The 144179-nt window shown below is 33.1% G+C and overlaps 13 protein-coding genes across 21 annotated transcripts; 4 read left to right on the forward strand and 9 right to left on the reverse strand.

Moving 5' to 3' along the window:
• Positions 1-15981: 15981 nt before the first annotated feature.
• LOC106717732 (scoloptoxin SSD976) lies at positions 15982-17605 on the reverse strand. The gene is made up of 6 exons (XM_014511648.2): positions 17510-17605; positions 17147-17265; positions 16995-17076; positions 16610-16791; positions 16327-16424; positions 15982-16132 (listed from the first exon to the last, which is right to left on the reverse strand). The coding sequence occupies exons 1-6, from the start codon at positions 17559-17561 to the stop codon at positions 16030-16032; spliced, it is 636 nt and encodes a 211-aa protein (XP_014367134.2). The 5' UTR covers positions 17562-17605; the 3' UTR covers positions 15982-16029.
• Positions 17606-26479: 8874 nt separating this feature from the next.
• On the forward strand, positions 26480-27524 carry LOC106718372 (aquaporin). Its single transcript, XM_014512447.2, has one exon. It carries the CDS (start codon positions 26718-26720, stop codon positions 27495-27497), a length of 780 nt encoding a protein of 259 aa, XP_014367933.2. The 5' UTR covers positions 26480-26717; the 3' UTR covers positions 27498-27524.
• Positions 27525-39763: 12239 nt separating this feature from the next.
• LOC106718928 (aquaporin-4) lies at positions 39764-42285 on the reverse strand. 2 transcript variants are annotated; one of them, XM_014513136.2, is made up of 2 exons: positions 40198-41244; positions 39764-39904 (listed from the first exon to the last, which is right to left on the reverse strand). In XM_014513136.2, exons 1-2 carry the CDS (start codon positions 40975-40977, stop codon positions 39866-39868), a joined length of 819 nt encoding a protein of 272 aa, XP_014368622.2. In that variant the 5' UTR covers positions 40978-41244; the 3' UTR covers positions 39764-39865. The 2 variants fall into 2 exon arrangements, 1 of the variants encoding a protein (XP_014368622.2); XR_006756167.1 differs by lacking the exon at positions 40198-41244 and adding an exon at positions 42228-42285 and having other exon boundaries at positions 39862-39904.
• A 999-nt stretch (positions 42286-43284) lies between these two features.
• LOC106717742 (PHD finger protein 14) lies at positions 43285-54533 on the reverse strand. Its single transcript, XM_045678830.1, has 22 exons — positions 54408-54533; positions 54140-54205; positions 53846-54010; positions 53527-53666; positions 53327-53438; positions 52856-52984; positions 52628-52710; positions 51780-51934; positions 50280-50432; positions 50074-50189; positions 49887-50005; positions 49410-49595; positions 48837-49027; positions 48411-48517; positions 48135-48294; positions 47262-48042; positions 47074-47181; positions 46712-46804; positions 46111-46170; positions 45649-45773; positions 44857-44965; positions 43285-43424 (listed from the first exon to the last, which is right to left on the reverse strand). Exons 2-22 carry the CDS (start codon positions 54147-54149, stop codon positions 43404-43406), a joined length of 3123 nt encoding a protein of 1040 aa, XP_045534786.1. The 5' UTR covers positions 54150-54205; positions 54408-54533; the 3' UTR covers positions 43285-43403.
• A 2247-nt stretch (positions 54534-56780) lies between these two features.
• LOC106718681 (tubulin-specific chaperone D) lies at positions 56781-67725 on the forward strand. Its single transcript, XM_045679163.1, has 18 exons — positions 56781-57200; positions 57286-57445; positions 57591-57717; positions 58158-58408; positions 58505-58656; positions 58819-59026; positions 59175-59407; positions 59644-59913; positions 60578-60716; positions 61001-61186; positions 61261-61476; positions 61704-61979; positions 64845-65004; positions 65298-65556; positions 65916-66084; positions 66466-66605; positions 66748-66903; positions 67388-67725. Exons 1-18 carry the CDS (start codon positions 56841-56843, stop codon positions 67508-67510), a joined length of 3585 nt encoding a protein of 1194 aa, XP_045535119.1. The 5' UTR covers positions 56781-56840; the 3' UTR covers positions 67511-67725.
• Positions 67726-67765: 40 nt separating this feature from the next.
• Positions 67766-71004, reverse strand: LOC106718670 (reelin domain-containing protein 1). The gene is made up of 3 exons (XM_045678967.1): positions 70579-71004; positions 68945-69155; positions 67766-67962 (listed from the first exon to the last, which is right to left on the reverse strand). The coding sequence occupies exons 1-3, from the start codon at positions 70772-70774 to the stop codon at positions 67872-67874; spliced, it is 498 nt and encodes a 165-aa protein (XP_045534923.1). The 5' UTR covers positions 70775-71004; the 3' UTR covers positions 67766-67871.
• A 421-nt stretch (positions 71005-71425) lies between these two features.
• Positions 71426-77848, reverse strand: LOC106718653 (calcitonin gene-related peptide type 1 receptor). 2 transcript variants are annotated; one of them, XM_014512814.2, is made up of 10 exons: positions 77506-77848; positions 76516-76650; positions 75965-76168; positions 75673-75844; positions 74383-74505; positions 73869-74128; positions 73451-73655; positions 73169-73376; positions 72788-72965; positions 71426-72397 (listed from the first exon to the last, which is right to left on the reverse strand). In XM_014512814.2, the coding sequence occupies exons 1-10, from the start codon at positions 77581-77583 to the stop codon at positions 71666-71668; spliced, it is 2295 nt and encodes a 764-aa protein (XP_014368300.2). In that variant the 5' UTR covers positions 77584-77848; the 3' UTR covers positions 71426-71665. The 2 variants fall into 2 exon arrangements, with proteins under 2 accessions (XP_014368300.2, XP_014368293.2); XM_014512807.2 differs by having other exon boundaries at positions 72788-72968.
• A 7095-nt stretch (positions 77849-84943) lies between these two features.
• Positions 84944-96761, forward strand: LOC106718854 (S-adenosylmethionine synthase). Of its 2 annotated transcripts, none has more exons than XM_045678902.1 (11): positions 84944-85064; positions 87346-87678; positions 88043-88120; positions 88213-88335; positions 88480-88592; positions 89873-90016; positions 91298-91384; positions 92199-92330; positions 93684-93866; positions 94085-94218; positions 94581-96761. In XM_045678902.1, exons 2-11 carry the CDS (start codon positions 87564-87566, stop codon positions 94684-94686), a joined length of 1215 nt encoding a protein of 404 aa, XP_045534858.1. In that variant the 5' UTR covers positions 84944-85064; positions 87346-87563; the 3' UTR covers positions 94687-96761. The 2 variants fall into 2 exon arrangements, with proteins under 2 accessions (XP_045534858.1, XP_045534857.1); XM_045678901.1 differs by lacking the exon at positions 88480-88592 and adding an exon at positions 88797-88909 and having other exon boundaries at positions 84945-85064; positions 94581-95967.
• Positions 96762-97241: 480 nt separating this feature from the next.
• On the reverse strand, positions 97242-102393 carry LOC106718085 (putative serine protease K12H4.7). The gene is made up of 10 exons (XM_014512090.2): positions 102271-102393; positions 101722-101907; positions 101182-101366; positions 100598-100830; positions 100079-100217; positions 99841-99986; positions 99634-99747; positions 99234-99372; positions 98892-99065; positions 97242-97391 (listed from the first exon to the last, which is right to left on the reverse strand). The coding sequence occupies exons 1-10, from the start codon at positions 102271-102273 to the stop codon at positions 97286-97288; spliced, it is 1425 nt and encodes a 474-aa protein (XP_014367576.2). The 5' UTR covers positions 102274-102393; the 3' UTR covers positions 97242-97285.
• Positions 102394-108242: 5849 nt separating this feature from the next.
• On the reverse strand, positions 108243-111351 carry LOC106718265 (venom allergen 5). The gene is made up of 6 exons (XM_014512319.2): positions 111193-111351; positions 110979-111097; positions 109978-110059; positions 109291-109475; positions 108799-108896; positions 108243-108404 (listed from the first exon to the last, which is right to left on the reverse strand). The coding sequence occupies exons 1-6, from the start codon at positions 111248-111250 to the stop codon at positions 108293-108295; spliced, it is 654 nt and encodes a 217-aa protein (XP_014367805.2). The 5' UTR covers positions 111251-111351; the 3' UTR covers positions 108243-108292.
• Positions 111352-113401: 2050 nt separating this feature from the next.
• LOC106718275 (venom allergen 5) lies at positions 113402-115367 on the reverse strand. The gene is made up of 6 exons (XM_014512329.2): positions 115253-115367; positions 115028-115146; positions 114649-114730; positions 114374-114558; positions 114151-114248; positions 113402-113649 (listed from the first exon to the last, which is right to left on the reverse strand). Exons 1-6 carry the CDS (start codon positions 115305-115307, stop codon positions 113544-113546), a joined length of 645 nt encoding a protein of 214 aa, XP_014367815.2. The 5' UTR covers positions 115308-115367; the 3' UTR covers positions 113402-113543.
• Positions 115368-120284: 4917 nt separating this feature from the next.
• Positions 120285-124801, reverse strand: LOC106718194 (protein FAM76A). Of its 6 annotated transcripts, none has more exons than XM_045678971.1 (8): positions 124580-124801; positions 124376-124440; positions 123185-123288; positions 122635-122744; positions 122057-122178; positions 121585-121691; positions 121059-121180; positions 120285-120592 (listed from the first exon to the last, which is right to left on the reverse strand). In XM_045678971.1, exons 1-8 carry the CDS (start codon positions 124673-124675, stop codon positions 120356-120358), a joined length of 963 nt encoding a protein of 320 aa, XP_045534927.1. In that variant the 5' UTR covers positions 124676-124801; the 3' UTR covers positions 120285-120355. The 6 variants fall into 6 exon arrangements, with proteins under 6 accessions (XP_045534927.1, XP_045534925.1, XP_014367695.2 ...); XM_045678969.1 differs by having other exon boundaries at positions 121585-121694; positions 124580-124800; XM_014512209.2 differs by having other exon boundaries at positions 121585-121703; positions 124580-124800.
• A 457-nt stretch (positions 124802-125258) lies between these two features.
• Positions 125259-132733, forward strand: LOC106718957. The gene is made up of 9 exons (XM_014513172.2): positions 125259-125429; positions 125520-125669; positions 126203-126338; positions 126489-126616; positions 127822-128006; positions 128332-128512; positions 128950-129004; positions 129189-129625; positions 129700-132733. The coding sequence occupies exons 1-9, from the start codon at positions 125381-125383 to the stop codon at positions 132702-132704; spliced, it is 4326 nt and encodes a 1441-aa protein (XP_014368658.2). The 5' UTR covers positions 125259-125380; the 3' UTR covers positions 132705-132733.
• Positions 132734-144179: the final 11446 nt, after the last annotated feature.

Raw genomic sequence — 144179 nt, forward strand, 5'->3', positions numbered from 1 at the left:
GTAGAGGAAAGCTGTGACGATAGGATAGGGATGCATAGCGTCCGCTTCGACATTTCCCGGTTGATTTATCGACTGCGTTGCATGAGGTAGCTTTGGAGTCTCGTATGTACTAACGTACGTGTACTTTAGATAGGTACGACGATTTGCAGTTTTGTACAGTAGTGTAACTAATACATCAATATCATCATCGTCATCATCATCATTATCATCATCATTACATCACTTATCTAGATGTTAATATCATGTGAACCCTAACTTAGGGTTGGCTCTCCACGGTGGGGACGTGTATAAGCTGACGTCAAAAAGTGGAGAATATTTTGGACATTATTTATGTTTCTTCTTGCAACATAATATTGCTATTGCTTCGCAAGATTTGGAGTGTTTCCCCTTTCCCGATCAGCTTATCGATCAATCGGCCCAACGGGAAACATGTTCGTTCCAACGAAATTGTTTTTTATGAGTATTACGGGATTCATGGGGATTTCAAATAAACGTTAACATAAGACTTTCTTCGTAACTATTTCTAGAAGTAGCAATATCAGTTATTGATTCATTTTAATTTAATAAAAGGGTTATTAATAAGTTTCGTTTTTAATAAAAAAATCCTATAAATAAAAAGTCGAAACAAAATAGCTGTCCAATTCACAAACATTTTATCCTCGCGGGCATTAAAACTGTTATTCGAGCGATTGTATTCTGCTTGAGTAAACAACTGTCAATCTATTTATTTGCTAAATGATTTCGAACTACCCTCTTTCATTACTCCTTATCGCTATTTGAAAATTCATGATCAGAAATATAATGATTATTTAAGTCGTTATAATTTGTTCAATTATTTATTTGTAATTTTAATTTAATTTTGTGTATATTTATATAACTTTATATTATTAATAACTAGCGACCCGCCCCGGCTTCGCACGGGTGCAATGCAAAATATACCTACTACAGAATAAATGCACAATTTATTTAAGGTACTTAAATGGATAAGGATTAATGCTGTATTGTTTAAAATCACTTCGTAAAAGAATAAAAATGGTTATGCTGGGTTATCCCTAAGAGATAGACATATACCATCGCGGACTTTTTTGTTGAACTTTTTAAGGTGAACAATACTGTAGTACATTATTTTGGTCTATCTCGTAGGGTTCAGCCAGCGTTTGCAATATAAGCGCAAAAAAACGTGCTTATTTACGACATCACATTAGAAAACTTTAAATTTATCAGTGTTTCTCTACTATATTATGCATTTATTATACATACAAACCTTCCTTAAGAATCACTCTATCTATTAAAAAAAACCGCGTCAAAATCCGTTGCGTAGTTTTAAAGATCTAAGCATACATACGGACATCCAGCGAAAGCGACTTTGTTTTATACTATGTATTGATTTTACCACTTGTTTGTGTCTTATAACATTTAGAATTAGACATTACGACTTTAGTTTAGATACTACGGCTAAATTTAACATCATATTAAGAGGTTGTGTTTAAATTGTTTAAACTTTCGTGTGACATAATAATAAATTAATTAAGAACGGCTTAACTCACGTGTGATCGTCCGTTGACGGCACCGACTAGTTTCGTACACATAAGCTACTTATTAAGTTTTTTTTTAATTCCGCGCCGACGGAGACGCGGGCCACAGCTAGTTATAAATAAAAGCAAGCAGAATGTTATTTAATCATAGGAATTTCGTCCTATCACAATATACTATCGATCTATTTAATTGAATCGCCCGAAAAGGAACGTCTTATTGAAGTAAATTCCAATATCATCTCTTACTGCTAATATTATTGTAAAGCAATTTGTTCAGATATCAAAATGGTTTGGGGCAAAATATTTGCCTTTACTTAACTATGTTGAATGAAGTTGCGTAATTTGAAATCGAAATACACAAACGTACTTTGGGATATTACTTAAAGGAGGAGGGATTAGGGATATCCATTTTGAATGGTCCTAATTTATCTCCGTCCCTTAATATCTTTATTTACATTATATAAGGTTTCGTCATTTTACTTATGTAGTTTTTCTTAACTTCAAGTACCAAACGCATTGTCATCAGGCAAATTTTTCTCTGGATCTAAACTTTCCGTAACGAAAGGAATCGTGAGCCACGTTAAAAAATCTCTCATACAATATTTTTATTATAATTAACCGGACATGAAAGAAATAACAACTTAATGAAATATTACCAAATTCCAAAATGTGTCTGGGTGTTTCAAATATTAGACACAGAGAGACAGACGGGATAGTACAGTAACAAGTAAAGCAAGAAAAGCTGCCAGTTTCATTTTGCAATAAAAATCTTTCGCCGCGCCAGGCTGCAGAATGGAAAAAGTGAAGTCGACTTTTATCTCCTTTTACAGTGTTTTGAAAAAAGAATAGAATTAGAACGGAGAAATATGTGTGGAACTGTTGTTTGAATAAGGCAATTTTATCTTAAGTGAGAGTAAAATCATTTTAATTTTCCTATTTAAAAACGAATAAAATAACAAATTACTCTTAATTCGTCTTTTAAAATGTTCATAATTAAAGCCAGGATTATTTGCATACAAGCTTCTCCTGTTTCTAAATGGTTAATCAAAAATTATTTAAACCTTTACACGCTGGGCTATGGCAATATGATAAAACCAATTTCCAGTTATATATGTCACAGATAATTTTAATTAAATCGTATTCCATAAACAACGATACATGGACACGATATCGTCGGTAAAATAGCTAGGGGCGGAAACAAATTGTATGTCATAACAAATATTCAGCTAAATATAAAATCAAATTCACATTCGGGGACCGAAAGTTAGGGACCGCAACAATAATCTGCTAACATTTTAACGAACAATATCATTTACAAACGATGTTAAAGTTCATTATGTTTCCAGAACCTTGTCAATTTCTTTTCCAGTTATTAATACGTGTATAAGAAATATTAGAGTATTCAATTACCACCCTTTTTATGACTAATCAACCCTTCTATTAGAGAAAAGTTATTTCAAAATATGTCCGGTACTGACATTAATACGTCACAATTTGATTATTAGGAAACACGTAATCGGATCAAATGCTACACATTGCTTAGTTCAAAGTTTATAAAAAAAAATGAACACTATATATCTATTAGCAAAAATTAATAAATAAATAAATATTCCTTTGTTATTATAATCCAATTAAGAGCACATTAAAAATCCTTATTTAAAAATGTACATAAATATAAAACAAGCATGATGGTAAATTTCCTTAAAGTACCTTTGATCCGATGCTGACTTTAAAGCTTTGAGAAGCACTTAAAATGGACTCAAGAATATTTCTCTTTTAATTATTCATGATAACGTTCGAAAGTCTTTCAATGAATGAGAAACTGTGTTACAATCAACGGACTAAATATTAATAAAGCAACATTTCTAGCAAGTTTAATATCTTGTACTAAGATTTCTTGGATTTATAATAAGCATTTACAATATATAATGCAAAAATAAATTTGACATAATTGGCGATGACGATACTAAGGCGCTTGTCGCAAATATTCGTGCTACACTTAACACTTATACGACGCCTTCGATTTTTTATTGGATAATCATCTCTTTTTTTAAACCAAATAACAAAGGATGTACATAAACAATACTTTACAAAAGTGATTTGTATTACTAAAGTCAGCCTACTTATTTGAAAATGAAATCTTAACATCTATGTGCTTCAGGTAAATTAATTATTTTATTAAAAGATTAGAAGAACTACTACACGACCACCATCTTTTTCAAAACAATCTTTCATGTTCAATGCAGACTAGTTTGATAAGTAAATTAAATTTATGGGTCTTGTGGAAGAACTGTTTTAGCAAAACGTGTCTTTTCTCGCGAATAAAACATTAAATGAGAGATTTTTAAATTTAACTGATTTTAAAAGTTAAATTTAATTTAATTTCTGTTAGATTTAAATTTTTTGTTAGACAAAAGTTATTATCGTATCTACATAATATAATACAAAAGGAAAATAATGAACATGTTAAGGGTTTCACACAAAAGGATAGAGCCCGCAAACCTGCCAACGTAATTGCTCGAAATTAAATTTTCAACTGAGTTGCTTTTAGCATCAAGTATTTTTGATGCAATAATTTCTCGTAAGCGGGGAGATGCAAAAATAGGAAAGTACTCATAAACAAAAGTTATGAGATTGAAACTTATGGCTTCTAAGATACAGGCAGGCTGAAGTAAGCAAGTTTTTTGAAAGAGAAGATAAGAGGAGATGCGTAAGAAGAGAATGAATTCAGATATGACGGCTGACAGAGATGTATGGTAGAGTGCATACTATACCGACCCTGCGTAGAGAAAAGGGTATGAGGACGACAAAGTTTGTAAATTTGAAATAGTGATAAAAAATAATCAAGAACGCTTTAAATTTTTGATACTGTTATCTAGTTGTTTCTAGTTCTATCTAGTCTATTTAAATCTGAATAATATAAAACCGCGATCAAACGAGTGAAAGCGTAAAATTACCAGGTAATTTGTGGATTATTTATTTTTCTACGTAATACAAAATAATTTTGTTCCCGTTCTTCATAACAACAGAAGGTCGGTAAATTACTCTTGCCAACATTCAAAAACAGGTTAATTACGACACAGCAATGCTTTCAAGAGTTACATTAATAACTGGTATTTTATAGCTACTGTAATTACTGTCGGTGAATATTTTTTGCGATTCAACTACATTATTTCAGACAGATAGGGTTAAAATATTATATGAATACAGAATTATTTATTAATTATTTAATCTCAAACTTTTCGAAGATCAAACGAAGATTATGCAAGGACCGGAATACTTCCCCAATGAAAATCTAGACGAAGTCTCTGTAAATTTTGTGTCGTAAAACGTAGAGGAATGGAGAATATCTTCTCTTTTTATAGATACATTGATTAAGCAACGCTTACCTAAAATGTCACATTTTATGCACTTATCCTTATGTTTAATTAAACTTACATTATGCGTATTTTTTATTTTATAATATCAATTTGCTACGTTGACGCACAGTACGTGATGAATAATATAAATTTAGTAGTAGGATATAGGAAGTGGTACCGTTTCATCCAATTAGAGGGTTGGAGAGTTATTGAGCTTTCCACTTGTACACAATATTAGGTATTATATATTTAAATTTTTTTACGTTAACTGGATCCGAATTTGATTTAAAAACATTCTAAAACAGATTTATAACATCGATAAAGTTTTCAGCAGCTGTAATTAGGTATATGTATAATAGTGCGGTTAAATCTTTGTAAAATCGCTTATAACAAGAGCTTGTAACACAACCCTACATTAGTAGGGGGATACAATTCGTATTAACCGCAAAGTTTGCCCGCGTGATACCGGAAGTACGTAGAGAGTGTAGGATCCTCCACATATCCGGTAATTTCACAGACCTTACTTCCAACATGAACTTGCGCTCAAGTGCAAAATTCAATTTAGCATTTCGTAACCTTTATAATTTAAATAATGTACTAAAGTAGCTGTAACTGTAACAAACTTTATAATGTGCTTTTCGTTTGCATTATACGTAATTATTATTTTATATAATTGTAATAAAATTATACAATAGATGCGAATAAAATTAGGTTAAAATTGTACAAGTAATAAATTATTTAATTAAATATCCTGTGGTAGTTCTATAAATCTTCTTACAAAATAACTGAAAAAGAAATAAGAAAGAAACAGTGCGAGTCGATTTACACTTTTATTTGTATTTTTTTTTTGTAGCAAAAATATATTAACCATGCGATCTATTTATTTAAATCGAATACAAAACATTTAATAGTAAACCATCCTTAATCTGATAATCCGTGTACTCCATAATGTAATTTTAACAGCTGCAAAACATAACTGTTAATCGAGTTCATGTTTATATTTATATGTTTATCATATTTATTAATATAAAAATATATACATATAAATAGTAATATAACTGTTGCACAAATTAAACTTATTTGTTAACTTAAACTCGTGAGTTAGAACATAACATGCTAATGTAAAACTTGTATGCGTTTTTTTATTAATGAAAGGGATTGCGACATTAAATCTTTGAATTTCTTGGCATTATATATGCGGATTGCATCACGATGTTTTCTTTCACCGAAAGAACGTCGGATAGTATGTAAATCGAAAAGCACTCTGGTACATAACGGGATTCGAACCCAGGAACTGCAGATTACAAGTCAAATGCTTAGCATCTGAGACTCCGACGCTTTTGTTTTAGTAAAAGCTACATATAACAAAACTTAATTAGATATTCTGGGATGTGGTTAAACGTGTCGAATTCGTAGCGCAGTTTGTCGTACAGTATGACGCCCAAGTTTAAGTTTAACTTGTGATCGTCAACTTCGCTAATTTGGCCATTTATGTTTTCGGCCAGCGTGTGCGCCTAACTTTTACATTCAGGATGGACATGAATAAAACACGACACTAACTAACGCTAAAATTATGTTATCAATTCTAATATAATATTAATAAATTGGTAGCAAATTTGTGTTATAGTGCGTTAGTTCTTTTTTTTTTAATTGTTTTTTTTCCGTAATTAACATTTTCGATACTAGACAATAATGTTCGTTCGTTTTACTGTGATAATTTATTTTCCTGGTTATTAAAAAACTTAAATAAATTTTGGTTTCAAACAATGGAATGATATATTTCGAATCAGGACTACACTAATACAGAATCTGTTCCCTGAGCAAACGTTTGCACTGTATTTGCTCGTGATCTGGGAACTGTAATTTCAACAATCGAGTACCGTCTAACAAGCTACGTAAGTCAAAGTGCATGCTGTATTTGAGAATCTCGCCGCATCGAATTCACATTTCAGTTTTCGCAGCAGACTGTTACTAGATTATTGCTTTGATTTGCTTATATAACAAAGTGAATGTAAGAATCATTCGTAGATACGTTATATACAGATATGATGTATACTCGTATATACTTTCCTACACCGACTTTGGGAAGAATTTAAAATTATTAAAGAAACACAAATTATTTTTCACTGGATTTGCCTGCTGCTTCGAACTGGTTAGATCTAGAATTTATTTTATATTGTATTTTACTCTGAAAGTGTAAATTTCCAAATGATAAATGTATCTGTATAAGGTTAATACTAAACTCAATTCATTGTTCATCAAGGGTTCGTTATCGCAGTACAAACGCATGCAGCTATCCGCCAAACTGATTGGATTACGACTACAAATAACATCGACAATGTTAATTAAATGAAACGAGCGATGTCACTTATGATCCTGTCAGCAAATATTATTTTATTCCACTTTATTTCATTCCATAAAATATTTTCGCGTTTAAATTAAATTAAATGTTACCTATTTAGTTCTCAGTTTCATTTAAGTTGTGTAAAGGTGAAATTCCACTGTTGTTGTTCTTTTTTTAACATTTTTATTACAACATATTCTTGTCTCTTCTTTTTTAAAGGAAATTACACAGTTGGCAATATCTTTATAAATATGTTACCGTTACCGGTAACGTACCAAAAATAATTAGGTTTCTTGCCGTGCTTGCTATATAATATATAAACAAACTGTATACAAAGGAAAAATTAAAAAAGTCACGTTTCTGTGGCACCTGTATCTAACGACTTCGCGTTCTTTCCTGTTGGTCCTTTCTTTTCGTAAAAACATTGTTTTACATTGTCATTTTGGCAAAAAAGGCTCTTAAGCAATTATGACTTGAATAAATATCCCCAAATTGATCTATTGTCTAATCTTCTTTATACTCTAGTCTCAGAAGATTTTGCTAATTTAAAAGTAATAACTTTATAACAAAAGCTTTATTTACTTTATTTTTAATTTATTTTCAAGTTACTATTTATAATTTTATTATTACTTTGATCACAGTTTCGATTGTTTCCACATTATTTAAGGGCGGTAGCACGCAAGTACAATCTGTTTATATAAACAATGTTCATGATATTTAATATCTTATATATAAAGTTCTCGTGTCACAATGTTAGTTACCATACTCCTCCGAAATTGGTCAAGCCGCAATTTATAGGAAATTTTATATGCACATTCAGTAGGTCTGAGAATCGGCTACTGTCTATTTTTCATACCGCTATAAGTTTTTTTTAATTGCACGCGGACATTGCCGCGGGTGATAGCTTATTGTCCATATAAAGACTAAAAACTAAATATTATATTAATTGCACTAAAATGACACTTTTGACCAAAATATCGCTTTCTACAAATATCTTGTTGTCATCGATATATTCGTTGCAAAAGTTTTAAATAGAGACCATAATATTAACAGATTCAAAATACGTTCCGAGAAACTTGATTTTCTAAGAAGGAAACGCAGCCAAGCCAAGTAAAGCGAAAAATCTAATTTCAAAGTGCACCTACACACTGTGTCTAGATTGAAGTTGACAATTTGTGCTGGGAAATAACAACTGTTTTAGAAATAGACTTTACAACATACGTAAATAATTTTTTTATAGTCTAATGCAACAAAAATATTATCTGTTACTATTATTATTTTAAGTTATCGAAAAAAAATACAATCGATCAATAAAAGTCTATGTTAGGTCACATAAAAAAAACAACGAAAAATTTTTCTAACATTTTGTGAAAAAATTTCTACCATTTTTATACAATCTTCAAAAAAAAATTACAATAATTTTATAATCTAATTTTGGGTAAAGTTTTCAATTTGAATACACTAAACAAAAATTTTTGAAAAACATTTTCTCCTAATAAAATTCATTGTTAAAATATGTAACTTTAGCCATTAAATTGACACGGATAGTGTGGGCCAAAGTTGAATTAGTTCTCTAGTTGTTGCAAAGTGAAGTGGCGAAAGTTGAAGCTCGTTTACATCTTCCTTTCAATTACATTTTCAAACCCGCCATGAAAAAATCTGATTTTACGGACACATTGAAATACCTTAGTTGAAATTTCTGTTCTATTAAATTTTAAATCAAATTAAATTTCATATTATCACGTAGTAATAATTATATTTTAACCCTTTCTTTTATCTTACGATATATTGTTGAAAATGAAATGTTTTAACCTTAGCGACCAACTCCCATTCAGAAAAATAATGAAAGCTCATTTCTCCGCATTCATTATACTCTCACGATTGTTCTATTATACGACTTTATTACTATACATTAGCGAGGCTGAATAAATATATTTTATATTTTATTTATAAAAGTAAGTGGATATTTTGGATAGAATTTTAAAAGGTATCCTGCGAGAAATATTTTGAACGGCTAAAATGATTGATAAAAGCCACGTTAACATTATTAATGAAATGAAATAGGCCAAATTAGTTACATACATTTCAATTTCTTTAGTAATAACAAAAGAATCAGCTCACTCTACGTACCTACTGAGGGGCTCGGAGCCTACCCTAAGTTACGGGTGACTAGACCATAGTCAAACACGCTGGACCAGTGCGGAATCTTCGCAGATATGTTGCATCACGATGTTTTCCTTCACCGTAGGAACTTCGGATAAATATACAAATGAACATCGAAAATCACATTGGTACATGGCAGGATTCAAACTCAAGACCTACAGATTACAAGTCAAGTGACCCCTGAGCAACCGACGCTCCTATACAGATGTTGGTTTCTTTTAATTTGTTAAATCAAATGATTGACTCAACCCAATAAATGCGCGAAGTTGAAATAAATGAAATTCAAATATCTATCGTAATTACTCCATACCATATTTCATATTCCCAAAATGTTTTAAATTTAACTTTAATATTAATTTTATTAGTGTTGTATCCAAATATTGATTGTATCGATTAATTATTAAATAATTCATTGTAATTAAAATCAGAAGTAAATGTTTCATCATTATTGAGTTAATACTAATGAATTGCTTTTGTTTTGTGTTCAGTACTTATTATTTTTTTTTTATTGGGAACATAATAATATACGAAGTAAATAAACATATTTTTTACGATTGTCATTCAAATAATCTTTTGATCGGTAGTATACTTTTTAATATTACTATTTAATTTGCTCGCCATTATGAAGACATTCTCTGACATTTAAGACTAATTAGTAATTATTTTGTGAGTTGAAATTAAGAGAATGCCTAAGCATTGATAGCATAATACTGGCCATTACCATTTATAGAGTATTTCATAGGATTTACTCGAGTACCATTATTCAGTTGGACTGCTCGATTAATAACAGAGCTCGTTAGTAATGAGTGGACATTAAGAGTGATTTCTAGCGGTCATAATATATCCCTCAGCTTCCATTTGAACCGATTCGTAATTCAATTTAATAAACTGCACTCTAAATTTTTTCTACTTATAATTAATTATTAATTACGATAATTAGCAAGTACTAAGTGCTAAACAACTCTTTTTGACTCAATGATAATGTTTATAGAAAGTTAAAAGATCTAAACTAAAACGGTTGTAGTGTGCATTACGATTACGTATCTATTTGTAGGAAGTAGGATTTTTTTCCTCGCGAAGGCTGTCGCTAATTAGCCGCTTGGTGAGACCGTTTATGTTTACAAGAATATCCGAAACCCGTCATGTCCGGGATGAACATTTACTATAGTTTATGCAAGTTAGATACAATTCCTAATTGCCCCTGATAGAATGTGAAGGCAATTTCTCTTATTTAAAACAACTATAGCAGATTATACACAACACAAATATTTTTAAAGTGAAATATGACGGGGTAAAATTTTTGAATGTTCCATACCCGAATTATTATCGCAGGTATTTTACAAAATAAATTCATTAAAGGTCGAGCAATTCAAAATTAAATAACAAATACATACATTAATAACGTGGAATCGCATCATTTCAGTAATGATTACCAGGCCGTAAATTAATCCGCATTTAAAGCAAACATTTACAAAATTTTGGTCGCTAATATAATAATTTAATTAGTGTTCATGTTAATTTGAAAGTAAAATAGTAGTAATTTGATTGTGAACAAGATGAAAGAAAATTTAATATAAATTGTTTAATGGAAAATTCGCCGATTTCTATTAAGTTCGATTTAGTATAATTTTTAACTTTCCTCCCTGAAAGGTTTTTGTATGAATAATTCAAAAATCACCCACGTTATGCAGCAACGAAAGTGCTGATAAAAGCTTTAAAGTTAATAAAAATTTTAAAATTCAATTTTGGATCGTGGTATGACATTTATTCATGTATATCGTTATGTATGGTCTTCTGCACTTCTCATTAAATTTTATTTAAACTATATTTAACTAAGATTTGTTATTAGTAAATATGGAACCAAGATAAAGTTTAGTAATGTGAATGTTAATGCTGCTCTTATCATTTCGTTAAATGCATGATATTGATAAAAAGGTGGTCGCAAATATTTATATTTTATAGTACTTTAATGCTTTCCCTTATTTATCAAGTAAGTATTGAAATGGTAAATTATTTCAAAAGAATGAATGAAGTAAGAGAAGCAAAGTACTTCCTTATATTTTTTCGTGAATGTGAAAGATTTAAGAAATGTTTTTGAAGACATTTCAAAAGATGTTGCACGTTAGACTATAGTGACGCAAAACAGACTTGTAAAAAAAATATTTAGTTTTTAAACTGCGCCCAAACCAGAAGTTCCATTGCGGATATCAGAACGTATAGAACATTGTATGCAACTATGGATCATTATCATTACTAAACATAGGTTTTCTCTAACTGTCACAATGATCGGTCTTCTACCGCTCTCTAGTACTGCATTTTCAAAACCTCGGTTGCGGTCAATCTTATGATAGGTCCACTTACGCTGCGTCGACCTTTAGTTGGCTACCAGTCCAACATCTACGGATCCATAAGCCGTTTGATTTTCGAAAGCTGTGAAATAAGAACTTACTATGAAGTAAGTAATGAAATCGATTGATTGATAGATCAAGAATTAAGGTATCTTTTAACAAATGTAATTTTCAATTAGTTACCTTAAAAAAGTTTAAAATTAGGTTTTATCTCAGTTGAAAAGTAAACAATCGTAGCTGCACTGCATTGCGCTGTGTTACGTGGAGTGCATCAGGCTTAGCTTCCGTCGACTGAACCAATTTCCTAGCGGGATTCTCAAACCGATCCGATTATAAACTAAGCAACGAATTCTCTTTAAGTAATTGTTCCCTATTAAAGTAGGTAACTTGTTTCAATTGTTAAAGTAATAGTATCATTTTGCAGATAACTTGATTTAAGTTACATATATTTTTGAGTTACGATCTGTGAATTAAAAGGTGTGAAATACTATGAAAAAACCTATTTACCGTCGCGACGTCTCTGTTATTATCGAATGATATAAAATATGTAGATAACAATAATTAAATTTCATTTTAATTTTACTGTCTAATTTTGAATGAAATAAGTCAAGTATTTCAACATTTCCATTTGCAAATAAAACAGTATATATTTCGTTTCACAAAAGTTTATCTTTTAACATGTGAACAAAGAGTTCAATTCATACATTTTGATCCTAAAAAAATTGTAAGGTCTGAAAACGATTTGCAAACTTTACATAGGATATGCAGCCACATTCAAACAGTGCGGGCTTGCGAGGCGGGCGAAGTTTGCACAAGAATGTTTCTGCATTTGCTCGGGATTCAAATGCTCGTGTTTTAAACTTGAATTTAAACTGTGAAAAATATATGTAAAAATATCCTCGAATACAAAAGATTCCCGCCGAAACAAAAGAAAAGCATATAAAATAAATAAATAGCAAATCACGTGCGTAACTCGTGTGTTTCCCGTTGGGCCGATCGACCTACCGATCCATCAAGCCAATAGGATTTTTTCCATTGGGAAAATTCATTCTATGGATTCAAACTTTCAATCTTTTGGAATTTCAATTGGTATGGTACATTGTTGTGACATAGATATTGTATTAGTATAGTTTTTTAAGCTTTTATTATAAAGGTACAAATGAAATTAAAAAAATGGAGATGCACATTTTAGGTAGGGACTACTCTTTTTTAAGCACGTTCAATAAAGTATATTTTTCATTTATATAAAGGATTTTCTATTACCAACTATACATATTTATTGTAAGTCGATTTAAGCAGCACAAGGGATGTTTACAATTCTAAATAGAAAAGGGTACAAAGGGTGTTCAAAAATAAATAAAGCTGTAACCCGTAAAGTTTTGTGACAAAGGCGTGTACGAGTTACAGAACAAATAAGTTTACCCTTGGAAATTTAAAATCGACTTTACACTACAAAAACTGTTAGTTTAACCTTAAAGTTTAAAAAAAGAAAAAAACATCTGTCCCTCTAAAAATTTATTAAAAACACTTAACGTTAAACTATGTAAATCTGGTACATAAAGCATCCTAAATAAAAATTAAAATGAAATAAGAAACAATAAATGTATCCAGTCTGAGTACTAATTGCTCTTGAATCCTGCTTATTTCTAGATACCTGCACATCAAAGCTAGGCCGAGCGGATTGTTTCTAACTTTTCCTTGTGCTATTTGAAGTTTTACTTTGTGTAAAGTTTTATCTCACTTCTTGCACATAGTTTTATAAGGGAAAGAATTTCTACATTCCTATTTCAGACGATATGTCCGATGATAGCAAAATGTATACTAAGGAAATTCCTTATGACTGTGGGTGCGGCGTACAAAGTAGGTCATATTCAATGTGTGCATTTACGAGAAACTTAGTTACTATGTGCGATATCCAATCAAATTGTAAGCACCAGAAGACTGATGCACTGAACAACAATATAAGACGATCCATCAATTTGGATGTGTCTTTAAAATTGGAATACGAGACATGACAAAACCTATTGCACTGAAATTCTATTTCTATTTTCTAAATTAACGAACAATCCAATTACAAAGTCAAACATGACTCAAAAATGTATATAAAGCTGTGGCCTGCTACTCCGTCTGCCCGGAATTAAAAAAAAACTTATTGAATACCCTATGTGTTCTTTCAGACTATGCTTTATATCTGTGCCTAATTTTATTGAGTTGTGTCGTTCCGGGATACCTTCTAACAAACATCCATCCATCCATCTAAACTTTCGCTTTTATAATATTAGTAACATTTACTCTATTGTCATGTCTATATAGTTTTATTTATTTATTTATTCTTAAATGCGACAGTTTTCAGTCGCATTGTGAAGAAAATCTGTTCCTAAATTATAAACTATGAATTAGTATTCTGGCGATGTAATTCCAGACGGGTCCTTGATATTGTCACGTAGGACATCTGGGTATAGTACCAGAGATGGCACATTCCATTATGTCACCGATGTGTTAACATTACGATCTGTAGATTTTGCAAATCAAATTCTTTGTAAGACGAAATAATAGTTACTAATAAAAACTATAACCAGATATCGTCAGTCTTTTGTTGTCTTTATATAGGTATATATGTGGCAGGGATTAAAAACATTTTTGAACAATAGTTTGAGAATGATTAGATACAAAATATTAAACTTTTTCAATCACTGCTCATCAATGCAGGTAGTAGTTGTGTTAAAAGTTATTAAAAATAAAGAGATTAAACTTGGTAACTAAGGTCTAAACTATAAGAACGATAAGAAGTTATTTTGTTTTTAAGCCTCGTTAAGAACTGACGGCGCAGCTGTTTTAATACGTTGTTTTGAAGAATTGCTATCTTACACAATTTCAGCTTTAAATACTAAATATTAAATACATTAATAAAATAGTAATAAATTTTGAAAGAACCATATGTGTCCTATGTCTCAGAAATAACAATACGGTTTGCAAATATAACACACAAGTACAGTTCAGCTAAAAGCCTATTTCTTCAATTACAGCTCTTAGCTTGGAATTCCCACACAATATCTGGAATAAACTTTTAGCAGAATAAAAGGAAGAATTTTGTTTAGTTAAATGTAAAAAAAAATGTAAACAGACCAACCATTTTTTTTTCTATAACTCATTTCAAAATGTTATAATATCTTATCTCTCAGCATCAGATTTTCACCTTGTTTTTCGAATAAAATGTCCTTACACTTACAGTAGGTAAAGAATTTTTATTCCCTCCTCGCACATTCCGGTATCGCTTTAAGTAATTCATTTAGCTTTGCGAAACTACGGCTCGGGAGTTGCCTGCACTCATTAATTTTTTTATTAAATTACTTTTACGATGTTAAGTCACGTAAAAAGGATTTTTATATTTTTTCACCATATTTTCTTTTCATTTCGACTGATAGAACAATGAGCTCCATTAAAATCTAGAATGCACTACGTTTGTTTAAGAATGCACTACGTTTGCAGAAAGCTTTATGTTAGGAATTTTTTACCGTTAGGTTCAACTGCTTTAATACCTAACCTATCTTTGTAAAAAGTTAAAAGATATAAGACAAATTACTTACATTCATTTATTGAAAAAAATATATATCTATATATATAAAAGAAAGTCGTGTTAGTTACACTATTTATAACTCAAGAACGGCTGAATCGATTTGACTGAAAATTGGTAGGCAGGTAGCTTAGAACCAGGAAACGGACATAGGATAATTTTTACACCGTTTTTTATTTTTTATTCCGCGCGGACAGAGTCGCGGGTAAAAGCTAGTCAATATATATAAAAGAAAGTTGTGTTAGTTACACCATTTATAACTCAAGAACGGCTGAATCGATTTGACTGAAAATTGGTGAGCAGGTAGCTTAGAACCAGGAATAGGACATAGGATAATTTTTACCCCGTTTTCTTTTTTTTTTTTATTCCGCGCGGACGGAGTCGCGGGTAAAAGCTAGTTTATTATAAATCTTACAATTCACAAAGATGTGATATTTTTTTTATAACAAGAAATGAATGAATGAATTAAGAAAGAAAGAAAAAACATTTATTTCCACACAAAGAATATAGAATCAAAAAAGAAAAAAACACATATTACATACAAGGCACAAACTTGGTACAATAGTGTGGCAAAAGGGAGCCAGCTCAGCGAAGCAGGGACAGACTAAACTGCCCCTGCGCTGGTTTTATGTATAATAATAAAGAAAATTCACTATTACTATAAATTTACTCGTGTGAATTAAATAAATACAAACATCATTTCTTCTTAGCAATTCGGGCCATAGGGCTTGTCACATTTGCCATCTCTGCATAAAAGATTTTCTATAGGTCCGTTGGTTTTATAAGGTTTTTGTTCAAAGTAATTACCACTGAAAAATAATATTTCAATATACATTTCTGATTGTCGTTTTGTTACAAAAGTATTTTAAAATACGGTATAAGAAATTGCAGACCTTTTTACCGCTTTTTATAATTGAGATCAAAGAGGGTATTAATAACACTGATTGAAAAAATATAAAGAAATAACTTGGCAAAAAATAGATAAAAAGAGTGATATACTTACGTTGGGCCATAATCACAAACAAATAGCGTTTTAATGTGATTGTGTGTCTTAGTTTGTGAAATACCGCATCCAATACGATTTGTATTGGACCAAACCATCTAAAATTTATAAATGCATAATTGTTTATGAATATTAATACTAAAAAAATCAATAAAAACTTACAGAAAATTTCTAAAGGATAAATTATTAAAAAAAAATACCAAAACACGTGACACATCTTTACGAAATTAAATTTAATAATTAATTGCTATACATTTATATGTTTTCTATTACTTTATATTACCTGTGTGTAATGACCGAAGGGGTTGATTGAAGTTAAAAAGAAAGGCACAAAGTTATAAAATTTATGTTCTTGAAACCAGTTGTCTAAAGCATTCTCTATATCAATCTTTGGTTCATCTCCCATATTCGAATAATAGTTGTATACGTAAATGTTCTCACCAACTAAACTCCACCTGTTTGAATCTTAAAACAAAAATTGTTAATTTTTTTTTATAAACAACGGTTAATGAATCTGGTTGCCGAGACTAAAATTCCCGTTTAAAACATATTTTTATCTATGTCTTGTCAAATATAATGACAAGGATGACGATATATTTTATTTTAATCTCAGAAACTAATCGAATCGTTCCACGATTGTCAAAAGTTTGTTGTTAAAGTATGCGTACCAATAGTTCTATCAGGATTGTGCTTAAACTCGTTCTTTTCAGCCCATTTGGAGGCCTTTTCTGCGAGTTCTTCGTCCCACACCTGTATCATAATGTTAAATATTTAATAATAAGTAATTTCATAATAACAGAAAAATATATTTTTCATATACCATAAATTCCATATTGGAAGCGGCGGGTTGACCAGGAACTAATCCTTTTGCAACTATAAGTCTACGATTGTTGTGTCCGTCCACGAAGGCACGAATTTGTTCACATGTTAATTCGATGTCTACGGAAATATATCAAATGTAATTAAATTAATTATTTGCAAAACAATAATCTACAAAAAAACATTTGTATGGTACAGAGATAGAGTTTTTTTTTATTTACAATTTACAATATTATACAAAAAAGTTGAACTGTTAATTTAGTCAAGTAACATTTACGGATAATTTGATATAAGTATGTATTTTATAATTATATTGTAACAATAATGTACCAAGAATCTTACAAAATAAATGATTCTCACTTACGTTCGCAGTATGCGCAGCAAATCACGAAAAGCAGAGCTATAAAAATTCTCATCGTAACGCAATATCTGACAACGCTACACTTTCAACTGAACGGGTAATTTCTAAATTATTTTCCATGAAAATCTTACAGTTGTTTAAACATATTGAAACATATCGTTCAAACCAATGTTTGAATAGTTAATTGAAATATCTACGCTTATTACTGCTTTCTGTTTTAGGCTTTGTTATTCCAATTCATTAAGTACACTAACAAGTTATTATCTTTTCAATATTATTCAGTAAAATATAATAGAAATTGAATTTAATAGAATAACGTCAGGGTACAAATATGTATTGAATTTTTCTCTTAGTCATCTTGAAGTATCACAATGTGATTTATATCAAAAACTATGTATTTTTTAACACAATTACTTTATCGAAATATTATTTGACGAATTTATATTTGAAGACCAATAATGATTGATAATTTCTCATCTCATCATAGTTAATCAGGATAATAGATATGATCATTTCTCTGTACAGACATAAATAAATGGGTTATGAGTTATTATCTAAAGGTTACATAAAAGTTTAACATACATTAAACAGGTTATGTAGTACCTATACAATAATGTTGTAGTATTGTTTATACATTTAAATTATTTATTTACGTGGATCATTATAAAAAAAATTTAATGTTCTTCATAGAATATTTGATGTAATCTTTTTGGAACACATTTCTTTAAAATAGCAGAAACATTGTTTGTTTTAATTTGAGTTTATATTTACCTTTGTACTTGACGTAAATTGTTAGGGGATATTTTCAGCACGCAAACGTTGCAGTACTGGTTAAGGGCTATAATCAAAGCTTATTAATTTATAAAGCTTAAACGACATAATGGCACAACGAATGTTGATAAACATTAAAGTAGCGCTTTGTAGTTTGTAATTTCCTCTGTGTGTTTTCACTGGTGATACACTTGTTCACAAACATATTGTCATCGCTCATATTCTCAACAAGAAAAAAGAGACAGCAATACAGAAAACAATAGAAAGCAATATTTGCTGTCACATCATTCTTGTACTCGTAGCAATTAGCCAATTTGCATACACTTATTGGTACATATTTCGAACTACTCACTCGTTTTTCCAAGTAGTCGGTTTACACGATTTTCACTGTAATTCAATTCAAAATCACTGAGGAAGTCCAATTTTAATGAATTTACCAACAATGAGAAATTAATTTACTGAAGTGTATTGTTTCATTATCGTAACTTGAATTTGGCCATCACAAAAGCCACACAGTCCGTAATTCCATACAATTTAGTTAGGTACAGAGGTCAAATTAGAATATCCTTTGTTAACTAAGGCGTACAAATCCCCGCATTTGTATGAATAGTACACACAGTATGTTAGCAGCAGACGTATTAACTTCACATCACAGAACATTTGTAATTAAATTATTAGAATCATGAAATGAAAAATGTATACTAATGTATAATGTATACAATTTTTTTCTAACTAAATAGTGATAAGCTTTTCTAATCTATTTTAATTTAAATTTTTAGGCACTATTTACGTTTAAGGATTTAAAAAACAGTTCATAGTTTTCACCTTATTCGGAACAAACAAATACATGTAATAGTTTAATTAAAAGCAAAGCCATATATAAGTTTTATTGAATACTAACTTAATATTAAGTAGACTACATATGAATTCTGTTAACATTTCAAAAAAAAACTCTTAAAAAAGCAAACAATATTTCAGTTTTTACATGAAAAAAAAAATCGTATATCTTGTAACGAGAATCAGTTTATCGAATAAGGTCGATGATGCGAAAGAGATACCAGAAACGTGTCAACTGCGGGTCAATTATTTTATATACGGCCAGTGCTGTTCGAACGTGAACGAATATGTTTTTTTTAATAATTAACAATTTGAATTTAGAATAGTAAAAAAAAATTTAACAACATTTCTCATTTTAGGATCGACTGATAATAATCGATTAAAGTTTACTATAACAATGTGTATTTATAGTTCAAAATATTTCTTTCAGAATATCAGCGAAAAAAATATGTTACAAAACATTAATACAAACTAGCACACTATCCTTCATTCATTTGGACATAAATAGACTTAATTAAATACTTAAAACAAAATTCGGTTTTCAAAAGTGTTTTTTGTGGCTTATGTTTCGTCGATAATAAATTGCAAACTTTAACAAGCTCTGTTTAAAGTTAATTTAGATGACAGACTTTATGATAAATCGGTGTGATTATGTAAGCAAATTTATTTTGAATATTTTACAACGATCCCAGAATAATAATAAATTGCGAACATTGTATTTGTACCCATTGTCTTTCACGAAGTCTTAATATTATTATTAGCATAACAAGCGAGAGATATGTCTGATTTTGATACTATTTCCCATTTATGAACTTTATTATCAGTCACATTTTATTAACTGATTGACGTCTTTGGTATAACACAAAATTTAAAGTTTAACTGATCCTAAAACTATCTTACTAATATTATAAAGGCAAAAGTTTAGATGTAAGGATGGATGGATGTTTGTTTGAACGGCACAATGGATCGTGATGAAATTTGACACAGATGTAGAAAAGAACATAGTCTGGAAAAACACATAGGCTACAAATTAAGTTTTGTTTTAATTCGGCGTGGACTGAGTCGCAAGTGACAAAAAGCGAAATAATAATAGATATTCGAAAGCGCTTCCCAAAAAGAAGATATTCCTGGGACAATCTCACAAAAGATCAATACGAAAGTTATAGGTTATACGCACAAAGTAAGCACCGTACCGTTTAAACATAAGTAATTTTTGGTATATAATGACAGTAAATCAGTAAACAGTAAATATAAATTGTTTTATAAAGTTAGTTGTCAATAAGAAAAATAAACAAAAAACTTACTAACAATGTCTCTAATGAAGCAAAACAAACTTTTTCTTTCAGAATCTATGTAGTTTTATTTTCTCGCAAAACTTTCACGATTTCTTTTTCGTTGAAAGTTAAACTGATTTCAATTATAGTTTATTATATTTTAATTATATTATATATTTTCACTTAGTAGCCGGTATCATGTTTATTGGAATAGAAAAATAAGTCATAATTTAATGTTTTTTGAGTAATAGATAATTTCCGTTAATTGTTATGTTATTTAGTTTATATTATATTTAATGTTAAGTAATTCCTCCCAAGTAGGGTTGGCGACAGGCAGGTTGCCGGTCGTAACAAAAACTTAAGCCAAAACTTTAAGGTTACAAAACCTCGTGTACTGATCCCACGTGAGTGGGAAAATGCCAGGGAGATGATGAAATAATGTTCGTTAATTTAAGTTACTCCGGTCAAATTAAGCAATTGAAGGTACAATAATTTACAACGAGCTGAACATACATACACTGTTCATGTATACTAAATAGTGTTTTAAATACCTTCCTTACCTACCTTATTTTACGTTTAATTTAACTGGAGTATGTGTTATAATGTTGATGATTATCATCATCAACAATCAGGATAACTAAATGCTACAGTAGGCTGCAACTTTACAGGTGAAGATTTAATTTATTAGACCAGTGAGAACTGGGAGGGGCATGGAAATTATAAGGAGAATAGTGTCATGTATTCTGCGAAACGTATAATTCAGTTTCGTTCGCACAGAAATAGAGAGGAGTGAATTTTAGCCGTACGTAGTCGAAATTGGTTTTGCAACTAAGAGCAGTGCTCTTCGCTGCAGATTGTACCTTTGTGAATAATGCATGGCCCGATGTACATGTTACAGCCCCTACTTTATTCTACGCGTTTAATCTAGCCTAAACATTAAAGTCACTATATGTTACTTCACGAGTATTGGATTCAATCAAATTATTTTTTTTTTCTTTTATCTATATCTATTATCTATATATCTATAGTCAAAGAATAAAAACTAGTATAAATAAATAATAACATTCATGGATATCAATTTTAATTACAATTAAAAAATTTATGACACAGATTTTGGTCAGATATATTTTCAGGGTAAATGACAAAAACTAGCCAGAGTTTCATCCGATGTTAATTGATTAAAACTATATGAAATGTCAAATAAATTCTTCAGTTAAATTAGGTAACATTTCTTGTCTGAATGTTTGCTAAATAACACACGTATAACTGAAACTACTATTTACTGATTCAGAATACAGAGGGTAAAGTTATTGCCGTTTGCCTTTACCGCAGTTGTAGTGATAAATCGGTAACCCAGTTCTTATTTAGCGTTGTAAACTAGTTAGGAACGGATCACGGCCACGTCACGGTCGTCTTCGCTTCGCAACAAACTAAACCGATAGTCAGATGTTTTCTCGATGTCAGAACAATTTATGTATTTACCTTTTAATAGTCATGTTTGTCTCTCAAAAAGTTGACATATCGAACAGTCTCAACTGTAATGTTTCTATTTTAGTTTGTTTTAACACTGCGGAAAGGTCACCTTTACTAATTAAGATGTTAATTTTTGTTATATTACTACTCTGTGTTCATAATCTGTTTGTCCAAACTAAAAGGTCAACTACGACCAACATAAATAGGAGCTAAGTGCTTTAAATATTTCAAATAACAACACTTTATAGGTTAAGTATTCCTTTTTGGAACAAAAGATAAGAAATAAATTTAAGAGTCAAATGGACAACCGGCAATTTGCATCGGTACCTCCGGTACAATCCGAACCTTAAAATACAATGAAAGGGTTTCTCGTCCAAAGTATTTCCCTAGAGTTATCTAATATTTATGAACAAAAGGAACAGAATGATTGACATGTCTGCAAAATTAACAGTTCAAATACTTTTCGAAAAATTCATTATTAAAAGTCGTAGGTTAAACGAACTGTTACAACATAACGTCTAATATAAATACTTTACTATTACTTTAGATTATAAATCTTTGATAACTTCAATATATGTATTTACACATGAAAAGACGTCAGTACGCTTTTTTCCGGGAATTATTTCAGCGATGGTATTTCTATTTGCTAAATATTACACTTGGTTGAATAGACAAAAATGGATAGAAATAATTTGAGATGAAACAAACGCATGTTTTTAAAATAGACATACATAAAAGTTTGAGTACCGGGAAACTTATATCATCACAGTTTTATAAGAAAACTAGCGATCGCACGCCACTTCGTCAGCTGATTAAAAAAATATAGCCTATGTTACTGCACGAGTAACATAGGCTATTTTTAACTACAGCTACACATAAGCTAGATTCTAGTAAAAGTACGGTCAAAATCGGTCCAGCTGTTTCGGTAATTACCCGGATTAAAAGAAAATTTGCGGACGGACAGACAAGCAAAAATCGTTATAAGGAACGCAAATACGTCGTGTACACCAAATGTGATTAATTTTTTCGATATTTGCATACCGACGCGCTTAAGATTTATTAGTTGTATATTTTAATATACGATTAATCAACGTTTTAAACTCAACTGTAAATAGCTTAAAGAAATTTATAACAAGCAAAAGGAGCTTCCGTTTCAAAGGATGTTTCATTAAAACTGTAATATGAAGGAAAGAAACGAAATAAAAAGAATCTTTTGCTTTTTATCCAAGCGTTATTATTTTTTAATAACGGTGTTTATTCTTCATTAGCTGTTCTTTAATAAAGGCTATTTTTAAATATAGAATTAACTCATGAATATAATCAGCCTTTGAAGTGACGTTCTTTAAAGTAAAACTCGATGTCCATTTAATAATTCAATACTGGTTTACCACATTACAATTTTGTGCTAAAGGATTTTGGTCGCTTATATTTCTTTTTTCAAAATTTTTTATAATCACTTTGTTAGCTTTGTGAAGCTTATAACTTATTTGGGAGTTTATAATTTAGAGCTTAAATTTTGTCAAAATATAAATTTGCAAATAGGCAAAGTTTAACGACACGACTGCGTCGCCGACGCGGGCTCGCTGCAAACTACAAACTACGGCAAATTCAAAAGTTTCTAAATCGCAGCGACCTTTACTGTGTCGATGATTTACTCACTTTAACGATAACAACTTATTGCGCGTATTCTACTTGGGGTATGTACTTGGGTATGTCGTATGTCAGCTGTGTTTGTGTATCGAATTCGCCATGTATACCTACGCATTTCTGAATTACATATTTTATCTTATCATACGGAAAAATGTTAGAAATCGATACTAGTATGTACAATTTGCAATTATTATTCATTAACCTTGTATATTATGATTATGTATCAACACAAGAAATAAGCATAAAATCGATACAGTACAGACCACTAGTACAATATTAATTTTTAGAATTGAAGAAAATTATTTAAACGTCATAAATAGTGTACTATTAGAGGAATAAAAAAATAGCGGTAGTTTTTATCAACCAAACAAGTTCCGTTGAAATCGCTGAACTTCAACAGCGATGTTGCAAAGTTTTCTTTAACTAATTCATAACATTTGAGTATCCTTTGCCGCGCAACACAAAATATGATAATTTTTCTTGTCATAATGAATATTTACTGACTTTTATGAAAAGATTTTGAATAAGTGAGATTATAATGAAGTTTACACCTTATAATAAAGGAAAGAACGTTAGCATAGTTTGTACATACGTATATAGAAAAAAAATACTCATATAAAAAAGTAAAACGTCAAAAAAAGTGCATTAAATAGTTGGAACCCAACATTTATCTTAATAGTTAAGAGTGTATCAAAATTAAACCATTCTTTAAAATGAAGTATAAAATTATTTCTTTATTAGAAAAAACCTTGAAGCAATGTAACTAGACAAGTGTATGGATGAGATTTCTACGTCTGCGGAGAGACAGTGAGTAACTTACACCATATTTTATGTTCATCTTTTTGTAGTTGTATAAAAAGAAAACGTTTTTATAAATTACGACCATTTGTTGCATGTAATATGCAGAGTTTCTGTGATACACAAGTTATAATGTTACCTTGTTAAAAGAAAAAAATTGTTTGTCGAAACTTTTATAATATCGCGCTGCAGTAGAATACAACCAATAAATCAATTTATTCTGTAGTCTAAAGAATTTCACTTAAGTTTTATTAATTTGCAAATATTCTCTGTTAGACTAAATTATTTAAAATATTTTTTTTATATAAATGTATTGTGGAAAAAAAAATAGTTTTCACATTTAGATTTTTGCGACAATCTTTGACCTTCGTTATAATAACAAATAAATCTAAGATATAGGTATAATTTATCTCTGACCCTCTTGACGTTGTCAAGATTGGCGTCTAGTGGGGAGCCACTTGTAGCCGGTGTGCGCCTAACCACTTATTATTTAAGCCCCTTTTTCAACAGTAAACATTTTTTTTATTGTACATAATGTTACTTAACAAGCTGGCCGGACAATTTAAGGTATTCAAGCTACAATAATAATATATAGAGCTGAAAACTCCCGAAAATAGATTTTTCGCGTTTTTGGCGAAACGCTAAGATTTATCAAAAAAATATTGTAAGAGCCGCCTTTTCTGGAATTTTACGGTCCAAAAACTTGTAAAATTAGTATTTTTCACTAGTTAGAGATCGCGACTTCGTCCATTTGAAAGAAAATTTTTCTGAAAACCCGAAAGAAGATTCTACTTTCTTTGAATTGCAACGTATTTTTTTAGTATCTTGTAACCTATGTTAGTGTTAGTGGAGCCGGTGCCGTATATTTAAAATACTTAACGACGATTAACCTTTTTGCAGTCAATCTATTAATGCACAGACTGGCACAACCCTTTGACCTAAAATAAATAATTTTCGTCACTTTTAAACGATGTCATTGTCATCCACAATACTGGAATTTCCAAATCTTTGTTTACTGACTTGTAAAAATATAGAACAAGGGCAATACTACTAATAATTATATTTTAGTGATACGCAAAAAACTATAAACACTCTTTACATATTTACACAAATAACAGCTGTACACTTCGTGTTATAGTTAATACAGTTATTTTTCATTATTTTAACTAATGTACAGACCATCCTTATCTATAACATTAATAGTACAATTTTTTTAATTGATAATTTATAGATTAAGTGGTTATCTTTTTCTTATCGTATGCTTATTTTTTTATTTCCCAATTATGATAACATTTCAATCTACAAAAAACCAAAGACTTGATAACTCGTAAAATTTCAAATATATTTACTTGTGACTCAGATTAAGATAATAATAAAAATTGTTTTTCAATCCTTAGTTAAAGAGGGAAAAGGGTAAATACTCCTATTATAGTGTAAACATTCTATAAAGAGGCGCGCTTTTAAAAGAACAACGTTTACAAATAATTGTAATTTATCCTAAAAATAAACATAATAATAGGAAGGCACCTTACATTATACAAATCATGTGCTCTCTTGCTTTCTTTTTCTGGAAATAAATGTTTGAAATATATAATCTTTAAAATAAATTTATCAAGATTAACAGTAGTAGGCAAACAATACAAAACATATAATGACATGTACAATGTGTACACTATGATTGTATGAAATGTACACATACAATTAATCTTTTGTCGTTTAGAGCTATCTTGGAGGATTATTTTGTCTCGTGTGTTTTTTTTTCGTATAGAAAAGAATGTTACATTACCTTCTCCAGAACATGATGGGTTAATATTTGTGAAATCACCGAATGCAATCAAAACTGTTATTTTGAAGTGAAAAGTTTATTTTTAAGGAAAAAGTTATTAATTCCTTTGTCAAGGAATTAGAAATTTGTTGCTAATTATAAGCAGCTTAATGTTTTTTCTATATTTTAACAAATCTTTAATGTGTCATAAAATACCATGGTTTAGAAACAAAAATAAATATTGCTTATATTGAATTTAATTGTAAAAACAAAGGTAATTAAAATTGTATGAAATGTTATCTACTAATGTTTTACAATGTCGATAATGTCGTGTATTTTAGCCTACCTACATTTTTGGAATATGTGTATAAGATACAATTACGTTACTTTTGCAGTATCGTATCAACAAAACAGTATATTCAATGATAAAGTAATTCACATTGCTCGATATCAGCGGCCTATCTCTATAATAATACATTACGTCTGCTATAAAATATTATCACCAGGGCACCGAAAATATAGTATTCTAGCGAATATCCGAGACACAGTGGCCATGCTGAATTAACATAATAGTGCGAACATAATAGTGACGGCAAAAAGTGAAAGTGATTTCCATATATTAATTTAACTTATAATAAACAAAATGACCATTACACCTGGTAATCATTTAGTAAACGTGATCGAAAGTGTATCAGTAAAAGATGCCAATAATTCGGACGGAAAAAGAAAACTAGTCGCTGATTGTAAAGCTGTCCTAGCCGAGTTTATTTCGACATTACTTCTCGTATTCTTCGGTTGTATGGCATGCGTGCCCTTGGAAGGATTCAACATACAACCACCACTATACGGACCATTTGCATTTGGTTTTATCGTTTTATTTAACATACAAGCCTTTGGCCATATATCAGGAGCTCATATGAATCCAGTAGTTACTCTAGGAGCTGTGCTTTGGGGTAAAATGTCGATTATGCTGGGAATAGCATACGCGATAGCACAGTGTGCTGGTTCGATTCTCGGATATGGTATACTAATGGGAGTGTCGCCACTGGACTTAGTACCGGATGCAGTTTGCACAACGCAACCTCATGCGCAACTGACGATGTTACAAGCTGTTGGGGTCGAAGTTATTTTAACTGCGGCGTTGAACTTTTTGAATTGTGCTATTTGGGATCCTGCAAATGAAGCATCACTAGAATCGGTATCTTTGAAATTTGGATTTACAATTGCCGGTCTTTCTATAGCTGGTAGTGAACTTACAGGAGCAAGTATGAATCCTGCGAGATCCCTAGGCCCAGTCGTTTGGACGGGGGCTTGGTCTACGCATTGGGTATACTGGGTCGGACCAATCATCGGCGGATCAATTTCAGCATTGTTTTATAAATACATTTGGCTTAATACAAGTAAGGAACTGAAAGATAAGTAGGGTATTTTAAGATATAGTATTTAGCAACTTCGATAGTGTTTAAGTTATTTATTATACCTCATTTATGGTACTTACATATTACTTATTATTTTTATGTCTCTGTATTGTAATACAAAGCTAGTGTAGAATGTTTGAAATATTTTGGTGGCAAATGTTTTCCATCTGTAAAGACATTGTAACATTTTAATATAAAACTATCATGCGTTTGGTATTTCTACGATTGTTCATAATATACATATTTCTTAAACGTTTGTATTAGAACTGTGTTACATTATCTTTACTTTGGCCATTTAACTTATTAAACATATTATGATAAATTACTAATATTCACATGCATTATTAATTATATTATAACATTGCCTAATATTTAGAACAGAATATAAAATCTCAATTAAATATGTGTATATCAATTATTATTTAAAGCTATATTACACATCGCATAATATAACTATAGCCTAGCTTAAGAAAATATGTTAACATATATAGATATAATACAAATCACTGTTTATAATAATGTACATATTATATATCAAACAGATTAATACATGCGTGATTATTTTCTTTATTCCCTCCAAAAAGCACATCAAAACATAATTTCAGAGTCTCTCGGCAAGACTTATATCAATAGATATATAAGGTGTATATATGGAGTGTTTTACTCAAGTTTAACGTGTAATAGAGAGTCAATTTTAGAAATTACATTTTGTATTGTAAATGATAACGTCGAGGGAATTGGCCCCAACAAAACAACAGGCCTCCGGTGGCCATATTGTCCGCCTCACTTTTGTGCTGCGGATAAGGTCTATCTTACTAAAATTATAAATATTATAAATGGGAATGTCTAGATGGATGGATGGATGGATGCTTTTTTGAAGGTATCTCCGGAACGGGTCAATGGATCTTGCTGAAATTTGGCACATTAGAACACATAGGTTACATATTACCAGAGCTGGGCATTAACTCGTTAATCCGTTAATCGTTAATTATTAATTAACGAAGTTAACATTTTGCTTAACGGATTAACTTTTAAGTTAACTTCAAAAAGTGTTAACGCTTTTGTTAACTTCCGTTAAAATCAACTTCCGTTAGTAAAAGTCCGTTAATCGTTAAATTAGAAACTTGTAGACGTGCTGTCATTTTGTTTAAATTACGCGTCACGACACGCTCGTAAGTTCAGCTATGTTGGGCAACTGTCGGCGACGCGAATGGTGAACGAACGAGTTGATAATTGATATACGAGGGGAGGTCCAAAAGTTCGCGGAATGGAGGGGATGGAGTGGGGATAGGGTAGCTCGCTTAGTGTCATACTAATTGGGCACTCATAATTAGTATATATATAACATTTCAACCCTATAGTGCCATTCGTTTACGAGTACTCGCCTGCTGAACAAGTCAATCCGGAAGCAAACTGCAACTATGGAGAAAATTGAACATCGCGCTGTGATAAAATTCCTTACCAAGCAAGGAAAAAACGTTCAAACCATTTTAAATGAAATGGAAGCCGTTTATGGAGATCAGTGCCCTGGTAAAACAATGGTTTATAAGTGGCATGGTCTTTTTAAACATGGTCGAGATTCAATTGAAGACGACTCTCGCTCTGGGCGGCCAGCTGACGCCACCACATCAGACATCGTCGAAAAAGTCGAAAAACTTGTACTCGAAGACACACGTTTGAAGAAGAAACAATTATCTGCATTTGTTGGAGTATCAGATACAACTATTTTGCGTATCCTGCACGACCACCTGGGCATGACAAAAGTCAGTGCAAGATGGGTGCCGAGAATGCTCACGCCGCTTCAAAAACAGCAGCGCGTCGACGCGTCTAAGCACTTTTTGGAGTTGTGTGGAGACGAGCCCGTGCAGATTTTGGAGCGGATTGTTACTGGAGATGAAACATGGGTTCATCACTTTGAACCTGAGTCCAAACAGGAGTCCATGCAATGGCACAAAAAGGGTACACCACCTCCCAAAAAATTCAAGGTGTCAGAATCGGCGGGAAAGTTGATGGCCACTGTTTTTTGGGATTGTAAGGGAATATTACTCATTGATTATAAAGAAAAAGGTACCACTATAACCGGAGAATACTACGCACTCATATTAGAAAAGTTAAAGGAGTCAATTAAAGAAAAACGTCGAGGAAAATTGGCCAAGGGTGTGTTGCTTTTGCAAGACAACGCGCCGGTTCACAAGAGCCGAGTTGCCATGGCTGCTCTGCACACACATGGGTTCGAACCACTTGTTCACCCACCCTACAGTCCAGACCTGGCTCCTAGCGATTTTTATTTATTTCCAAATTTAAAAAAAGAGCTAAGGGGAAGGAAATTTTCCGACGATAATGAAGTGAAGGAGGCAATTTCGGCCCATTTTGAGGCCAAAGACAAAAAATATTTTTTCGATGGTTTAGAAAAATTAATTCATAGATCGAATAAATGTATTAGACTTAAGGGTGATTATATTGAAAAGGAAAAATAAATTTATTGTTATATTTCATTGACAACCCTTTCATTCCGCGAACTTTTGGACCTCCCCTCGTATGTGAAGTTCGCGTGCAAGTGTGATGCATCAGAGCGTCCGGGAAAGACGTGACCAACAGGACAAAATCAAAAGAAGGTTCGAAATAGTATATTTCATTACGAGTAAATCAAAGCAAGAGTATGTAATAGCCCACATCCCGAACGCTCTTCGTCCCTGCAATACGCCACTTGTTGAGCAACTGTATTAAAACACTTTTTTACTCGTGCTTTTTCTTTAGCTTTTCCAAACTCGTGCGTTCTCTTTCCCAACTGTCAAAATAATGTCTAAGAAAAAACCAACCACGAAGTTTTTACAAAAAAAAAAATCATTGAAGTTTTTAAGCTTCATGCAAATATTTCTAAAAAGAAGCTCCTAATTTGTTACAATATCAGCTTTAATGATTTTATTCAATGAATTAGGTTAGGTTTCATTTTATTTCATCTCATTAAATTTATTTTCATTTCATATCAATAAAAATAATCTACTGAAGACTTGGCCGTTTGGGCATAGTTCCCTTTGCCTACCCAGAATGGATGAAGAAAAAAAATCTCTGTTTGTATTCTTTTACGGTTGGCGCCATTTTTCAAACATTTTAGTTAGTTGAGTTTATTGTGTTTTTATTATTCTATTAAATTGCTTCATTTTTTCGCAACTGTATTTAAAATAGTTGTTTAGTACACGTGCGGAACTGTCATTACAACTTGTTCCAACTGTCAACCGTCACCTTCGGCTGCACCTCGGCTCGGGTAAACTTAGTTTAAAAAGTAGTAGATTTGTCGGAACTCTTTGCAATGATAGGCTTTCTGCAATCGTAATGAAATATACTATAACGCATTCATACTTGTCTCTAATACTAATGTGTTATAGAATGTATAGTCAAATTACTATCTTAAACAAGTGTCGCCACAATAAGTATGAAATTAGTATGTATAATTTTGGTATGGTTAACTGTTAACGATTAACTTTAACTTGCGTTAAATTTTCGAGAATTTAACGCTTTAACGATTAACGAAGTTAATTTTTTTATTAACGAATTAACGATTAACGAAGTTAACTTTTCGATTAACTGTGCCCACCTGTGCATATTACTTTTTTTAATCCACGCGGACGGAGTAGTGGCCGACAGCTAATAGGTTATATATCTATTCGAACAAAGGTAACTACAATGTAATAAATAAGTCACATATTCAGTCAGTAGCGATAAAATATTTTTACATCCATCTTGCCCAATCGCAATGAATAACTTATCTATATTTTAGTTCTGCTACAACTAAAAGGATTAAATACTATTCAGTACGATGACTTACAAATCAGATTAAATACTAATTAACTAATTAATTTGGTCGCGCCTGTAAATCTTTTGTCTTAACGTTATCTACCTATATAGGTAGAAGAAAAAAGTTAAAGAAGATTGGCAAAAGAAGTTAAAAGCTAATGAATCGACAATTAATTTGGAATTTAACACATTGCACATTGATATATTGTTATTAGATTCTTGAAAAAAAAGTAATTTTAAATAGTGTTTCATATAATTTTGGAATGCTCCTCAAAACGTAAAAGTGAAATAATTTTAATTTCAAGTGTTGTTTTGTTGATAAAATATGATAGATGCGACGTTTATTAAATTTACTGCTCGACATATTCACTAGCTGATAATATCAGAAACGAGTGCAATATTGCGGGGAAGGGACGTGAACAAGATATTATAAATAACTACCTGCCTCATAACGTTTACGCTATGATTACAAACCATTGATATATTGGTATACATTTACAAATATATTATTATATTTATCAATTTTTTGTAAAATTAAATATTACATCATAATATCCTGGATGCGGGTTGCACAGGACCGATCATTGTGGCGATCTTTGGGGGAGGCCTATGCCCAGTTGTGGGCGAAACGAGGCTGAATGGATGGATGGAAATAGTATTCAAATAGCTAAAATTAAAAATACTAAAATTACTAATATTAAAAGTACTAAAATATTATCTTTGTAATGTTTAGTTAATAATTTTCCTATGTGACATAACATTATTATTCTGTAGATTGTTAATGGTCTTTTTATTTTTATTTTGAGGTATCACGTCACTTGATCAGTGCTTATATTGTTTACCTACAATTAACTTGCTAACAACCATTCAACTTTTTGAAGCCTATTTTTAAAATCTATAACTTTTGATGTCGCGTCTAAGTCTTGGGCCATGTTATTTTAAAAGTATTCAATTTGAGAAGTGGGATTCACCAACTTTGCTTACGCCTACCGGAATTAAGATGCAAATGCGCGGAAATCATATTGTAGCGTAATTTTTGCTCGTTTATAATAACAGGCGTTTAACAAACTGATTAATAAAAATAAGCAATTATATTGTGCGTATCAAGATAAGCATGGGTTTATAATTGAGTGCATGATAAGTTGTAAACTTTTACTGAGGGTCAAAATTAAATCTTGTTCCATTCGTCCATATATTCGTCCGTTATCTAAAAATAAAAAAGATCAAACAAAACAATCTTATAGCTCCTCGGGGAACAAGAACTTTGACTGGGAATACGATCGATTTGGCTAAAAGCAACCGATTTAGGTCCACGATTTGAATGAACAAGTTTGGTTTCAGGGTATTCAAATGTAATGTTAGAAACTTTATGTGGCATTCAATTCTAGCTATTACTTGGAGAACATGGCCTGGGAGTGAACGTAAAACTAATAAAATTATATTTATCAATGCAGCTTTCTCTGAATGGGTGAGGAGAAATTACGAGTAGTTACTCTGCATTAAGTTGTAGGCTGTACGTCGACTACGCTGTAGCCAAACTTAAATTACTTTGATAACATAGTCTAACTTAGGCTGAATAACTCCCACTCATGGCCTGAACTCTGATAAAGACATAACCTTAAGAAACAGTGAAACAAATAATTGTGTAATACTGAATTTTCGTTACTTGTGTAGTGCGACGAGATTCTTTAAATTCGTATTCATCATAAACGCAAATTAAACTTAAGTTCTTCTTGTCACAATCGACCTACTGTACTAGAAAAAAAAAATCATGCATAGCGAATGTTGTGCTATGTTGTAGCGATACTACTAGATAAAGTCAGTCACTAGAATGACAATAAGATAAAGACATTATTGTTATACTCGCTATCGCCCAGCAAAGAGCAGCAGCAGCAAAGAGCAGTCAAATAAAATAAAAAAGACATTAACTATCTTCCCGTCAAAGTCCCAAAATCGGCCCATCCGTTTCCGTGATTACCCAAAATAAACGCGGACTTGCGGACTGACAGACAGGGATAAATTTTAAAAATTGTTTTTTTTTTGTTATGAGTAGAGCATTGTCATGTTCGTGAATATTTTTTTTTCGATGATCGACATACATACGGCAACTCCAATTTATTACATGTATTTATTATTTCAAAAGGAATAGTTTAACGGAATTCGCTATGCAATGAAAATGTAAGTCGTTCACTTGTATATTCGTGATGTGCATTTGTGGCATCCAGCACGTACAAGCTCTCATGTCACTACATAAAATATATTTGCCGGGACAGAAAAGAGAGCAATTTGTTTAAGCTTTTTGCGGAGCCGCAAAACGCGAATTCTTTGGTACATTCTTTTTATTTAAAAGGTATGAAATTGTGTCTTCTTATACGTGAAACTTTGATTTACTAAAAAGTACCAATTACATTAATTAACTAACTGCGATGACAGTATATGGAAGAGTTTAAAAAAAGAAATAGTGTTGTGCAGACGCGTTTTTAAGTTCAATTTTAAATCTATATATATAAAAGAAAGTTGTGTTAGTTACGCTATTTATAACTCAAGAACGGCTGAATCGATTTGACTGAAAATTGGTGGGCTAGCTTAGAACCAGGAAAAGGACATAGGATAATTTTTACCCCGTTTTCTATTTTTTTTCCGCGCGGACGGAGTCGCGGGTAAAAGCTAGTTTTTAATAATACTTTGTTGCACATAACATATTATTATGTTGTATTAAATTCATTTAAGAGAAAATACATTCATAATTTAAGTGAACTCATTCTATCAAAGTATCAATACTGATTGAGTTAAATCGGCTCATAATTAAAACCACTTTGTGTTTTCATATTTAATGGGCTTTATTGTGACGTGTATTTTAATCTGGGGCATTGACAATTAATTATTGAAAATTACCCTTCTTATTTTATTCCAGACTTGACACTAAAAAAAAACTAGTCTAGTTAAAGATGAAGGGTTTCAAAATTAAGATTTTAATGAGCTATTTAAAAATCTCAGTATTTTAATTAAAAAAATAATATTTCATCAACGATAAATTATTAAGTCACAACATTTTTGATATATTTTGTAACTTTCAACTGTTTACAATCGTTTTTAATAAATTAAACGAAAGAATGAAAGATTTTTTGTGAAAATTCATTTGAGATTCAATTTCACAATTGTTTGTTAGTTAAACATTAGAAATTGTTTGAACTTCGACAGTTTTTAATCAAAAGCATACTTTTGTTTCATTTCTTTGTATTGTCGGGAATTAAAGTCGCGTTTTAATTTAACACTACAATGCTATTTGGGAAATAGAAATTCATACGAAAAAGTAACTGACTACAGAGAAAATAAAATGACGGTTGTGAATAAGACGTCAATAATTTTATTAAAAAAAATCTACTAGTATTTAGCTTGATAGCATAGGATTTAACATATTCCATTTAAAAATTCAGCCTCAGTTCTCATTACCACAATCCCTTAGCTTTAAGCATTTTGTTAATTAAATTAGAAATACAAGAATTAGAATTTCTCCCGTTCTTACAAGATGTGTAGAAACTGTTTACAAAACATAACTTGAAATTTTACTTCCACGGCGCTCGTCTCGTCTTAAAACAATTTTGTGAGACACGTTGCGCGAAATGTAAAATGGTTGCCATTGTCTAATGCAAGAGTTTAGTAAACAACAATGTAATTTAACTAACTTTTTGCAAGGTGGATTTTAACGAATCCTTTTTTGAGTTATATTTTTGTTAATTCTAAATGGCACCTTGTACCTACTTTGTAAGAAATTATAGGAAGGAGAAGTAGAAGTGACGGAGAAGGGAACGCATTGATATCGATGGCCGCTTGCTCAGAAAAGCGGATATCATATCTGAGTTGAGTTCCTTTTACTTTCTTTGGTCTTTCTCTCCCTTTGCAGCCATCCTCATTCTTGTTTATAACCCTTTACCTCTCGGCATGCCATGGTTGTATCTTACTTTTACCATTAAATTCTCAATGATATTATTTTAAAACGCCGGAGTGTATTATCCAATGCATAATACTTTGGAAATAAACGTCGCATATAAAATAGAGAATACACCAGAACTGTCGATGACGTGTGCCCCGCCTAGCGCGCAATATCCGGGCTGATGTATCGACAGAGTGTTGCTGAGAAATTTTAACACTATCTGTGAAACACCAACACAAAGTTCAATTTTAAATCGTTTTTTTTTTTGATGAACATTGAAACTTTCCAAATTAGTGATTTTTTATAAACAAGGCGGCAAAGAAGCGACCAAGCTAACCACAAACTTCTACATTATGATTGCTCATTATCGCGCCCTGTCAACATTAAAAAATGTCACAAGATCCTCTATGTGGCTGTCGTCATTTTTTTATTTTATGTCATTGTTTATGTAGGTGCAACCGCAATAACAGCGCCTCTCTCACCTATTTAGATATCCTTGTTTGAGTATAGCTTCAGTCTTGTATCGTTGGCAAACAACGATCGACAATAATTCAAAAAGTCGAACGTAAAACCCCGGACTTCCATGCACTTGTGATTAAAATGTATCTCCATACTATTTATAACATTAATTGCCCAACTTCTGCTCGATTAATTATCATACAATAAACAAGGAAAATAAGTATGCAACATAAGTAAATTCAATTTACCGGTAAAAAATATTATTCCATAGTCGTTACTACGCATCTTGCAGCGTCATCCAAAATAACCTTGTGTTTTTATAATTTTTTTAATGTAATTTTTTTCTGCATTATACATTAAAGTATACCACGTTAGTGAGGATTTCCATTAGCGATAAACTTGCAAAAAACAATATGTTGTCACTTGACATACTTATTAATAACCTTTATAAAAGTAAAGGATAGTTTGGCAGTCCATTGTGCAACAGCTGCTAAAATTCAATTTTGTCGTAGGGTTTTTGCCAGTAAAGAGAATTAATTACGCTTTCCTTTGCATATTCATGTGCGTACAATAATTTAAATTGGAAATCAAGAACAAATAATTCGTTCAATATATTTTATTTCGAGGCCGGGCACATTTTCCTTAAATGGGGCATCACTCAGCGTCGCCGCACCTCGCTTCCGACCTGACTCACCTCTTTTAAAGCTCTGCAATAAAATTACCATAAAATTCAATTTGTAGATCACAGCTTGGAAGTAAAATACATATAGATTTAACACTTTAATTTACGTTACGTCAATTTTAAACTAAGTATAATACGTCTTGCATGCGCTTCCTTTTATATTCCGTTCTGGGATGAATAGGCATAACATTTGGAGACAGGCCAAAATGTAAAAAATTGTTAGGCCAAACGAAGACCCATAGAGCTATAGAGCTATAAGGATGGATTAACGATTACGAACTGCTATTTGAAACTGTCCTGTAAGCAGCAATCTTATAAAGATCACTTTATTGTACAATTAACATAATCGTTTTTACAATCCAGATTCATTATAATTATTGAGATACGATGAAAAGTAAAATAGATTCTAGAACTATCATAAACATTATACAATTACTCTTGCCTCCAAGCTGATTGCTTCTGCCCGCTTTCAGACATTTACTTTTCTTCAGTACATTTAAACAAGAAATCGAACCCGCATTTTTTTAAAGACTACTAGACATTTATTGGTAGAGCTCTTCGATCTATTGTGAAAATCTTATGATAAAAAGTACGGTGGAAATGTGAAACTTATAAAATATATGATACGTAGACATTACTTCCAATTTGTAGTCATTCATCTAATAAAAAGAAAAAAAAACAGAAATAAAAATGTGGCATACCTCAACATATCAAGTAAAACTTTGACTCATACAATAGTGTGAGATGCAAAAAATACGTGTTCGTTTTACAAATTATCAAGAATTTATTACATACATATATATTTATTACATACATATATATTTATTACATACATATAATTTATTTTATAGGCCAATCAGGTAGTGGTCGTGCTAGTACAAAGGTATTGTTTTAAACACATCATAATGCGTTTGATCTTTGATCAGTACTAGCGAAAGTAACAATTTAATAACCTAACATTTCATTAAAATTATTAACCAAACTGACCGGAAAACAAAATGGTTGGAAAAACTTATCACATTCAAAAATACCAAACCTTTTACCTATAATTATATAAAAATTAAATTCATGTATCGTACAATAGACAGTTTTTCTAATAAAGTAAAATCTATAGCGTATTAGAGCCTACGAAGGTAATTGAAAAATAAAATGGATCCTGTCGTCTGCTGCGGGCTAATAGAGGATTACTGAACGTCTGACTTGATTGCTTTGCTCACTTCGGTGCTATAGCTGTCTCGCTTTATATTTCCTAACCGTGAGTTTTCACTGCCGAGCACACATACAAAATATTAAGTATTGTTATCTCTGTTTACTCATAAAGAATGAAAAGAACCACAAAAAAAATTGCACGTAAGTCAAAACCCACGGTAATAGTAAGCTTTCATTTCAAATAAAAACATTTTCAATCTTGCTCTTTCTGAATAATTTAAACTTATAATAGATATGATAAATATGAAGTTTATCAATAATTCTATAACCTGCAATATAGTTTTTTAAAAGATAATGTTTATTTTGTTATAAAGTAAAGCAACTCAATAGAATGGTGCTCGCGGATTCAATTACCGAAGAAAATGTAAAGCTAACAGAGTGCGACCTCGTTAACTCGAAGCCACCACACAAACTACCCATTTATATCTTCGTAGGAGTTTACTTAATATACCATTATACAAATCCATTGGGAAAAACGTATAAAATTCTTCAAATGAAAAATAAAAGGACTCATATATTATACCTATATATAAAAATGAATCCCTATATCCCTTGGCTACATATTAAGTTTTTTTTTAATTTCGCGCAGACGAAGTCGCGGGCGACAGCTAGTAGGTAAATAAATGTTCTAGAAGTAGGAAAAATTACCAATAACATGACAATATTAAATAAACAACAAACGTCGTTGAATTTTATATCCAGAAAGGACATGAATTTAATTGCCAATCTGACATGATACTTGCCAAAAGAATTAAAAATTAAGTCACGTAACAAATTGCTGTGGCCTTTGGTTAAACAATCCCTATCCTTGAGCTATGACCACAATCGAAAGTCGGAAGGAAAACAAAGATCTAACTATCAGAACTTAAGAAGCGAAATATTAAGGTTCTGTCATAGTACAATATCCAAGTATAAACGTGTTGGTGCTGCTATAGGTGAAAATGTACTGTTTTGTTTTGTTATTTCCCTTTTAGTCCTTTGTTGGTTCATTTTCCGATTTAATAAATTTTTTCTTGACGCAACTGATTCTGTAACACGAGACGTCTAATATATAAATTTCAATGCCATTCAGATAAGTTTAAATTAGTTTTTAACGATAGAAGACATTTTAAAGACTTAAAGAGATATAGACATACCACAAATTATGTTATATTTTTATAGCCAACTTCCAAATTGCTTAGTTTCTTTAGTTTTTTTTCAAAATATATCATCCAAAAACCAACAAAAAAAGTTTTTTTTTTGTTTAAATAAAAAGTCTCAAATAAATACGGTATGTAAATCGACAGTAATGGTACTCACGAACTCGCAAGGCGTGCTTTATCACACGAATAACATTGGCTGGAAAATGGATTATTTTTTCGGTCTATACGGTAAATTTATTCTGTATGTTTTTGTGTTCAAAAAGAAACTATTTTTTGTTTTCTATAAAACGGAATAAAACTAAAAAACGAAAAAAATATCCTTATTTGTCTAAATTATATAAACAAATACTTCACGTTGATAGAAATGTTGGTAAAATATAAATGCCGTTTAATAACAGATTATATGGATGTTTCAAAATATTCATACGGCAATATTGCTCGTTAAAAATCTATATTTGTTCTTTTTAAATAATATATGTTCCTTATTATGTAATTCTCTTTTCTCTTATCATAATTGGTGTAACAGTGTGTTCGTTCAATTACTTCACACTTCATTCGTGAACATGTTTGTAGAAATATGAAACTAATTTCCTAAATATGAAAACTTCAACGATCTCTTTATAAAAAAAATCAGTTTCTCCTCAGTTAACATTTGCATATAAAAAAACCTGTTTTGATACAAAATGTTTTTTCCTTACTGACATCAGTGATATAAGTACATAGTTGGCAAAACATAACTATAAAGACTACAGTAGTAAACCTACAAAACCAGTTACTCCAGAAAAATATGAAAACAAAAACTAACCAATTTTATGCATAACTCAATAAAACGCAATTGTATTTTAAAAATGTATTTATCAGTCTTAAAAATAGTTCTCACCAATAATTCACAAGGATTAACAATTCATAATTTGTAATCACAGATTTACATTCATATTTTCTTAAAAACATATTTATTTTTATATGCTACATAACATATTTGAATTTACATATAATAATGATCAGTTCTTATTATATACATTTGCAATACTCAAGAAATTATCCACATCTTTAAAACATTATCTATACGTATAAGGAAAAATCTAAATAAAGTACCACGTTATACCGATCCAACTAGTGTAGAATCAGCACTCCAGTCTTCTAGTAAGGTCGTCAGGGTCCAGGTGCCAGCAAAGGATATGCAGCAGAATCCTGTGTATTTATAAACAATTTGCGTATAGCGTCGTGCCTACTGCCTTAGTTTTAACAGACGTATTCAAAAAAAGGGGGAAGTATTTTTTAACAGCAACGGATTTTTAATAAACAGCTTTTAAATTTTGAATAACATAGCATCTACTATTCTGAACAAAAATCCTGTAGACAAGATTATTGTAAAATGAATGATGATGAATATTTTGCTTAATAATATAACAATAATTAAAACGTTTATCCACGTAATGAATACACTAAAAGCAATTAAAATGTAATTACTGTTCTAAGTTTACCTTTACATCAAGACTTGGCTTTAACCAAGTGTATTTATAAAATAACGCCACCACCATACTGGCAACCAAAGGACCCGTCCAGTATACCCAGTGAAAAGTCCAAACACCCGTCCACAGGGCCGGACCTAAAGATCTCGCGGGGTTAAGACTAGCGCCTGTCAGTGGACCACCCGCAATCGAAAGTCCCGCCACCACAAAACCAAATTTCAAGGAAATGGATCCCTGTGAATTACTATTCAATGGATCCCATATTGCACAGACTAAAAATATAAGAGACGACGTTAAAATCAACTCAACACCAAAAGTTTGTAGCACAGTATACTTCTCGTGGGGCTGAGTCGTACAAATACCATTAGATATCAAATCTGTAGGCGACACTTGCATTAGAATACCGTAACCAAAAATCGAACCTAAACATTGAGCTATAACATACGCTACACCTAGTGATAAAGATATCTTATTCCATAACACCGCAGTTAAAGAAACACATGGATTCATATGAGCACCAGAAATATGTCCAAAAGCTTGCACAGTGAACAACACAGCAAATCCAAAGCCGAGAGCACCGTAGATGGGCGGATGGGGGTGAATTTCGTCGCTCGGTATACATGCCATGCACCCGATTAGCACCAGAAACATTGTCGATAGGAACTCGGCGAAAATGGCTCGCCACCACAGCAAACACCAAATTAGTAGTCTGTTCCTTATTTTCACTTGATGATCTTTAGGAGACAGATCTTCAATAATTCCGACGACAATATTACCCGCCGGCACCGTCATTTTAATAGCACTGATGACACTTTAGGTAACAAAATGAAATTAAACACCGATCACAAAATTCAAAAGGTCATTATCACAAGCCTGGCCACTTCAACGATCACCTGTACAATAACTTGTATCGAGTTAAAAACAATTACGTTCGAGTACCCTGCGTACACGACTGTACTCGAGGACAAGCTAGGTGTAAATATTGGAAAAGCAATGGATGAATACGTTCGAAATAAGTACAGAATACTAATTTAACGTAACCGTTATCATGCAGTCTGACCTCGGAGAAGGAGAATAGTGTTAATAATAATATGACACTTTTTATATTGCTTCGGATTTAAATGAAAGCATGATGCTTTGCATTGAAAGGAGTAGGATATATTTTACTGCTTCACAATTTTAAATATTATGATTTTAGTACAAATTATATCGACTAATGTTTAACTAAGTCTTAATAAACAAGAGGACATTGTATGACACAACATCTTACTGCAAAACTCTGTCGTAAATTTACAATTCATATTTTATAAACAGGTTCATTGTTTACTTTTCTTTAAGGTTATAATCTATATAATATAAATATAATCTATAATAGATGTACAGTTTTTTATTATAATATAAGCTCTCCGACTATTAAATTTTAATTTTAACTGGTAGGACAACATCTGTATAAAGAAACTATAAAACTCAAATTCACGAGTTTGTTCAATGTTATATTTTAAGAACAATCATGTCTGGGCATCGTAATGATGAATCACATATGAGGTGAACGTCCTTATCGTCATTTTATGATGTCAAAAAACTAGGTCTACGGTAATTTTACTAACCATACTAAACAAAGCACATGTGTAGAATGTAAATAACCAACTCTTTTTTTGAGAAATAATATAAGCTACGAGATCATCTTATTACATCGTAGAATATTATTTCAGTAATTTTAGAAATCGAAAGAAATGTTAAATAATTTAAAAACAACGTAAATAAGTCCAAATAGGTTATCGAGTCAAGGCTATTAAGATCTTTAGAACTCCCTAGATCAGAAAATTATACTTGAATTGATAAATGTTATTAATTGAAATCTTTAATGACACAAAGATAAATTATTTTCATTGTTGTGTAGATAATTAATTGGTTTTTAATCACTGACAATATAATTCGATACTATTTTAACTACGTTAATCTGTTTTTTACAATTATAATTTAATTACTTTACACAATACTTTTAACGTTTTTATTTTTCTTTTTAAAATAATAAAAATAACCTTATTTTTCAGTGCATCGTCCTTTATGGGTTTAAAACCATTGAGTTTCCATCGTCCAGGTCAGTAACCATCAAAGGTATCGGTTTATATTTTAGCACCTTTATAAAGAAGACAATGAACTTTCGTTATCTTATCAGAGACGTTTTATATTTAATATTACTCCTACACACATTTATAGTCATTACTTGGTTTAATTAAGGTCCCTATAATTCAATATTTTAATACAAAGCTATGAAATAATTAGTGCCGTAAAAATTTACGACGACATGTAAACGTTGAACTGTTAGTGTCCCGTAGTTAGTGTTAATATTGTGATTCAATTACCGCATGAAGCCAAGACAATAGGTATTTACTACATCGCATAATATGTTAGTTTTTATTCTACCATATGTTTAATGTTAAACAGCATATTTACTACAACACAATACAACAGTGAATTAAAAAAACTAGTTTTAGGATTTTTAATCTTTACTCTGTAGTTTTATGGTGTTGTTGCGGGAACGAGTATAATTTTACTTATGTTCTCGTACTAAAAAATTCAATTTTTACCCCCATGCGACATATCAAAACATTGTGTCCTCATTAATGAAACTGCTAATTAATATTAGTAAGAAAGCGATAAAATCATAATTTTTTTGTAACAAATGAAGCATTAACGTACGTTCTCTTTGCCTATGCGAGTAGATAATAGAGAACTGATCTTTTTCTTTTACTCGATTGGCTCGGCTCGCTTCGCTGCTCAAACTTTTCTCGGACTCCTTCGAGCAAGAAATCAGAGCTTATTCTAGCGAATTACTTCTGCGGAACAAAAATGAAAGTCATCTATTCGTTTCACGGTTTTGTCATTTATTTTGAAATACTCTAATAAGTATTATTGCCACAGACTTGCTTTTATTGTTTAAACCAAACGGAATAGAAACGTGATAATTTAAGAAATAAAAGAATGTTTGTTTCTTAACACATTTATTTGATAGTATACCACAAATGTTCACAAATGACTACATAAACATAAATGTAAATACTCGAAATTGAGAATTAAATCTTAATACAATAAGTACTAACTACACTAAATGCTTAGTGTGAGGAAATCGCCAATAGAACTATAAAGAAAAAGTGCTTATAGCACGATTTTTAATACTTAATAACATCTTATTTCTCCATGTCGGTGTGTACCGCTCAGTTGTTTTCCTCCACGTCCTGTAAAAATAACTAATTTATAATGTCTAGCTCAAAATAATCCTACATTCTATAGTAAAATTGACAAAAAATACAGTGACAGATGATAACTCGTAACTAGCTATTAGTATACAAATAGCAATAATCAATAGAATTAAAAAAATAACCTAGCGACTTAAGTTTTACTTAATTAACGTCCAATTTGCTTGACCGATAATTGCTATTCAAAACAAAAAGGTTAATTTTCGATCGCCAACGACTGTGATTAAAAATTTTCCTCTCTTATCTAAATATCTCTCTATCGGTTATGACAATATATATAAACAATATTAACCGATAACCGTGTACATTACCCATTCATCATCATCATCGAGGAGCTCGGAGCGTACCCGAAGTTAGGAGTCACTAGGCCATACCCATTACATTACCCATTATTGAACGCAAAATATATGGAAAATTCTTTATATTTAAGTAAAAGACGGAATTAATCCTACGCTTAACTAAAAGTGGCAGTTAACTCAACTTTTTCAATGTTAATTTGCATTCGAAAAATTGTAATCATAAACTAAAAAGGGACATTATATAGCTTTTGCCCTCTACTTCGTCTGCGCGGAAATTAACAAAAACTTAATTCGTAGCTTGTATTCTTCCAGACTATGTTCTATATATATGACAAATTTCATCGAGGACCATTGAGCTGTTTTAGAGATAAATTCATCATTCATCCATCCATCCATACAGCTAAAATTTCACATTTATATTACGAATTAAGATATAATTAATAAAATGCATGCTAAGTTTGAATACAAATACTGTACAAAAAAAATGTAAAAACAAATACAATACCAAAAATATGTACATTAGTGTCGGGAAGAAAGTGCATAAATATACATTCATTTTAATTTCAATACTAAAATATAAATTCATCCAAAAAGACGAATAAAAATTATTGTGGAAATTGTATTTGAAAAATTAAACGTTATGAATGAATAACAAAATATTGACACTGCATTATCTTGCATGTCTCATTTGTATAAAAATATCGATCAAACAAATCGGAAATAAGATTTATAATAACACCAACCATTTACATAATACTTACTTAAGGTTAGTAAGATAAAAATTATAACGTATTTATATACTACGCAAGGGTCACGTGATAAACAAGTGTATCCTCGAAAATCTCAAGTCTACAAACGAGACTACAAAATCGAAATAAAGCCAAAACTTGTGAAAATATTTATTGGTTTCAGAACTTCAGAAAGATCAAATTCTACAAAGATTAAAAAAGTACACGAAGTATATACAAAAAAAGAAATCTTTGGGAAATAATATATCACGTGAAGCCATGTTATCCAAAAGCGGTGTTAGTCCGTTAGTCAGCGCATGCTTGTGGCGATAGTGTTATATTGGCGTTGTTAATGTTTTCGTAAAATGTGATGTATTCACTAACAGTGGGGTCGCAGTCGGCGCAGTGCCAAGAGTAGCCGCGCTTCTTCGGGTTCTTGTTCAGAGGCGGCTCCAGACACGTGAAGTGGTAACGCCGCTGGCATTCGTCACACCTACATATTATAACAAATTGAAAAATATTACCTAGTTGGTTGATATTAAATTATTCAAACTTTCGTGAGACATTATCATTAACTTATATAGAAACGGCTAAAACACTCACGTATATATATCCTGTCCTGTAAGCGACGGGCCGCGTCCGCGAAATAATACCAGTCCCACTCACCCTGATGAAGAGCCCTCGAAGGGCTCGAAACTAGTCGGTGACGACACCGGATATATATACGTGAGTGTTTTAGCCGTTTCTATATAAGTTAATAGTAGGTTGATGTTGGTTGTTAACCTTTTAACGCTCATACTCGATAGGTGAAAGTTAATGGAAAGTGAAGCATAGTCCTAAGACCGTCAATTTAAACCTAATTTAATTTATAACTGACCTACCGCGACTGACCTACGTCAATAATATTTTTAAAGCTATTATCTTAATGTACATTTAATGATTCTTATTCAAATAATACTAAAATATCTAACGATTACTAATATATTTTGTTACTCCAACCCTTAGATCAAACAGCTGGAGCGCACTTGTGTTGGCAGTGATTCAATCATTCATCTCTTAACACTCTTTTTTCACTAACGCGTACCAGTCACTTAGTGGAATAGGGGTCTAAATTCATTGTATATTATGTATTAGGTGCGTAATAGATAAATATAATGTATGTATTGAGGCGCTCACCGCACAAGATTGGCGGAGTCGCCGGGCTGCGTGCACACGTCGCAGTGCGTGAGCGGCGCCAGCGCACCCGCCGCCCCCGCGCTCCCCGCACCTCCCCCGCGCCGCCCGCGCGCCTCACGACCACGCTGACCCAATCATTACACATGTATTATGGTATCCAAACATTCTAGCGGCTCGGAACTTTGCACGAGTCAATTTTATGAGAACACAATTTTAGATGTAATGGGACGTAAAGGACGCTGCAGAGCTGACCTTGAGCCGCCGAAAAGATTGAAACGGCCTATAACTCTTACCAATTACGCTCAAAACTCGTACACAATATTGATTGAATCTGTCAATATGCTGAAAACATTTAAATTACACTTGTAACAGTGTAAAATTTTACTGCATAATTATATTTTGAAATTTGTTATTTTACTAACAGTTGATTTTTTTTTGCTTATACCCTGTTGTAATAAATACCTTGGGCTTTGTTGACACAGACGCTACCGCGATGTCCTTTTTCTCTTCCTTTGTGGATTGCTTGCATAAAATGTCAACATATTGTGAACCTTAACACCTTCTATGCTGATGCTATTTTTAAGAGTTAACTCGTAAGGTGAGTGAAGCACAGAATGTGTTAACAAAGATGACTCAACAGTATTCGAGAATTATCAACTTTTCTAACTTTACCCTTGGTTCACAAACTTTAAAGTGAAGTTTGAATATTTCACCAAGAAAGTTTGACTTGAAGCAATATATTTGAATAACAAATGATCCTTTCTCAGTTTCGAACGAACAGATTGCATATTGAAAAATAACATTACTTAAAGTAATAACGTCCAAGATTCTATTCAATTCTAAAATACATTTTATCAAAATAAAGAAATTAAATCGATTGTATACAAAGATATACCTAAGAAATACAATTGTAAATTGTCTTCTAGGTTTGTGCAACTTCTTTTCTTGACTATTTTCTACCTCTCTTTAGAAACAAATGTGAAAAATGATGAAATATCATAAAGATGGAGATGTATATGGAACTTAAGATGTCAGGTTATTTAATATAATTTTATATACTTACAACAGATGTGAGGGAAGTATCAGCGGAGTCTTGTGGTTGTGATGGCGAGACATTCGGCGCTTCTGGTTCAGGGACCGTTGTTTGTAGCGTTTGCTATAACAAAAAGAAAAAGATTTAGAAATAAATAGCTGTCGCCTGCGACTCTGACCGCGCAGAATTGATAAAAAACATAAGTAGCCTATGTGTTCTTCAAGACTATGATCTACATGTATGTTAAATTTCATCGAGATCCATTGAGCCGTTCTGGAGATACCTTCAAAGAAACATCCATCTATCATTTATAATATTAGTAAGAAGTGATATAGAAAGATGACATTTCCTTATATGTATAAAATATAATTTCCTATAGTATAATATGTTACCTTGGATAGCTTTTTCATAACAGCAGGAGGTGGTCCGTCGTTGCTGTCAGTAGGCACATAAAACATCTGTGTGTCCAATGAACCATCCGGCTTTGGAATAGGCTTTATCTGAAATGAAAGCGGGAAAATAAGTAAAATCTACTCTAGAAAATACTTCAAATACATTCTGTTAAGTGTTAAGTATGTACCTTGATAGTAATTCTTGGATGAGGCAGTTCGGGATTTTCCAAATCTTGCGTCTTCTTTTTTCTCTTATGTTTGTGCGGTTTAGATGGAGATCGCAACAAGTCTGGAGAGTATCTGGATCTATGCTTCTCTTTCCTTCGTTTTCTATTCGCTTTGTAAGTCGCGATGTCGGAAGAGAGATTAGCGAGAGTGTTCTCTATCGAACTCTCGATCGTCTTCGAGTCTCTCTCTTTTGCATCGCTGAGCAGAGAAGAGAATGAGAGATTCTGTGGTAAGTAGCCGTCTTCCTTCTTCCCCGAGGCGTTGGTGAGGGAGGCGTTTGAGTTCTCATTGTGAGAGTCATTGGGACTGTCGGCGACTATAGGCGTTATCGACATAAGAGGAGTGTTTGTAAGAGTGGGAGAAGTAAAACTGCGCTTGTGCAACTTCTTCATGGGATGTTCTTCGCCGCCAGATGTCGCGTATTCTCTTTGCTTCGACTTCGCCTTTTTATCTTTCTTTGATTTAACCTCCGTATTTTCGTGACCGTCGCTACTAAATTCGAACGGTTTGATGGTGACTTTGATAGGAGAGATATTTTCGGGGATTCCGAGGCCGTTGGTTTTCAATTTTTCTGTTTTATGGGCCTTCTTGGTGGGCGGCGAGTTGGGCGCGGCGCCGGGACTCAGAGGTTCGGTGATGATGGTGCCATCCTTGCTGTAGCGTATGCGCGAGCGCCGCGGCACCTTCTTTTCCAATACTTCTGGCTCGGAATCCGAAGTTTTGTCGCATTCGGAGCATTGCCTGTGAAAATATAAAACTTTAAGGGTCGACAACATTGATCATATAGAACCTCCTTTTGTAATACCAAAGCTGTGTGTGCTGTAGGTACTCACCATCCGTAGAGCTTGCTCTTCTTGGGTGGACGCTGCAGCGGCGGCTTGAGGCAGTGCAGATGGTAGTGATGCCTGCAGGTGTCGCAGGCCGCCATCAGATGTCGCTCACTGCTGCGGCCGCACGCCGCGCACTCGCGCGCCGCCAGACCACCGCTCGTAGCTTCACACACAAACAATACAACATTATTAATAAACCTAGAACGTTTCATTTTTGTAATATTCATGATCTTATTACCTTCTATTATTTCACTAATATGATAGAAACATTGTACTAACCTTCGAGCGATGTGGACAAGACTTTTCCTTGGCGAGCGTCCGGGTTGTCGCTAAGAGGAAAACCAACGCCCATCTTAAGTGCGGCAGCGGTGGGCACAGACATTGACCTGTCGCCGGCACAACATATAATACACGACCGATTCAACCCTCACACACCCTCACACACCCCCAATATACTTGGAACATTAACAACACTCTAATACCAATCACCAATATTAATGTCTAACCTTTTCCTAGTGGCTGAATCCAGCTTCTTATATAAAAACATTACAAATGCTCTAAATTGCATTTATATTAAGAAAAAAAACCACTCCGGTAGATCAAAAATTATATTCCAAGTAGAAAGTAGGTATAATAACATTGTTAAGTAAATTTTAGACAATATATATACCAAAATGTAATACATTGATAAGAAAAAAAACTTACCTCTTCTGTAGCTGCTGTGGTGTGACTTTCGGAGTGGACCTTGGCAACTGAGGCGGCAGTAAAGGTTTATCTTCCATAACAATTGGTATTGTCTTCTTTGGAGATATCAGAACAATAGCATCGTAAATCTTCTGTAATGCTTGACGTGTAGAAGTTAATTCGTTCAGAGCATCTGTATTCTCTTGTGCGGCCTAGATTAAAATAATCAAAAAACATAGATTTATCGATACTTAAGACACTAAAAAAACTTACGATGATTATTTCAAGGTTTTGTTAATATTTATTAAATTGTTATGTTAACACATTTCATGCCGCCACGACTTTTAGGTACTAAAATGAACTTGCAGAGTTGACATAGTTAAAAAAAAACAATTGTAAGAAGGCTTTTGCTTGCGACTTCCTCCACGCGAAAATAAAAAAAACTCAGTGACTAGCCTATTTGCTCGACTATGTTCTACATCTGTACCAATTTTCATCAAAATCCGTTAAATCGTTTAGCAAATACGTAGTAACCATCGTACCATACGTAGTACATCCATCCATCCATCCATCCAAATTTCCAAATGAACATACCTCATCATAATCAGCTCTCAGCTTGTCGTCTTCGCTCAACAGTTTCTCATTCTCCTTGGTGAGACGCTCGAGGGACTTGCGCAGTGAAGTGACGCGGTTGTTCCTCTCCAGGTAGTAACCAACGAACTCTACAGAGAACGCGGGCGGCACATGCCATCTGCGGGACACGTCTTTCAGTGCTGCCATCTACATAACATTAAAAAAAACAAGTATAATATTTTAAAAAACATTATTATTTGTTAATTAAATAAGCAATAAATGGAAGAATTATGACATTTAATGGAAGAATATGAATCGAATGACACAGAATTAGTCAAAATGTAAGTGATATACAAACAAAACCCATATATTTATGCGAGAAAACTCTTACAAGTAATTTGGTTAAAAGTTTTAACAACAAATCAAATAAAAATACATCTGAAAAAAAAAGTAGACTTTCACAATTTAAAATCATCAACCAAATAAGATACAACTTACTTGCGCATCTTGAAATTCTAAAGCATGTGTATCAATTCCCATACATTCAGCTTTCTTCTGAAACTTCCTCATAGCTGAAGCACTACTGTAAAGCATTCTCGCCATCTTTTGAGTAGGAACTAAAATAGAAATAGCCATTAGATAAATAATTCATATATAGAAATTAATTTGAAGTTTATTTTCTTACCCCACGGAGGATTTCTATTTTCCTTCTGTTGTGCGTACTTTCGTCTATATTTAATCAATTTCCTTTGTATCCGAAGCTTTTCTTCCGTGCTGAGATTCATTTTAAGCTCCATTTTTCTGAAAATGTTCGAAACCATCGTGAAACCTTCCACCTTTTACAAATATACATAAAATTTGTGAATAAAATTGATTTAGTCGACAAGTTACCTCTTCTCAGTTCTAAGTTGCAAGGCCAGCCAGTTGCGTTTACGTTTTTTAACAAGTGTTTTATCCGAGTGCAGTCTACAGTGCGCGTAGAACGGGTCTGCTTGCTCCACCTCCTCCGAATGAGCCTCCGCTAACAAACCTTCACGTTGACCACTAAATATCAGAGAAATAATACAAATTATTATCACAGAAAGATTAATTTGTACTATACATAATGAATAGTGGTTCCTTTTTATATGCGTAAATGAAATTTTTTGACTTATGACATATTGTCTATATGCGCGTAAGTCCAAAAACTAGATTTTTAGAAGACATTGTACGTACACATAGATTTTGCAAATGTTAAGCCTAGATTCAAAATATAATAATTTGAACAAAACCTTTAAATCCTGATTCAGAAAGACTTTTTTTAAGGAACAGAACAAAGAGTAGATTATTTTGCTAAAAAATTTCGTCTTTATACATATACAGGGTGTCTCAAAAGAAAGTTCACATTATGTTTGGTCATTGCGTGAACGCAACTATTCAGAGGGGCGCGGGGAGGGTGACAATCGGTAGTCTGGCTCTTGGGAATTTAATCGGTATGGAGCGTTTCTGGGGAGAGGACCGTGCGTTGTGCGTACGCGAGTTTTATAAAAACGGTAATTCAGCGACTGTAGCGCGTAGAAAATTTTGCAACATTCGGCATTTTCGTCACTTAAATAATGCGCCAAGCACACGACTCATTGCAAAATGGGTCGAGAAGTTTGAAGAGACTGGTTCAACACTGGACAAACCAAAATCCGGGCGTCCACGATCTTCGAGAACGGTCCAAAACGTAGACAGTGTCGCCGAGTCTATTCTGGACGATCCGAACCTTTCGATTCGGAAGCGTGCTGTGGCCTTAAATGTGCACAGATCATCGTTATGCCGCATTTTGCATCAAGATTTACAACTACACCCGTACAAAATTCAGTTGGTGCAAGAATTAAAGCCTCAGGATGCTGGTCAGAGGCTTGACTTCGTAAACCAGATGATTGAGCGTTTTCCAACGTTTAATAACATATTTTTTTCGGAAGAAGCCCATTTTCATCTTACTGGATATGTTAACAAGCAAAATTGCCGCTACTGGAGTGAGACTAACCCAAAGCAAAAACATCAGACACCCTACATTCGCCTAAAGTCACCGTATGTCATACCTGTCGAGCCGTCATAGGCAATTTTAGTTTCCGATTAAACGAATGCCGTGAACGTAATGGTTTACATTTGGACGATGTGATTTTTTTAAAATAAATTCCCATACAATGTATTTTAAGAAGTAATAAACCTTTTTTCAAGAAACTCCTTACTTTTTTTTAAAATGCAGTTTTAAATGTGAAATTTCTTTTGAGACACCATGTACATTCGAACTGAAATTACTATCGCTTTTACTCTCTCTAACCTGAGTTCCTAACCGACGCTCGTTTTTAGAGTTTTCTCGATTATCCTGGTTCGATTGTATAATAAAATGCAATAATTTACCAAGTGACATGGAAGAATGTCTTGCACATGCCGGCGTCGCAGCCGACACAGACTCCGGTGCGAGCGAGCGTTGCGTCCTCGCACAGCGCACAACACCGCGCGCCCCATCTCGAGTACGCCATCTCGAATAACGTCACCCCAGACAACCGCTCCACCTTACAATTACAACATATCAAATATATACTAACTCCTGCTAAATATAAATACAGTGGGCCATCAATTTGCCGAACGTAGATCAACCGAATGAATTCTGATCCTAAAATGAACAAAGATCACCGTCTTATTGCTTGTGTCATTGTCTAAATGGTAAAAGCAAGAAATCACGTTGTTTCAAACTTGTAAATATGTCTACCGTTTATAATCTAACAAGCGATTAACACTTTACAAAAGAGTGTTTGGATGTATATTACAATTTTCTTGGAATGGTTTACATGAACAGTTTTCTTGGATGGTTTCATTTGCTTATATGTAAATTTGTATCATCATCATCAACAGCCTTTATCTGCCCACTGTTGGGCATAGGCCTTTCCCAATGCCTTCCACTTCCAACAACTGCCCACCGTGCGAACTATGTCATCAGTCCATTAATATTCAAATATGTATGTATGACAGAATTAACAAAATTCGATTATCAGAACAAACCGGTTTTCCGAACACCCATATCCACTAATTCGGAAAATTAACACTCCACTGTATAAATATTGTAAACAATTGATTCATCACACATTTTCCACCACAAAATACAACTTTTGATCATTATTTTTTTAATTAAAATATTATTTTAAAATAACAAATGCACTCAAAGTAACTGAAATGATGATAAATTATTCTATGAAATAAGCTCTTACCTCCGAAAAAGCTACTCCTGGCACATAAAGAGCACAAACGAGGTGAACCCAAGCACCTACTTCAGTTTCTTTGAATATACCACCTGCAATACAAACAAAACATTCAATAAAACAAAAAAGTATAGTTCATTTCAACAAAAGAATGTGTACTATAGATTGATTTTGAATCAATCTACCTGTAAGTTACCAAGATCATAGTATCCATAGAGAATAGTTTAAATAAATTACCTTTATTAGGACATAGTTCACAGTTAGGATCAGTAACACCTGCCTTGCAAGCCTCACAGAACCATGGCTCAGTTGATGCAGAACTAACTGTACTTGATTCACTTGTCACATCCGACACTCCATAACAACCTGAAATAAGTACAGTATGTATTTAAATTTAAAAACAATTTTTGATCCTGCAGTCAAATTATGGTAAATAATTTTGTGGGATGTAGTTGTATTCCCAAAGTTAATACTTTATTATATATAAATAATAATAATAATAATGCTATTGAAACTTTATATTTTGTAAACTTTTTATCTTGGATAATTTTTTATTCAAATTCTTTATTACCCAAAGGAATTACACATGGGACAATAATTACCACTAAACATTCTTAAGACCATGCCTTAAAAGTAAAGAGCAATGTATTGTGAAAATGTTAATTATATGTTTTTCTTTTTGCTTTGATATTAATAAAATAGTTGTACCTTCATGAACAGTAACTCCGCAACCATCACATTCCACAATTTCATTAAAGTCATCACTTCTTGAACCCAAGCAACCAGCACAAATCAACATGTTAGCTAATTCACCTGGAAACTGTTTAAATTATGTTAATATAAAGTTAGTTTAAATCCACAGTAGTAGAATTATAAAATTACTGAATTATGTTTATCGCAATTAATACCTTAAACTCTGTTTTCTTTGCTTTTTCAAGTAAATCTGTAACACACATCACTACACCCAATTTATTGGTAGAGTTCTTAAAATCATTTTCAATATCTGACCCGGATTGGTCATCCGAACTGCCACTGTTTGCATTTTCTTCTGTAATAATAAAAACAATTGTATCTAAATATAATAAAAACAATAAAATAGGGTAAAGTATATACAATGAAACAGTTTTCATCAATAAATCAAAAAAAAAAATGAGCTTCATTGCAACACAAAAAATGTCGATTATTAATAAAATTGGCAACACAAACAATATTGTTATAAACACTTACTTTTTTCTTCATCATCTGTGTTTATAGAGTAATCATCACTCTCTTCAGGATGATCTTCAATCCTAAAATCTGAATCATCCGAACTCTCCCCTTCACCAAGATCAAAGTCTAACAATGACTGTGGTTCAACTGGCTTAACTTTACGTTTTGCCAGGCCTCTACCAGCTAAAAAATCAATTGACACACAGAATAAATTGACTGTCTCATACAACACAAACATTCCATTTATATATCTTGCTATTTACTCTTTTAAGAATGTAATGTACTATAGAACATAAATAATAGTAAACTTACGGTTACTCATCGTGGTTCCAAATATATATTTTTTTTATTATTCAATACCAAATTTTCTTTAAAAACCTGAAAAGAACGACGCTAGGATAACAATCGAACGCCGGCTCTACATAGTGACACATAATTCATAAATATCTTACTTATTTAATATCACTAAATATTTATATCTATCAAATCAATGCTAAAATTACAGGGAAGTTCAATTTATTCGGCATTGGTTAAAAATAACTGAATTATTAGTACACCATTAGGGTCCAAATAAACTTACATATTCCAAATTTTATGAAATACATTTTGAAGTAAATTCTAATTAAATCCCCTTAATCCTAAGACATAAGAAAACGTTTAATTCAAGCTGTTAGGTAATATTTTATAATTATACTTTAACATAAAGCTTTAAGTTTTTGTTAAGTCAAATAATAGGATAGGAATGGATAGGAATAAGAATTAATGAGTGAATGAATTGGTACAAACGTCATGCTGCTGCAATGCAGTCTCAGATGAAGAATTATATAGATATGGCATGCGCGTTCACCCGTAAGGGACAGATAGAGAGTACTATAGACTATACCTATATATAAGTAAAAGGATTGGGGTTACCAGTTATTTGTTTTGTCCCGAAAATGAATAATTACGATATAATTTAATATAGACCAATTTATATATTCCCAATTAAATTGTAATTAATAAACGTAATAAATATAAAAAACAATGCGTAATTTTTGTTTATGTGACTAAGATTACATAAACAGATTTTTTTAGTAATACTTAGTCAGGTCATAAATTCTGTTACATGTTTAATATAAAATAATTGAAACAAGTTTATTCATTATGTGACCATTTATATACCAAAATGAACTTAACAAAACATAGATTCTTATGACACTAAAGTTTATTCAAAATGACATCCGAGATTTTGAATACAGGCCTTCAATCTGCTCGGCCAGTCGTCTATCACAGCACGAACGAGGTCCATGTCAATATCGGCGGCTGCCTTAATCAAGGATGTCTTGAGTGACTCCAAAAAAAGAATTTCCCGATATTTTTTTCCCGCGTACTGCTTCAACAAAGCGCGGCATCTCTTCAGTCTTAGGTCCATTAGACGAGCATTCAAACGATGTCCTATTTTTCTTCGATATGCACGAAGCCCTAAGTCTTCATAAAAAGCTACAAAAAACATACCAATATTATAGTCATATAATTTTAAATTACTCTGTATATCATTACAGTGAACACTACATGTAAAACTACTTAATATTAAACTATTTTGATTGTAATTTCTAAGAAACAAAATTTACATGGGACAAATTAAAAAGCATACTCTTTAAAATCAACGGGATAAGAAAGTATCAAATATTTAAAAACACAGCATATACCAGAATTAAAAACTCCTTTTGAAATCTGTTGAAAATAGTATAAAAAATGTGAATTGTTTCATTTATATACATTATACATACTATAATTTATTTCCCCTAAATTCAGGGTAATTTTTACAACAAGATGGTGGTATTATTTTTACGGGTAATAACCAACCAATTTGAAAAGAAGTTTAATATGGCCGCTTGTTTCCCAGATCTACAGTATATTATTTGACACAAATGACATCTGCGTTTGGGCGCATAATGTTCGAAAAATACTATTTTATTTTAGCTGATTTTACCCGTATTTTAACATATTAGTTATTACAAAGACTGTAAAGAACAACTAGTTTGTATTTTCTTCCTTATTTTGTATGAATACATGTGAATAAGTGCGTAGTTTCAGTACTTACGAGTGAAAGGTTATGTTTTTCTCTTTTCGCTCACTACGGCTTTTACAACCGACGATACAGCAGTATACCATGTTTTATAAACTTTACCTTACTAAAACTGTAATATCAAAATATTTTTGCACAATTACAGCCACTAAGTATTCACAATTTTCGAAAAATAGCACGAATGTCAAACTTTGTTAGGGACAACCTAGGTTGTTTGTAGGGGACAACCTTTGTTCCAAACAAAGCCCAAACCCTGGTACGCAGAAAGGGACGGAAGATAGTTATCCCTGTCTTTGTCACGTCACAGGAATTGTGTATAACTGTATCTCTCTCACTCACGGTATTATTATTACCGTGTCATAGACTTGAATGCAGTGAAAATAGAAAAAGAGATACAAAATTATAGTACAAATAAATTTTTGTTTACTTTACAGTTTTATTACAAGTCATTACGACACAAACAGCACATTTTCAATGAACGAAAAAAAATGACCATTTGCTATGCTTACTGAAAAAATCAAATACAAGAAACGTTCCAATACACATTACAAAAAAAGGTAGACAGCTACTGAATACTAACTACTTTAAATATAAAAAAATTCAAGAAACGGGAATTGTGAATATTCAAAAATAATTTAGTCTAAAATCAGAATCCCTCGTTTACCGCAGTTGTAAACCTTACAACTATTTCGTACTCTACTTTATAATCATACTATCATTCATTCACTTAGAATGTCAAACATTAAAATTGACAGTCACTGTCGTCACATTAATGTCAATGTCAATTCTATCAATTGTTTTGTTTGGGCATTACTTGTCCGGCCGATTAGTTGTTAATTAATTATTTTAGTTGATTTAATCATCCATTTAAAAAAAGCTGTTATAATAGAAATATTATTCTTAACTTCGATATTAAGAAAAAATAATCTGATTCAACCTTCAAAAATGGTTGGGTTAGAGGCAGACTTGAACAAGGATGACGAATGTGATAATATTGGTTTAGGATGTGCATTAGAGCATTTCTCAGAGGTCGAAGATGTGATGAACATGATAGATAATTTGAAAAATATCTATGACACCCCGCAGTTGGAAGTAGATTATGATAAATTGTACAGTATTCTGAAGCAATATTATGAGCAACCTCACCTACTTGATCCACACTTGGATAAGATTTTATCGAAGTTTATTGCATTGATTAAGGATAAAGAATCTCCTACGGGATTAAAACATGCCACTTTCAATTATATGTATCAAATTATAAGAGTCAGGGGATACAAAGTGGTTGTAAGGCACTTGCCTCATGAGGTATATTGACAAATTACAAACTAAAGCAAATACATAAAAAGCTTGTAAAAGGAACATAATAATTTTATAAAATTATAAATTTCAGGTGTCAGATCTTTTAACTGTTTTAACATTCCTAGAAGCACAAGACCCAATGGATAAAGAAACATGGCGTAGTAGACTTGTGTTGCTTCTGTGGCTCTCAATTGTTGTTATAATTCCTTTTCATATGAGCAGATTGGATGGTTTTGCACCAGACCAACCAGGTAACACTATATTGTACACTTTTGAAATATCACATCATGTTGATTTGGATACATTTTGATTCCTGACTAAGAAAAATTATATATTTAATTTCCCAATCTCAATAATTAAAGTTATTGCTATAATGTTTAACTTATTTTTGCGCAGGCACAGCTGAGTCATGTAAAAAATTAACTGTAATGGAGAGAATTTTCAACATGTGCAAATTATACGCTTGTAGTAAGGATTCCTGTGCTGAGGCTAGTGCATATTTGGCCTCTAAGTTTCTAACCAGGTAAGGAAACTTATTCAAAACATTAAATAAATCTAAAACCTGAAATATACCTGTGTGGATTAACTTTGTTTTCATCATCAGCTCACTATACATCCCCACTGAGGGGCTCATAGCCTACCCTAAGTTAGGGGTGACTAGGCCATAGTCAACCATGCTGGCCCAGTGTGGGCTGATTGACTTCACATATATCATTGAATTTCTTCTGATATTTGTTCAGGTCGCATCACTGTTTTCCTTCACAGTAAGAATGTCGGATAAATGTACATTATGTAAAACGAAAAACACATTGGTACATGGCGGGATTTGAACCCAGGTCCTGCAGACTGCAAGTCAAGTGTTTAACCCCTGAGCCACCAACACTCTTAACTTTGTTTATGTGGCCCTAATAAGAAACTTTCAAGCCTTTTGAAGTCTACTTTTTTTTTTTTTTACTTTTACAGGTCTGATGTTAAAGAAGTTTATTTAGGTGCTTTCTTTAACTGGGCTTGTGATTTACATTCCAATTTGAAAGATCAGGACACAATACATTATGGTGTGTTAGCAGCAGTGGCTGCAGTACTCAAACATGGGAAGAGAGATGATTTATTACCCTACACACCAAAGTTACTTCAGTGGGTCACGGATCAGAATTACAAACATCACAGTGCCATGCTCGTTAGAAAGTATGGAGTTAAAATTGTGCAAAGAATTGGTATGTAGCCAGATTTATTTTTTTGGTACATTAGATTAGTACTGTTACAACACTTAAATATTAAAAAAAGAACTATTTAAATTTTTTTTGTAACAGGATTAACATTTCTGCGGCCTCGCGTAGCATCTTTTCGGTACACGCAGGGCTCAAGGTCCCTTGCAGTAACTCTTGGAGGAGTCGCGGCGGCCGGGGACACCGAACCCGTAGCCGCCCCGCCTGATGATGATGACCAAGATATACCACAGGAGGTGTGTATGGGATATTACATAAAAACTTTTTTTTTAAATCATAGGAAATTGACTAAAGCCAATAGAGAAAATCTATCTAAAAGTCATGTGAAGTAGGTAGGAATTGATTTGTTTACATATTACCTTGTAAAGGAATGATAATATTTTTTTTATTATTTGTAGGTTGAAGAAGTAGTGGAACTACTATTGTGTTCTTTGCGTGACGACGACACAGTTGTGCGTTGGTCAGCAGCTAAGGGTGTGGGCAGGATAGGAGCGCGCCTGCCCGCGCTCGCCGCCGCCGACGTGTGCGAGATTGTTCTCACGCTTTTTGCTGAGAACGAACGAGAGACGGCATGGCATGGCGGATGCATGGCCTTGGCTGAATTGGGTGAGATTTACCACGATCTTACCACGTACACATTAAGTGCGATGTAGAAGTTATAATATTTTGAAACTATCTATTTTGCTACTTCTATTTTCAGACTTGAGAGGTATTTGTAGCATATTATTAAGTTAACTAAATGTGGGTTACGTAGCTCGTCGCGGGTTGCTGTCCCCTATGCAGCTGAGCGGTGCGGCGCGGTGCGTGGTGGCAGCTCTGGCGCGGGACGAGGCGCGTACAGCGGGCGGGGCGGGGGGCCGTGCGGCGCGCGACGCGGCATGTCACGCCGCATGGGCATTCGCACGCGCCTACGACGCCGCCGCGCTCGCACCGCACGCCACCGCCCTCGCCAACGCACTCATTGCGACTGCCTGCTTCGATAGAGAGGTATAATAGTTTTCAGATATGTTGCTGGCTCTGAATCCGCGCGAGTCCCTGCTTAGAAATCAATTTTAGGTTTAGTGGGGGAGGGCACTGCGCAATGCGCCGATGACCGTTAATACATATGAAAGGAATAATACAACTAGTAACTTTTTCTTACTTTTTTCTCTCTTTTTTGTCTCGGGTAAAATTCGATTTTGAAATATTCGACATCTTTTTGTGACAATCATAGAATTTTCCAGATCAACTGCCGTCGTGCGGCATCCGCAGCGTACCAAGAGAACGTGGGTCGTCACGGCATGTTCCCGCACGGCATTGACGTGCTGACCACCGCGGACTTCCACTCTGTGGGTCCGCGGAACAACGCGTACTTGGTGATAGCGCCGCAGATCGCCAGCTACCCGGAGTACACGCGGCCGCTTGTCGATCACGTGGTCGATCTCAAGATAGAGCATTGGGACTACGCGATACGAGAGCTAGCGGCTCAGGCACTTAATAAACTCACTGATAAGGTCAGATTTTAAATCATAAGTGTAATTTAAAAAGAAAAATAGACTTTTTTGTTTTTATTTCTAAAAGAATGGTTGTAGTATTATATTTTCTTATATTACAATTTTCATTCCTGCTTATATTATACTAGCTGTCGACCACGACTCTGTCCGCGAGGAATAAAAAAAACAATGTAATAAGTAGCCTATGTGTTGTTCTATACTATGTTCTACGTCTGTGCCAAATTTCATCAAGATTCGTTGAGCCGTTCTGGAGATACCTTGAAACAAACATCCATCCATCCATCCAAACATTCGTATTAGTAAGATTTCAGTATCATCGTTATTTCATATGCATGTGCATTAGTGCATAAAAACCTTTTTTCTTGAAAATTATTCATTGTCTTTTGAAACTGGCCGTCATGATTTAAAAGTCAAGTAAAATAATTTCTTTCAAAACTGACAGTTTATGTTTTACTGCCGTAGGTTAAGCTAGTTTTTAATTTATTTATTTTTATTCATTTATTACTACATGTTGGGGTTTTTATTTTAACCGGCCGTTTTCAAAAACGTACAAAATTTTCTTTTTAAAATGAATAATGTAAGTATCTTTTTTACGACAGACATTTGGATATTCAGAAATAAAGTCCTCTAAAATTTTAATTTATATATAAAAAATGGTTTTCAGATTCCAGAGTATGTAGCAACGGAAGTTCTTCCTAAATTGGTGACTAAAACTGGTTCCATTGATTTGAACGTACGTCATGGTGCCATCCTTGGTATTGGTGAAGCCATCCTAGCTTTATCAAAGACTAAATTATCAGATGGTATGTTATTATTTTACCAATCACGGGAATATCTTAAAATTAGACTGTTGGCAATTGTAACAAATTAACAAAAACTCATTACACATTTAGAGTAAAATCAGATTTTCTTAAAAAATTACTCGTGAAATATTGCAAATATAGAATAAAAGTGGAAAACAAAGTCAATATGCTATCAAATAATTTCACAAACATGTATAATTTTTACAAAAAACGTTGATCTTCAAGTTAATCTTTAAGTTGGCAATTTTCGTTTATGGCACAAGAAAAATAAATTACATAACTAGGTAAGATGGCGGACAGTTTGATATCGGAGGAGATCTGGCAGTCTGTACGGGAGCTGGTGGGCAGGCTGCGCGTGCGCCAGCAGTTCCGCGGCCTGGGCGGCGAGCTGATGCGCCAGGCCTGCTGCCGGTGCATCGCGCGACTGTCGCAGGCCGCCGCGCCCTGCCATCACCATCCCGATATTATCGGTACTTTATATATCTTTAAATTGTCTTGCATACATTAAAGAGTTTACAAACACCTAATATGCACTATATTTCAGATGAATGGCTCGACCTGATAGAAGAATGTTTGGGTCATGAGGTGCAAGTCATCCGCGAGAAGGCAATCCAGGCGCTTCCTGTGGTATTCGAGCAGTACTTGTCGGACGACAGCTCGCGACAGAAACGGGCAGAGCTTATGCAGAAGTACTGTCACCAGCTGGCCAGCACTAGTGCTAACGGACTGCTGCTCAGGATGGGCTATTCAAGGGCTATAGGTAAATAAACTAGATGTATAGGTTAGGTGAAGGGTGGAAAGAAAGTAATGTGACTTTGCTTGAAAAAATAATTGATAATGGGTGTGGTTAGAAGATTGCCAGAAATGGGGCTATATTAAAATGTTTATCGTGAAAATAACGCATAATGCCAAAGAGCGGGAATTTGTGTTTTAGGTGTCAAATGTTAATCAAAATAAATTTAAAACAATATTATGTATACTATATAGGTGCTTTGCCGAAGTTTGTGCTGAGCGAACATCTGCCGCTGGTGATTCGTTCACTGATTGAGTGTACGAGAGTGACGGAGGCGACACAGAAGTGGGCGGAGTCTCGACGTGACGCTGTCATAGGTCTGACAGAGGTGTGTCACACGCAGGGCATAGTGGGCGGCGTCGAGAAATACGTGGAAGAGATCATAGACGCGCTACTGGCTTGTCTATCGGAGTATACTATTGATATGAGAGGCGATATCGGTGCTTGGGTGAGAGAAGCGAGTATGACTGGTAAGTTTTATTTTTTAGTCCACATTTTTTATTCAATTCAAATATTGCTGGTACTTGATAATTTTTTTATTCTTTATTTAAAAAAAATGTCGGTTCCGTTTGCTATATAAACGGCTATAATACTATAATACATATCTATAATATTAGGTCCTTACATATGAAATTGGCGTTTTGTATGGGAGGAACAAAAAGTCGAATATTTTTTAATATAATATATTTAATTAATCAAAGTATGAACCATTTTTTTTATGCACTTTTGCCATCTCATAGGTAGTTCATTGATCCCTTTACTAAAAAAACCAGTCGGACGGGAATCAATAAAATCTTTGAAGGCGATTTGGACTGCCCCATCGGAGTTGAATTTTTTTCCTTGCAAGAAGTTATCCAAATTTCGAAAAAAAAATGGTAATCTGTTGGAGCAAGGTCCGGAGAGTACGGAGGATGTCTTAGACTTTCCAATTGAAGCTCTTCTAATTTAGTAGCCGTCTGTTGCGCAGTGTGTGGTCTAGCGTTGTCGTGAAGCAGCAGTGGCGTGGAGCGATTGACTAGCCTAGGTTGTTTAGCCGCTAGCTTTTCCATCATGGTTTGCAATTGCTGACAATAGACATCAGCCGTAATAGTCTGGCCAGATTTGAGAAAACTGTAATGAACAATACCGGCACTAGTCCACCAAACGCTTACAAGTAACTTTTTTGGGGTTAATTTTCGCTTGGGGCAGGATTTGGCTGGCTGGCCAGGATCCAACCATTGCGCTGAGCGCTTCCGATTATCCTAAAGAACCCATTTTTCATCACAGGTAATGATTCGGTTTAAAATACCTTCATTATTGTGCCGGTTTAGTAATGTAACGCAACAGTCGACAGGCGTTTGCCGGTTTGCTTCCGTCAATTCGTGAGGTACCCACCTTTCAAGCTTTTTAATCTTCCCAATTTGCTTCAAGTGAATTAAAACAGTTTTATCACTAACATCGCAGCCTGCTGCTAACTCGGACGTGGTTTGCGATGGATCCGCTTCCACAATAGCCTTTAACTTTTCCTTATCAACTTGAGTCTCAGGCCGTCCACGGGACTTGTTCTGCAGATCGAAATTTCCAGAACGAAAACGTTGGAACCAAAAACGAACTGTGTTTTCTTTTGCAACACGACCGCCATACACATCATTCACCCTTCGAGTCGTTTCCGCAGCACTAGTGCCACGGCGGAACTCGTACTCGTAAATAATGCGATATTTTAAGTTTTCCATTTTGTAAAATGAGTGACGCAAACAGAAAAAAACAGAAGAAAAAAAACAAACGAATGACGGTCATCGAACCACAAATACATGAGTCTATAGCCGTACAAATTTGAATTTGGAATTCCTTACCAAAGAGGAGAAATTCGTGATTAAAGTGGCCAGTACGAAAAACGCCAATTTCATATGTAAGGACCACAGGTGGGCACAGTTAATCGAAAAGTTAACTTCGTTAATCGTTAATTCGTTAATTAAAAAATTAACTTCGTTAATCGTTAAAGCGTTAAATTCTCGAAAATTTAACGCAAGTTAAAGTTAATCGTTAACAGTTAACCATACCAAAATTATACATACTAATTTTACACTTATGTGGCGACACTTGTTTAAAATAGTAATTTGACTATACATTCTATGACACATTAGTATTAGAGACAAGTATAAATGCATTATAGTATATTTCATTACGAGTGCGGAAAGCCTGTCATTGCAAAGAGTTCCGACAAATGTCTACCCGACCCGAGGCGCAGCCGAAGGTGAGGGTTGACAGTAGGAACAAGTTGCAATGACAGGATTTCCGCACGAGTACCAAACAACTATTTTTAATACAGTTGCGAAAAATGAAGCAATTTAATAGAATAATAAAAACACAATAAACTCAAGTAACAAAAATATTTGGAAAATGGCGCCAACCGTAAAAGAATATGAACAGGATTTTTTTTGTTTTCTTCACCCATTCTGGGTAGGCAAAGGGAACTGCCCAAACAGCGAAGTCTTCAGTAGATTATTTTTATTGATATGAAATGAATATGAAATTTAATGAAATGAAATAAAATGAAATATAACCTAATTCATTGAATCAAATCATTAAATCGGATATTGTAACAAATTAGGAGCTTATTTTAGCAATATTTGCATGAATCATAAAAAATTCAATGATTTTTTTTTGTAAAAACTTCGTGGTTGGTTTTTTCTTTTTAATAGACATTATTTTGACAGTTGGGAAAGGGAACGCACGAGGTTGGAAAAGCTAAAGAAAAAACACGAGTAAAAAAAGTTTTAATACAGTCGCTCAAAAAGGGATTGGAGGGTATTGCAGGGACGAAGAGCGTTCGGAATGTGGGCTATTACATACTCTTGCTTTTATATACTAGTAATGAAATATACTATTTCGAACCTTCTTTTGATTTTGTCCTGTTTCTTTGAAAGACGTGAGTCTTTTCCGGACGCTCTGATGCATCATATTTGCACGCGAACTTCACATGTATCAATTATCAACTCGTTCGTTCACCATTCGGGTCGCCGACAGTCGCCCAACATAGTTGAACTTAGGAGCGTGGCGTGGCACGTAATTTAAACAAAATGATAGCACGTCTCCAAGTTTCTAATTTAACGATTAACGGACTTTTATTAACGGAAGTTGAGTTTAACGGAAGTTAACAAAAGCGTTAACACTTTTTGAAGTTAACTTAAAAGTTAATCCGTTAAGCAAAATGTTAACTTCGTTAATTAACGATTAACGGATTAACGAGTTAATGCCCAGCTCTGGTAAGGACCTAATATTTCACTCGCTGTCAATATGTGGTCCACGTGCGAGTACAAGAGATGAGATGGAGGTATGTCGTGGTCGTGATGTAGGTCTGCTGTCTCTGTGCCGCGCGTGCGCAGTGGAGGCGCCGCAGTTGAACAGCGCGCGCGCAGTTTGCGCAGCGATGCGCGGCGCTGCGCAGCAGGCAGTAGAGAAGATCGATCGCACGCGCGCGCACGCCGGCAGGATATTCACCGCCTTCATATACAAGTTTGTTGTATTTTCATGAAGACCGCTATACTAGTGTTTTAAGTATATATCACCTGATAATATACAATAGCAAACATGCAGGAAATTGTTGTGTGCAATTTAGAGAGAGAACGCGTTTCTTATAATTTGATCGTCACGAAATTTACAATTTGAAAATTATTGAATGTTACATAAAAAAGTAAGTCATACAAATATGCCTAGTCAAGTTAAAAGCGCTTGAAATTTAACGTTTTACTAAATTTTTTTCGTATTAGATTGTTTTCGTACCGAATAGACCACCAGTTTATTTTCAGTGATCCGATCATCAGCAACATCCCTCACCACGAGGCGTTAAAGCGCATCTTTCCATACGACGAGGTGGAGCTGAGGGGGGGCGGTGAGGAGGCTGAGAGCGGAGAGCACGCGGTGGTGAGCGAGAACTCTAACGTGGTGCTGTGGCTGTTCCCGGGACACACGATGCCGCGCTTCGTGCAGCTGCTGCAGTACCCAGAGTACAGGTACAGCGTGCTCAAAGGATTGGTGGTCAGCGCCGGGGAGCTCACTGAGAGTCTGGTGAGTTATACTAACATCATTTTTTAGTTTATTTTTTCAGGGATTTATCCTCTCTCAATATACTCTTAATCGTTAATTAATCGTTAATTGCTCACTGTGGTGCTCATACTAAACATAGTTAATATTAAGACGTTTAAATTTGTGTGTATAATCGCGTATAATTCTTTTCAAATATCTTGGCGGTCCAGTCATGCATTGCTCTCCCCCCGCATCAAGACTTGCCCCGCTACACCTAAAGTTTTGTCCTTCACAGCGACTCACGTCAAGTTAACCGCCAAGATATGTGAATACATTTGTACCATTTAGTCAATGGCAATAATTGAGAGAAGTATTACAATTATTAAAATGTATATTTGAAGGTGAAACACACGACACAATCTCTATACTCGTACTTGCACACATTGCACGACGACTTGCCGACGCTACGCAGTGTGTGCGACACGATCGTGCAAGTGTTCGCGGACAATTTGCACGTCAAGCGAATCACCGGGCCAATGTTCAACTTCCTCGATAGACTGCTCAGTTCAGGTCTGTAGTCTTTTTATAACACCACTAATTTAGAAAGTCGGTACAAGTAACAACTTTTATCTGTCTCGTGTGTACTTTTTAATTTAAGCCTATTATAAATAGCTAAAGGTTCAGTTTCATTAGTCGATATTTCTGTCATTATAGCATGCCTGACGAGAGAGATTTATTGTTTCAGCATACCATAGCTCTCGCATGCGTGAACCGTTTTTATTAGTCATTATGGTCCCCATGCGTTGGGGGATATTCCTTACTTTTTCTTATTCTGCCTATTTATTATACGCTTCAACTGAGTCCCTGCAAAAAGCTTTCTATTTTGCGATCGATCATTTTTATCGACTAAGTTATCGAGTAATGAAATGGCGCTCTTATGTTTTGTCACAGGTGCCATATCACCAATACTAGATGACCCGGAGTCGACGTTCGCAGCGGACGTATTGAAATACTTACAACTGGAGCTGCGCGGAGGAAAAAATATTTACAAGCTGTTGGACTCTATAAATGTTTTGTGTCAATTGATACAGGTGTGTACAATTTTTTTCACTTTAGTTTTTAATTTAAATGGTTTGTTAATAAGATTTATATCGTAGTCTAAACTTACATTTAGTATATGTTCCCTCTAAAGTGTGGTACGAATAGATAATACAATAGGCAAGTGTATGTCAGGTTGGCGGTACAGTATGCAGCAAGGCACTGGGCCAGCTCGTCATCTACTTGTGCTACGCGGACCGCTATGTGCGCCGCTGCGCCGCCGCAAGACTCTATGAGGCGCTAACTTTGTACGGTGACACTTGCACTGCGGCGCAACACAACCTCGACCAGGTACAATACACACGGCGATAAGCCACGTATAAGTCATGTGTAAGTCACGTATAAGTCATGTGTAAGTCACGTATAAGCCATGTGTATGTCACCTATAATTCATGTGTAAGTCACGTATAAGTCATGTGTAAATCACGTACAAGATACATATAAGTCACGCGTAAGCTACAAAGTCACGAGTGAGACATTGGCCGGGGGTTTCTGAGACCAAAACCCCCGTTTAAACCATATTGTTATCTTTGTTATGTTAAAGATAATGACAGAGTGTTTTAAATGATGATTTTGGTCCGCCGTCGCATGTAAGCCGCTGTAGGGGAAAAGAGATGTTTGGAATGTGGTGTTTTAGTGTTTTCGTCTCACAAAAGTTATCGAGAATGTATGTATGCCTTGATGTGATTTAAAAAAGCGAGAAAAATGTGTGACATTATAATAGAAATGGAGATATTTAACTAAACTTAAATAACAATGCGTTCAACATTTCCAGGTGATGACTATTTTAGCCGAAACGGATTGGGAAAGAGATGTCGCGGAACTGAGACCGATAAGGAATGATATTTGTGATCTAATGGACATCAAGAGGCCCGTCCTCAAGCAAAAGGCGCCTTAAATGCAATGGCATTAAGAACTGGATTAGCTTACAGCACAATAAAGTGCGCTTTTTCGCTTTAACACGACTCGAACGCAAACATTAACACGGAGTCAGTATTTATGCTTTAATTTTGTTTCACTGAAAATTATATGATTTCTTTGTTTATGTATTAACAAAATATTGATTAATAATGAAACAGCATAATATGGAAACAGCACATAGCTCGCAATTAAATAAACATGTAACTTTTTTTTACTTAATTTATTGTTTTTATTTACCTTATCCTATTTATATGTGATAATTGTCACAATTGTACGTACAATAATTATTAAGAGTCTTACTTTTTCTATTTATCATTTACAATACAAATAACATAATGTTAACCAAGAATTTGTAGTTGTAATGGATCCTGCGGTGCTTGCGCAATCAGATTCGCCCAGAAAGTGCCGTAGTTCTTCAGGACAGTACCCCTGTATGGAAAAAAAATATTATAATTTTTTTCAACTATTTTACAGTTTTGTAAAAGATAGCACATCATGAGAGTATCCGCGACCGAGATGTCTAAATCTTTTTTTAATTGTAGCAATGCAATCTTACTAGTAAATGCGAATGTTTGGATGGATGGATGTTTGAAGGTATCTCAAGAACGGCCCAACGGATTATATGCTAGAAATTGGTCATAGATGTAGATCATCATCGGGAAGAACACAGGCTACATATTATGTTTTTTTTTAATAGCGCGCGGACGAAGTCGCGAGCGACAGCTAGTAAATAATAAGTTTACAATACGCAAATAACATTTTTTTACTCTAGAAATTTCCACATTAGATGAATGTTTCGCGAAAGATACTCTACAATTAGCATCATGTTTATATTAAGGTCGTTTAGTATGAAGTACATATGAGCAATTACATGTTTCACAACTCCAAACGAAGTGAAAGGAGAGTAACGTGAGGGTAACGGTTAACGACCCTATTAGATATAAAATAAAAATCATTTAAAGATGAAATAGTCACAGTTATTCAGATATCATTTTCTCTGCCCATAATGTTAAGTTTTTTAACTTTACTGCGGTTTTGTTCTGTAGTTTACTCTTTACTTCTAGTCTCCTCTAACATAATGTAGGCTCCGAGCCCCTCAGTGGGGACGTGTAATCAGCTGAAGCCTTTTACTTTATATAAAAATCAGATTTTTCCCGCAACTTCACTGTGCAGAATAAAAAAACGATGAAATGTATCTCATTTCGAAGCTATGTTCTATATCTGTGCCAATTTCAATAAGATGTGTTGAACCGCTGCGGATTTATCAAGTAAATCAAACGTAGTACACGGGAATCTTACACATTTCTGGTATCATATGTAGCCTATATGTTCTTCCATACCTTCTAACAAATATACATCCATCCAAACATTCGCATATATAATAAGTAAGATATAATGAAATGGAACATACGTGAAGTATACCCCTCCTTGTGAGTTAGAGGGTGCTTTCCAGGCGAGCACGGCTCTGGTCTTGTCACGCGGGTCTGCATGCGTGATGGCCGCGCACTCCGGGTGTATGGTGGTGTTAGGTGCCTGCTCCCACGAGCCTAGCCACTCGTTGCTTTCCACAGAACGTGCTTGTATGAAGAAACCTTTGAATGGTTCCGCTCCTTCTATTGTTACTGAAAAATTTATTTTGTTTTTTAAATAAAATGAAATCGTTTCACGAGATACCTCTTTCTTATAAAGTATACGATTGGCTTATTATTTTAGCATCTATTTAGTCCCGTCTAAAGGTGTGAGCAAGACCATTTCTACATTGAATGATTTTGTTATTTGTACAAAATGGGACATTAAACAATCCTCCTAATAATCCTTACGTATTCTTTTTCAGTCTGTGATTTATAATTCGGATATCTTTATACGATGAAGAAGAAAGCTTCCTTGATTAAGAAAGAATTGTATTGATATGACGATCGGTTTGATGTTCCTGCTGCTCTTTTGCCCTCTTCGCTTTAAAAAAATCGAATTTTAATAGTCTATGAAACTGTCTATTGGAAAAAGTCTTTTTTTCTACTACATGGTATAAATATAGATTTACTCTGTTAAATCTACACTAGATATATTTCTAAAGTGTATTAAATAGATAACGTAATAGGTTGGGCATAAGTTGTTTGACCTACAATGCCATCAGAGGAACTTGCTCAATCGAACTTGGACAGGTTGCTTGCGCGTGTTACACACAACTTGCAACTTTACACGTACCTACTCATGTCTCTGGTTTTAATCAATGAATTCGAATGTGATTTCCATTACGGCTAGTGAACATCAATTGGGTAATTTAGAGTAAGTTTCCACTGTCCTAACTCCTGGACAAACACATTATCTCGGCTTTTTTTCGGAGTGTTGATTATATTAAGAGTTGGGAAAACTACTCTTACAACCACATCTACAATAAAACCAACACAGCCTACACTGTAACCCGGGGGTAGGCAGAGATTAGGGATTTCCATTTGGCGCGAAATGGCACACTCGTCTTTTCCACATTCATAAAATTAATACAAAAACAAATAATAAAAAATTGTAAACCCAAAACTGTGGATTGTATGAAATATTCATTTAGTTGTTGCAAAACAAGAATGCATAGTGGTAAACATTTTGCAACAAACATCTAGAGATGTTTAAAGTTGCTTCAGAAACTGTAACAATATTTTGGATCTCAGTTATACACTTTTTATGCACGTTTTGTAATAATGTTATGTATGTTTAAAAAAAATGGTAATATAATTGCAAAATAATTCTTACATTAGCCAAAAATTTAGTTGCAGTAGGTACATCAACATAAATCTATTATACCTATAGTAGAGCTCTTCTTATAGTAGTGCAGTTAATTCAGTCTTTATGACCAATTTAAAATATTTAGACAAAAATTGAATTTTAAATTTTATATTACATCACTGTAATTCGATGAATAGGCCCAATGGGGTTATTTTTTATCGGTAGGCAGATTAGTTTGGCCTTTTTTAGTGAAAATGTCATTCCAAAACGACATTTTTGTAAAGAAACATTAAAGACTTTTTAACTGTCTTTTCAATTATTACTAACCTGTAATACGTGAATTCGGAGTGTAGTGCGCTGAAGAAGCGACAACCCTATAGGGTAGCGTGGACATGGGTTGCGTCCTGTGCTGTCCGTGGTTGGGTTGGTTCGCGCGATCCTTTACACAAGCGTCTATCGGCGCTCCATCGGGAAAGCTCTCCACTCCCAACAGAAACAATATCACTAAACCAAACGTTATCATCTCGGTATACAACCGTTTTTTGGTGCGTCAGTTAAAAATCCGTAACCTGACTGCGCACGCGTCGACGGTTACGCTCACTTTTGTAAGCGTTCGAAAGGATCTAGAATTTAGACGACTTGACGGACAAATATTTTTTTTAATTCACTAATGCAATTCGTGTGTTAGCGAATGCAATGGTATTTTGTAACGTTCACGATAACAAAGTTCTTATGTCCGTACTTACAGTTTTAATTTATAAATTTGAATATAAACAGCAACTAACGATTTCATTTACGTCTATGCAGAGAATCGAAACCAAGTTTGGACGATAAAGGAAAAACTTTACTGTACCTATACTAATTGAAACACTTTTGACCAAGTGAACTTTTTCTATTATGTGAATTTGTTCATAAAACGTTGTGATAATTACGTTGGTAGTCCTAGGTTATGTCTCACTCGAAGCACATACAGTCAAAACCGTTTATGGCGACATCGTTTAGAACAACATACCGGTTAAATTGACCAAAATCAAAGGTCCTGGCTGAATGTTATATACATATCTTTCCTATTAATACCTGTCACCGGTTGTTACAACTATCGGTTTTTACGACTCAATATGAGTAGTCTCTTCGATGTAGTTATAACAGATTTTGACTGTAGTTTTATATGACAAATTAAATTACCTCTACCTCGTCTTTGTTAGTGCGCCCTTATACAAGTGAAGTGTCGGCGAGAGCTTGTTATATTTCTATATTTAACACACTTTAAAATATTGTTGACTATCACAAAAATTATAAATAAAGATACACGAAAACAACAGATTGCGGCTGCAAATACAAAAGCCGTTCTAATTTACTTCAATCTATCGTAAGGATTAAAAAAGGTTTTATATTGCCGTAGTTTTTATTTCTTCTATTCATTAACAAAACGTATTTTATCTTCACCTCTCCTATTCGGTGAAAGAATATCCGGATCTAATACAACGTCAGCTTTGTCACTTGAATCAATATATTGCATTATTTCATCGAGCATATTCTCACAATCCTCATATTCCGATTCTATCCCGCTGCCACCATCTTTTGGATTACCCGTCTTTTTAACATCTTCAATATAATTTGCTAACGGCATGGAAATGATTTCGTAATTTGGATCAGATTCCGTATTTACTACAATTTTGTCGGTTTCAGGTAATATTTCCTCGTTAAAAGAATCTGTAGCTACATTTTTACTTTCTATCCATTGCGGATAATCTGGTAAAACACTAGAATGTCTAATACCCTCGTCATCCTCAGCATTAGACACTCTGTTCGGTATTATACCAGAATCATCATCGTGTTCTGCTCTTTTGAGGAAATCGTAACCTTCATTGGTGAGACCATTTTCTACGGTCTCGTATATAGGATCTAATATTTCTGCAAGTCGTTCGGTAGCTGGTATGGACATTATTTCAGCGACGTGTAGTTTTGGCTTCATGTTTGTGTAATGGTCCTTGACATCATCGACGTGGTGTGATGGCAGGTTGGTGCTGTAGGTGAATCGCCTAGTCGAATTCGCTTCGAGGCTTCCTCGCGCGTTTGAGCCCCGGACGCGTGAATTAACTGCGTCCTCAGTTTTCTTGTATGTCGCTTTGACTAGTGCATGTACCTGTAAAATAAACATAGTTTTAAAAAATTAAAATAAATCATAGCGTAATATTTACTTGAAATTTTTTTGGATATTTAAATAGCCCTAGTTGTACTATGTTTTCTGCTATCAAGTGGCTAATTATAAATGCGTATTTAAATAACCTAATATAATAAAGGGTCACCTGTGGACTAATCTATTAACATTATTAAGTAGGTTAAGGTTTAAATTACATAACCATTAATTATTGGGCCATAATTCATTCAAATTAAGTAAGACTATTAACGGATATTCCGACAGCAGTTGTTTTTAATGGTAAAATAATTGACCAGAATACCTAGCACAGCACACTTTTTAGCACATATATGTTTTTAAAGATAATGTGTTAAACTTGAAAATCGTCCTTCTTGCCTCTTTATTAACGTAGCAATACAGCAAGGCGACAATGAAACCTTGTAGGGCCTCTAGTGTGTACGAGAAATAGTAGTACAGCTGTTCCCATGTGCAGTCGGTGGTGCTCGGCCGCAGGGCAGTCAGTAGGAACTGCGTACCGAACAGGGGCATCAGAAATAACGTCGCCTTCGCAGTACTTCTGGAAGAAAATATATTAAAAGCTTTAGATCAGTAAGGGTTAAAAAAAAATCTTATCTTTCTTGCTTTGTTACAAAACTTACAACGCTTTTTGTCATTCTTTTTTTTTTCATTGTTACTATGTAATGTTACTATGTAAACTAAATCAAACTACTAAAAGATATATTAGAAATATTTAAGAATATGTTTACTATCACTCACAGCTGATTAGCGTTCTCAGAGTTCCTTAGCTTAGTAAGGAGCACTCTAAGTATGTCAATGAAGAGCAAGGTGTTAATGAGCAGTATGGCGACACGCGGCGCGTCCAAGATCCACTGCACATTTGCCACAGTGTATACAATCCAACATGAATGGTTGTTAAACTGACTCATCACCACAGCCCAAGCAACCGCCGGGACTATCGCAATCACTGTAATAAACAATTTATGTTTAAAAAAATTATCTCAACAGAAGATGAGAATACCATTATCTTTAATAACACACCTGCACCGGCTCCGTATAGCCACCTGATTTTTATATTGCTTCGGAAGACAGCGACGATGAGACGGTGTAAATAGACACCCTCCACCAGCATGCAGACGAAGACCGCGTTAGCCGCGATGCGCTCGAATACCGCCAGAGCGCGGCACCACATGCCGTGCTGTGTTAGAACCGTCTCACGAGAGCTGGTTAGCTCTGCAATGTATACCTGAAAATATACCTTCCTTAAGCACTAGGCCAGAATGCTGAATATCTTGATCCCCTTTTAGTTACTCTATTATCATAATTTCACAATCTCCTATGGGCTTTTATACATACAACATTATCATAACTAATTTTCATTTTTCATAAGAACATTTGTGAACATCATGATCATTAATGAATCGATGTTCTACTATTTTTAATTAGGTCAATAACTTACCTCACTTCTGCTCACAATGACGAGAGCGTTTCTTATAATGATAGCGATTAGTAAATTCCTGTGGAGTGCGACTCGTGTAATTCTCAGTCGCTTGTAGAAGAAGAATATGAAGACAGCGGGAAGACAGGAGACGATGGAGAAGGCGAGCACGGCGATATGCATGCGGTAGCGGAGCAACAAACGCGGCGTAATGCTGCACGTCGTGTAGTCCGTCTGCAATTCCCAGCTGCCGTTCGAGAAGCACTGCTTATTGCTGAAATCTGTACGGTCAAGCATAATTATAAATAGAAATTTCACATGAAGGATCCCCCTATAGGGCTCAAGATTTTTATTCGCTGTTTCTGTGATTTTGGTTTAATTATTTACGAATTTTAATTTTACAATGATCAAGCAACTCTGTCATGATTATGTAAGTCCTGATATTAAGGGATATTAGTGTTAGCTGCTGTAACTCTTTGTTCCTGCACTGTTCGAGAGTTTACATCATTGTTTCGGATCAATATGCATTACTTACGATGGCATGAGGGTCCAACATTGGAGTATGCAAATTCTGAACACACTTCGTTGACGACAGTATCCGATGGCGCTGGTGGCCAACATGTCCAGCCATCGAAGGTCGCTTCACATTGACTCTGATCTGGATAAACAAAATGTAATAGTACGTAAAGATGGATTATGTTTATATTATGTTCAAAATATTATCATGATATATTAATTGGATGTGTGTTTCAGTATGTTGTTCAGAAATTAAAGTACCGTATTTCGTTATCATTCATTTTTGAATTGTGAGACAGATTGTCTTTTTAGCCGACTTCAAAAAGAAGGAGGTTATCAATTCGACTGATTTTTTTTTTATGTGTGTTACTGCGAATCTCCGCCCCTGGTGGTCCGATTTTGATAAAAATTATTTTAATCGAAAGGAAGTGCTTGCAGATGGGTCCCATTTTTTTGTTTTTTTTTATATGTATGTACATATGTACTGAAATATTGCATTTACTATTTTTATTGTATTTTAATAAGTCCCCTTTTAAAATATCTACCAACCTTAGATAACCTCATATCACAAATATCTTAGATAATTTTCGATATTTAACATTACAGTCGCGGGTTTTTATAATGTTGGATTAAGATTAATGAATGAAAAATGATCATAACAGTGGGTTTCCATTGCCGAAACACATCGAATGAAAGAAAAGTTGCTTAATACTAATAGTTTTTGATGAATGAGTTGATAACATCAACTTTATGTATGCGTTTAAAAATGTATATCACAAAATTTTCAGAGAAGGAGAGTCGAGACGACTGTATCGTTCTCTGAACTATACTAATGTAATAAAAATTAGTATAAACAAAGAATAACAATGATAACATTGACGCATACCTAATAAATTTTATGTTTCTTAGTATAAAAAAAATTCAGTGCACTTCCGATTATTTTGATAAAAATATAAAAAAAAAAACAACAAGCCTCTTTGTCATGTCTATTAATCAGCTTATTACAAGTCTACAGGACATTTTTAAGAGGTCGTCAATTATTTTAGTGATTGTGATTTGGATTTTAGCTCTTTAACAGCGATGCGTAACTCTGAAGTTAAACGTAAAGTAAATTGAAGCCATGTTCATATCTTTTACTCTGCGTTTCGCTACGGGTGCGCTTTCATGTCAATGAGCGCTTCTTCTTCTTTGAAGTGTTTATGGTAAACATAACAAAACCATACCGTTGTTTCGTAATAAAAGGTAAACGATCAATCGCCAATATGATTTGGTTAAAATAGCGAAGAGATGGCTGCCCATAGTACCGTACCTGTAATATTAGCATTACTTCCCATGACATGGCTGCAGCAATCACTGGCAGTGTAATAACAGCGCTCCCAACGGCCGTGCGCGGCCGGGATTATGGCTTCCCGCACCGCGCTGGCCACCTCCTCGAAGCTCGGGTCAAAAGGGTAACAACCACAGGTACCATCGTCTTTTACCTGAAAAATATCAACATTATCTTAACCATGTTATAACAAATTCAATATGAATACGAATAATTACTCGCAACTCTTCGTGCTAGGGTCTGTGTGTCTGTGTGTACATTAATTTAAACATACGACTTCAAGGCAAGGCGCGAACCAAGGCCCGTAGAAGCATCCTGCACTGAGGTGTATGGGATTGTGTCCGATGGCGTAGAGGAAGTCGGGTGTGTACAGCAGGCAGCCGCGGCCTGCCACCCAGCGGTACACCTGCTCGTGATACCGCACGCTGCGGTAGTTGCACAGCCGCCCCTCGTCCGCAGCCACCGTCTCCGGCGGTTCCTAGCGCATGAAAATGAAAACTAATGAATGAAAACTGAACCGCTCATTCTTTAAAAACGGTAAGCCGTTTCGGCTTCAAAATCACAGTGATTTAAATGAAGCTGTGTTACATATTCGTGAAAAAATTAATAGCCTCTCACTCGGACAAGAATTATTCGTGCCCTCAACTCAAAACGGTGAGCGGAAATTATCTATTTCTATTTGGGAACGCTCTCAAGAAATATTTCTCACTTCTACAGTCATGGCAAACGCTTCCTGAAATCCCTTTTGCGTTTCTATCAGGATATTAATATTTATAAAGTAAATATGGCGGGGTAAATAATGAGTTTAAGAAATTAAGAACTCACTTCACAAATATAGACATTTGGCTTATCACAGGCTAACTGCTCGTTAGTGGTGAATGCGACCCTGGGGTGTCGCGGCTGCCATATGCTCTGCTCTGATTTCACCGGGTCCACAAAGCTGTTCAGGTACTCCGCCTCCTTATGTAAGCAAGAACACATTAGATCTGTTGTTAATTTATTAAATTATCTACGGCTTTCGGAAATCTATAAATGATATGATAAAGTAGCTTGTAGCGTAGACATTGAATTATGCCAGAGTTCCATGAAATTTTCAGTCGTGGTCTTTTTGTCTTCTTTTCGCCGTTAAGTCAGCGACGTCTTTACTTAGGTTCATCAAAGCAAAAAAGAGCAGGTTATAAAGCTAACGTGTCTTGGAATCAAATCTGAGTCTCCCAGATTGTAAAGCTAACATCACCTTTTATTGATTACAATTTCTTCGAGCACAGTATTACATCATCGCCAAATAAGTGTCATCGCCGAAGTTAGATTTGATTTGATCAGTCGATTATTGATAGCTACATAGTTTTGATAAATTATCAAATTATATCGCGTATGAAATACATTTAGACATTATTTGTTATTTAATTTTTTATAAACTATGTATATTATTGTTCATTCATCATTTCATCGTAATTTCTAAGTGATACCTCTTTTGATAATTTCAAAGAATATTAAAAAAAAACAACACATAATAAGGAGCGATCAATGGGGGAGGTCCACGTCCAGCCGTGTTTGATTGAATTTATGAATTGAAATTGAATTGAAATTATGAATAATGAAATGCATAAATAATAGTCACTTACAAAACTTTCGTAACTATTTGCCTGTAAGAATCCAACACTGTAGACAATAATAATTAAAAGCATAAAAGTTAAATGCTGAACAAAAATTGTCAAATTGACTAGAAATAATATGATTTAAAATGTTTTTACGCTAAACTCTAGTGAATATTATATGTGCAATTATGTGCAAAAGGCTTAATTAAAACATTACCTCGACACCGTAGACACTCGCAATCGATATAATCCAAGGAAACAGATAGATCAACATCAAAAGTCTAAATCCGTACATGTTGTCGCAAAACTTTCACCGAACTGAATCATAATGAAGTTTATTATATTAGGGTAGTAAAGTCAACAATCACAACTATAGGATTATGGAAGAAAAATATCACAAGTGTAAAATAGCGAACCGCACAGCATCAGTGCATGTTCTAACGCACTATTTGATAACAAAATGCAGTAACATTCCGAGCACAAACCAAAACAGCTTTGTTGATTCTCTTCAACAACAGCTATTATCTTTTCACGATCACGGAGCCACTAATTGTACTAACATGGCTGTTTATAAATTATCATTGTCCATGATCGCTTCTTATCTATCAGAATAATCACTGTGATTGGAATATTCGGGCTTTCAAAACGTCTGTTATCGGTGGATATGAATAAAAAGTCATAAAATGATAAATTCTTTATATTATTGTTATTGCAGACATTAAATTAAAAGGCAACTCAGCAATATAGTTTTTATTGCGTACTTATCTCAAAAACTTTTAAATGTCTTATTCTTCACGAATTCTTCTTTGTTCATTACCAATGAAAGTTCAAATACTTAAACATGTACATATCTACTTTACAGTCTTTCTCTTTCAAAATACAAGAAGAACAAGAAAACTTACAAATTTTCAGTTGTACTATTTCCGTATTGCCTTTCATAGGTGCCGTCACACTGGCCATGCTCATTATGTCACATGGAAAAAGAAAACACATTAAAAATAGTTCTGTTCGTAAATTTTACCGTCTGAGTTCTAAGACACTATATACATTGTACCCATGAACATATATACATCGAAGTGTCTCTGTATAAACACGAGTGTCTCTTGGTTCACCTGCACAATTGTAAATAGACTATATGTACAACAATATCACAATTTCTGTCGTAGTTTTTTCTTACCTTAAAGATTACTTAAAGAAATGGTGAATGGTTTTTAGAAAGTCTAAATTACGTATCTATAACGTATATTTATAAACTAGAAGAATAATATTGAACGAGTATTTGACAAATTAATAAAAGAAATAAAATAACAACAAGCCCAGCAGACAAAGGTATGTGAGTTATGAGCTAACTGTAATAACCACAAGCACCCATAACTGTGAAAGGCTCTGCATCCGCTTTCTCTACAGGCCTCTTTTAGAATCCCAGGGTAAAACCAAACTTTTCAGTAAGTTGGTAGTACGTACTAAATAATTTGCTATTATTTTTCTGCAGGCAATGCAGCCAACCACTGCAGAAAAATAATAGCAAAGCATTACTATGAACTATTGATTATTCTCGTAGAATTGTATGACACAATGTTAATATGACGAAAATAATGATTAATATCAACACCGGAAATTCCTACTTCAACTTGAATATTGTAAAGATACATATCAATGAGCTTACTAACTCAAACAATGGACTACTTACTACTTTTGTAACATTGTAGTTGATCTATTGTGTTCTATACAAAATCAAAAATAGATATTTCAATGTTGGTTTATCTCTGCTGTTGTTGTTGTAAGGAAACTACCAAAATACATTGTAGTCTGTATCTATGTATGTACCTAATCGAATCTTGGCACTCGACTTCACACACATTAAGACTTCAGATTGATTGAATTTTTTTTACACTTAACAAGGATTCAAATCACGTTTTTACGTGTTCCTGTATTTTTTTCTCTATGTACCTAATATATAATTATACTGCTAATTACACTTCTATCATATTATAAATATGTAGCTAACTTTACAGCGGTTTTCATGAATCTTTAAAATCAAGAGAATTCTCAAAATGTATTCGTTATTCGTTGAAAAATAAAATAAAAAATATTCGGCTAAAAATTTGTGCTAAATGTTATATTTAACGCAGATTCACAAATGAGAAATGTAAAATTATCTATCACTGATTGCTATAATTTCATTGGCAGAGAGAAAGTGATCTTAGACCTTGAATCAGTTGATAAGAGCCCAACACGTGTAGACAGTATCAAGTTGACCTCATTAACTGGGCATCATCTCGTGGACACATCACAGTAACCTTTACTTATTTGCTTACTCGAACAATATCAATAGTAAGTGCATTCAATCGATAGAATAATTATTAATACCAGTATTAACAAGTAATAAATATATTTTAAAACCGATAATCCGTAATCTAACCCTACAAAACACAGAGAAACAAAATACGACATCTTACATATCGAAATCAGTTAAGATACATATTTAAGCTACAAGACGGAATATCACAATGATCAAAATTTTATATTTAATATATCGAAGATATATGTATTATTTATGATTTGGAAGATACTCGTTACTTTTTATAAGAGAAGAACCATTCGAGTCACTACGTTGTATGTGTTCAAGTTGAAGAAGCTTTTTTTGAAGGGCTTCATGAAAAAAAATTGCTATATAAATCTGATCTGGTCAGATGACTTAAAAATAATGCCTCCTTAATTAAATTAATGCAAGATTTATAATATAAAATTACTTTTCGTGCAAAGACTTAATTTTTTTCTCAACCTCATTCTATAATGTTTTACATGTTCTTTACAAGTTGTTTTATCTATAAATTAATTAAATCGGAGTGTCAGTATGTAAAATCGGAAAAAACATACTACGTATCAATCTCCGGAAAGACTAGGCCGATTTTAACGGGAAGATCGCTGATGCACGTGGGCATATTGTGGTCTACTTTTTTAATTCTGCGCTAACGAAGTCGCGGGCTTCCACTAGTTTCATTATATACTAGCTTTTACCCGCGACTCCGTCCGCGCGGAATAAAAAATAGAAAACGGGGTAAATATTATCCTATGTCCGTTTCCTGGTTCTAAGCTACCTGCCCACCAATTTTCAGTCAAATCGATTCAGCCGTTCTTGAGTTATAAACGGTGTAACTAACACGACTTTCTTTTATATATATAGATATCAAACTAAAACAATAAATCTGCAATCAATATTTATATTTTATATCAAAACAATGATCAATTTAAGGCGTAATTAACTGAATTTAAAATGCAGTACTTAACAGTTATTTAGGCAAATGAGTTGCGACCTCTTGACCGCTGCACAGATAAAATATCTGGTTACCGCTGCCCCTCGGCCCCTCGATAGCTTTATTTTTATCAGGTATCGAAGACACTGGATTGTCTTATAGTGCCATGCAAACTTTACGACTGCTTACATTTTTGAGTAAATTTTCTGCGCAAATCCCAATTTTAGTTATGAGCAATTTCAAACTTCTATTTGGCGGCTCAAGATCATCAGAGCGATCTTCCCACGCATATAATTGGATGTGGAGGCGAGGCAAATCCCGTCTTTTTTCCTTCCCCAAAAGGCACACCTGGTACCCATCGGTTATTCTCAACGCATGTCTGTTTCAAGGATTGTACAGACATGCGTTGGTACCAAATCCTTGACACTGAAGAAACACTAAGAAAAAAATAGGAAATTAGCTTCAGCAGGTTTCAAGGATTTTATATTAAATTCCATGCTTACACTTGGATTAGTTGACTTTACAAATATCTTTGAATGTGCTGTATGGATCACGGTCACCTTTACCTTAAGAACGTTTAATTTATATATAAAACTAGCATTTACCCGCGACTCCGTCCGCGCGGAGTAAAAAATAGAAAACGGGGTAAAAATTACCCTATGTCCGTTTCCTGGTTCTAAGCTACCTGCCCACCAATTTTCAGTCAAATCGATTCAGCCGTTCTTGAGTTATAAATAGAGTAACTAACACGACTTTCTTTTATATATATAGACTAGCTTTTACCCGCGACTCCGTCCGCGCGGAATAAAAAAAAGGAAAACGGGGTAAAAATTATCCTATGTCCTTTTCCTGGTTCTAAGCTACCTGACCACCAATTTTCAGTCAAATCGATTGAGCCGTTCTTGAGTTATAAATAGTGTAACTAACACGACTTTCTTTTATATATATAGACTAGCATTTACCCGCGACTCCGTCCGCGCGGAATAAAAAATATAAAACGGGGTAAAAATTATCCTATGTCCGTTTCCTGGTTCTAAGCTACCTGCCCACCAATTTTCAGTCAAATCGATTCAGCCGTTCTTGAGTTATAAATGGTGTAACTAACACAACTTTCTTTTATATATATAGATTTGAAAATCGAAAAACATATTGGTTCATGGCAGAGATCGAACCAGGACCTGCATGCACTCTTACATGGAGATAAATGTGATTAGGTACATTTTTTTTGTTACCCAAGACGTAAAAATATAAGGTTTTTGTATGTGTCTACCGAGATCCTTCAAAAAGAACTATTAGTAGGGGAGCCCACGATGCTAAATGGGGATTTACTCGAGCATCATAGAGACCTATTGGGATGCAAAGCTTAGATGATAAGAAGAAAAAAATGTTATATGATATATACCTTTACATCAGTGGGGGAAGCGGCTATAGATTTTTAAAAATGTAAAAAACAAAATTTTTATCGAGCGCGTCAGATTTTCTAAGGGAGTGTTAAGTGCACCAAAAAAAGCTCTCATTCACTAATCTGAAGATTTCGATGGGACGCAAACTCGCGGTCATTTTTATAATGTGCAAAAAAATTCGCCATTTTGAAATACTCAAGCGCGTCAGATTAAGATATATATGGTTTATCTTTATGTTCTAAACGTACTGTCTCATAATCTGACGATTATGTAGAGGGATTCGCCTGATTTGACAAAAAAAAATTAGAAAAACGGTTCGGCCTTATACATGGGCCCCATGTTTTGTGGAGGTACTTAACCGGGTACAAGGTATCCCCCTGTATATTAATCTGCCGTGCTTTAGGAAATCCCGAAATCCCCGCTTGGGCTCCCCTACTATATTTTGCTTTATAAAAATCGGGTGTTGAAAATCTCGTAATGACCTATGAACTTAGATTACGTAATAATCTTTTAGTTGAGATTGTTTCGAAAGTGAGTGAAAAACAACTTATCAAAACACAATTTTAAATTATGTACAACGATAAGAACTGCTTTTGATATACGTATTGGTTATTTAAAATATTAGAGCGCTCAACACGTATTAACTATGACTATCGGTGTAGAGAACTTTCGACGAGTATGCGTCAATGCTACGTGATACTTGCCGTATTGTAATGCCACTCAGTAATATTATGCAATTATGTATATTAAATTACATAAATCATTTTACGTTACATGACATCGAAAATTGTTAGATTTATTTCCTTTTAAAAAGCATGGTTAACGATCAAATTATTAGTACAAAATCCTAAAAAAAACATAAAATTTGACAAGTTAATTGAATACTTAGGTACTGAGCGCTTAAACAACAATAGATCCCTTTAACGGGGAACAAAGATACAGGAATTATATAATCTATCTCGAATAATATCAAAGTGTTTGCATAATAACACGCAACTTGAGTGATATCTGAAGTTTTGCGAATTGCCTTCGTATTGCGTCAGAAATACAGAGAAGAGATTCATAATTACACTATCAAAGTTGCGTTGTCTTTAAAAGTTTAAAGTTTATCAACCTTTTCATAACACAGTGCCCCTCAAAACTAAGATAATGTTTCCCTTAATTTAAAAGTAAGATAATGAAGTCATAACTTCCTACTTAGTGCACGTCATTGAGATGTGTAGAGCGCATGGTACTAATCATCAATTCTTGATAAGCGGAATAAGGCGTATTTTTCACACTAATAACATATTTTAAATATTTTTTTCGTCTTGATACTTATATCGGTATAAATGTCTTTCAATTAAAAAAAATTGTTAAGAATTATTTATTAACCGTTGGTTTGACACTAAAATCTCTATATAAAACATATCGTCATCCCTATCATTATCTTTGACAAAACTGAGATAACAATATGATTTAAACGAGGATTTTGGTCTCAGAAACTAACAATAACTCTTTAATGTCAAAATACTAAATCAGAAGTCGTTAGATGTTAATATTGTATATTTAGATTATTGTAAAAGAATATAGGTCAATTTTAAAAACAATTTAGCTAAAACTTAAAAAGATGTACATGAAAGCATTGATATACTAATAGCTTATAGATCTAGAATTCGATATAGGATTTACCACTCAAGGTTCAAGACACACCTTTTCAAAGAGAAATCCTACATAAGTGGGATTCTCTTATTAGAATTTATCTATGTATTAAATGTTCTTAAATTAAATGTAATTCAAGTGCAACATTGCACAATTTAATAGGTGAAAAGGTGACAACAAATATGTAATACTTACGATTTTTTGCTTCAGAGAAGATTATCATAGTATCCAATTTCCTTCAATTACTATGCATTTCTCGTGCATTCATTCTTGCTATGTCACTTTAAGCCAATAAATCACACTACACTGGTACATATGTAGAACATTATTAAATTTACATGAAAAAGCAATATCTAATATAAAACTAGGAATGCACCAAAATCGTTAGTTAGTTTAATAAGAAAATGCTTAGATTTTTCATTTTCAATATTCAATTTTTTTTAGTTTCGCTTATTAATTTATTACACGTGGTTTTTCTATATGAAAAATATGTACTCCTTGCGCTTATATCAATGTGATAGTCACAGTTCCCGAGCTAAATGAATCCGTGTACAACGTAAATATTTGTTCCAGATACACAGATTTCTAAACATTATGCTATTTGTTGACAAATGTAAAAAATGTATTTGTTATTAAACAGAGATCATGATAATCTTTTTGAACTTTCGCCTCACGACAGCGATAATAAGAGAGAGAGTCTAAGAGCCAACACAAAATATTATGTACAACAATTATTTTAGCTAACACTATTTTAATAATGCTTATGGTTGCGATTATTTTCTTTTGCAGTTATCACCAACCTATAGTATTATAAATAAAAGCAGTGTTATATTGACGTTCATCGTATGAATCATGATGTTAAATCCCTATACAAACTTCTGATTTTCTGACGACAACAAGGTCTGAGTAGTAATGACAAGGATTTTACCTTATTTTATTCGAACTAGGCCTGCGGAAAGAAATTAATTCCGTAATTCATGCAAAATTACTTAATTTTAATTTGTTAATGCTAGGTTTTCCTACTAAAAAAATTTAAAAAATTAAAAAATATAGAAAACTTGGTGTATTTATGGTAGAATTGTTTTAGTACTATATAACTATTTGATAATTAGTCTGTATCACAAGCTTATTTTTTAATTTTTGCATAAAAGTAGGTCGTACAAGCTTCTTGGTTTTTATATTCGCAAATTCAATCATCTCTTTGACACATGCAGTTATTTAGTTATATCTTCACAATAAAGCTCTTGTTGTCTCTTTGCCTATGTTTTCAAATCAATAATGAGAATGCATGTTTAACATTAGTGGCGTTATCTCACGTTAAGTTAGCAAATTCATAAGAATTAATCTCAGTTACTGTTCGCGATTCATACGTTTTAGACTGTTGCAGTTTTTAACATTTATTTCGTGTATTTTTTAATGTGTATACAAGGTGTTCATTTATAAATCGACAGTTTATGATTTAATTATTTAATACGGTAAAAAAGCATTTATTTTCTATTGTCAAAATTTTATTTTTTTAGCTCCTGACGTTGTCTTTTTTCGTTTTATTTAAGAGGGGAATTATTCGTCTACCAAATACAATGATGATTTAAATAAACAAACAAAAAAATATGTAATATATTCACATTACGAACATAGTAGTAATCAAATCACGGCTATTACATTACTTTGTCGGAAGTTTTGCGGCTAGTCTTTTATTTAATTGAATACTCTGTATTTTATTTCACTGTGTTGAACTTTATCATTATGTTATTTATTCTTTCTTACATTTATAAGTTTAACAGAATATCAGAGTTTCAGTAAAAAAAAAAATATATAGAATACAATGCACTCTTAAAAATAATAATAATTATTGTTTACTTTTATTTCAACGTATCAAACGTTGTTTCATTTTAGTTTAGGTAAAAACTATTATTAATACCTGATATCTACTTATCCATTTACCATTTTAGTTTATAAATTTCTATAGTTAATTTCCTACATATAGTTACTTTTTTATTTATTTACTTTTGTTTTTTTTTAACGAAAGATTTACGTTGTAAAGAACGAGATAAGATAAAATTGAAGAGTAAGTGAGACAAGGTTGGAAAAGGAAATTTTAAGTCTGCACTACACCCATGAGCAAAAATGCAAATCTAAATAACTACTTTTTGACTGATTTCTGTATCAAGTCTTTAACTGTTAGTTCCCTCGATAAATACTAAAAGTAGCCGCATATTGAATATCCATTGTTGCGTAATAAATTAGCTTAGCCAGGCTAAGTGAAGAACTAGTATTTCGTATGTATGACTATACCATAATGAAACGGTATATCAAAAATATAAGTACCAAAAGATGATAAGAAATTGAATATATATATATCCGTAATACAATAAAATATGTATGATTGAATGTGTTATTCTATTATAGGTATGGTCACGAACTTTCAACTTTACACGTGACTTGTAGAAACGGTTCTTATCTTAGCCGGGATTGCATTCGAAATTAATTTATTGTCCGTAATTACGCACATGTATAGGAAAATATAGACAGTATCATAATACCTATTTTTAATTATCAAAAGAGAGAATATCTATTCCAATAGGACGAGTATTTTACCACGTTGCGTATTTGCTACTATTTTAAACTTAGGGGCGTTTTTGGCGAAGACTTGCAACTTATTTTTACCATGCAAATGAGAGGGTTGGATATATAAATATATTTTTTTTAATCATAAAGTGACAAACGAGCAAGCGATCACTTGATTCGCTGAAATAGCGAAGCGACCACTGCCCATAAACATCCGCAATTGCAGATGCGTTGTCTACCTTTAATTAATGGTAATGGGGACGCACAGAAAGAGAATATTTTGCCCATACTATGCGTTCCCTCCTTCGACAAATCCCTATCCCATTCCTTCCTTTCCTTTATATGAAAAGGGTGGGAAGGGGAAGAGGAGTAAATTTAGGCCTCAGGCACCACACTCATCAGACGAAACGCGGAATTGCTTCCACTTCACGCTTATCTTTTGTGTGGTCCTGGTATTTCACAGGACGAGTCGGCCTATTCGTGCAACAGATGTTGTTGCTGGCGTCTACCACAAAAGGATATATTTATTGACTTCGAATTTAACTAAGACAAATGCAACTATGTAAAGATCGGTTAATTCATAACTTCAACTAGGTTTTCGTTAACGCTTTAACAATAATGTGAATGTGATACTGTTAAATCCTAGACGATTTAATATGCATAAAAATCTCTATTGGACTATTGGTCAAAGTATGATGATGCTATCGTTTTCTCTCGTTATTGTTAGTTTCATGCGCGAAAAAGGTTACTTCTGTGTAAACTATCTATTATGTGTTTTACTTGTTCTGATTTCGTGTGAAATTTGTCTCCTATATGAATCTTTACCATTTACCAATCGTACTAGAATCGACTGTTATAAGATTGTATCAGTGTAAAAATATATTTTCTTCGAAGTGGTTGCTAGTCGTTTCTTTTCGCTTTTTAATTAGTTTCTAAATTATTCCAAATTACCGCCCGCGTCTTTCCTTCCTCTACAAAAATATACTACAAAGAAAAATCGATCTTGTCTGGGCAAAAGGTTGTGCTTGTCTTTTAATTGGTCAATAGTTGTTAAAACTGATACAATATAAAATAGTCTGTTATTTTCTTACTTTTATCAAGGTGATATTCAATTTGTAAAATACACCAAAGAGTTTAATTTCAATGAAAATTATGAATTTCACATTGACGTCTTTTACTATTTTATAGGTTATACAGAATCAAAACAAAATATTTTGACCAATAGAAGAGAAGAAGTGACTGACAGCGGAACGTGAGCTAATCGCGGATTGGTCTTTACTTGGAGCGCTGTGGCGCCTCTCCGACCTTATAAATAACAGCGCGAACTCGCAGCAGACCTCTTTTCCACAGTATTATTTCGAGGGGATTTTGTTGGGTTATTTTTGTGAGCTAACTCCAAATTCAGAATGCCGGAGACTGCAAAAATGAATGGATATGCAAAAACAAACGGGCACAGTTATGACATGGAAGATGGATCAGTGTTTTTATTTACATCAGAATCCGTCGGCGAGGGACATCCAGGTTAGTTTTTCATTATACTTCAGGATCGTGCGAGTTATCAAATCGAAAGATGGCCGCCTTAAACATGTGCGCAAATATTTTAATGAATTGTATGTCTGAGAATGCTCTGATAATGTTAATATGGGACAGAGTAGAAGTAAAACTTATTCACTTCTTCTTTACCTAGGTAAATAAGTAGAAGCAAGGGCAATATTAAGTTACATCATATTAAATGTAAATTGAGAATGTTTCCAGTAATTGATATGAATAATTGTCAATAAAAAGACCACGTGGTTTAAGACTATATTATCATGATGAAATAATATCATGATATGTTATTACTTTAAGCAATTAGGAATGCAACAGTCTTTTTGTTTTATTTCAGACAAAATGTGCGACCAAATAAGCGATGCAGTTCTTGACGCTCATTTAAAACAAGATCCTGATGCAAAAGTAGCATGTGGTAAGTAAAAAACAGGAGCACTTACCATAACTTCATTTTACATTTAACAACAACAGCATTTAAGAGAACTTATATTTTTTTTTAATTGCCAGAAACGGTTACTAAAACTGGTATGATTCTGCTGTGCGGAGAAATAACATCAAAAGCCAATGTTGACTATCAAAAAGTTGTGAGAGAAACAGTAAAGCATATTGGATATGATGATTCTTCAAAAGGTAAGCACAAAACATAGAATTAGTAAATTACACAAAGATTTCTGAACATTGGCTGCCCGCCAGGTACTGATTTGAATTTAATGTTGGTATGAAATGTACTTTGGCCTTCAGGCATACTCTTAGTAATTATTTTGTGAATACTAGGTTTTGATTGGCGTACACTAAACTTGTTAGTGGCTCTTGAGGAGCAAAGCCCAGACATAGCAGATGGGGTGTATCGGAACAGAGAGGAAATTGATTTTGGGGCTGGAGATCAGGTACAAAATTCAAATAGAGCCTGTTAGCACGAAACGGGTCTAAAAGTCCAAAAAATTTGGGAAAATCATTTTGCATGATCATTTTGATTTTAAGACATTTTTCATTTGGGTATCGAAATTGTTCCGATAAGTGATGGCAAAATTGTTTAGAGTATGATTAGGTTATATGTTGAATGGTAACAATAATATGCATGTTGGGACCAGGCTTTGACTACAAGACTTGCAGTGTGATGCTAGCTCTGGACCAACAGTCACCTGACATTGCAGCAGGGGTGCATGAGAATCGGAGTGAGGAGGATGTTGGGGCGGGTGATCAGGTAGGTCATTAGTAACAACCTTGAAAATATTAATATTTAAATTTTCTATGATACTAGAATTTTTTTCTTCTATGTGAACTTGCCAGGCAAGTTGGTGACACTGAACAAGGTTACTGTTGTAAAAATATTGGTTTCTTAGAATATTTTGTTAAATTAAATTATTTTCTATTTAAATTATGCCTGGATTACATAATGCCAGTACAGTAGAGCAGTAGCGCTGGCCTGCAATGAGTTCACTGGCGCCAGTTAGTGTTTAAATTATGACAGTTGTATACCAGCATTAATTTTGAGTGCTACTGTCCTACTGTAATGGCTAGTCATGGGTCAACTCAACTAAATTTGATGATTGGCAGATCATCTCATGGTTCACATGTGTGAAGTAGATCAATAAACCAGCTCTCACATCAGCTTAGTTTGTAGTTGCACAGAGTTATGATTTGTATTTCAAGCTGCAAACTGCTAGGCAGCTCACGGCTTAACACATAGTTATATTACATCACAAAGAGCCATGAGCTGCCAATTTAGTTCTTGAGTTGCAGCTCAACAATTCAATTCTTTATGATCTGAACTTTAGAACTGGTTCAGAGCTGATTAACACATGTCTAGTAATGGTAAAATTAATAAGATTATTCTTTTTAGTACTTGTTTTTACTTGTACTGTTATTACAATCAGCGCTTAGATCCTTTTCTTTTAATAGAATTCTTAATAATTAATAGAATTAATTTGAATAAGTAAAATTATCATTGTGTAACTTGGGTTTTCTTCTCATTATTACTACAAAATCGTACAAAAAAAAAACAACCATAATGTTTCATAATTGGTTCATGATCTGTAAAAGCTATTTTATGAGTCATTCCTTACTAAAACAAATTAAAATACAGTTTTATCGCAAAATGGGATTTATTACAATTGTTTTTACTTTTGTGTGTTATTTTGTTTTGAAATGGTAGACGTACTTCTAGGGATTGATGTTTGGATATGCTACGGACGAAACGGAGGAATGCATGCCCCTCACAGTGGTGCTTGCCCACAAACTGAACCAGAAGATTGCAGAGCTCAGACGAAATGGAGAATTCTGGTGGGCACGTCCTGATTCCAAATCACAGGTAAATTCAACTTAAAACTTACTACAGGAGACCCCATAGTTATCCCATAAAGTAAAATGTCAATGAATAATCTGTTTAATAATTTTAAAACGTGAAACATGTTTAAGTTATTAAATAAAAAAGTTCTTTTGTGACAAATTCATGATATCGAAATAGTAAAAGTAACATATAATTTTAATATGAATAATGCATTTAAGTGTTACATATAATTATTTAGTTTTTATCAGTACAAACAGAATATGTCACTTCACTATGATGAAAATAACTATTTTAATTGTGTAATCATTTTTAATGCAAGTATTTTCTAATTTTTGTATTACAAGACTTTAATAACATTGTGGTAACATGTTTAGTAGCACACAAAAATATTTTTTTCATTATTTGCAACATAAAAAATGGATCAATTCATCAATAGGATAAAAAACATATATTTCCATATATATACATAAGTAAATATGGTTAAAATATAAGAACATGATCTTAACTCACGGTAATGAATGTTTAAATCATGGTTAATTTATATTGCAACTAAATAATCTTTGAAAACAAGTAAAAAATAAAAGAAAGCATAGTGCTTTGGTGAATTGTGATGGGATGTCTTTTCCGTCCTAACCTAATCTAGAGCTATTCCTTGTTTTAGGAATTTAGCCTTATCTTTATCTTATCAAAACATGACATGTCGGCCGTCTGCTGTCAAATTAATGGTCAAGGCGACCATTTTTATAACATGAAATAAATCAGTATGATTTTGTATTAACCTTGGCAATCTGCAAGTATACAATTGATTGGTGGCTGGCATTTGAAATTTGATATATTGAGATTGATTACGTCATCAAACACTAGAATTACCATGTCGTATTTTTGTGCAATTTTAACAATTCATGCTATTTGAAGTAATTAGATTCTAATTTGAGACTTTTTGTTTACATATTTAATTAGGCACGATTTTGATGACTTCACCGTACAATTGTTATATTACACTAGCTTTTTCCCGCGACTCCGTCCGCGCGTAAATAAAAATAGAAAACGGGGTAAAAATTTTCCTATGTCCGTTTCCTGGTTCTAACCTACCTGCCCACCAATTTTCAGTCAAATCGATTCAGCCGTTCTTAATTATAAATAGTGTAACTAACACGATTTTCTTTTATATATATATAAGATGTACAATCGAACTTGGATATAAGAGAAACCTCTATAAGCGAGAAAAACATCGCGATCCCTTGCACTCTCGCTTATCCAGGTTCCACTGTATTCTGTATCGAATGGTGTAATGTGTTGCAGGTGACATGCGAGTACATCTTCGCGGGGGGCGCCACAGTGCCGCAAAGGGTCCACACAGTTGTTGTATCACTGCAACATTCCGGAAAAGTATGTTATCAAACTAAATTATTCATTTACTAGCAGTCGCCTGCGACTTTGTTAACGCAACATTTAAAAAAATTGTCTATATTAACCCTGCGTCCATCATCTGTCTTCCCGTCAAAGTCCTGTTCTGATTACCTGAAACAAACGCGGCCTTACATACAGACAGACAGACAGAAAAAATTAAAATATGTTTTTTCGTTATCAGCGTCGCAAATTCATGACTTCCACGAAATACGATTTTTTTTTCTCGCCATTACATAAACTCTAATTTTAGTAATATGTATAAATATAAATGATTACTTGGTATTGATACTAAAAAACGAACTAGTTATAACAAGTGATAATTGATATATTGTTGAAAAAATCGTATGAAATAAAATTACCACAAGTTTATTACAATTTTCTATAACAAGTTATGTTATGATTAAATTTTATACCAACCGATATGATAATGAAATTGCTTAAGAAAATAATATTTTTCATTTCATCATGCAAGCTTATGTGTAAATAATTTAAATATTATATCATTGCTATGTTGTTGATAACCTATTTATCACAGTTAGTTATAAATATTTTTGTTTTTACACATTTATTAGCGTCATGGTAATCCAAACATGTTCCGAATAGAATAGATTCAATAATCTCCCAACTTTTAGGCAAGTTTCATTTTTGATAAAGTTTATATCGCGACTGTAATAAATTTATGTAATCACTGAATAGAGAATTGAAGAATAGAGTTTATTATACATTCTCTACAGGCAATGGAGACTCGCCTGGGTTTTTTTTTACTTTAATAATGGTCCCATTTTATTTATAGATAACGTTGGAGCAACTTCGCGAGGAGATCAGAGAGAAGGTTATCAAGGAAGTAATCCCAGACCAGTACTTTGATGACAGGACTATCGTTCACATCAATCCTTCAGGACTATTCATCATTGGTGGACCTCAGGTAAAATCATATCAATATGTCGAGTGAAAACCCTTTTTTTTTTTAAATTGAGATGTTTATGTTTTAGGTTTATGTGAAAAAGTGCTTTTAAATTTTTTTTATATGAATTATGGGCGACCACTAGTAATTATAAATACTAGTCTAATAAAACATTCAATGTTTTTTTAAAGAGAAGAGACATTGATGATCATTTAACTGCACCCAGAGTTAAAAATAAGTAGTGGTTAAAAATCATAGTGTAGATTTATTATGAGGATTTACTAAGTGATCATACAATTATTTTTAGTGTACCAGTTGTTTTATTTTGCTAGAAAGTATAAGCGAATAAGAATCCATGATAATTTCGATTGCAAAATTTATGTATTCAATAAACCAAACAATAAAGATGCTTGTCAATCTAGTACTAATGCATTACGCAACACTTTTTTTCTCATCAGCATTAATAATACTTTGTGGCAATAGTACACTTTTATGAACAACAATAAAAAACGTGGTCATCAGTAATGTTACGCGAAATTTTACACCTATTCCACATAAGTTATTACGAAATTATAAACAAACACCTTTTTTCATAGAAATGAACCTCAGGTATTTGCTTAGGGTATCATCGTTTATCGGATTTCTTTTTATATTCGCGTAAATTCAATGATTAACTTAATTCACAAACTATGTAATGCCTCCAGCTACCTTATCGCAATATATAAATATTGTAGTTGCGTCAGATACTTAACGTCACATGCGTCAATGATACGTCATGTCATGGTATTTTTTTTTTTTTTGCTTTATTTTCTTAATCTAAGAATGCGGAACTAAAACTGTTAGTGCTTACTTAATACTTTTCTACAGAAACATCCTTGTTTATACAATATATATTAATAAATACAACGAAAGATCCTAATAAACGTTAACATTTTGCATTAACTTTGACATTTATTTATGACGCAATGTTGCACCGGTTTTTCTACAAATAACATTTATAGCTATCAAATACAATCAAATATAAAAACGTAAATAACACACAAAAAAAACTATAGACATGTGCCAGGATTGACAAATTGAAGAACATAACCTATGAGTATTATAGTATTAAAAAGTAGAAATACATTATAATTGTGTTTTTGGAATAATCTTAAAAATCAATGAACCTATTATAGAATTTTTTTCACATACATAAGGTTAAATCTATACATAGGCTATTTTTTTTATTTTATTATCAGTAGACAACTATTAATTCAATTGTGAACGACCAAAACTATTTTGACAAATGAACTGTCATTATATTCGTAGTAAGTTTTTTTGTTTTTTTTTTTGATCAAGTGTTTTATTTTTAAAATTTGCTTGTGTCGTGTTCAGTCTGACGCCGGTTTGACGGGACGTAAGATAATAGTGGACACGTACGGTGGATGGGGTGCACATGGCGGCGGCGCGTTCTCAGGCAAGGACTTCACCAAGGTGGACCGCTCGGCCGCGTACGCCGCGCGCTGGGTCGCCAAGTCCCTCGTACGCGCCGGACTCTGCAGGCGCTGCATGGTGCAGGTAATATCAAACATTCATGAAATTACAACTTCCATACTAATACGATTTTTGTAGGAATTAATTTGTCAGATGAGCGGTGGCGGATGACAATACTAAAAGGTCATTATTTAATAATGTAAACCTGATTTGAAATTAAAATGTTTCTCACTGATCTATTTATAACATAGCCACGATGTGTAATATTTGCTAAGATTCATTGTATATTGTGTTTACATCAGGTAGCGTATGCGATCGGTGTGGCGGAGCCGCTGTCGATCACGGTGTTCGACTACGGCACCTCGCACAAGACTCAGCAGGAGCTGCTCTCCATTGTACAGAAGAACTTTGATCTCCGCCCAGGAAAGATTGTCAAGTGAGTCGCTGTTTACTATTCTATGTATCACATTTATACAAAAATGATAGATTCACCAAAAATGGGAAAGTACTATACTTCGCGGGAGATTATATACATAACTTTTATATAAAATGAAAATAACTACCCAACGTACTTCTGCGGCCTCTTTTGGCATTATTAAAAATGTAATGAATTGTATGCAATACATTACGGAACGAATGTTATTAATTTAATTTAAGTTTTTTGTCTAGATTAACTTAATATGCAAATCTTTGAAATCAGAAGGGGTATCAAAATCGTTTTGCATGTGTCAAATTTGTAAAAAATAATAATTGTTTTACTCGTATTGTTTGATCAAATATTTGGCAATGTATTTGCAGAGAGCTGAACTTGAAGGCGCCGATATATCAGAAGACGAGTACTTACGGTCACTTTGGTCGGGAGGGCTTCCCCTGGGAGACGCCCAAGCCGCTCATCGTAGATTGACTTGCGTCAGCGCTCGCATCTAGCACCTTGTAAATATTCCACCAGTATGTTTTGAAACACCTAATCTACGTGTGTTTTGTAGCGAGAGCACGGAGATAATATCGCTGATGTCTCTCTATAGGTTATTATAGTTAACGCGACGAAATCTTGCGAATGAAACTGCCATTGCGTGGGAATGATCGATGCATACGGACGAGTTACATTCGTGTTGGCGACCGACATTTTATTTATTTAAATATCGACAAAGCTATCTGAACCGGTGGGCATAAGTCAAACTAAATTATGACAGCCCAATAGCGCCACCTGTCAACGATAAAAAATGTTAAAATCCTTTTTGCACTGTAGTTGTCATGTCATTATTTCTTTTATGTCTTTTTGTTACTGAGCAGGTTTTATATTTATATTCTTATGTATTATGTATAAGCAGGTTTTATATATATTCCGGCAGAAGCAACCGCGATTGCAGTGCCCCTCACCGGTTCAGATATCCTTGTTGGAATATACATTTAACTTAAGTGTCGAGTCTTGTAATAGTTTCTCAATATTTAAGCAAAAATCTTATTTTATAAATATCAGGCATTTCTCATATGTTCTGAAAAAATTACTAATATAATAATAATTTTGATTTTCAAACATGAATTTTTATACTGAGATTTTGGAAGCCTATACTTATGTAACTTGTTCTGTAAGGACGGTTGCATTTGCGCGATTCAGTGTATGTTATTATTAAGTATTCGTTAGTTTAGATGCATAGGCGTAATGGTGACGTCATCTCTGAATTTGAGTTAGTTCCGGCTCCCAGCGGGCAGTTCTATCATTTAAGGCGGTCACCAAGTCATATCTGTATCCATATATATATCAAATCACGGGTCAATATAACATATGTATCTGGTTTCAATTACCAAAGATATAACCCTCTACGAACAGACAAATACATGATTTTTTATATTAATGGAATAACGGATAAAATAAAAGATTGTCACAAAATATACTCAATTGTATTTGAGTTTTGTGACATCTGTACTGTACTATAAAATTTATAAATGTTTCTTCTATGGATTCCTCAAATAGTGCTGTCTGGCTTATGACAGGGTTCATAAATGTTCCTTGGCCAAAAGACAACATGAAATGTTAGAATAATAAGTACTGTGTCTCCTAATTTACCTGCATGTGATATATCCAATGCCATTTTCATACATTAATGGATTTATTTGTACAATTTTCATTTGCACGTGATGTCCTATTTATTATATAGCGTACATATGACAATTTTAATGTTTTTAATTCCTTTTTAAAGCAATTCATACGATGATTATTGGTTTTTTAATGAATTTGAATTCGTTATTTAAGTAAGGGCCTATAATTTTTTTTTTTTGCTGTAAAAATGAAGTTTTCGACTTGAATGATGAACTGCCATAATCTCGAATGTTGTATACTGTGAGCTTTATATTAAGTGCTACATCGAGGTAGAGTAGACTACTTTCCAGGTCGCGTCACAGTGGACCGAGTACGTTCTAGAACATTCTACATTCTGATATTCTAGGACCTTCTCGTTCCGCTGCAAATGAAGTGCCGCGCGACGGGGACCCCAACTATATGTTTATTTTAAGTCTAGATAAGTGTCAGTGAATTTTGCTCCTTTTTAAATAGAAATGTTGGCCATATTAGATGTCGCCCCGCCGTGCGGTACATTTTGTGTTGTGTTTCCGAAAAGGATCATAGTGGAAAAGAGCCATTTTGAAAACACACCGACTCGTCCCGGGCAGTAGTGCACTGTGCATTTATAATTACACACACGAACACGCCTCTAGGCGCATTGGAAACTTGACATTTTATGAAACTAGAAACTAAACTTAGGAAATTTGAATATTCTTAGGACGGGTAGCGAGAACTTTGATTATATTTTTGGATCTGTATCGACCCGTTAAAAGATTCTTATTAACTTGCTGTGTATTTTGAATTTGTCAAATTGTAAAATTTCGACTAATAATAAATAAATTGCATTCCCGTCCCATCGGGATGAAGTGCTTTTTTTTTCTTTAATCCTATCCCTTAGATATTAAGCGCATAAAATAAAATTATTAGTTGAATAGAATGTAAAACTGTGTACCGAAAATGATGTGGTTCTTAAATTAATTTAAATAAAGTATTTAATAATTTAAACCGCTTTGCGTTTTTTTATGGGTTTCTCTAACTTATTTATGTAAATAAGCATTTAATTTTTGATGGTAATTAAAAACAAGGCGAGAATTTTTTAAAGTAATTGATAATTTGCAAGTAGCTTTGAGTAACAAAGAGTCCTAGGATAGCAGAATCTCATATTGGGCTAGTAATTTAAGTTTCACTTTAATTGTCATTTATTTTTATTGCAGTTTATCTTTATTACATCTCCGTAGTAGTCGCTAGTAACAAGAATAATATAACCTTTTTGAAGTCGGCTAAAAAATGGTCCACCTGTCCATGAAAAGACTAGGAACCTTTGCGTACATGCGTAGAGGTTAAAAACTGAATTAGTTTCAATCAATTGGTCACATTTAAATTCAAATTATAAAGAATTGTTTACAAAAATATAAAGTTTAACAAAATAACTTAGTTTAAATCAAGACAGCCAACGCGCCACCAATCTTCTAGCGGCTTGCTGCACCCGTGTCATTAGAATGGTGTCTGTACTCAGCCAGCCTTGCATGTCGAAACAATGAGACGCCCTGCAGTTACAAAAATTCACACTTAGATAGCCTTTAAGTAGAACACACACAGGTGGGCACAGTTAATCGAAAAGTTAACTTCGTTAATCGTTAATTCGTTAATAAAAAAATTAACTTCGTTAATCGTTAAAGCGTTAAATTCTCGAAAATTTAACGCAAGTTAAAGTTAATCGTTAACAGTTAACCATACCAAAATTATACATACTAATTTCACACTTAGTGCCGACACTTGTTTAAAATATTAATTTGACTATACATTCTATAACACATTAGTATTAGAGACAAGTATGAATGCATTATAGTATATTTCATTACGAGTGCAGAAAGCCTGTCATTGCAAAGAGTTCAGACAAATGTCTACCCGAGCCGAGGCGCAGCCGAAGGTGAGGGTTGACAGTTGGAACAAGTTGTAATGGCAGTTCCGCACGTGTACAACTATTTTAAATACAGTTGCGAAAAAATGAAGCAATGTAATAGAATAATTAAAACCCAATAAACTCAATCTAAAATGTTTGAAAAATGGCGCCAACCGTAAAAGAATACAAACAGAGATTTTTTTGTTTTCTTCATCCATTCTGGGTAGGCAAAGGGAACTATGCCCAAACGGTCAAGTCTTCAGTAGATTATTTTTATTGATATGAAATGAAAATTAAATTTAATGAGATGAAATAAAATGAAACCTAACCTAATTCATTGAGTAAAATCATTAAATCTGATATTGTAACAAATTAGGAGCTTCTTTTTAGAAATATTTGCATGAAGCATAAAAACTTCAATGATTTTTTTTTGTAAAAACTTCGTGGTTGCTTTTTTCTTAGACATTATTTTGACAGTTGGGAAAGAGAACGCACGAGTTTGGAAAAGCTAAAGAAAAAGCACGAGTAAAAAAGTGTTTTAATACAGTTGCTCAAAAAATGGCGTATTGCAGGGACGAAGAGCGTTCGGGATGTCGGCTATTACATACTCTTGCTTTTATATACTCGTAATGAAATACACTATTTAGAACCTTCTTTTGATTTTGTCCTGTTGGTCACGTCTTTTCCGAACACTCTGATGCATCACACTTGCACGCGAATTTCACATATATCAATTATCAACTCGTTCGTTCACCATTCGAGTCGCCGACAGTCGCCCAACATAGTTGAACTTACGAGCGTGGCGTGGAGCGTAATTTAAACAAAATGACAGCACGTCTACAAGTTTCTAATTTAACGATTAACGGACTTTTATTAACGGAAGTTGAGTTTAACGGAAGTTAACAAAAGCGTTAACACTTTTTGAAGTTAACTTAAAAGTTAATCCGTTAAGCAAAATGTTAACTTCGTTAATTAACGATTAACGGATTAACGAGTTAATGCCCAGCTCTGAGAACACACTATATAAATCATTAACTAATTTTATAAAATATTTGAGAACGATAAGTTTAACTGCGACTAAGAAACAATCTTGTCTTCCATATGGCACATCATGTACGAAATCTAATTTAGGTCATGTATTTACCTTGGAACTGTATAGGTAGGAGAACCTTCTTTTAAATCCCTGTCATAGACGCCGAGGGCATGCCACGGGTCTACGGTACCGTGGATGTTGATGGTGTTGTTCACATCGGGATTCAAACCGCCAAATATTAAATTGACGCGGTCCACCGCATCGTATACAAACGCCTCGTCAAACCTGCAACAAAATGAGGCTTATCAATATACTCATGAAAATCAGAATCCGCTGTACATTAATTTATATTGTGTTATTCTGCTGATAATAGTGGTATGAAAGAACTCATACTAATACGGTTGTAATGTGAATTAATAGTGTTGTCATTAGGCAATTAACTTTTAACTGTACCTTTGATCGAAAACCTGCTTGCATACTTCAACATAAAATGCAACGTCGAGCCATTTTAACTGATCGAACACTGTGCCAGATTTCGGTGCTATCTGGAAATACCCGTATTCTGTACACGTCTGGTAATACCACGCTCTCGCTGAAAAAGTGATGAGTACATTAAAAAAAGAAAACTTAAAACGGTAGGAACAACTTTTCCTCTTTTATTAAGTGTGAAGCACTTAATTTTAACCCACTTACACTGTGACTGAGGAGGGTCAAGAGACTTAAATTATGAAGTATCTAGCACACTTTTCATGTCACTTGACTTAGATATCTGCAAATAGTTTTCTATTTGTTCAAACTTTGTGTACCTGAAGGATAAATATAAATAATTCTACTTATTTACATAAACACTTACAAATAGAAGTGGTATTATATGTCCTTAGAAAAGTTTCGAATCCAGTAGCCCAACATGAACCTAGGTTTTGAGTCGCGGCTATGTAACCGCCAATTTTTTTCATTGGGGTTTCTCCTGCAATAAATCGAAAAAAGCGATGTCAAATATCCCTCCTTTTAATTCCTTTATTATGTCTTACATATATTTGATATGCTGCGGTTGCCGTACCGTAAATGTTAGTGGCGAAATTGTTACAAATTGCTAGTAGCGTGCCGGGACGTGCGCGCTGCACCGATCCGGAGAAAGACCACGTTATGAGCCCCGAGAAGTAACCTAAGTCCAGTTCGTTGTCATAGTTCAGAGGATTGCAAAGCCTATCAATAAAACGAGAAGAAAATAATTAATAGTCACGACAGTTACATATCTATGGATATTGTAAAGTAAAAATTAAGTTGACAGTCGGTACCTATACGCTTCTTCAAGTGATTGTCTGCCCAGTATGCTCTCCATTGCTGCAATTGTATCGGCAATTCCTTGTCTTATGGTTGATATACATTGCTCGCCCCCTTCGGATTTAAATGCTTCGTGAACAACCTCTAAATAACCTGGAGAAATATATCGAGTTTATGATGTGATTTTAAATTTCTTGTTACAACGTTATTAAAAATTCTAAGAATAAACAGTTGTTTCTGAAACCTTCGGATTTCTGTTATTAAATATGATTGATTTTTCTTATTTTTGTAAGAAAACGTTTCCACGATTCAGCGATGAGTCTAGATTAAAAGACCATTCTAAAATTGTTTTCCCTTACCTAGCTTCATAAACCTTACTAGTCTATTGACACTTCAGTTTACTAAGGTACTTTTTTATCCATCGAATTAGCTTTGGATTGTATTTCTTTTAAAGCTTTCGTTGTATAGCGAACAGCATTCTGTTTTTAAAAAGATTTTATAAATTAATTTAACATATAAGATAAGGAATTTACCGGCAAAATCAACTTTTCCCTTGATAGGGCCACTGGAGGCGACAACGCCCTCAACCAAGTGAGGATATCTCTGTTTGAACCATAGAGCCATGTTCGCGGCATATGAACCCCCGTACAAGATGATTTTACTGTTCGCGAAGCGTTCTTGCTTTTTCAATTCTAAAATAAAATATGCGATGTCTGCCAAAGCTTGGTCCACGTTCAGAAATCTTAAGTTCTCAGTCGTAAATTCTCTGTAGAAATAAATTTTGCAATATAATTTCTATTAATGATTCTGATCGTAACAGTCTCTGGTGGTTTTGGATGCTGTTGGGAAGAAAGATCTAAAAAAATAACCTAACATTACTATAAAAAAAAACTGACTGAGGCTCATAGATGAAAACCATCGAAAAAATCATTTAGTAAAGTAAAAAAATGCATGGCGAATGAGATTCGAACTCGTTTTTCTCAATTTAAAAACCGTACAAAAAACATGTCCCTCTTGACAGTTGGGTATAAAAGTACAATCAATACCCTCCTATATTAATCCAACGCTGGACACAGGGTTTCCTTAATATAGAATGATAAATACATAAAGAACTAACGTATATGGCAGTGTCTCCCCATAGTAGCGATGTTCTGTATAAATAAGGTATCCCTGATTCTCCTGCGCCATGAGGTACATGTTTCCGGCGCGCAGCCAACCCGGGGCAATAGCCCACTCGCCGCCCACCATTATGAACACCGGCTTGCCTTCTCCACCGAAGAATTCCTCATTGAACATGAACCGCTAAAATAATTTTATTTAAATTATACGAACACATAAAATAAATCAGAAAGACAAAAGTAAGCAGAAGAAAAAAAGGTTTAAAAGAGATAGAGATTAAGTGCAGTCTTTTTGAGTAACATTAGTTGAAATTAGGATTGCATTGTTTTAGTTCGTATAAGGATAAAAGAAAAGAAGGTACCAATGACATAAAGTGTCTTTGGATTTGCAATTTTTGCACTTGACGCGCGTCTTTTAATTCGTATGTTAAACTTAACCAATTTTAATTTAATTGGTCTTAACGTTTATGAACGAATATTACTAACTAACATAAACAAAGATTTCATGAGATTAGAATAATGTTTAATTTTGCGCTAACCATTTGAAATGTCTCTCTGTTTTGTGGGTCAAAGTGATCTAGCGGCATGGTTATCCAACTAGTGAGGACATTTCTTGTATTGAGATTGGAAGACTCTGGTGGCTCTAGTTCCACTCGTATTGGGGGCTCGAGAACACGTGGCTCTGCCCAACATAACGTCATCAAGCATGATAATAGAAGAAATCTCTGAAACAATAGCAATTATATCTTAAACCATTAGGTGTTGTTGTAGGTTGCGACTGTTTACATTTTGTTATCGCTCTCTACTATTTGCATAGGCTAAATACAATGTAAGTGTTACTTTTTGCATATAAATTATCTTTAAAGAATATTAACGTTACAACAGTTCTTGAAGAACATGGTACTGCTATGTCCTTGAAATTATACATTTTTTTTACATGAGAACTTGTAAGTTTATAGACTTATTATAGTAGACCTTATTTCACATTTTCCGTAGAATAATTTTGCAGAAAAGACGACAGTGATTTTGATCATTAACCATTTATTTCACATAAGGAGTAATAATATAATATGATAAAAAATAGTTACCATTTCGCGTTCCAAATTTCACGTATGTGTCTTTGCATGACACGTTTATTACTACATTAAATGAACTCATTAATATTATCTGTGTGATTGGCATTGATAAGAATATAATCGAAGTATGTTGTTTAAAAAGTCTAATATAAGTTAGTTCAGTTTAGTATAGAGGCAGATAAGCGTCATCCACCAACAAAGATGTTCAAGAACTTAATATGAACATGTATTTATGATAAATGCTTCTAAAATGTGCATGTCGTTGTTCAAATTAATAAATTCAACAGCTTATAATCAATGCCAATTATAATCTTAGTTGTTTTACAATGATTGATAAGTTATCGCGCCTTATCCAATACCTAATTTAATTCCAAATAGTAAAATCCATTCTCCATTCTTCAGTTCATTGCCTTAAGAGTATCTATGTATTGAAAATAATTGTTTTGTTAAATTATTTATTAAATTCAAATTAAGTGCATTTCAAATGCAGATTGTTCTTCTTGTGTGCTTTAAGTTATTTTTCATAAAATTATAAATGATAAATGTTTATTTACTATAATAAATCTAGCCTACATTAACATCGTCTTGCATCTTCCTGTGCAGGTGTGAACTTAAATAAAAATATTATCTCAATTAAATATTAATATTTATAATGTGTTATTTGTAAACTTATTAAATAATACTAAGCACTATAGATTAAAGACAACGGGTTGGACTTCGTTCATCCAACTACCATTGGAATACATACAGAACAATCTATTATCAGACTTAGATATTACTCCTTGCGGTTTGCAAATACATTAGTATTTTAGCATAACAATGTAACATGATTAGTGATTTGTATTAAAAACACGTCAAGGTCGAAGCGTGGCCCACTATATACAAATTTATCGATTTATTTACAATGTTCAAACATTCCAGGTGACGGAAGATTTTTGTATACTTTGGCAATAATAGAACAATGGCCTAACCTAAAAACTTATCTTGCCCATTGTTCCATAAGAAATTTTGTAAAGCCTGTAGCGCACATTAGTCTGTAAACTGAAATCAAATTATGTCGAGTGTCTGAGACTTTCGATAAGAAAAGTAATGTTTTTAATTTAATATTTAAGAAAGAGACACGAAAATGAACCACTAATTGCGCTAATGGCCTAATGGATAAGGGTACTGGAGTACGGGGCTTGTAAGTTCAAATTAAATCCAACTAACGAAAATAATTAGATTCAGATTCACACTATTAACCTAACACTAAAAATAGTCGTAAAAGAATCCATATGATTTATTTAGCAATTAAAAAAATAGATTGTGTTTATATCAAAATGCAGTCTTCGTGCAGACATTGAATTTGAATAAGTTAAAATGCTATGCATTATAAAAGTGTCTTTGACATTGTGTTCAAAACGTTCTGTTGATTGTATCGCTTTGTATGATTACCACAGAGTTTAGAATGTACCGGACAGACATGCTCTTTACAAAAATCCTAAAAAGCTTATAAAGTTTTATTAATATTAATTACATTATTATATAATGTGTTTATATAACTCATAATGTAAAACAAAAAATGTGAGATATTAAATAAACACATGTAAGTTATTGCATGTTCACATTATTTATTGTCCTATTTACAATAAATATTCAAATATTTTATTTCTATTATGTGCATCTTTATCTCATATCCTGTAATTAATCTGTTAAAGGTTCAAACACATACATATGTACAGAGCTGGGCATTAACTCGTTAATCCGTTAATCGTTAATTAACGAAGTTAACATTTTCCTTAACGGATTAACTTTTAAGTTAAATTCAAAAAGTGTTAACGCTCTTGTTAACTTCCGTTAAATTCTACTTCCGTTAATTTAGTCCGTTAATTGTTACAATAGACACTTATTGACGTGTTGTCATTTTATTTAAATTATGCATCAGGCTACATTCGTAAGTTCGGCTATGTTCGGCGACCGTCGGGAGTCGAATGGTGAACGAGAACGAGAGAGAACGAGAACGAGCGAGTGTGATGCATGTTATACAATACACCGAGCGGCCGGGATAGACGTGATCAAAAGAGTACCACAGAATCCTTGTTAGAAAATAGTGACGATTTAAACAAACTAACCTCTATCAAATATTGCGAAGTTTAGGCGCTAGACACCTTCAAAGTTTATTAATTATTTCATATTTACAGAAATGTCTCGAAAAGTCTTTATTACATTTTATTCACATTAAAACTGGTTTTCATTTATTTAAAATCACTTTTTTTAGAACAAGACTTTGTTATAAAATCAACATAAGGTTCGAAAACACTTTACTCTTAATACAATAATTGTTATACGTGAGACGCAAAATCTATTAAAAAAGATAAACTCTGCGTTGAATAGCAATCAAAATAATCGAGAGTGCATTACTCTTCAACGTCGTATCTAAAATACAACTAAACTTTGTTGCAGACAAAATGTTTAATTTAATTTTGGAGTTTAAAGACAACAAAAAATAGTTTATGGTTCATTTGAAAAAGCGTACAAATAGGATTTTTTTGTCATTGCGTAGATAAGAAACAAACAATGAAAAATAAATTTAAAAATACGAAAGACGAAATGTGCACGCAATAAACGTTCCTCAAAAACAAAAGGGATTTAGGTGTTTATTACCGTCGTTTGTTTTTTTGGGGCTTCTTCATAGTCAACGAAAAATAATTTTAACAACAAAAATATGAACAAAGGATCAAATGGACAGCCGCACAGAGAATACGATAACGAACTCGATGGATTTATGGCCCCAACCCTTCTAATGGTCGGGGATGCACGTGCGCTGCGCAAAGACAATAGCGAAGATAATTTTGTTTGTTTACAAAAAAAAGTATACGACAAAACGAGAAGGAATGAGGAAAAAGATAAAATAATTATGTTAGTGAAATAATGTTAAACTGTGTTATACTAAATTTAATATATGAAATGTTGCCACATGTGACCTTTACAAAAAGACATCGATTTTATTACGTATATCAAAAGTTTATTTTAAAACTAATCGAATGTCGTTGAAAATAATTCAAAACCATATTCTTACTAATTAACTACAAAGATTTTATAGGTGATAAGAAAGAGAGAAGACATCACCCGCGATCGGTTGTTTTCGTTATGTCGTGTAACTTATGCTCTATACACTGAGAGTAATTTAACTCGATTTAACATATAAAAATAGATCCGACGATAGATCATTAGATGATAGAAGTTATCGAAGGCATCTCAGTTGTATAGTTTGATGCGTTGAGATGTATCACTGGATTGGTTATATAGTTTATTTATCAATGTTATAATAAGTTTCCTCTGATGTTAGAAGTTTTATTAATAAATAAAAAGTACGTAAAAAATGATAAGTCTGTTCGTGGGTCCTTAGCTAAAATAAAATAAAAAAATATTACCAAATTATACATAAAAATAAATGTTCAGTTGTTGGAGTATGAGCAAATGAATATCCGGGAGCAAATAGTAACAGATAAATGTAAATACTGCACAAAAGTTTTGATTGTTTTCTTTTGAATATTATCACATGTCTTACTGTTTAATAGAAAATTTGTGTTGTCTAAATTTAGTTAGCTCTCTAATTCCGTGACGTCGGATTGCCGATAAAACAGACTGACTGAAAAAGTCAATTGTCCATCATTGTCAGTGTAGTATATAAGTGTGTGTAACTAGTGCATGCTATGTCATTATTATGGTACAGGCATTAGTACATCGCTCCTATTGTCTAAGTTATATTTTAGTATTATATAACTAAATTATAGATAGGATTAGCGATCTCCCGATATTTCGTAAGGGCAGTAAAAAAATAGCCTAAGTTCTATTGAAAGTCTCGACAAAATCGGTCCATGCGATTCGGAGATTATTCATATGGCCATTTCCCGCTTGCGCCGTATACTCGTAATATAAACAATTAACTTTAACTGTTAACTTTAACTTGCGTTAAATTTTCGTAAATTAAACGCTTTAACGATTAACGAAGTTAAATTTTTATTTAACGAATTAACGATTAACGAAGTTAACTTTTTGATTAACTGTGCCCACCTATGCATATGTATATTATCCCTTTGGCGCAGTAATTAGTTACCGCGTATCCAAGTTCTAATTCTAGCCGGGGCAAAATGTTTAATTTTAAGCAAACAAATTGGATCCGTACAAGTTTTTTCATGATTGAAAAAAAAGGTTAAATTACTAACTTGAAACTTGCTTATAAGTGCATTATAATGTAGGAAAACCATTACTGTTACTCACGTGAATTATCGAAATTATAAGCTAAGTGGGTCAGTATTATGGTCACCGGTACGACGTAGTGACTCATGACTTTTTATTCAGTGTAAACGGCCACTGCACTCAATTTTTTTGCGGCGCATCGAAGCAAATTATTCAATTCATAAGAAATTTTAACTGGAACCTCGCAATACGCACGCGATCTCATTACCAACTCAGCTTGATTTTTTCCTGTTCATTGTTAATTAGGAAAGGATTGTTTTGTTATGGTGACCTCCTTTGTCTTCCACTTAAATGATCATATCAGACCAAGCACATGTTTTGTGTGGAGTGGTCGCTTATAAATCAATTTAGGCTAAAATTCGATTGAAATTATTAATAAAGCTAAGACAAATTTACTCTAAGCTTTTATTTGCAAGTTCGTAATGTATGTTATTAGTTTATTTTGTTTTTGTGTTGAGCAGTAATACAAGATTTTTCTTAAAAATTATAACAACATATGAAACACGAAAGAACGCGGTACTTTATAAACTCATTGATTTAATTTCTTAAGTCCGTAAATTTCAATAAGACCAACCAATGAACATCATTTGTTTTAGACGATTTGCGGTGTCAAGACTTTTCATAGACTTCGTCTGCGATTTGGTCAGCAAGGAGTTAAAAAAATAGTTATATACATAGTTACGGTAGCCAACCTTTCAGTGAAAGTGCAGTCAAAATCGGTCCAGCCATGTCAAAGATTACCCGGACCAAATCAGATTTGTGGACAGACAGATAGACAGACAAAAATTCTACTAATTGGTTTTTAAGTAGCATTAATACGTCACATTCGTGAAATATGAGTTTTTTCCATATTACATACAAACACTCTAATCTTATTAATTGTATAGAAGATGTCCATAAGAACCAGTAACATGTTTTATGTACATCTTTCGAAAGTGTGCACTGAGGACTCAAGTTCATGGTATACCTTTTAAAGGTCTTGCAAATACATATGCATTTAAATAAATAAGTGTTTGTCGATACATTACTAGTGACTTATGTACTATGATATGATCTAACTTATGTGTACATCTTGCATATGCTAAAGTATCAATGTTTTTCTCGGTTAATCGTGTGCTTAGCATTTATTTCGATGGCTCCTACGTAGACTACCGTAAGGCACAATTTTGCAATTTACCTCCTGTTTTATGTTTTTAAAATTAACTCGATAAATACTAATTCCTGTGTAAATTTGAAAATGACGTTAGAAAGAAGAACTGTAGATTTTTTTTGTCTATTGTATGTTCATGTTTGATGCGTCGTTAAGTTATTAATCGTATTATTGTTTAGATTTTTGTCTTACAAAATTTACCATTTCAAAATACGATAGTTTACGTAGGTGCCATCGATTTCTTATGTCAGTTAAAAGAAACTAGATTTTACCGGCGGTTCTATTTGTGTCGTCCTTTATAAGTAAGCAGCATTGACTTGATAAGAATAAAATTAAAATAACTCTTGCAAAATTGACAGAAAACTCTGCATTTTGGTCAATTAACTATTCCTATTATATATGTAATTTCCTAGTCAAAATCTTTTAACCCAATTTTAAGTTATAGAGAGAGTAAACGGGGAAGTAATAGACAATTTTATCATTTAATTCATCTTAAATTTATTAAATTCATTATTCCAATCATAAATGAGAAATATAATAATATCACATTAATTATTAAAATTCTCATTAACAATAATCCTTATGTAATATCTTAAAATATGTTATTTACAAGAAATAAAATTTGTAATATTTTTTTTATTTTCAACATCTATCGCCGTATCGTTGGCTGCAGTTTTTGGCGCCACAAATGAGAGCGTTTGCGGAGGCATGTCGCCGCCGGGACTCGTACGGCTTCTGCCCAATGTAGTTACCACTGAAAACAAATATTTTAAATATTAATTTTTATAAAATAAAGAACTATTCTATTCTAATACATGTCTCCTGTAAAAAAAACACAAAACATTATATTTTGATGATTAGTTAAATAGTGTAGACAGAAATAATTTTTAAGTCAATTGTTTTAAAGTATATACGGAACAAAACTATTCTCTTTTATAGCATAGTAGTTGAACTTTAACGGTTATTATTTAAAAATAAGAAATTGAATGCGCTCGATTTACCACAAGTTCTCAAAACACCAAACACAGTACAGTTTAAAGAAAAAAGATTCCCACGTCCCCGTATTTTATTTTTGAATTCCTACTTTATTTATTACCTTTGTTTTTATGGCAAAAGACATCAACGGTTTATCAATTTGTAATACTTACCCTGGGCCGTAATTGCAAACAACAAGAAATTCTTTAAAGTTATTTTTCGTGTATTGGGATATAGCACATCCAACATACATCGTGTTTGCCCACGCCATCTAAAAATTACAAATAAAATATACATATTAATTTATTCAATGCCAACGGAACATAACAAAGAATTTTCACGCCAATTAACTTTACAAAATTTGGATTCAATGATTTTTCCACCGTTTAATAAAAAAAGATAAACTACAGATATTGTTAAAGAACGACCTCCTTGGTGCACATATACAGCATTAGAATTTATAAAAAAACGTACGTCAAGGACAACAATTTATGTTTTTAATAAATTAAAGACACGAAATTAAATTTGTTGTCAGATATTATAGGATGTTTGTTTTATCCTTAATCGTTTCAATTAATTTTGTGATGCGATGCTAGTTGGTCTAATTGAAAGGTTATTAATTTTTATATGTCCCAGCTACATACTAATTGAATATAAAATTTAACCTGAGTGTAATGTCCGATCTGCTTCTTTGACGACTTGTTAAAATCGCGCATAGTCAAAGGTCCGTACGAGTAGTAAAGATGTTCGTCAAACCAAGATCTAAGACTGCTCTCTACGTCTAACTTATGAGTTAAGTCTGTTGTCGCATACCAATAAAGATTTTCACCAGTATGAAACCTATGGGAACCTGGAAAGGGAACCAATTAAGTACATTATCATGTAAGATCATTTTCCAAGCGAGAATAAAATGGCAGCACTAATAAAAGTCAGGTATCCTCATTTTAAACAAAACGAAGATAAAAGGATAGATTTTTCTGATGTTTAAGGGATTCAATAAGTTAAAAATAAAAAAAAACTTTAGCAAAAAATATACAGAGTTAACTAATGGACTTTTACGAGTATAAGTAAATGATATAAAACATCATTGTTTTCAGTAAATCTATGTCAGTGTTACTTATGTTATAAATTTTTTTTACATTTACATGAAAACGTGATATCGGAAATCTATTTCAAGTTGAAATTTGAATAAATTACTCCGAATTTAACCTGCAAACACTTTAGGTAGTCTTCGTAAGACGAAAAATCACTGAGTTTGTTCTTGCTATAAATGAAAAAAAGTTTTACAAGGGTGGGTCTTACAATGCTCAACCATTTCAACAATGAATTATTAAAATCCATATAATATTTACCGATTGTTTTGTCTGGATTGTGTGCGAAATGATTTCTAGACGCCCATTTCGCCGCTTTAGCCTCCAATTCATTATCCCACATCTAAAAAACAACAAACGCACAAGTCATTAAACGATACGAATCCAAAACAATGCTTGACAATGAAGTATCCAAGATAAGACTTTTATTTACACTAACAAGTAACTAGAAATTATGTCTTTACTAACTGATAATTAGTTATACATAGTGTTACTGTTAAACGTTATTAAATTATGAATGCTAAAGTGATTATATTACATACTAGCTGTTGCTTACGACTTCGTCAGCTTGAAAAAAAAAAGAACCTATGTTACTCCGGAATTCATCATCTACGGTTCCAATAAAAGTCTCGTATATTCGAGATTAGTCTGAACAAAAGTTATATGCAGACTTGCGGACAGACAAAAAAAAATTGTTACAAGCAACTCAACTACATTATGTGCACGAATACTATTAATTTGCAATTTTCAAAATAAAAGTAAATAATAAAAACTTTCAAAGGTTTATTTAAAAGATACAGTTTAATTACTAATTAATATCGCGCATGTACGCACAGACCAAAACAAATTGATCTTGAAGCTTTATTTAAAAAAAAAAAAAACTACTTAGAAGGAGGATAATTTGAAAACCGGCATATTACAAAAAACCATGATCTAAACCGTCTATTTGATATTATACCGTAAAAGATAATCGTTAAATAGGTATATTTTGTGTAATATAATAAATATATTTGTGATTAAAAAAACATAGATTTTTAAGTAATGTAATAAAAAAATTGTGTAAATCTGACAAACATATCTACATTTTACAAATACCTTCATGTAACTGTTATATTTTTTTTACGATAGCATAAGTTATTTTGTACGCAATTATTTGACTACTTAAAAAATTCGACACGTTTTCACTTTACGTTCAGAATTAGTTACGAGTTTGTAATTTCTAAGAATGTGCTTTTGTTCAACTAAAGTATTGATTTAAATACCATGAGCTTCATGTCAGAAGCGGGAGGCTGTCCAGGCACCTGACCCTTTACCAGTTGCAACCTCCGAGCATTGTGACCATCGACAAATGCACGGATTTGTTTACACGACAGATTTATCACTGAAAAATTCACCAAAATTAAAAACGTTACTTCTAAACAAACTGTACACTTAGTAATTACTTTTATTTATTTAATTTAAAAATACAACGCTTACATTTAGCACGAGTGAAACCGCATATTGCGAGTAGAAGAATGATTTTAAAATTCACCATGACGATCTCTAATGTACGCCGGTAAAGAGAAACAGTAACTGAGATTCGTACGCAAACGTCTCGCAATTAAATACTTATGTTTTATAGTAGACCGGCGTTTGGACGAAAGGTATAAAATTGACGCCGGAGAAATGACTCACATGTGTCATCGCCTCGGGCTTAGGGTTGTCACACCGGTGAAAGCGGTACCATTCAATTATTAAATATTCTTAATTCAAGTTTCAGGTCAATAGCGAATGAAAGACATATCATGTCGGATTTTTGGTATTGAATTTAGCACTCACCTTATTTCCTGGTACTTGATGAGGCAAATACATGCATACATTGTTCGCTTTCTCTTTAAATAAACACTCGGTACAATGACACTTATAGTTATCTCGCATTACCTACTGTGCTACTAACAATTAAGAATAACGAATAAATTTGAATAATTTAACGTTCCTCTAAAAATTGTTACAAAAAATCGAGAAATATTGATATAATAAAAATAAAATATTAATACTTCCACTTCAATCCAGGTGTAACATTTGGGAAGTTTAGAAGAGTCCCGAAAAGACTAATTGGTTTGTAGTATTAACATTAGCGGGTTTAATCACGGTTCAAACTTTCTTAGAAATTTGAATTTTTTCTTATGTTTCAAAATAAAAAGAAGACGTCACCATTGTTACATGAACTAACCGCAATAAGTTAGGGTTGTCGATTATGCTATAACCTAAACTTGAGTACCAAAAATGACACGGATTTATTGTTGGTTGTAACTTGATAATCACCAAGCATGAAAAAATTAATCAAGAAAAATAATTATTTTTAAAATAAATATTAATTATTTAAAAATGAAAAGAAAACAATCCACTTAAACGCTACTGTTGGGAATAAACATAAACGTGTCATACTAAACAAAATACTAGTTTTCATTGCCTAAAAAGAGCAAAATAATCTGTACATGTGTTTGGAAGTCCACGGTAACAAGAACGATTTCATTTAATTTGCCAATACGCGTACACCCTCTGCTATTCCAAACGTTCAATAAATTACAAAAAAAATATAAGTCCTTTGATGCTATCTCTGATATGCGATAGTAGTGTAGGGGAAACGAACGCAACCGGTTCTGTTCTCAAGCAGTATGCAATCAACCTGACCTCTTTGTCTAAGGGTCACCGCACCTAAACGAACCTAAATTCTATACTAAGTCTTTGTATCTCACTGTCATTTTTTTAAAATGATTAATTTACATTTAGTGTATTACTTTAAATGCATTAAATTTTAATTGTTTCTTTTGTATATTAAGGAAGGTAGGAGATTTCTTAACAAGAATAGAAAAGAAGTAGCAGTAAACTCAGATATAAGAAAATTTAATTTCCACCACTTTTACTTCTTAGACAGATGTTTCACGTGCGGTGCGTTATTGCTGCGGCGCCGCATCGTACTCGAGGTACCTTTCTTCTCTCTCAGCTCCCTTAGAAAATGGGTACAATTCTTACGTGTTTATTTTAAAACAATAGATTGGTTGCGCTACGACGTAGTACGTAGATACCGCAGCCGAAGATGCAAACCACTTGTGGCATCACACTTATTGGATCTTCTAAACTATTGTCATTATTTTCAATGAGTCATGACATGATAGATGTCAATTTGTGAGTGGTTTTAACCGTGTTCGAAATGTCATGAGTCATTGAACATGTAGATGTAGAACTTCCAATAGAATTACTGGAACTCTTACCGCAAAACTGTAGGAAGAGTTATAAACATGAATTACTTTGAAAGTATGACTTCATGTGTCACTTATAATTTAGGGAATTAAAAACAGGAACATAACTAGTTTGGTTTCTCGTATTTGGTGACGGGTTTTTAGTTTACATTTAGCGCTCATTCGCAAGGGCGTGTTTTTAACGCCGCGTTAAAACTCCGCGTTTGCGGCTTTTGAGCGACGAACGCTTTAAAATAATTATTGTTCCGTTTGCCCAGCGCTCAAAATGCAACACTGCGCCACATAAAATTAAGCAAGTTCACGAATGAAACAAACATGTGAGACACAGAGTGATTTAATAAATACGAGTATTATTGTAACATAGAAGCACAATAAAAAACTTGAACATCGAATACTTAAGTCCACTTAACACTCAGGATATAATATCGAATAGCAAATTGTCACCACAAGAACTATTTTGAACTTATGTATGTATATAGCTAGATAAGTTTTGGACTTAATTGAATTGGGAGAATTAATTCATTATCATCGTAATGGGTCGAAAGTAAATGTCCTGGATTATACAATACGCATAGAATGAAAGTATCAACAATTATCCCCGTAGGGCATGCTGCAATCTCCAATGCTGCACACAAGGCCTTCGCTGCCCTCCTCTGACGCTGTATACGGCACCTGCCCTAAGATGTTACCGCTGAAAGAATTTAATATACTTAGATTACGCTTGTTTAATAAATTTATATTTTTAAACGCTTTAAAATATAACTTCATTAACAAGCTGATCATCATTATTTTACAGTTTCTAAATGCTGAACTGATCTGAAATCTGATTTTAGTTATAATAACAATGTTATGCAAGGGAGCTCAGTGATCTCTGCTAACCCCTCTGGGTTACAGGCGTGAGTTGTAACAATATTACATCCTCCTCGATGGAGATATTGTGAAGAATAAAATCGACATAACGTTTAAAATGTATTTAAGATGTCAACGTAAAGCGATGAAACTATTATAAAAGGATTACCATTTTTTTTACTTCTAACCTTCAAATATACATAGTGTAGTATATGTCTCTACACAAAAATTATCAAATACATCAAAAAATATTATATTTCATTTTAAATCCTTTCAAAACAGCGAACAGCTTAACTAAAAGAAGTTTTTATTATTGTATTATTTTTGTATGTAAAATACTCACCTTGGCCCGTAATTACAAACAAGGAGGAACGTTTTCATACTATTCTCCGAATATTGTGATAATCCACAACCAACGTAAGTTGTGTCAGCCCACGCCATCTACAAGAAGTACAGAATATAATTATTATTGTTTCAGAGTCGATGTCAGTTGAGCTAGAGTCGTACATTTTTGCGAGCGGGTAAAGTCGTCAAACATAATATACAGTATTAGTTTGTTGGTTTACCTGCGTGTAATGACCAATTTGAACTTGTGATGAACCATCAAATAGGCTTCTCGTCATCGGACCGTAACTGTAGTCTTTGTATTCATCAAACCACGCACTAAGACCTTGTTCTATATTTAATTTGGCATCCGGATTGCTACTGCCGAAATAGTATAGGTTTTCACCTGTTTTAAATCTACCAGAGCCTGAAAAAAATATTTTGGCCCATTATCCCCTTTATCAATGTTTTGATATAAAGTTATGGTAAATGTTTTTAAAATGTTAGTCAATGTTACCGATAGTTTTGTCTGGATTATGTTCGAATACATTATTCGAAGCCCACTTCCTAGCTTTTGCAGCCAATTCTTCATCCCAAACCTAAAATTAGTAATTATAAGTATATATACTGGTCAAACATTTGTCATACATATAGTGTAAGTCTGAAAACTCTGAATATGTTACTACTGACCGTCTTACAGATGGCACTTGAGGTCCTGTGATATGACTGGTCATCTGGTAAGACTGTAGTCTTAATCAGACCTAAACCCTCGTGATAAAATCATCACGAAAACAAACAGTACTTTGTTATTAATTACAAATCACTTTTCTTAAAAAATATAGAAAAGTGGCCGTATCGTGTTGAAATTTTGCGCTAAAGGAATAAAGTTCACCAACCATATATTTCATATCAGAGGCGGCGGGATGTCCAGGTACCGCTCCTTGAGCCAACTGCTGCCTACGAAAGTTGTGACCATCGACAATACCGCGAATTTGATTACACGATAAACTTATCACTGAAATTATAAAAATAAAAATTCACATTTTATTTTAATTGTTGGAATTATTAAAATTTTAATAAATCAAATATTTATTTAAATTGTAATTAACCATACTACTTACACTTTGAATGAACGAAACCGCATAACGCGAAAATAAAAATAATTTTCATATGCATCTTTAAGGTGTGTAGTTTGAACGCGAACGAGTGACTAAGTACTGAACCTACGATGACCACTGCTAAGTACTTAACGTTTATATATCAATTGATAAGCTTTTTGAATACATTTTTATTTATTATTCACATTCAAACGAAAATACTTGTGGTTAAGTCGGTAAACATTTTACAAACTTTTATTTCTTTTTCCTCTAATATCTCACGCCTGCGACTTTATCCGCAAAGAGAAGGAATTTTCCTAAAACATGAAATAGGCACATAATTGTATCCTGATCGGCTACTCTAAAAGCGCGGCTCTATATGGAGCATTTTATTTGTAGCAGGAGTATACAGTTGGGTGGAAGGTTCCCCGATTATGTTTAACTGTCACCCTCGAGCAAATCTAAAAATCCACGCTTCGGCTAACCCCTACTATAAGAATTTTATGACGTTTCAGAATTTCAATTTTTCTGGGTATTATTTCATATCATACGAAAACCATTTTCCCGTCCAAATATAATAATTTTGTATGCGGTTGCACTATCGTAGAAATACGTAGGAATTTCGCGACGGCAAATCCTGTAGTTTCCTTCCTTTCCTTTTCCTGTATTGAATGACTCAAAGTCATAATACAATTATTATCTCCAAATATTGTTCGCTAATGAGAGAAATATAATGTCCCTATTCCTATATGAGTATTTGATGGATCTGCAATTTCAATATCTATATACCTATATATAAAAGAAAGTAGTGTTAGTTACACTATTTATAACTCAAGAACGGCTGGTGGGCAGGTAGCTTAGAACCAGGAAACGGACATAGGATAATTTTTACCCCGTTTCCTATTTTTTTCCGCGCGGACGGAGTCGCGGGTAAAAGCTAGTTTATGATAAAATGTAATTTTTTTAAAAATGTTTTACAATTCATGACGCATTTGTTAAAATGCGCAATGAATAAATACGAGTTAAATAGAAATAATTGAAAACATCTACGTACAATAAAATATATCATTATTAGCATACCACTTTACCTTATACGATAAAAAGTTCGTAAATGTTCCCGAGTAATTTAATATTTAAAATTTATTAGAAGCAATAATTAATTTACATAATTAAATTTTCAATAGCTGTTCCCATAAGATCTATCCTAATGGCCAAGACCTTGGATTTAAAAAAAGATGCCAATGTTAAAAAATTCGCTGAACGGAACCGCCAATACGTACCTACATTAAAAAAATGTAGTTTCATCCCTTTGCCTTAAACAGGCCTTAGTGAATGAATAATTCATCAAGCTTAGTTTAACTACTACAAGTTCAGTTTAGCAGTGTAAGCTTTAGTCTTAATTTTTTTAATATTAATGTATTGTGATGCGTCAGAGTATTGTGTACATTTTACTCAGTAAGTGTAACAGTCATGATTGATTGTAAAGTATGAACAGACCGAAGATAGACAGCATGAAGAATCGTTTTAACGCCTCGAACGTGCTAAGAGTAAAATGCTTGTATCTTCAAAACATGTTTTTCTCGTTTTGCTTTATCAAATCAATGTCATGTTCCATATCAACTGCAAATGCGCAGTGCGACTTAGCAATTGTTTAGTTCATTGAACATTCATCATTCACTAAAATAAGGGGAACACGATGATTTCGTTTCAAATGCGACTACAAATACTACAAAAGAAAAATAAGTGCATTTAGATAGGTTGTAATTATCTTGATAATGTATGCATGCGAGTGGTAGGTTCATCATAATATGCAATAACTACCAAAATACTTAGCGACTTACTTAAACTAACCTTAAGCGAAAGATATCTTGGCAGTGTCTTACAATCACTTATGTGCATATGGATGGATTATTTTTATTTGTATTGTCATCAATAATTAAAATTTCACTTACGACTGCCACACATCAGTAAATATTTTTTAATATATATTTAATAGGAAATTAATTGTATCAATTCTCGTAATCATTTAGGCAATCATTTTCATATCAGACAATTTTTATTCCTATTTAATGCCCAAGCGGGAAATGAAAAAGTTATATTAGGTCCCGGTTAGATACCCATTATACTATGAGGGTACTGTATTTTACTAGTCGAGTCGGTTTAGAAATTTAACAGCAGAGGTGTAGTTGCCAACTTTTATATTAAAAGAATAAATAGACTAATGAGATTGGATTTTCCTTATTCATCAATCGAGTCTCAAACGGGATCCTCTTCTATGAATTCGTAACTATTAGGCTATGTTGGTATATTTTCTTTTCAAATAACTTTTATGCATGCATAAATTGTCATCGAGAAAGTGCTGGTGTAGATTTAAATGATAGAATATATTACTTTGTAGGGTCTATAAAACCACAAACAAATTCCCACAAGTGTCTAACAAAACAAAGACAATATACTTTCCAAGTCACATACTATAACCACAATGTATGAATCAAAAGAAATACCTACACAAGTTATTAGTAACGTAGTTCAGATTTAATGACGGTAGGTAGCAATCACAAGTGAGTCATATTACAAATGACCCGGCATTTGATTTTCACGTCGGAAATAAGGGTACTGTTTTGCCGGACGTGGAACATCAAGTTCCCAGCAGCCTATTAGTATGCTGTCTTCCCAGCATTTAGATCTCTTCAATCGACAGACGCTTACAGAGGTTTTTCGAAAATATAACGTTGTCGTCTTTGATCAGATATCTGCCGGAAATAGTAGTCATGTTTAACAAATCGTCGTTTTTCGTGGAAACCGCAAGAGTCGTGCCATTCGTAGCCATTGGCCTCAGATAAAGCGTGCTTCATACGACATTGACATACTGTTGTACGATAGAATATACTAATCTTAATTGTTACGAGTGTAATGTTGACTGAAGTTTGCTCCAATATCTAGTAAAAATAGGATTAACTTAGGATAAAAAAAAAACTTCATAACAGGATTATAAAGCGCCAGTAACCCAATAGTTAAAGAGTACGGACATCAGATCGCATGGTTATGGATTCGAATCTGCCAATGTCATGACCCATGCCCTACATAAAAGAAGGAAAAAGTACTATAAAAAGATATTTAAGCGAGATATGAAGTGAAGTGAGATCAAATTAGCCCATTTTCATTGAAATCACCCAAACACCGCTTCTTGCATAAGACCTTGGAATAACTAACAAAGGAAACGAAAACGACTTATTTTGTTTGTTGTTAAAAAAATAAAACCACTTAAATACAATTCTACATTTGTTCATTCAATGATTCTTGTACATGTTGACCTGAAATATCATTAAAACGATACATAATTCCAAATGATTTACTTATTATTTTGGGACACATTGTTACAGTTCTACATTAAAACAAAATCACATTGATATGCTAGTTATTACCACGTTATTAAAAACTTCGCATTGATAACAGCGGTTTTCAAACAATATGGCGCATTTTCACTAAGTTATTACAAAATTTAAAAAAAATCACGTTTGCTACAACCACAGATATGAGACAAAATACGTAAACAAGTGTAAATTTAATTATATGGTAACATTAATTAATTAAACATATAAACGGAACACTTTATTTTTTTTCTGGCCTGGATCTAATCATTTTGGCCGTAAACGCAACACCCTCGCATGGTGTTGCCATTTAAAAAAAGGAGAAACATTTATTTCGTATTTAATTTTAGGGCTGATAATTTTCTTGTCGAAGGGAAATCTGGCCTTTAGTTAGGCCTTAGTTTTCACTTTTATAGGTTATTAACTCCAAAGTTATTGCACAATAATTCTTTAGTTTACATTATTTTATCTCATTGGCTTAATAAAACCATTTTATTACTTTATGTTTCCAGCAACATAAAAAAATTACAATCTCAAAAAAAAAAATTGTTGAAAAAAAATTTTTTTTTTGATCTAATACCGTTAACCCGCTTTAGTTTCTTGTCTTAATAACTATTGCTTCATTCTAACGAATAAATTATTCATCTTAAGGCTAATTATTCTTAAAAATTAAACAAAAAAAAATGTCAAATTGGAACCTACTTATGATTAAGTTTATAAAAATCTACAAATGAAATCATTTGTAGAGTAAAAAAATAAGAGGAAATATATTTTTTCCATTGTATGAATATTAGTAAAAGTATTGTTTCTCAAATGATTTGGCTTAGATATATTTTAAAGAAACTTTTTTTTTTCAAACGTAAGTACTAACCACAGATAATCTAACTTATACACAATACACGAAATGTTTATATTGTTAATTAAAAATTGATATAAAAACAATTTTCAGTCAAAATAATTTTTAATCTACATTTTTAGATTGAATTTTTCATCAATTTTTTTTATGTCATATATAGTCTATTCTTATACATATTTTATATATATACATATATATGGAATGCACGGTACAATTCGACATACATATAAATATTTATAATAAAAGAAATAATGAAAATTATTGTATCACTTTACGCAAAATCTATTTTCTAATTTAATTCTCTGATTTGTACAAAATTAACGGGAATTAAACTTGATTTTATCCCATAATTATTAATGTTATTTGATTTTATTATCATTTGATTGTAAAACTATATTTTCTTTGCCAATTAATGATACAAATATTTTGTATTGAATTACTTAAATTCAATTCTTGTCTATATTTTTAGTCAAATTATTTTTTTTTTCATAATTTCTTACTATTACTGTAGTACTCAAATTTAATGTAATTGAGTAAAATCTATATAAAAGCTGTTTTTGTATATTTTTCTATCCAGTTTATCAACATTTGAGAAATATGTCTCAGGAGTGGACATTTTACTATTTCGGTGGGTTACTAATAATTCCCTTTATTTAATGGCAACATTTAAAAAATAGAAAAAAAATAAAGGATGTTTTTTTATCAATATTCTGTCACTAGAAAATGATTATCTATTTAAAAGTTTTATTGTTAAAACCCCTAAAATAAAATTGATCTATTAAAAAAAATCGTGCATCCCTAATATGTATAAATAGGGATAACATTTGATTATTCGTACAAATATTGTGGTAGTTTTTAAACCTCAGTTTGAGAAACGAAAATTAAGTATAATATTTTTTTTTAGTTAGTACTGGGGCTGTCAGTTCCACTGCCACTATTTTCAGTATTGTTTAACAATGATTTTGTATTTTTGTTATTTTTCTTTGCAGATTTGCTAAGTGTTGCCACTTCTTTTAGTAAATTTTGTATCTTAGTGTTCATGAGAGTGAATTTAGTTTCGTTCATTCGTTCTTTGTTCTTCATTTCATTTCGTAGATCTGTTGTGTTGTTGTGATGTTGAGCTTTTAACTCCGTAATCTGAAATTAAATATTAAAAACTATTATGAGCATACTTAGTAACAAAGTTATCACAAGTATAGAAAGGCTTCTATTTTTATTTCAGTTTTACTTTAAATCATACATTCTAGGCGAGGCGTAAATCTATATATATAAAAGAAAGTCGTGTTAGTTACACTATTTATAACTCAAAATCGGTCGAACTGATTTAGCTGAAAATTGATGGGCAGGTAGCTTAGAACTAGGAGACGGACATAGGAACTTTTTTATCTTGTGTGCATTTTTTTATTCCGCGCGGACGAAGTCGCGGGTAAAAGCAAGTAATATAAAATTATGCGAAAAATAGTTTTAATTTTATTTGGTGGTATGATTTTATAAAAAAATCCTAAATTTGTCATCAAAATATTTAAGTTTGAATTAAAAATATCTTAATTTGATATAAAAGACATCAATCTGGTTGTTAATAATTTTATTTAACAATATTTACCAGTTTGTCTTTAGAGAGCAGCTCCATTTCCTTCTGCTGCACCTTCTTCTGCAGACTGGCGATGGTCTCCTTCAGCTGCGTCATCGCCACCACGTGGTCTGAGCTGTTCGGGTCCAGTTCACCTGGAAAACATTCATCATTGTTAACTCTCTGGTAAGGTATAGTAATCAAAATGTAAAGTAAAGGCTCATTAACACAACAATAAGACCTGCTGCTGCCTGCTGTCTACTTCACAGCGGCTACCAGACTCGTGTCATTTAAAAATAGATTAACCCTTTCACGGGCAAGGGAAAAATATTTCCCTTCTATATAAATAGTTATCGATTGTTCAATTATTATTTAATCGATATATTTTATTCTGAATGTCAAAATAAAACGTATTTCCAAAGCAGCAAATGTGTTTCTGAACAATTAAAAAAAAATAGCTTACTATTTTAATTGTGGGATTATAAAAGTTCTATAAAATGATGTTACAAAATTCTCAAAAGTCTTTTTTTTATTTACTTTTTAATATTTGTAGACTAACCTTGCAAAGGATTTAATTTGGATTTTTTCTCTGACGGCTGAGATTCATTTAGAGAGTCCCCGGAATTTTTCGACTTCATCATGTCCGATTTGCGCTTTTCTTTGTGACTACTTGTTAACCTGTTGGTTGCAAACAAACTTAACCATTTTAAATATTAACACACAAAACATAAAAAAAAATTACACACGAGAGATGGAGAAAGTGACACAGAGTGGGTTAGAAATAGAGAACGGGCAATTCATTGATTTCCCATTCTAATCTGTACAACTAAAAAAGTCAAAGATAAACCGAATGTTTAGATGGATGGATGGATGTATGTTTGCTTGGCTCACTGGATCTTGATGAAATTTGGCACAGTTGTAGAACATAGTCTGGAAGAAAACATAGGCTACTTATAAAGTTTTTTTTTAGTGCCGCGCGGACAGAGTCGCCGACAATAGCTAGTTTGATATAAAATAAAATGTCAACTGACTTGTGACCGCGATGCTTGTGTTTGTCAACAGAGGAGAGATGTTGCTTGGTCCTCGCCAATGCCCGCTTCAGGGACTGCGTGCAGAGCCAACACAGCAACTTGCCATCCACCTGCAACATGTTCAGTATTTTGCTGTGATAATTACTTTTGTACAATAAAAGTACAATGAAATTGTAAGAACTAAGTAAAATTTATTGTCTCAATTCTAATATTAAATAATAACGACAATTTCAAGGACACGCCGCTCAAGAGAAATATTTTTCCATTCTATAAATATCTATATTTTTTTACTGAATGTCAAAATAAAACATATGTCCAAAGCAGCAAATGTGTTTCTGAACAAATAAAAAAAAGAACTGTGCTAAGCTGTTGTAGCTAAAATATTGTGTTGTATTGGCATATTTAGTCTTGGAAATCTTATGGTCCTCTAAGGGTTAAAAAATACATTGAACATAAGTGATACATGAATTTTAATTCAGTTATACATTTCAAAAAACATTAATATAATTTCTAAATAATTTACATTTTTATATATGTATATATATTGACAAATATAACAATCAAAACTTTCAAAATACCTTTTTGCTATCATCATGCCTATCGAAGGCGCACCTTTGCTTGCATTGCTCACATGTTACGGCCGGCCCATACTTTCTTTCAGAATTTGCACAACGTTGACATTTATTACCTGGAAAATGTAGTAATACAGTAAAAATACGAAAATTTTTCTACGATTAAGCCATTCCTTGTAACTATAACACATTCCAAGAGTTCCCTTTGACAGAGGCTATAATGTTGACTAATATAAGAGTAACAATAGAGGAATTTAACTCTAACTAGTACTTTGTGTAGTTTTCAGATCTTGTCGAGTCTTTTTCTTCACCGTGAGTTGCTGTGCAAAATACAATTTTAGGTATAGCAGATGCAGTCAGTGCACAGCACACGAAAACGTGTAACGGTAAATGATTGCCTCTATAAACTATTAATTTACAATATTAATAAACCAGTACCCACATTAAATGTACACTGGATTGATTTGTCATGCATAGAGGGGCATAGGAGCATAGTTATGTATTACTGATGATATGATTTTTTATTAAATTGTAAATAATTGTATCATAAACTTACCAATGAATGCAGCAATAGTATTACAATATTCACATGCTGTAGGTTTTCCATATAATTTGACATTTGCCTCACATTTTTTACAAATGGACGATGTATTTGATTTACTGCAAAAAAAAAATATGTAAAATAGATTACAACATTACACATAAGATTACACTATGTGTTATTACAAAAATTTTGATTTGATGTAATAAATGAATGAATACATTACTATTACAGATTATTATTACAATTTATGACATTACATTTGTTTTAGTTTTTCGTAATAAAACATGACTTATAATTTAACATACAGGCATATTCTAAAGTTATCAAAGGATTTGTATAACCATTTACTTGTGTGTGATATGACATGTTTTTACTATATGTATTCATGACAACTCATCACAACAGTCAACTTGTCAAGATGATGTAAATGCAATGGAATAATATTGAAAATTATTAAGATACCAGTACATTATATGAAGATGAAGAAAAAATTGTTATTTTTATGTCATATATGTTAATTTTAATATGTTCTAAATAGCTTATAAAACAAAGAAAATCTATTGATTATGGTATTCATTATTTTGAATGAAGTAAACAACATTTTTCAATTCATAATAGGGTGTTAACTGACTCTAGCTGTAATAGTGAAAGTTAGATATGTTAAAATAATATATTAGAGAAACAAGGACATCAAGCCACTAATTACTTACTCATTTACATTTTAAATTGTATTTTAACTATTTTATATATACAAGAAATGGACAATTAACAAAGAATTAAGAAATCATTGGATTTAAAACAAAAAAAATTAATTGGAAAGTAACACTTGTATTGCAACTTTCTTTAATTTAAGATTCTTACATTATTTTTTGTTTGAAAACATTGTCTTTAAAAATGCAAAGATAGCAAGATATGTTTTTGTATGGATATTTCAGTAGGGTAAACTTAGAGTTAGAATTGAAATATTCCAAAAAAGACTGGTGCTAAAATTATCTCATCACATCACAAAGGAAATATAATGTATGTTGCCAATGTTTTAGTGTTCGTTATTACATCGGTGCCAGGAAGTAACAAAAATAGATTATTTATAAACGAAAAGTATGGTATTGAATTTACAATATGTGGCATAAGTCGATGAAATCAAGAATTCTAGTGATGATTGTGAATGACTTTTACTTTTCCTCTTATGAAAATTGCACTGACCTTGCTTGTTGAAATTCTGAACGGCAATAGGTACATTTGACAACAGGGAATAATCCGCGACATTCCTGAAAAATCAAGATATGTCTGCGTCATATGACGTCAAATAACAGGACAACGTAAATATACAATTTATTGCAAAGATGTCTGTCATGTAAATATGTAAAAGTGTTAACTGAGGATCATATAATAAATTCACTAGGGTACCTTGCAAAGCTGTTCTCCTGGAGATAATTCTTCAAAAGGATGTCTTGAGAAACAACGAGAACATGCAAAAAGCGGAGTTGCAGCGGCAGTACTCATTATATTAATATTTTAGATATTTCTTTAAACTTAAGATACAATTAAAACCAAAGGATAAAATATTTGAGTTATATATTTTAGAGGTACAACTTAATTTAAATAAAATTCAATGTAAAACACAGATTTGATTACCATAAGCGCCATTAAAATAAGAGTAAGAGTGAATGAATGAACGAGATGAATGATGAAATAAAATGAATTAAAACTTAAAACTAATCAAGGAGTAGAGTATTAACAAAACACCAAATGGTAACTTTAACTTATGAAAACTAAAGTTAACGTTCTTAAAATCAATAACTTACTTTAGTCTGCCAAAAATATATTACAAGAGTGTGATATGTGTGTAACGAAGTCATTAGGAAATTGGGATAGAAAAGTCACAGGCAATACAATAAATAAATAAAGAAAATTTCAGCGTTTAAAGAGGTTTTTAATACAGTCAGGTTGTACTATATATTATATTTATATGTTGAATGTTGAAAAAAATTTAAATTACTATACTGATGTATTTATTACCTACGTTGGACGTAGGATAAGGAGTGGTAACACTAACTAGTTGTCAATTACTTCGTTGTTCTTGTTTGTGTTGGAACACGACTGTTTACTGTTTATTTTACATTTAAAATGATATATGGAAACCCAATGTGTATGAATATTGAGAGCTTTTGAGAACTCATTGTTATTAAATCATAAGTGAAAGGAATAATGGCGATTCCACCGTTTCCATCGCAAGATTTAGCTAAGCTTGTTCTGGGTAAGGTTTTGTTATTTGGCGGGAGTGAGATTAGACGTTTAATTTAGTAATATTCAGGTAATCTATCGGTGATTTATCCCTTTCCCCCAGGTTATCTTGCAGAGGAACAGCTTATGACTGCTTACGATGAATTCCTTCAAGCTAGTCCCTATTTAGATGCCCTTAGAAATGAGTATGACAGGATTTTAATGACATCACTGAAACATATTCTGGCGGAGTATCGAGCGGTTAAAATTTACGGTTTGTTATTCAAAATAAATTAATTTAGTAACTAAATAGTTAAAAGATAGGTATTCTATTATTATAATAGTCTTAATATTCTTAAAATTTGCCATTTGCAAAGGTTTGTCTATTCATTGATGCCAGACGAGTGTCAACGAAATGGGTTTGTTTGATTACCATAATTGATAAGCTCATGACTTATAACTGCTGGAAATACATGTTTTATCACAAATGAGTTAAGATGACTTCAACTATTACATTGTATAATTGTGACTGGTCATGGGTAACTCAATTAAAATTGATGATCTCCAATTCAGCTAAAAGTTCACACATGTGAAGCAGATCAGTGAACAGGTTTGCAGCTCAGCTTGATTTGTATCTGCTTAGAGCTATGATTTATATTTCAACCTGAGAACTATGAGTCACCAGGCAGCTTGTGGTTCAAGTTTATTAAATTGTTAATTTTATTAAATATATTTTAATGTAAAGATACTAAAATACATTAGTTAAACATTTACATTTTTCATTAATGAGCTAAATATTATTTTCAGTGGAAACCTGTAAGCCTTTTGCGCTAAGAAAAAAATTGCTGCAGTGTTACAATTTATTGGAAATGGTGAAATTTCTTATACAAAATGTTGATATCAATAAGCTAAATGAACAGGAGCAAAGTTTTGAAAAATCAAGGTACTATTTAATGTTTTTGCATCTATTTCAAAAAGGCCTACTTGTATGATTATATGAAGGTTTTTCTTATGAAGATAATTTTTATATAAAAATTAATTTAAAATTGTTGTAAAAATTGTTTTACAATAATTTGATTATTCATCATTTCAGTTTTACTAAGAATGTAAATATAGTGCCACCAAGTAACCCGGTACAACCGAGTCCCCAGTCTTCCAGCCAAATAGAAAATTCAACATTGGACAGTTCAGTGGAGGCTACTTCTTTAGAAGATCTTCCAGGTATGTACTGACTAGCTGTCGCCCGCGACTCCGTCTGTGCGGAATTAATAACAAACCTAATAAGTAGCCTATGTGTTCTTCCAGACTATGTTCTACATCTATGCTAAATTTCATCAAAATATGTTGAGACGTTCTGGAGATACCTTCAAACATCCATCCATCCATCTAAACATTCGCATTTGTAACAGTTTTGTGTTAGAATTATGTATTTATTTAGTATTGGTCCTGGCACAAATCTTTCATATTCATACATCTATGCATGTATGCTGATGGGCTTTTTTGCAACAGCATTTTTATATTGAAAACTGTTACTCTTACCATCACATGCAAATTACATAACCTAACCTGTCTTAGTGTAAATTAAAATGAAAATGAATGAAAACATGCAAAAAATTATATGACAACCATTATTATTAGATTATTACTAGTACTTGATGTGACCTTAGAATCATTTTTGAAAAATATTGCCTGTGCAATTACATCCTTTTTGCTTAGCGATTTTTTTTTTCTTTTTACATTCCTTAGGGCAGTGTAATGTCAAGCCAGTAATATCTTTTTAATGATTAGGTTGTTAAACCAAGAAGGTTTTATTGGTGACTTTTTTTTTATTTGGTTTTATCATGCCAGCATTGAGTTAAATATAATACCAATTCAAAGGACAATGGGCAAATTTGTATGGAGTCTGGGCTAAATGCTCAACAGTGATGAAACCCATGCCATTTGAAAGATTATGGGGATTAAGAAAATATAATAATTTTTGAATGCTCGAAAACACCATGTTCGCACTCGATTTCGACATGGCTGCCATAGTATGAATTAAATAACACCCCATAATCTTTCAAATGGCATGAGTTTCATCACTGTTGAGATGTTGGCCCAAAATGCCCATTGTCCTTATATGTAAGACTTGTTTATACAACATAATTGTTTTGATATAATTTATCACTATGATGATTGATAAGTACTTACTGATAATAAGTACTTATTAAATATGCAGCAATTGTATACTGATTCATAAAGTAGTCTATCAATTTAGTAAGCTGTAGAACATAAATGGAATGCTTCTTGCAGTCTGTACCCACACGCAAATGCATATTGCTGTCTGTGTATGGAAAATTTTAACTAATTCCTCCTTGAACCTGTTGTTAGCCCATTTTGTTAAACAATCCGTGTATGGCGGCCTTTAATTTGTTTTATTTTGATAGGAAATTCAACAATTAAGAAAAAAACTTTAAAAGCATTAGATACAGAAACAAAAAACTCACATCCAAATGTTGATTGTCAAAATAAAGTATGTCCGATGTCGCCTGCAAATGTAAATACAACTCCTTTATTGGATGAAGTAAAAAATGCAACAGTGAATCCACAAACGGGACCAAATGTTGATTTGGTATGTATATCAGTACTAGCTTTTACCCGTGACTCCGTACGCGCGGAATAAAAAATAGAAAACGGGGTAAAAATCCTATGTCCGTTTCCTGGTTCTAAGCTACCTGCCCACCAATTTTCAGTCAAATCGATTGAGCCGTTCTTGAGTTATAAATAGTGTAACTAACACGACTTTCTTTTATATATATATAGATAGATGACAGTCAATTTTGTATTTTTCATTAATATATATTAGTATTTTTTATTTAAAAGGTATAATCCTTAAAAAGCCTAAATAATTTCTGGTTTCAAAAATAAAAAAAATAAATTTATATTATGGATTCCAGATGAAATGCAATAAGTCAGAATCTGTTCAAAAAATTGAAGAATTCAACAATATTTTAGACTATGTATGTAAAAATGGCAACGCTGAACAAAACACATATACAGTCATAAATAATGTCACAAATCAAAACCAAAGATTATCAACTGCTGGCACATTTCAGGATTTTGCAACTGGTATTTATAGTAAGTAACAATTATTCATTTATGATTACTAGAGTTCGCCCATTGGTCGAAATTCGACCATAATTCATAATTATAATTAAAAATAGATTTATGCACGACTTATCTATTGTTATGTATAAGTTCAAGATCATCCTTCAGCGCAATATTCTTTGAAAGGAATACAAAGTTTTGGTTTCACATTTAAATATAGTAATCCGTGTTGATCCCAGGAGCAGGCAACCCTAAGAAACATCCTAAAGTAAGATGTTTTCAACAAGATTTTCACTTCCTTAATGAAACTAATATACTGAAGTGTTACAAAAAAGTATATGCACTTGTTAATTAAATTTTGTTGATGATTTTCTATATACCGGTCAGTGTTTGTAGTTTCACGTCTAAAAAAGATCAAGAATGTCAATAAGGATGGATATACTTAGTAAAAATTATTATAATTTCAGATAATGGCTCAGTTCACGTATCTTATTCCAATACGACTAGTAATAATAACGCGCAGTAAGTAAATATTTATTTCTAAATTATAATTTTAGGAACCACTCCTCTAAAATCGACACTCAATGAAATACAAAAAAAAAAAAAAAATTGCCGTTGTAAAGTCTTTTTGCATGTTAAATCATATTTATAATATTGTTTGTGTTAAGCGAATATAATATATGGGTAAAACTATTCATATTTTTAGGGCGCCTTTAATAAGAAATACTAGTAACACATATGTTAATATTGGAGGCTTAACAAAGGAAGAGTTAATGTCCAAAGGTCATTTAGTACTGACAGTCGACAGCAGTAAAAATTCCCAAGGGCTCCCACTGATAACAACTTCCTCTCCAACAATAACACAAGCCAATAAAAAAATGGATATTAGAAAACGCGAAGAAAATAAAATAAAGATTTTATCAGATGTTATTGTGGACAAATCATATGAAAGTTTGAGTGGAAAACACAAAATGCCACCGGTTTTAAGCAACGCAACGTCGACTCCGTTTCAGATGCCAAATATATTAATAAATGGTACACCAGCTTATAAAAATAACGTGAAATCCCAATGTTTGGCAAAATTTAAATATACCACAGATGAAATAATGGCAATGCCAACAATTATTCTTGTTCCTGCATCAGGTAAGCTTCAAATCTGTTAGACTGTAGAAAAATTAAAGCTACTAAAGTAAATTGATATAAAATTTTAATTATAGTTTCAGGAACACCCGCAACTTCAACGGATTCAGGAACGGTAGCTCCATTATCTATGGATCCCAAACCACTTACAGTTACTTCAAGTTCTTCCCAAGATTTACTAAAACCACTTTTAATTGATGTAACATCCCCAGTTATAGAGCCGCCAGTGAGTTCAAATATAGCAACCAGTGAACAAAATAATATTCAAAGTATTGAACAGAATCTTATCAAAACAGTGGAATCCACCGAACATGTTTTGAAATCTAAAGATAATACAATTAATACTACAACAAATTCAACGTTACCGAAGACAACTACTCCACAAGGTTTATTGCCCAATAGGAAGTCATCATCAACTCCCCGTAGAAATTCCCACGTTAGAGTTTTAGATTTTACAACACCGAGGAGAATATTAACCGAGACTATTAACGAACAAAGTCCAGAAAGGAATTGCTCTGAAAATACAGAATGTAATGAAGCAGTTCCCCTGCCTTGTAAAGAACCCAAGATCCAAATGGACAACACTGTCCCAGAAAAAGTTACAAGTATAGAAAATACGGAATGTCCAAAATTAAAAACAAACGTAGCAAAAGAAAACAAAGTGATAACTAAAAAAAACTGGGATGCTGATATCCGAGCTGCTGCAGTATGTGGAATAAATACCCCAGTTAAGCCTATACCAAAGCAAAAAAATAAACCGAAAGAAAAGGCCACAAAAAAGAAAAACTCAGATAAAGTTAAGAATTCCAAAAAAATAGCAAATAAAGATACGAGTAAAGAAAAAAAGAAAAAAGACAAGTCAGATTCTAGAGATTATACAGAAAATGATGTTAAAAAAAGTGAAAAGGCACCCCCGGTAGTTAAGGCTAATGTAAATATTAGGAGTGATAAGAATATTGTTGAAGATAAAAAGATTGTTGAAGAAAAAAATATTGCAGAAGATAAAAAAATTGTAGGAACTAAGAACATTATAGACGATAAAAAGATAGACGATAAGAAGACTACAGATGATAAAAATCAAATCAATTTTTATGGTAGTACTGAACAAATTGATACTCCTGAAAATGAAAGAATAGCTTTACAAAATGTGATTGGAGCCAAACTAAACATATCAGACTTATTAGAAACTCCATATAAACAAGTTCTGTATGACATTCAAATGGATACACCAAAGTTTTTAGGTACAGATTTACCTGACGAACCAATGTCGGAAGTGAAAATAATGAGTATTCCCACTCCGAGGTTTCTTCGCGATTCTAATGAAAAGAATTCTACACCGTCTTGCTGTTATTCTTCTAGACCCACTGATTATTCTAGTGGTGGATCCTACTACAAACCTGATGATCAAGATTTTATAATTTGTACTGATGTGCCGGAGAGTCCGCTGCGACAAGAAGAAAATATTAAATCCAATAATGATATAACATCAACCAAACAACCTGCAGTAGATAATGAGAAAAATAATAAAGAAAATAAGTCCGGTAGACCTGTGAGACAATGTACGAAAAATGTTTCTTACAATCCACTACTTTTAGGTAAAGGTATGCCCTTAAAAAGTTATGCTCAGAGTTGTGTACCTAATGACGATAGTCCTGACGATAACGCTTCAGATAATCGTGTTAGTTCTAAAAGTTCAAAAGACACTACAGTAAAGGAAAAAAGAAAACAAGATACAAATAAAAGTAAGAAATCCGTAAAGAAAATTAAATCCCCCATTAAAAGAGATACCCCAAAAACCTTTATGAAGATAAAACCGAGAAGAACTACACCGACGAAAGAAATACTAGGAGGTAAAAGTAGAAAAACATCAGAATCATCAAACAAACAGAAAAAAACTAACAGCAAGGAGAGAAATGAAAATTTAACCCCCGTAACCGCATCAATACCTACAAAGTCAAGAAGAAAATCATCGACGCCTAGAAAACTTCATTGTACGAAAACATTCAACTCCGAAAGTTCCGACCACACCTCTCCTGAAACTGACAAACCAAAGCAAGACAAGTCGCAAGAAGATCGCGCTCGGTCACACGAGTCCGATGTTGAACAAATGCCCCTAAGGTGGTCGGACGACGGCTCTCAAGAAAAGGCTTTGAAAAATAAACAACTCAAACCTGACTCTTTATCTGTAACCGAAACTGATGACATATCCAAAATTAAAGAATACATCGAAACATGCGCTACAGAGAAATCAGAAATCAAAGATGGTGAAGGTAGTTTACATATCGATTTAATTAAAAGAGGTTTTGATGTTGAAACTGCTAAAAAATTAGAAAGAGATTTACTCGATTCGCCGTGTGCTAAACGAGAAACAGATGTGCCAACAGAATTTATTGAAATTAAAACTCATGTTTCTGAAAGTATTACTGGTAGCGGAGATTCTTATAGCCTAAAAATAGAGGATGGTGATGATGAAGATGATGAAGAAATAGAACTATCTATACACGAATGTAATGAGGATACCGTCAATTATATTCATTACGAGTATGAAGATGGTGATGAGAAAGTATCGCGGCCACAATCAAAATTAAAGGATAACTATTCAATGGAAATTTGTGTAGACGATGGTGTTACGATAAGGTTAAGAGCGACAACATTTAGCGTATTGCTAGACCAAGATCCCCAAGAAATGGAGGTTAAGTACAATTACAAAGAAACAGCAATGGCTGTATCTTCAATATCTAACTTTGACAAATTGTATACACCATTGAAAGACCATAAAGCCCAAATGTATGATATTTTCGACTCTACATTAACGAGTTTGGACACACCGTTAAAAATCCGTAATTCTATATCACCGGATTGTGAACGTAACAATGTTACTGAAATTTCATTGGAAGTTGAAAAAGTGGAATATGTCGAGAAAACTGATTTAAAAAAGAGGAAACGTTTACAAAGTGGATCATCAGAGGAATCGATAAATTGCAATAAAAAAACCAAAAGAGATACACAATATCTTTTAAATACAACGAATATTCAGAATATCGATATAGAGTCTGTTTTAAGTAAGTTACATGGCCCCTGAGAGTCTCTTAGTATTTTTTTTTATAATTATTGGCCTTATAGAACGTTATGTAAAACATATTAAAATGTATGTACATATTCTTTTTATAATTACGTTAACATTTTATATAATACTACATGTGTCCAGGAATCCATTTATAACATCGTAACGTGTTTGACACATTGTATATATTTTGATTTAAATAAATGATTCCTTATGTAATTTGCTTTAATTACGTGGGCAAAAAACAATTGAGAGTAAATGATTTGTACCTTATTTTTTGTTTTATTATCCTTAAACAATAAGTTAGTTCACTATTGAATTTATTAAATGAAAAAAAGTTATGAGTTAAAATACATTAGAAAGGACATAGAACTTTCTCTTTTTTCTACTAATCGAAATTAATTAATGAAAGTTCATTTAGAGTCCGATAGATGTCGTAAAATAATATAATGGGTGTTAAGTATAGAGATCTGGTTAGAAAATACCTTGTTATAAAGACGTCGATAATAATCATTTTAAATGTATCGTATATTTAAGATACATTTATGTATTTTATTTTAATGTTTTTAAATTACTTTTATAAATAACAACTGAGGGAACTTATTACAATTTTCTGAAATATTTAACAAAATTGTACAAGTTTTTAACTTTAAAAAAGTACAACATTGTAAAATTCATGTACATTGTATTAGCGGTGGGTTCTCATTAAAGTTTATTATTGAAACGCGAACGATGCGTCTAATTTGCCGGTCGGTTCGTCGCGCCTTGTGCAATTATGATGATATTCTGTTTAATTAGATATAGCAATTAGAGACGATCGTGACAGGGGGTGGCGCGAACCTTTCATTACTCATGGTAATTCGTGAGCGATTGCCGCGTATGCGATAATCTAAGGAAAATGCGCTTTTGTGATTTTTGTCCAATTTAAATGCATATTGCATATAATTAATCGCTGCGAAAGTTACTTTAAGCTGTTATGAACTGTCATTTCTTAGAAAAAAAAAAACAGATATTCGTAAAGTTTCCCGCAATCCGATAAAGAAGTCCCTTATCATAAATTTTTGTGTTACGTAAAATTATTGAAATTTTTAAAGTGTATTTTATAACTCTGTCTATCTCACATCTAATTTCTATTTTATATATATACATGTGTATGTGAATTAATTAATTTTATAATCATAATATTACATTAAATTTTAAACTTTATTAATAGCGTAAAATGTAATATATGATTTATAAAAGTATGATTAAATGTAGTTTAGTCGCTACAGAACGTTATATTTTTCTCGTGGATCATAAATAAAATCTTACTTGAATCATTTATTTACAACCCTTATTCAATTTAATTAGCACAAACTTGATGAGATTTAAATTTTGTTTTTCGCTAAATCGTTTATTTAAAAAATGTTCCAACATTTCTAATTCAATTAAACTAAAACGATAGCAATTTAGTAATGCAAAGCTACATAAATAAATCTCTATTGGCGGTATAACAAGGCTTGACACAACCTAGACCAAAATATACGGCAGCGGGCCCCGGGAAGGGGTGTCGGGAAGTGGGTCACGGATGCAGGCTCCTGACACAAATAGCTACGCCGTAGTCTCACCACGTGACCTCGGGCGCATCTACGAGACGAGTTTCTGCACCGCGCCGAATTATTTTTACGAAATTATTATTACGTTTGTTTTTGACCAGTATTGAATTTAACTATTTTATCCTTTCCTTTTGTCTTGTTTGTGTTTTAATTATTATAAGTTTTATTATCTCGTAAATAAATAGATTTAGTACAATTGTACAGCATATTTACACATTTTTAAAGTTATGACAAGTTAAAGTTGAATACATACACTGATGAATAATTTTATTTTATTAGTAAATGTAAAGCATTCTATTTTGTAGCAACTTTCATTGTTTTTAACAAGTAAATATTTTATTAATACATAAAGGTTATAAGAAAGTTAGAGTTAATTTGTTATACTGGGATAAAGCCAGGGAGATGATGACTGCATCATATAGAAACAATCCAATTCTCTTAAAAATATCCCACATATTAAAGTAATAATTTAACATGGTGAATTTAATGACAAGTAGTAATTCTGAAGGTGTAGTTTGGGCTATAAATGATTGCGGGTGATTTTACACCACCCCGTGTCGCCCGCTGTCCGCCCCCTGCCTTCCTTTCCCCCCGGCCCCGTTGCACCGCCGTCGCTCCGGACAATCTGCGTGCTCTGCTCATTTTCACCCATAATTTCTTTGCCGGAAATTGCCTTTATAAAGAAAGAGGAATTTTAGTTCTACAGAGAAATGTTAACGTAATCAAATTTAAATGATTGCGCGGAAATTTGGTAAAATACATAGAGAAAAACGATATTGTATAGTTCTATGATATCTATTATATTAATACGCAAGTCCTGTAAGAGATATTTTTTAATTATATTCATCAATAAAGGAACTACTAAACTCGCATAATGTCTTTATTGAAATAGCTACTATAAAATAGTAGAAACTTTACATTCAGATGTATTAGAATTGAAAAAAAAATCATCATGAAAGTTCTTTTTTTTTATTTTAGACATACAATACGATGAGATTTTAAAATAATGGTTTTCTTGTTTTTAATAGCAACGAGCAAGCGGCCTCTGGAATTCACCAAAATAGCAAAGTGATCGTTACCTATAGAAATCTGCTTTTGCAGTTGAGTTTCCTACCCTTTTTGGCAAAAGAGGGGATACACAGGAAGAGTATATTTATCTGCCTATTCGTCCCCTCCTCTGCTAAATCCACCTCCCCTTCCCAACCCTTCCTTGTAAGAAAAAGGTGAAAGGGGGTATAACACTTGTAAATGTAACATATGTTATGTAAACATTATATCTTTTCTTGGTTATCTGGACAATTTACAATGATAATAAATAGTAAAGTATAAAGCAATTGGCTAAGCTCAAGGTTAAATAATGCCGCTCACTTCTATATGTGCTGTTACGACCCACAGACGGGCTCAAAGCCAACTGGGTCGAGCTTTCTGTAACTTTCAACTATTTCTGCCAGCTTTATACCTTCCATGCAAAAGTTAGTACATTTAAAATTACTGATTATTTATGTCGGAAATTGTATAACAAAAGTAACAGTGGGTGAAAGTAAGTATGCTTAACATTACTGAATATTTGTTCGCATTGTGTAAAGCAGTCGCTTGTGGATTTAAAAAGGAAAATGTTTCCTCGTTTCGCTCAACAAAAAGTGTATTGGGCAAGAGCAATGGCGACATCGTAAGTGCAAAGTATTACCTTAAGTGTGTCAATTGGTGGGTCGATGTGCGTGGCCCCCTGCAGCCACCCGGGGGGCGGGCGTGGGGCAGGTCGGTGGATCGATACCCGACGTCTGGCCCACGACCTCGCCTTTCTTACCACCTTCCTAAATACTAATTACGTGCTTTGACACAGCCTGCACGGCTCGTACCGAATGAAAAGAGCTATGGATGCCGGCGTGAGTGTTATTAACGTTCCGCGAAATGTTCTGTTTGTTTTTGGTAACATTATTGTACCCACGGATATGCACACGGCTTTTTGTCGCCTTTCATTGCTTTCTTAATACTTTTTAAAATGTTTTTGTATGATAAATGCGCTCATGCGCATTACAGAGACTTCACTAATTCCTATTACTTTTACTTACGTATTACAGCTTTTTTACTTCCTGAATTTTTTTAGATATTTTGTGGTTAAAACGTTAGAAAAATTGGTTTAAATTTTTCTAACTTTTTTTAAAAACTTACTGACATTTTTTTTATAAACTTTAGATACCTTTGCATTACCTATAATATGAAGTTAGATTATCATCAGTTTACAATAATGTGCAATACAATACTAGTGGTACGTGTCTGTTTTTTGATTTCGTATGTCGGTGGGGTACGTCGCAGGACCATTGGATGGTTTTAAAGCGGATATTGTAAAGGAAACAAGATTAAAAATGTATGCTTGGCACGTGGAGGGTAATGCGATTTATCGAGGCAGGGGCATGTCGTGACTGTAACGTACGGCTAGGTGCTTACATCCGATAAATATATCTTTGGTGTACGTCTGCAAGACCTCTTCTGCAAGACCTAATCACCTCTAATATCTAATTTAGCTCTATCGTAATTTAAATCTTCTGGGCTTACATAGAGGTAGCGATTATCCCGTAATTATCGTGCACCGTAAATTACAAAATTGGGAACAAAAAGAACAAAGAGAGTATGCTTCATTTTCATATTTTTTATGTCGTTTGAGTAGGTACTCAATCCAATAAGCCAGATTATTATAATATGACAAATCGTCAATAAATTCATCATAATTTACATAGATATTCATGTTTAAAAATCTTATAGTCTCTTGGTGAAGAATTTATAAGTTTGCATGCTATAAACATTTTCTACATACAAACGTACATTTTGGAGTAATCTAGAGGATATATTTGCGTCCGAAGTATCTTGCATTTATTAACATGATCAAATTAAACGTTTAAGTAATCAATAACTATCAGCTGAATAAATAAGAGTTCAAACTCATTACCATTTTGTGCAAGCGGCAGTGCGGTTTCGTCCAGAACTGGATGCATCTTTGGGTGTGAGGCGGTGGGGACTCCCCGTACTTTCGGAACCCCCGGCGGGTGGGGGTAATGGACGCACGAGGCTCCTAAGCCGCGCACCGTCGCTCTTTATGCCGGCGAGCACGCGTGCACTTGCTAGTTTCTTTGACGTCCCTTTGTTGTGGATTCCAATTTCGGAACGATGCGCCGACGTTATTGGCTTCGGATTACTTCAGAAAATGCTTCGTTTCATTTAAATGCAAATCAAAATTTAGTTTTACTTAAATTAATTCTAATGGGTTGAAATATATTTGTAGATAAAAAAAATATTCTCTAACATTCTTAAACATCTTTGACTGCAACAATTACCAGGATTTTTACAAGATACAATAATTATTAATTATCTAGTTTAATCGAAACTAATCTAAACTGTATATCACTGTAATTATTGTAAAAAATCTCTTATATCCCGAGTTTTCTACTTTTTAACACACCTTTGTGTTAACGTCGTACGTAATATTGTAGAGTAATTTCCTTTTTTATATTATTATTTTTGTATTGAAATGCTTCTAATGTTATTTGCTAAAGCTTATAAAACAAAAGTAAATGTTCACGATTATGTTTAACTATAAATAACCTTTTGCTTTGTTATTAGTTTAACGGGTAAAGTATTGCGCAGATTAATTAGAATTTAATACGACTTAACACAAAAGATACGACGTAGAAGTCGCATTTAATATAACTTGAGTGCAAGTCGCGTAACCTTCCAAGGTCGTTCTGAAGTTTTCTCGAACAAACTTGTAACAGTACTATGTTTATGAAACGAGCGCGCTGCTTCAGATGGAAAATTAATATTTTGATTTCATTATACTCTTATAGAGCTGTGTTTTCTTAGGTAATGTAAATATATTGCTACTAATAACAATTTTAGGGCTGATACATGCTGTTTCAGAGTTGAGTTGGTGTGATAAACAAAGGGCTGAGTTTGAGGTTACAAGTACTTTTTTAGCTTGTATACATCAGGGTAAATTTTTCCGAGTTAATTCGATCCTTATTTTCTCTTACTTACATACTTTTTATTCGAACTCGAATATTTTAACGTATTACTAAGTATCTTTGTTATCACAAAGGCATGCTATCATCTGAAATTTTTCTGATTGTTTTGAATGTTTACAAAAATTGTAGTAATATGTTAGTAGGGGGAAGTCGAATTCCTTCTTAAACTGGATACATTTTCCATATTTTAATCACAAAAAACTAAGAATTTATATGACATTATTTTGTAAAGGAATTTTAGAAGCTTGTGTTTGCTGTAATGTAAGATGTGAAATTATCTATTTCTGCAGCAGGGGCGAGCCATCAGTTTCATGTATCCGTTCCAATCACTAATCAATACGGTGGTCGGGAGTTTCGACAGCCGTCGGAGTGGAGGCGTTCCGAACGTGGACTGAAATGTGGTTTTTATTTGTCATCTCTGCAGAGTGCATTACATGGGGTTCAGCGGGGTTTTAATGAGAGTCACTCTAGCACTGTGTCTCATAAAATATGTTGTATTCCATATACTTCGTTTTTGATTGCGTTACGGTATTTTTATTGTGTTTTAAAAACATATAATAAATGAAAGTGTAAAAATGGGAATTTTAGTAAACGAAAGAAAATTCTTTCATCATACGTTCACAAATGTAATAAGTAACAATTGTGTCGTGGATTAAATCCATTTATTCAAAATGGTAATTCAATCTGCTGTAAAAATATATTGCTTCGATAAACCAATAATTTATTTAGCTACTCCCAACATGTAAAACAAACGTAAGATATAGCTGTTATCTTGAATTGATGTTACTGAAAATTTTCAATTGGTATCTTCTGAAATCATTGATGTAAACATTTCTTATAGTAGGTACTTTCTTTGCGCTAATTGAAACGTGTGATTTGACAAGCGAAGCAATTTAATTATCGCTTCATTATAAGGTGGGCATAAAAGGGCGCTACGGAGGTGGGTGCACTATCGATCTCCGTTGAATTAGTGTGCGGATCGGCCGTCGTCTTTGTGGAGCCGCGCGAGGACCAAACAGACCAAAACAAGTGAGTGCCCCCCCCCCCCTCCTGCCTCCCGCACGACCCCGCACCGCCCACACCCGCCACCCCGTCGTTACCTTATTCAAGCCTTCATTTTAGGGTTTCTGTTATCACAAACCTGAGACTGCGACGTTGTCTAACTACGCTTTAGAATTTAACGCCGTGCAGCATGTTGGGATTTTGTATGTGACGGATGAACGTACTATTAATTAATTATGTTGTTTACCACGTACGTTTTAATTTAATCTTCGCAGTTATTAAATGTATTTTATTCTGTAGTGTATGGCTATAATGTGAGTAGTCGAATATAATGTACCGTCCCATTCTGTGAAAAAATCAGTCCAAAGCCAACCATCGTTTCACTCACACATCCCAGACATTACATATTCTTAATGCTTTGTAAAGTTTCAGGATCTTCATAAATGTGGCCAAAATTGTTAGATTTTAATTTATAAATTTAATAAAAACTGTTTTGGTACTCCGAAATTATATATTATTAACATCTTGCCACCAAAATTAGCTTAAATAACAATGTAATATTGCTGCGACCACGTTAGCTAAAATTCTTAAAGTAATCTAACGTCCCCAACAAAGAGCTCCAATAACCACATAACTCAAGTCGATATTTTAAAATTTTGCACAAAGTTTTCATGTTGAATTTCCTCGAAGAATTTCGAGAAAATTAATTTTGTCGCATATACTGTACATATATAAATTGTACGTAATTAAATATATTCTAACACAAAGGAAATACCCAAGCCGCACAGCTTCCATCTATTGAATTAGTAAAGTCTGTCAAAGTGCATCGCCGAGGCACAAAGGTCGTTGCGTGGGAACTGGTGGGCGGCCTTCCCCCCCGGGCTGTCTCCCCACGCCCCCCCAGGTCTCCAGGGCTTGCACGAAGTAAGCGCAGCTCTAGAAATTTGTTATGACGCACTAGGTATTGTCTACAGTTTTGGTGGCAATAACAGATGCGAGACGTTTTTGTGAGAAATTCTGCTTTTTACGCCGTACATAAAATGCAGTCGAACTACGTTTCTCAAGGAAAAATGTACGTATATTTAATTTCTGCATTTTATACCTTGAAATGGAAATTACTTTATTCTATTAAAATAACTTCATTATTTAAATTAACAGCTGAACTTAATTGCTTTCTTTGCTTATTCTTTGACAGTTTTAACGTACATTTTAGTGTTAAAATTCTTGAACGTAAAACGTTGTCGTCCTTTGTTCTTGGTTGCATCTTCAATGAATCAAATAAATTATGAAATTCTGATTAAAATCGAATATTCAGTACATATATAGTAAATGATCATTTCTGTTACAAAACAAAGGATTGTAGACTTTCACTAGACTATAGTTGGAAATATTGTTCTCATCATTGTTATTATTATTTGACTAAGCTCCTATGTTTAGTCCCGCTCCTCCAATATCTATATATTTGCGATTTTCTAATGTAATGATTTAATCCAAAATTTGTTATTTGTTTCACCGTTATCAATAGTGAAGTGAAAGTGTAAAAATGAGTCACTGGAGTTTATCGACGTGAAGCTATTTTATGTAAATAGAGTGTAGTACAAATAAAGAGCGGTTGTTTTGAAAGCGAGTTGCGTGAGGGGGGTTTGCGGGAATGGGAGTTGCGGGGTGACGCATGCAGTCTAGACGTTGTTGCGCCGGCGAGCGGGCTGGCTTACGTGCTAACCACATTAACTTACACCTTTTATTAATTGCTCATCACTAAGCACTTTATTGCTTAATGGTCTGATACTTAAGTGCAAAGTACTTTTATCCAGCTTAAGCTGTTGGTAGAAATTAATAGAAAAATATACTACTGCCTAGGATCCTTAAGAAAAAAAGTTTTACTACGGGAGAAAGAATTTTTAAATCCAAAAATATCATACGGGACAAACAATAATTTGTACTAAAACGATAACTACAATATCAGTAAATTAAGTATTTCATAGCGTTAGGATTCAAGATTGAATCCTGTTTGTTCAGAACTAACCAAATATCTGACGTCATATTACAGTTGACTTGAGCAAAACTTGCATATTGAAAAACTTAAAGGTCACTGAATCCGATTTCTTATCCGATCAATACAGTAAAACCAGTCAACGGATTATATCCAGGGACGTTAAGTCTATTAGTATAATCTTTCGAGCTCACTCTTTGCTTTTCACTTTTTTTTCGTATCGTATACTATTTCGTTTCGGCTGATTTGTACGATTTTTGTGAGATGTGTTACATTTTTAAAAATCCTCACTTTTGTTCATTTGATCTATGGTAGTAATCTTCATGAAGGAAAAGATAACGTTACAAAGAATCTGAAAATTATTTTCTGGTTCTATAATGTAGTGGATAACGTTTAACACCGTAACAGAACAGAGAAATAGATAATTGGGTAAACCAATAACGCGATAACTTATATTCTCATTGAGGACGATTCAGTCGTGTAGGCAAGAATGTGGTGGAACATCTTAAAATTTCTTACTTTAAAAAATGTAATGTAACTATAATAATAAATTGAATCAAAATTCTAATCTTTTCATTTCACAAATGCAATCTCATTTGATTGCGCTATAAACAAAAGGGTGACAAATTTTGGTGCGACGGGGGCGCTCCTTTATTTGCCACCTATTCCGTATCGGTGGGCAACGTAACGTCGCCTGCTTAGTATTGTTCAGTTGACAGGGCAATGACGTTGGTTCGGTGCAGTGGTTCGCATCGCCCCCGTCGCCCGCTGCCCGCCGTACGAGCTAAACCCCCCTCTGCCTCGCCCTCGACGGTCGACGCTCTCTAAAACGAAAAAGGAAGCTAAAGGATAATCTATCACGCCCGAGGCCCTGCTTGATAAAAATCAACGATTAGACCGTACAATCGATGACTTTGGTGCCGTTTGAAACGATGTAACCGCGCTATGTAAGTTGAAATTCAATCGTGTTTATAGATTAATATTGTGTAGTACTTTTTATTTTTTATACAAACATTAAATGTGACGTATTTAATCTTATAATCTGCTTAGTTCGGATGTCGTGGTGGGGTATTTTTATGTCTTTCTTTATGCGTCGAAAATTCTACTTCTTTCTAATATTATAAATGTGAATGTTTGTATGGATGTATGGATTATGGATGGATCGATGGATGTTTGTTAGAAGGTATCTGCAGAACGGCTGCATGAATCTTGCTGAAATTTAGCATAGATATAGAACATAGTTTGCAAGAAAACATAGGCTACTCTTTTTTATTTAAATTCCGCGCGGACCGAGTCGCGGGCGACAGTAAGTTAAAGTTCTTTGTTTAAAGTATATAATTTCTGCTACGAGTTTTTAGGATACAGTATAAAATAAGAACAATTTCAGTTAGGTTACATCAATGGGGTAGAAACTTACCGAGACTTTCTGTTTATATCGCGAATAGTAAATGAAAATGTACGTGGTCATGTGCGGTTTCAAGTGAATTGAAGCGTTACGTTTGTATTTTTTAAGGTGGGAGGTAAAAAGAAACTTTTCTAAGTTATAAATTACGACATAGACGCAACGACTGCATATAAATAGCAATATTTTGTTGTTTTATAAAAGTATTTTGAAAAGTTTAAATTACTTGGAGGTACATAAACTTTAGACAACTCGTACGAAATACATTAAATTTAAAATAAACATTTATCGTCTCTGACATATCCCTACGGCTACAGACTTTGTTTATGTAATGGGTCAGAGGCGAGGTGCATTACTCTTTACTTTTTGGGGGTTGGGAGGGGGTGTTCTAAGTTCAGACGGGTACGTGAATTCGGCGGCGGCAACTGAAGTTCATTGGCCGGGCGTAGACCTACGCGCTACGCAGCTACGCCGTAGACCATTTATTAGTTCGATGAATGGCCCAGGCGAGGCCGTGAAATGGACAAAGGCAGAAGCGAAAGTATTCTTTTTCTAAATAGAATTTTAAATTGTTATTAAACAATAGTAATTTTGTATAAATCGTGCATTTATTTAAACAAGAATGCATTAAATTAGTCACACTAGTAGTTATAATTACTTAAGTACAATCATTTTTAAACGAAAGCCAAAGATTATAAGGTTTCTTGAATTGTTTATTACAATTTTTTATGTCACAAAGCATGTAAGCAACATTATAATTGCTTTCTATTAATAATTCTCCTCACTTTTCACAACTAAAACTGGCTACACTATCTTTACTTATAGAGAACAAAGGGAAACTAACTGATAGTTATCATAATATGAAATAACTTGGTGAATTTCTATATTTATGTGTTTCAAACGTCAACTAATTTACTAAGAAACTCAAATTTATTTTGAATTAACAACACCGGTAATTACCAAGCAGTTATACGAAGCTCAGCAAAGTAGCTTGTTTAATATTTGCCTTACTAATTGTATGTGCACATTGTGGCTGAGGTATATAATTCAAATAAGACAAAGCTTTATATTGTATGCGTAAATTGCAGCTTACAAGTTGCGTTGTTTATATTTATTTATGTCATGCAAACTAACATTGTTACATCAATAGTTATATTGCATAAAACAATCATATATAGTGCGATAAAGTTGTTTGGCGCGGTGAAATAGGCGCTGTTGTAGCGGCTTAACTACTGGATATCGCCGTTAAGAAAATTTGTATATCTACTTAATCATAGAAAATTACATTTGCAGTCCGAAAAGGATCTTGTGGCACATTTCTAACGTTCACAAGGAGCGCTAATGAGCTACTGTATTTTATCTTCACTTATACTCATCTGGTCAGATAACTTTTTCAGACTATAGTTAAGTAAGTAACGCATGTCATAAAACGACAAATTCAATGGCACTGACAAATTTCTATTGTTTGTAAAGATCGTTGAC

Source organism: Papilio machaon, chromosome 8 (genome assembly GCF_912999745.1).
Source record: "Papilio machaon chromosome 8, ilPapMach1.1, whole genome shotgun sequence".
NCBI lineage: Eukaryota > Metazoa > Arthropoda > Insecta > Lepidoptera > Papilionidae > Papilio > Papilio machaon.

Coding starts and splice junctions, on each gene's coding strand:
- LOC106718085 (XM_014512090.2), bottom strand. Junction 99,987..100,078: donor TCACTTGAAGAAGCGTATAG/GTACCGACTGTC, acceptor TTTTATTGATAG/GCTTTGCAATCCTCTGAACT. Junction 99,373..99,633: donor ATATAATACCACTTCTATTT/GTAAGTGTTTAT, acceptor TCACTTTTTCAG/CGAGAGCGTGGTATTACCAG.
- LOC106718372 (XM_014512447.2), top strand. CDS start 26,718: ATGACCATTACACCTGGTAATCATTTAGTAAACGTGATCGAAAGTGTA.
- LOC106717732 (XM_014511648.2), bottom strand. CDS start 17,561: ATGAGAATTTTTATAGCTCTGCTTTTCGTGATTTGCTGCGCATACTGC. Junction 16,792..16,994: donor CAATCCTGATAGAACTATTG/GTACGCATACTT, acceptor TTTTGTTTTAAG/ATTCAAACAGGTGGAGTTTA. Junction 16,425..16,609: donor CCTTCGGTCATTACACACAG/GTAATATAAAGT, acceptor TATAAATTTTAG/ATGGTTTGGTCCAATACAAA.
- LOC106718265 (XM_014512319.2), bottom strand. CDS start 111,250: ATGGTGAATTTTAAAATCATTCTTCTACTCGCAATATGCGGTTTCACT. Junction 111,098..111,192: donor CGGTTTCACTCGTGCTAAAT/GTAAGCGTTGTA, acceptor TGAATTTTTCAG/TGATAAATCTGTCGTGTAAA. Junction 109,476..109,977: donor CAATCCAGACAAAACAATCG/GTAAATATTATA, acceptor TTCCCTTTCCAG/GTTCCCATAGGTTTCATACT.
- LOC106718854 (XM_045678902.1), top strand. CDS start 87,564: ATGCCGGAGACTGCAAAAATGAATGGATATGCAAAAACAAACGGGCAC. Junction 88,121..88,212: donor TGATGCAAAAGTAGCATGTG/GTAAGTAAAAAA, acceptor TTTAATTGCCAG/AAACGGTTACTAAAACTGGT. Junction 90,017..91,297: donor GTCCTGATTCCAAATCACAG/GTAAATTCAACT, acceptor AATGTGTTGCAG/GTGACATGCGAGTACATCTT.
- LOC106718928 (XM_014513136.2), bottom strand. CDS start 40,977: ATGACGGTGCCGGCGGGTAATATTGTCGTCGGAATTATTGAAGATCTG. Junction 39,905..40,197: donor AGCCAAGTCTTGATGTAAAG/GTAAACTTAGAA, acceptor ATAAATACACAG/GATTCTGCTGCATATCCTTT.
- LOC106718653 (XM_014512807.2), bottom strand. CDS start 77,583: ATGTACGGATTTAGACTTTTGATGTTGATCTATCTGTTTCCTTGGATT. Junction 76,651..77,505: donor CGAGTGTCTACGGTGTCGAG/GTAATGTTTTAA, acceptor TGCTTACATAAG/GAGGCGGAGTACCTGAACAG. Junction 76,169..76,515: donor CAAATGTCTATATTTGTGAA/GTGAGTTCTTAA, acceptor TTCATGCGCTAG/GAACCGCCGGAGACGGTGGC.
- LOC106718194 (XM_014512209.2), bottom strand. CDS start 124,675: ATGAGTACTGCCGCTGCAACTCCGCTTTTTGCATGTTCTCGTTGTTTC. Junction 123,289..124,375: donor TCAGAATTTCAACAAGCAAG/GTCAGTGCAATT, acceptor TTTTTTTTGCAG/TAAATCAAATACATCGTCCA. Junction 122,745..123,184: donor TACTATTGCTGCATTCATTG/GTAAGTTTATGA, acceptor TACATTTTCCAG/GTAATAAATGTCAACGTTGT.
- LOC106718681 (XM_045679163.1), top strand. CDS start 56,841: ATGGTTGGGTTAGAGGCAGACTTGAACAAGGATGACGAATGTGATAAT. Junction 57,201..57,285: donor TAAGGCACTTGCCTCATGAG/GTATATTGACAA, acceptor TATAAATTTCAG/GTGTCAGATCTTTTAACTGT. Junction 66,904..67,387: donor CGCAACACAACCTCGACCAG/GTACAATACACA, acceptor CAACATTTCCAG/GTGATGACTATTTTAGCCGA.
- LOC106717742 (XM_045678830.1), bottom strand. Junction 51,935..52,627: donor CAGGAGTAGCTTTTTCGGAG/GTAAGAGCTTAT, acceptor TGTAATTGTAAG/GTGGAGCGGTTGTCTGGGGT. Junction 43,425..44,856: donor GCGCCGACTGCGACCCCACT/GTTAGTGAATAC, acceptor TTATTTTTACAG/GACGTGGAGGAAAACAACTG.
- LOC106718670 (XM_045678967.1), bottom strand. CDS start 70,774: ATGATAACGTTTGGTTTAGTGATATTGTTTCTGTTGGGAGTGGAGAGC. Junction 69,156..70,578: donor TCCGAATTCACGTATTACAG/GTTAGTAATAAT, acceptor TAAATTTTTCAG/TAACAATAGAAGGAGCGGAA. Junction 67,963..68,944: donor CAAGGAGGGGTATACTTCAC/GTATGTTCCATT, acceptor TTTTCCATACAG/GGGTACTGTCCTGAAGAACT.
- LOC106718275 (XM_014512329.2), bottom strand. CDS start 115,307: ATGCATATGAAAATTATTTTTATTTTCGCGTTATGCGGTTTCGTTCAT. Junction 115,147..115,252: donor CGGTTTCGTTCATTCAAAGT/GTAAGTAGTATG, acceptor TTATAATTTCAG/TGATAAGTTTATCGTGTAAT. Junction 114,559..114,648: donor TAATCCAGACAAAACTATCG/GTAACATTGACT, acceptor TATTTTTTTCAG/GCTCTGGTAGATTTAAAACA.
- LOC106718957 (XM_014513172.2), top strand. CDS start 125,381: ATGGCGATTCCACCGTTTCCATCGCAAGATTTAGCTAAGCTTGTTCTG. Junction 125,430..125,519: donor TTTAGCTAAGCTTGTTCTGG/GTAAGGTTTTGT, acceptor CCTTTCCCCCAG/GTTATCTTGCAGAGGAACAG. Junction 128,007..128,331: donor CGGGACCAAATGTTGATTTG/GTATGTATATCA, acceptor TATGGATTCCAG/ATGAAATGCAATAAGTCAGA.